Below are 144179 nucleotides of genomic sequence, written 5' to 3' on the forward strand. Positions count from 1 at the left end.
CTGTTTTAACTTGAAATCTTTATATTCTTATACCCACATTGCTACGGCCTTACATATTGAACCTTATTTGACTTGGTCTTCATGCCCAAAAATATATTCTCTTTTAACTTTTTTTAGTCTAAATTTGATTCATTTTAAGGTGGCCTTTCCCAAGCAGTGTATTTGGCAAAAAGATTTACCACCCTGCCCTTGCGATGCCAGCTCAAAGCAAAGCACTTCTAATTTTTTTCTCTTTTGCTCTCTTTATGCCTGCCCTAGAAATACTTTCATTTTACCTATTTTACGCACATTAAGACCAATCCACTATAAGGAAGCTTTGATATATTTTCAGAAATTACAAAATGAAAAAAAAAAAATTCATGTTTTAAATTTGATTAGATCATCTATTGCTATTAGGAACCGGTATTAATATCCTGTAATTTATTAATCTCATTTTATGCAGATTTGTTAATCTTATTTTTATGTTCAAAATTTTATACCTTATATATGTGGTTTAGGATAGTTTTATTTCCGAGGAAGAAAGGTTTTTATCATATTTTAGGGTATTTAAATATTTTTTTGCATGAAACTAGTAAACGATTTGATAAGAACATTGGAATATCTGTGAAAGAGGAACTTGGGTTAGATTATTCTGCCCTCTTTTTTTGGTAACATATGTAAAATGTGTTTTACTTTTTTTCTGTCTGCTTGTCCTTTCGGAAATCTGATCTTAGTTTGTACTTTTATGGCAATTGCCGAATAAAGTTCTTTGACTGACTGAATCATGCACTCACTCACCGACCCACCTAGACACTCATGCACCCACTTACAGACCCATTCAGACAATCATGCACCCACTCAGAGGCCGACTAATACTCTCACACACCGACTCACATACCCACACAGACACTCACACATCCACTCACAGGAACACTCTGACTCCCTCTCACACCTAATCTCACATCCAATCCCACACCAGATAGACCCTCTCTCACCCAGAGACCCTTTCACACCTATTCTCCCACCCAGAGAGACAGGCCCTGTGGCCAACGCCCACCATGCATGGCAGAAGGACATGCTCACTGCAGGGTTGGGTGATTATAGGGGTAAGGCGCAGGGCCTGGCCTGCTGCCAAACCCTGCTGAACAGAGTCAAAGGTCATTGTAGGAAGCTGGCCTGGTGTGTGGTGAGTACCTATAGTATTATCAGCTTATACCAGGTCCAGGTATCCCCTATTAATGAGGTGTAGTCAGTGCCTAGGAAGCCAGGCTCTCTAGAGGTAGCTGTGAATGAGCAGCCAAGGCTTATGTAGGAGACAGGCAAAGCTCATGCACTACCACTGTAGTCACACAACACTTACACACATGAAATAAAACACTCAGTGTTATGAAAACAAAGGCTCTTTATTACAGTGCATAAGTAATAAAACACTAGTTAGGCAAAACGCCAATAGGAGGTAAGTAAACACACTATACATGTACAGTAGTAATCAGAAATAGGAATAAAAAGCAATAGAAAACAGTGATACGCAATAGGCAATACTGAAGGCCTAGGGAGAGACCTAAACATAGACTAAGAAAGTGGAATGCAATTTCTGGGCTTCCACCCCAGGAAACAGAATTGATAGAGGGGAGCTAGAGGAACTAGGAAAGCCCTAAGGTAAGTACCAGGGTGCCACCCCCGTGACCAGGAGAGAAGAGGTAAGTTAATGGTTCTCCCCAAACCAACCAAACGGACTTCAGAAAAGGATATTGCAAGACCCAGACAAGGCTGCAAGAGACCAAAGGTGGATTCTGGAAGAGGAAGACCTGGAAAAGAAGGGGACCATGTCCAGTTCACGTTGGAGTGTCTGGTCGTGGCAGGAGCCACTACCCACCCGTCTGTGGATACAGGAGTTGGTCAACATTGAGACAAAGACAGTAAGCAATGCAGCACTGGAGCTGATGAAGAGTTCCTGGGTGATGCAGTCAACATCCCATGCAGGACGAAGGATTGCTGTCGGTCTGTGGTGTGGAAAAAACACCAACAAGCCTTGGCAAAGGAAAATGTTGAGGTTGGTGCAAAAGTAGAGCTACTGGCGTGCAGCAAGGTCCAAGGGAGACACAACTCATGAGGGGAGTTCCAGGCATCCCTCAGCAGTGCAGAAGGTCCAAAGAAGAAGAGGCAGCCCCCCAGAAGACCCACAGGCAAGGAGCCCAGGAGTCACAGAGGCCCAAGTAGCACACATGAAGAGAGGTCCCACGTTGCAGGAGAAGCACGCAGAGAGCTGTGTATCACAGGAAAGAGTGCTGGGGGCTAGGGCTACATGGAGCTTGAAGATCCCTTAGAGAAGATGCCAACAAACCTTGGTAGCAGCAAGAGACACAGTGCATCGGAGTACTATCCTGCGTGGGAAAGCAAGGGCCTACTTTCACCAAAGCTGGACAGCTGGCAGAGAGGACCAATAGGACCACTCCATACCATGACCCGTGATGCTGGAATGCATGCAGCTCAGGTTGAGAGGAGATTCACCCAGCAGGTTATCATTGCAGTTGGTGCCTGCGGATGCAGGGAAGTGACTCCTTCACTACAAGGGAGATGCCTTCTTGCTTCTTGTGCAGACTCAAGATTTGCCACACTAGGAGGATGCACAGCCAGGGAAATGTTGCAGTTGCTGGAAGGAGCCAGAGAAACAATGTTGCAGGACAAAGTCATCACTGTTGCTGCAGATTGTAGGTTCCTGTGGAGTCCAGTTGCGGTTCCAGTGGCCAGAAGTCAAAGTAAACATTGCAGAGGATTCCTGCTGGAGTCTTACACATTGAATCTTATGATCCACCCAAGAGGAAGACCAGAAACAGCCCTGCAAGGGGGATGGTGACCACCCATCAGGAGGGGGCTCTGACGTCACCTACCTGACCTGGCCACTTAGATGCTCCCAGAGGCCTCTGCCCACCTTCGATTCAAGATGGCAGAATCAAGTGGCCATCTGGAGGAGCTCTGGGGACCACCCCTAGGGTGGTGGTGGACCGGGGAGTGGTTACCCCCTTTTCCATTGTCCAGTTTCACACCAGAGCTGTAGGAAAGTACCATCTTGCCTGGCATGTTACCCCCATTTTTCACTGTATATATGTTGTTTTAGTTGTATGTGTCACTGGGACCCTGTTCACCAGGGCCCCAGTGCTCATAAGTGTGCCTGAATGTGTTACCTGTGTAGTGACTAACTGTCTCACTGAGGCTCTGCTAACCAGAACCTCAGTGGTTATGCTCTCTCATTTCTTTCCAAATTGTCACTAACAGGCTAGTGACCAATTGCACCAATTTACATTGGCTTACTGGAACACCCTTATAATTCCCTAGTATATGGTACTAAGGTACCCAGGGTATTGGGGTTCCAGGAGATCCCTAGGGGCTGCAGCATTTCTTTTGCCACCCATAGGGAGCTCTGACAATTCTTACACAGGCCTGCCACTGCAGCCTGAGTGAAATAACGTCCACGTTATTTCACAGCCATTTTTCACTGCACTTAAGTAACTTATAAGTGTAGGAGGCTGGACTGGCTTGTAGTGAGTACCAAGGGGTACTTGCACCTTGCACCAGGCCCAGTTATCCCTTATTAGTGTATAGGGTGTCTAGCAGCTTAGGCTGATAGATAATGGTAGCTTAGCAGAGCAGCTTAGGCTGAACTAGGAGACGTGTGAAGCTACTACAGTACCACTTAGTGTCATATGCACAATGTCATAAGAAAACACAATACACAGTTATACTAAAAATAAAGGTACTTTATTTTTATGACAATATGCCAAAGTATCTTCGAGTGTACCCTCAGTGAGAGGATAGGAAATATACACAAGATATATATACACAATAGCAAAAATATGCAGTATAGTCTTAGAAAACAGTGCAAACAATGTATAGTTACCATAGGATGCAATGGGGAAACATAGGGATAGGGGCAACACAAACCATATACTCCAAAAGTGGAATGCGAACCACGAATGGACCCCAAACCTATGTGACCTTGTAGAGGGTTGCTGGGACTATTAGACAATAGTGAGAGTTAGAAAAATAACCCTCCCCAAGACCCTGAAAAGTGAGTGCAAAGTGCACTAAAGTTCCCCTAAGGACAAAATAGTCGTGTTAGAGGAATAATGCAGGAAAGACACAAACCAGCAATGCAACAACTGTGGATTTCCAATCTAGGATACCTGTGGAACAAGGGGACGAAGTCCAAAAGTCACAAGCAAATCGGAGATGGGCAGATGCCCAGGAAATGCCAGCTGCGGGTGCAAAGAAGCTTCGACTGGACAGAAGAAGCTGAGGTTTCTGCAGGAAAGAGAAGGGCTAGAGACTTCCCCTTTGGTGGACGTATCCGACTCGCCTTGGAGAGTTGTGCAGAAGTGTTTTCCCGCTGAAAGGACGCCAACAAGCCTTGCTAGTTGCAAATCGTGCGTTTGGCGTTTGTGGACGCTGCTGGGGCCCAGGAGGGACCAGGAGGTCGCAAATTGGACCTGAAGAGAGAGGGGACGTCGAGCAAGACAAAGAGCTCTCACTGAAGCAGGTAGCACCCGGAGAAGTGCCAGAAACAGGCACTACGAGGATGCGTGAAACGGTGCTTGCCGAAGTTGCACAAAGGAGTCCCACGTCGCCGGAGACCAACTTAGAAAGTCGTGCAATGCAGGTTAGAGTGCCGTCGACCCAGGCTTGGCTGTGCACAAAGGATTTCCGCCGGAAGTGCACAGGGGCCGGAGTAGCTGCAAAGTCGCGGTTCCCAGCAATGCAGCCCAGCCAGGTGAGGCAAGGACTTACCTCCACCAAACTTGGACTGAAGAGTCACTGGACTGTGGGGGTCACTTGGACAGAGTCGCTGGATTTGAGGGACCTCGCTCGTCGTGCTGAGAGGAGACCCAAGGGACCGGTAATGCAGCTTTTTGGTGCCTGCGGTTGCAGGGGGAAGATTCCGTCGACCCACGGGAGATTTCTTCAGAGCTTCTGGTGCAGAGAGGAGGCAGGCTACCCCCACAGCATGCACAAGCAGGAAAACAGTCGAGAAGTTACTTAGTGTGAGGGCACCCTGGCACTAGCCAAGGTGCCCCCACATTGTTCAGGGCCAATTCCCCGGACTTTGTGAGTGCGGGGACACCATTACACGCGTGCACTACATATAGGTCACTACCTATATGTAGCTTCACAATGGTAACTCCGAATATGGCCATGTAACATGTCTATGATCATGGAATTGCCCCCTCTATGCCATCCTGGCATAGTTGGCACAATCCCATGATCCCAGTGGTCTGTAGCACAGACCCTGGTACTGCCAAACTGTCTTTCCTGGGGTTTCACTGCAGCTGCTGCTGCTGCCAACCCATCAGACAGGCATCTGCCCTCCTGGGGTCCAGCCAGGCCTGGCCCAGGATGGCAGAACAAAGAACTTCCTCTGAGAGAGGGTGTTACACCCTCTCCCTTTGGAAAATGGTGTGAAGGCAGGGGAGGAGTAGCCTCCCCCAGCCTCTGGAAATGCTTTCTTGGGCACAGATGTGCCCAATTCTGCATAAGCCAGTCTACACCGGTTCAGGGCACCCCTTAGCCCTGCTCTGGCGTGAAACTGGACAAAGGAAAGGGGAGTGACCACTCCCCTGACCTACACCTCCCCTGGGAGGTGTCCAGAGCTCCTCCAGTGTGCTCCAGACCTCTGCCATCTTGGAAACAGAGGTGCTGCTGGCACACTGGACTGCTCTGAGTGGCCAGTGCCACCAGGTGACGTCAGAGACTCCTTCTGAGAGGCTCCTTCAGGTGTAGCTAGCCTATCCTCTCTCCTAGGTAGCCAAACCCTCTTTTCTGGCTATTTAGCGTCTCTGTCTCTGGGGAAACTTTAGATAACGAATGCAAGAGCTCATCCGAGTTCCTCTGCATCTCTCTCTTCACCTTCTGCCAAGGAATCGACTGCTGACCGCGCTGGAAGCCTGCAAAACTGCAACATAGTAGCTAAGACGACTACTGCAACTCTGTAACGCTGATCCTGCCGCCTTCTCGACTGTTTTCCTGGTGGTGCATGCTGTGGGGGTAGTCTGCCTCCTCTCTGCACTAGAAGCTCCGAAGAAATCTCCCGTGGGTCGACGGAATCTTCCCCCTGCAACCGCAGGCACCAAAAAGCTGCATTACCGGTCCCTTGGGTCTCCTCTCAGCACGACGAGCGAGGTCCCTCGAATCCAGCAACTCTGTCCAAGTGACTCCCACAGTCCAGTGACTCTTCAGTCCAAGTTTGGTGGAGGTAAGTCCTTGCCTCCCCACGCCAGACTGCATTGCTGGGAACCACAACTTTTGCAGCTACTCCGGCCTCCGTGCACTTCCGGCGGAAATCCTTTTTGCACAGTCCAGCCTGGGTCCACGGCACTCTAACCTGCATTGCACGACCTCCTAAGTTGTTCTCCGGCGACGTGGGACTTCTTTGTGCGACTTCGGGTGAGCACCATTTCACGCATCCTCGTAGTGCCTGTTTCTGGCACTTCTCTGGGGTCTACCTGCTGCTGAGAGGGCTCCTTGTCTTGCTCGACGTCCGCTCTCTCTCCTGACGCAATTTGCGACATCCTGGTCCTTCCTGGGCCACAGCAGCATCCAAAAACGCTTACCGCCCGATTTGCAGCTAGCAAGGCTTGTTGGCGGTCATTCGGCGGGAAAACACTTCTGCACGACTCTCCATAGCGAGAGGGATCCGTCCACCAAAGGGGAAGTCTCTAGCCCTTTTCGTTCCTGCAGAAACCTCAGCTTCTTCTGTCCAGTAGAAGCTTCTTTGCACCCACAGCTGGCATTTCCTGGGCATATGCCCATCTCCGACTTGCTTGTGACTTTTGGACTTGGTGCCCTTGTTCCACAGGTACCCTAGATTGGAAATCCATTGTTGTTGCATTGTTGGTTTGTGTCTTTCCTGCATTATTCCTCTATCACGACTTCTTTGTCCTTGGGGGAACTTTAGTGCACTTTGCACTCACTTTTCAGGGTCTTGGGGTGGGCTATTTTTCTAACCCTCACTATTTTCTAATAGTCCCAGCGACCCTCTACAAGGTCACATAGGTTTGGGGTCCATTCGTGGTTCGCATTCCACTTTTGGAGTATATGGTTTGTGTTGCCCCTATCCCTATGTGTCCCCATTGCATCCTATTGTAACTATACATTGTTTGCACTGTTTTCTAAGACTATACTGCATATTTCTGGTATTGTGTATATATATCTTGTGTATATTTCCTATCCTCTCACTGAGGGTACACTCTGAGATACTTTGGCATATTGTCATAAAAATAAAGTACCTTTATTTTTAGTATAACTGTGTATTGTGTTTTCTTATGATATTGTGCATATGACACTAAGTGGTACTGTAGGAGCTTCACTCGTCTCCTAGTTCAGCCTAAGCTGCTCTGCTAAGCTACCATTATCTATCAGCCTATGCTGCTAGACACCCTATACACTAATAAGGGATAACTGGGCATGGTGCAAGGTGCAAGTACCCCTTGGTACTCACTACAAGCCAGTCCAGCCTCCTACATTGGTTGTGCAGCGGTGGGATAAGTGCTTTGAGACTACTTACCACTCTTGTCATTGTACTTTTCATAACATAACCAAAAAGTTTAGCATTTCCTCTTTTTACTCTTTTCTAAGTGCTGAAAAGTACTTTCTAAAAAGTTCTAAAAAGTTTAAAAAGTTTTTTTCTGTCTTTTTAAAAGTTCTGAAAACTTTTTTCTCTTTTTCTATCACTTTAACTCTCTCTAAAAATGTCTGGCACAGGCCAAAATGTTGATCTGTCCAAACTTGCATATGACCACCTTAGCTGGAAAGGAGCAAGGAGTCTCTGTGTTGAGAGAGGTTTGAGTGTAGGGAAGAATCCTTCCTTGGAATTGTTACTTAACATGCCTAGAGAACAAGATAAGGCTAAAAGTGCCCCATCTGTTGAAAAAGTAGCTAATGGTTCCCAATCTGATCCAGGGACTCCCCCAGGAAAAGGTTCAGGAAAGAAACATCTTAGCCTTCCCATTACAAGACAGTCTAGCATAGTTGGTACTGAGGTGGAGTCACATCATACAGATGATGTGCTCTCACATTACACTGTCAGCCAAGCTGTTAGGGTGGCCTCTGTAAGGGACAGGTCTCCTTCTGTTCATTCCCATCATACCTCTGTATCTAGAAATGTCCCTCCCACCAACCCTGATGACAGATTGTTAGAAAGGGAACTCAATAAGTTGAGGGTGGAACAAAGCAGACTGAAGCTTAAAAAGCAACAGCTGGATTTGGATAGACAGTCTTTAGAACTAGAGAAGGAAAGACAGAATTTGGGTTTTGAAACCCATGGTGGCAGCAGCAGTATTCCCCATAGTCATCCTGCAAAAGAGCATGATTCCAGGAATCTGCATAAGATAGTTCCCCCTTATAAGGAGAGGGATGACATTAACAAGTGGTTTGCTGCACTTGAGAGGGCCTGTGTTGTACAGGATGTCCCTCAAAGGCAGTGGGCTGCTATCCTATGGCTATCATTTAGTGGAAAAGGTAGGGATAGGCTCCTTACTGTGAAATAAAGTGATGCCAATAATTTTACAGTTCATAAGAATGCACTCCTGGATGGTTATGGCTTAACCACTGAACAATACAGGATAAAGTTCAGAGAGACCAAAAAGGAGTCTTCACAAGACTGGGTTGATTTCATTGACCATTCAGTGAAGGCCTTGGAGGGGTGGTTACATGGCAGTAAAGTTACTGATTATGACAGCCTGTATAACTTGATCCTGAGAGAGCATATTCTTAATAATTGTGTGTCTGATTTGTTGCACCAGTACTTGGTGGACTCTGATCTGACCTCTCCCCAAGAATTGGGAAAGAAGGCAGAGAAATGGGTCAGAACAAGGGTGAACAGAAAAGTTCATACAGGGGGTGACAAAGATGGCAACAAAAAGAAGGATGGTAAGTCTTCTGACAAGGGTGGGGACAAATCTAAAAATGAGTCTTCATCAGGCCCACAAAAACACTCTGGTGGGGGTGGTGGGCCCAAATCCTCCTTTAATCAAAACAAAGAAAAGAAACCATGGTGCTATTTATGTAAAATAAAAGGCCATTGGACAACAGATCCCAGTTGTCCAAAGAAAAGCACCAAGCCTCCTACCACTACAACCCCTACTGCTACACCTAGTGTCCCTACTAATAGCAGTGGTGGTGGGAGCAAACCTACTAATAGCCAATCCAAGGAAGTAGCTGGGCTCACTATTGGTAACTTAGTTGGGATTGGTCTGGTTAGGGAGACCACAGAGGCTATACTAGTCTCTGAGGGGGCTATTGATTTAGCCACTTTGGTTGCTTGCCCCCATAACTTGGAGAAGTACAAGCAGCTACCCCTAATAAATGGTGTTGAGGTTCAGGCCTACAGGGACACTGGAGCCAGTGTGACTATGGTCATAGAGAAACTGGTCCACCCTGAACAACACCTACTTGGTCACCAGTACCAAGTAACCGATGCTCACAACAACACACTTAGCCACCCCATGGCTGTTGTTAATCTCAACTGGGGGGGGGGGGGTTACTGGTCCAAAGAAAGTTGTGGTAGCCACAGATTTACCTGTAGACTGTCTACTAGGAAATGATTTGGAGACATCAGCTTGGTCAGATGTGGAGTTGGAGGCCCATGCAGCAATGCTGGGCATCCCAGGGCATATTTTTGCTTTAACTAGGGCTCAGGCCAAAAAGCAAAAAGGACAGGGAAGCTTGGATCCTGGAACAATGGACCAAGTGCTCCCTAAAGCTAGGGCTAGTAGAAGCAAACCACTTCCTACTATCCCTCCCTCTACAGTGGATTCTACTTCTGAGGAAGAAGAATTTCCACCCTGTGCAGAACCTACACCAGAGGAGCTGGAAGCAGACACTGCTGAGCTTTTGGGTGAAGGGGGGCCTGCCAGGGAGGAGCTGAGTGTGGCACAGCAGACCTGTCCCACACTAGAGGGTCTAAGACAGCAAGCTGTCAAACAGGCTAATGGGGATGTCAGTGACTCTCACAGAGTTTACTGGGAGGACAACCTCTTGTACACTGAAGCAAGGGATCCTAAACCTGGAACTGCCAGGAGATTAGTGATTCCTCAGGAGTACAGAAAGTTCCTCCTAACTCTTGCCCACCGCATTCCCCTAGCTGGACACCTGGGACAAATGAAAACTTGGGACAGACTTGTTAGCTTGTTTCATTGGCCTAGGATGTCTGAGGACACAAAGGAATTTTGTAAGTCCTGTGAAACCTGCCAAGCCAGTGGCAAGACAGGTGGCACGCCAAAGGCACCCCTTATTCCACTGCCTGTGGTTGGGGTTCCCTTTGAAAGGGTAGGGGTTGACATAGTTGGCCCCCTTGACCCTCCTACTGCTTCAGGCAATAGGTTAATCTTAGTGGTAGTGGACCATGCCACAAGATATCCTGAAGCAATTCCTTTAAGGACCACTACAGCACCTGCAGTGGCAAAGGACCTCCTGGGAATATTTTCTAGGGTGGGCTTCCCAAAGGAAGTAGTATCAGACAGGGGAAGCAATTTCATGTCTGCATACTTCAAGGCCATGTGGAAGGAGTGTGGTGTGACTTATAAGTTCACTACACCCTATCATCCACAAACAAATGGACTGGTGGAGAGATTTAATAAAACTCTCAAAGGCATGATTATGGGTCACCCTGAAAAACTCCGCAGGAGATGGGATATCCTGTTACCATGCCTCCTTTTTGCCTACAGGGAGGTACCCCAGAAAGGAGTGGGCTTCAGCCCCTTTGAACTCCTCTTTGGTCACCCTGTTAGGGGTCCACTGACACTTGTCAAGGAGGGTTGGGAACAACCTTTAAAAGCTCCAAAACAAGATATTGTGGATTATGTACTTGGCCTCAGATCAAGGATGGCTGAGTATATGAAAAAGGCCAGTAAAAACCTTCAGGCCAGCCAAGAGCTCCAGAAGCAATGGCATGATCAGAAGGCTGTTCTGGTTCAGTACAAACCAGGGCAGAAAGTGTGGGTCTTGGAGCCTGTGGCCCCAAGAGCACTACAAGATAAATGGAGTGGTCCCCACACAATTGTTGAGAAAAAGGGTGAAGTCACCTATTTAGTTGACTTAGGCACTGCCAGGAGTCCCCTTAGGGTGCTCCATGTCAACCGCCTGAAACCCTACTATGACAGGGCTGATCTCACCCTGCTCAGGGCAACAGATGAGGGACAGGAAGAAGACAGTGATCCTCTACCTGATCTCTTCTCTTCCACAGAACAAGATGCTCTTGTGGAAGGTGTAGTTTTGGCTGATTGTCTTACTGCTGAGCAGAAAGACCATTGCATAAATCTCCTGGGTCAGTTTTCTGAACTCTTCTCTACTGTGCCAGGTACCACTTATTGGTGTGAGCACACTATAGATACTGGAGACAGTTTACCTGTCAAAAGTAAGATCTATAGGCAGCCTGACCATGTCAGGGACTGCATAAAGCAAGAGGTGCAGAAAATGTTAGAACTGGGAGTGGCTGAGCACTCTGAAAGTCCATGGGCTTCTCCTGTGGTACTTGTACCAAAACCCCATTCCAAAGATGGAAAGAAGGAAATGCGGTTTTGTGTAGACTACAGAGGTCTCAACCAGGTAACCAAAACTGATGCTCACCCTATACCCAGGGCAGATGAGCTCATAGATACACTGGCATCTGCCAAGTATCTAAGCACTTTTGATTTGACTGCAGGGTATTGGCAGATCAAATTATCAGAAGATGCTAAACCTCAAACTGCATTTTCAACCATTGGAGGCCATTACTAGTTCACAGTAATGCCTTTTGGATTGGAAAATGCACCTGCCACTTTTCAGAGGTTGGTGAACACAGTCGTGCAAGGGCTGGAAGCTTTCAGTGCAGCATATTTGGACGATATAGCTGTCTTTAGCTCCAGCTGGGATGATCACCTGGTCCACCTATGGAAAGTTTTGGAGGCCCTGCAAAAGGCAGGCCTCACTATCAAGGCTTCAAAGTGCCAGATAGGGCAGGGTAAGGTGGTTTATCTGGGACACCTTGTTGGTGGGGAACAGATTGCACCACTTCAGGGGAAAATCCAAACAATTATTGATTGGGTTCCCTTTAACACTCAGACTCAGGTGAGAGCCTTCCTAGGCCTCACTGGGTATTACAGGAGGTTCATTAAGAACTATGGCTCCATTGCAGCCCCTCTTAATGACCTCACATCCAAGAAAATGCCTAAAAAGGTATTATGGACAGCAAACTGTCAGAAAGCTTTTGAGGAGCTGAAGCAGGCCATGTGATCTGCGCCTGTCCTGAAAAGCCCTTGTTACTCTAAAAAATTCTATGTCCAAACTGATGCATCTGAATTAGGAGTAGGGTCAGTCCTATCACAACTTAATTCTGAGGGCCAGGATCAACCTTTTGCTTTTATTAGTAGGAGGTTGACCCCTAGAGAAAAGCGTTGGTCTGCCATAGAGAGGGAGGCCTTTGCTGTGGTCTGGGCTCTGAAGAAGTTGAGGCCATACCTGTTTGGCACTCACTTCATTGTTCAGACAGACCACAAACCTCTACTTTGGCTAAAACAAATGAAAGGTGAAAATCCTAAATTATTGAGGTGGTCCATATCCCTACAGGGAATGGACTATACAGTGGAACATAGACCTGGGAGTAGCCACTCCAATGCAGATGGACTCTCCAGATATTTCCACTTAGACAATGAAGACTCACCAGGTCATGGCTAGTCTTATTGTCCTTCGTTTGGGGGGGGTGTGGGTAGGAAAGTACCATCTTGCCTGGCATGTTACCCCCATTTTTCACTGTATATATGTTGTTTTAGTTGTATGTGTCACTGGGACCCTGTTCACCAGGGCCCCAGTGCTCATAAGTGTGCCTGAATGTGTTACCTGTGTAGTGACTAACTGTCTCAATGAGGCTCTGCTAACCAGAACCTCAGTGGTTATGCTCTCTCATTTCTTTCCAAATTGTCACTAACAGGCTAGTGACCAATTGCACCAATTTACATTGGCTTACTGGAACACCCTTATAATTCGCTAGTATATGGTACTAAGGTACCCAGGGTATTGGGGTTCCAGGAGATCCCTAGGGGCTGCAGCATTTCTTTTGCCACCCATAGGGAGCTCTGACAATTCTTACACAGGCCTGCCACTGCAGCCTGAGTGAAATAACGTCCACGTTATTTCACAGCCATTTTTCACTGCACTTAAGTAACTTATAAGTCACCTATATGTCTAACCTTTACCTGGTAAAGGTTAGGTGCAAAGTTACTTAGTGTGAGGGCACCCTGGCACTAGCCAAGGTGCCCCCACATTGTTCAGGGCCAATTCCCCGGACTTTGTGAGTGCGGGGACACCATTACACGCGTGCACCACATATAGGTCACTACCTATATGTAGCTTCACAATGGTAACTCCGAATATGGCCATGTAACATGTCTATGATCATGGAATTGCCCCCTCTATGCCATCCTGGCATAGTTGGCACAATCCCATGATCCCAGTGGTCTGTAGCACAGACCCTGGTACTGCCAAACTGCCTTTCCTGGGGTTTCACTGCAGCTGCTGCTGCTGCCAACCCCTCAGACAGGCATCTGCCCTCCTGGGGTCCAGCCAGGCCTGGCCCAGGATGGCAGAACAAAGAACTTCCTCTGAGAGAGGGTGTTACACCCTCTCCCTTTGGAAAATGGTGTGAAGGCAGGGGAGGAGTAGCCTCCCCTAGCCTCTGGAAATGCTTTCTTGGGCACAGATGTGCCCAATTCTGCATAAGCCAGTCTACACCGGTTCAGGGGACCCCTTAGCCCAGCTCTGGCGCGAAACTGGACAAAGGAAAGGGAAGTGACCACTCCCCTGACCTACACCTCCCCTGGGAGGTGTCCAGTGCGCTTCCAGTGTGCTCCAGACCTCTGCCATCTTGGAAACAGAGATGCTGCTGGCACACTGGACTGCTCTGAGTGGCCAGTGCCACCAGGTGACGTCAGAGACTCCTTCTGATAGGCTCCTTCAGGTGTTGCTAGCCTATCCTCTCTCCTAGGTAGCCAAACCCTCTTTTCTGGCTATTTAGGGTCTCTGTCTCTGGGGAAACTTTAGATAACGAATGCAAGAGCTCATCTGAGTTCCTCTGCATCTCTCTCTTCACCTTCTGCCAAGGAATCGACAGCTGACCGCGCTGGAAGCCTGCAAAACTGCAACATAGTAGCTAAGACGACTACTGCAACTCTGTAACGCTGATCCTGCCGCCTTCTCGACTGTTTTCCTGGTGGTGCATGCTGTGGGGGTAGTCTGCCTCCTCTCTGCACTAGAAGCTCCGAAGAAATCTCCCGTGGGTCGACGGAATCTTCCCCCTGCAACCGCAGGCACCAAAAAGCTGCATTACCGGTCCCTTGGGTCTCCTCTCAGCACGACGAGCGAGGTCCCTCGAATCCAGCAACTCTGTCCAAGTGACTCCCACAGTCCAGTGACTCTTCAGTCCAAGTTTGGTGGAGGTAAGTCCTTGCCTTCCCACGCCAGACTGCATTGCTGGGAACCGCGACTTTTGCAGCTACTCCGGCCTCCGTGCACTTCCGGCGGAAATCCTTTGTGCACAGTCCAGTCTGGGTCCACGGCACTCTAACCTGCATTGCACGACCTCCTAAGTTGTTCTCCGGCGACGTGGGACTCCTTTGTGAGACTTCGGGTGAGCACTGTTTCACGCATCCTTGTAGTGCCTGTGTCTGGCACTTCTCCAGGTGCTACCTGCTGCTGAGAGGGCTCCTTGTCTTGCTCGATGTGCCCTCTCTCTCCTGACGCAATTTGCGACATCCTGGTCCTTCCTGGGCCACAGCAGCATCCAAAAACGTTTACCGCACAATTTGCAGCTAGCAAGGCTTGTTGGCGGTCTTTCGGCGGGAAAACACTTCTGCACAACTCTCCACGTCGAGCTGGATCAGTCCACCAAAGGGGAAGTCACTAGCCCTTTTCGTTCCTGCAGAAACCTCAGCTTCTTCTGTCAAGTAGAAGCTTCTTTGCACCCACAGCTGGCATTTCCTGGGCATATGCCCATCTCCGACTTGCTTGTGACTTTTGGACTTGGTCCCCTTGTTCCACAGGTACCCTAGATTGGAAATCCATCGTTGTTGCATTGTTGGTTTGTGTCTTTCCTGCATTATTCCTCTATCACAACTTCTTTGTCCTTGGGGGAACTTTAGTGCACTTTGCACTCACTTTTCAGGGTCTTGGGGTGGGCTATTTTTCTAACCCTCACTATTTTCTAATAGTCCCAGCGACCCTCTACAAGGTCACATAGGTTTGGGGTCCATTCGTGGTTCGCATTCCACTTTTGGAGTATATGGTTTGTGTTGCCCCTATCCCCATGTGTCCCCATTGCATCCTATTGTAACTATACATTGTTTGCACTGTTTTCTAAGACTATACTGCATATTTCTGGTATTGTGTATATATATCTTGTGTATATTTCCTATCCTCTCACTGAGGGTACACTCTGAGATACTTTGGCATATTGTCATAAAAATAAAGTACCTTTATTTTTAGTATAACTGTTTATTGTGTTTTCTTATGATATTGTGCATATGACACTAAGTGGTACTGTAGGAGCTTCACTCGTCTCCTAGTTCAGCCTAAGCTGCTCTGCTAAGCTACCATTATCTATCAGCCTATGCTGCTAGACACCCTATACACTAATAAGGGATAACTGGGCCTGGTGCAAGGTGCAAGTACCCCTTGGTACTCACTACAAGCCAGTCCAGCCTCCTACAAGAGCCGGGACTGGTGCAGACTGGTTTATGCAAGGAGGGCACCAAATGTGCCCTTCAAAACTTACCAGTGGTTTGGGGCTTGGGGAGGCTAACCCTCCCAAGCCATGTAACACCTATTTCCAAAGGAAGAGGGTATTGCCTCCTTCTCTCAGAGGAAATCCTATGTTCTGCCTTCCTGGGCCTGAGCTGCTCAAGCAACAGGAGGACATAAACCCGTCTGAGGAGTGGCAGCATCTTGGGCTGTCCGGAAAACCACAGAGAGCTGGTAGGAGCAATACTGGGTGTTCTCTAAGAAGCCCCCAGAGTGCATGGAATCATACAACCAATACTGGCAACAATATTTGGGTATGACTCCAACATGTTTGATAACAAAAATGCCCAGGTTCGGAGTCACCATCATGTAGCTTGACATAGGTAGTGACCTATGTCCAGTACACGTGTAAAATAGCATCCCCACACTCACGAAGTCCAGGAAAATGGAGCTGGAGAAACCATTGAAATTCAGCAGTTATAGTTAGTTATCTCAAGTAACTATAACCTGTACCCTAAAGTAACTATAACTTAACCCCTCACCATACTCTGCTAATTACCCCAGATAATGCAGCATTCATGACAAAATTTATAATGTGAATAAAAATATCAATGACACATAGCAGTCAAATTTTTCAAGATAAAACTGTGCATGGTGGGGGCATGAGTTATAGTTACTTAGTTACTATAACTGCTGAATTTATATGGTTTTGTGTGAGTAAATTCAGGACCGAACAATAACACCCCTGTAACTTTTTTTTTTTAATGTACGAGATTGAGAAGATTTGCGAAGCCTTCGTGCCTTCAGATATACAAATTTGGTTTACTTTAATAGTTAAAAAAACAAACTACTGAATGCATTTACACCAAATAATTAAAGGTTTTTTTCTGGACCAACAGCCCCCTTTCTGCCAAATTTGGTGTATTTCCTTCCAGAAATTCGGGCTGTAGTCATGCTCAAAATCCCCATGGGAATTAAATATGGGAAATGTGCTTTTTTGAGCCCCCTTTTTTTCAGCTCCTGCTTGAAGGATCATCCTGAAACACCCCATGCACAATTAGATACTTGGGCACACTTTTTTTGGCAAATTTCGTGAAGATTCGTCGAACGGTGCCAAAGACATAAGCAAGTCAGAAAACACTTTTTTAATGGAAACTAGTCCTAACTATAACTATCTACTGGCAAGTGCCAGTAGACTATATATATATATATATATAAATATATATATATATATATATATATATATATCTCATCACGCAGTCTGTGGTTTTCTTATAAAATTAAGTCGATTAAAAAAGCCATATAGGTGAAAAATACTGTTCTTTAGGTGCTCACAAACAAAAACAATTAATGGCCAACGGGTTTCAGCATTACTCCTTCAACTGCTGAAGTTTTTGATGGCTTAACAGCAAGTTCCTGGTGTGCTTCAGTCAGTGCAATCTTCTGTCATGATTATTCATCAGTGAAAGTCAGAATAGGTATGCTGAAACTTACAAGGGCGTAGTCTGTCCAGGCAATAGCTGCTGGCATGTTGACTGATGTTGTTGATTGAGGAGGAAATCAGGTGCCATCGGTGTCCAGTGGTGTGGGTGCATTCGGTAATGTGTTGGGCGAGGCCAAGGTTTGCAAGTTTTTCTTCCAAAATCATAGAATATGAATTGGTGTGGTTGTCTCGGTAGCATTAAAGTCTCTGAGGAGGATGAAGATGCTGGCATTGATGATGAGGGGTACATCTGGGATGTCAATGACCAAATCGGCACGGGATCCTGTAGTATGTATATGAGGGTTCTGCCCAGGTAGAAGTATCTTGAATGTGGAGGTGTTCCATGTATGAGATGTCAGGTGCAGAAGATGGGTTTAACTATGTTTCTGTGAGGAACAGCAGGTTTGAGGAGTGGGCGTGCAGTACACCCCAGACATCTGTGGTGTGGATTATCTGCCCCTCAGGTACCATTGAAGAGGTTCTGGGGAGCATCACACGGTCGTGCAGGTAGGAAAACAGTAGTGGTCTGTCTGGTTTTCTGAGGTGACAATTTGAAGATCTTTTGCAGCATGCTTAGGATGTGAGATTAGGAGGTGTACACTACATTGACTTGCGCAGTCATGTTGAGCTTGTCGCCTAGGATGATCCCTAAATTTCTTTTGCGGTCTGTGGATGTGGGGATGGCCACAAGGTATACTCTCTGAGGGAGGTCTTGCTGCAGAAGACCAGTACTTTTATCTTGTCAGAATTGAACATAGGAGATGATGCTGATTTATTGTGATTGGATGATGTTAGTGAAGACTCTCATGCATTGAACCGTTCTACTTCCTCAGTCAAAGATGAGTGGTATTTTGCAACCACAGCCCATCCCTGCAGGCGAGACTGTAATTGTTCCTGAGAACCTGTTGAATATTTCTGGAGTTCGACCTGTTATTCTCATAGGTAAGACTGATTAGTAATTGTTCACCTTTTCAGCTCGCTGATTTCTTCTGGGATGACTGCCAGTGGCACTTGTGACTTCTTAGGACACCACTTTGAGATCACTTGCATGCTGATTGGGTCGTGATTGTTTTCACCCTGGACTGTCTAATGAGCAGCATGATGCCTGTAGTAAAAGGAGTGAGTTGCATTCTTCTTCACTTCTAAGTGACACTTTTCTTAAAGTACACCAAGTCTCAAGTGGAAGCATGTGTTAAAGCCCTGTTCCTAATTTTTTTTAGCTAAAATTACTTTTACAAATGTTCTTTTGCAATACACACGATCACAAGTTCATATGGTATATTTTAACAGTGAAACGTTATATTAACTTTAAACATATTTTACAACATTTTGAAACATGTTAAAACCTTTTTTATTATTTAAAAAAAGTGAATAGAACATTTTAAGAGGATAAGTATAACTGAGTATTAGCTTACTTTGAAATGGTATGTATTTAAATGGGTATGTATTTAGCATTGTGCATAGACACTGCAGCTACACAAACTTAACAGGATATACAAATCATCAATCAAGAAAGCTAAAAAAGGTACTACTCAAACAGAATTCAAAATGCTAACTCTGCAACTAAAGAATGTTATCAAATTCTCAATTAATTTTAAAAACCTACATGCCAAGTCATTCCACTCACAAACAATCTGCCAACTCATTACACAACGAAGAAAGACACATTGGACTCCTGTTTAAAACAGAAAAAAACCATCAGCACCAACCCCTTTCCTAAAATACCCTCTAAGAATAAACCAACCCAGCCTTTACAGTCCTTCAAACAAATATCACAAGGTGAATTTATGGATTTGGTCAAAGCAAACAGACCTTACGGTTACCCTTCTGACCCTTGCCCTCCACACATCCTCAAGAACATTCTTTTATCTACTTCTGCTACCACACCTGTAAGAAGAATCAACAACTCTTTTACTACAGGAGCTTTTCCTGTAGATCTGAAAAATGCATACATACTACTGTTATTAAAGAAAACAAACCTAGACCCGCAAGACCCCAACAGCTACAGACCAATCACAAATGGACCTTTCCTGGATAAACTGATAGAAAGAGCAGCATTCACCCAGTTGCCACAATTCATTGAGGACAATTCTATACTTTCAGAATTCCAAATTGGATTCACCCCAGGAAGAGGCACTGAAACGGCACGCATAGCAATCTGGGATGATTTTAAAAACACAGTTGACCGCAATGAAGTTGCTTCACTACTACACTTGGACCTCTCGGCTGCCTTTGATACTGTTGACCATGACACCCTAATTCAAAGACTCTACGAAGCCGGCATTGAAGGGACTGCTCTCGACTTGATTATATCCTACCTTCAAAAAAGAACTAATATCATTTATTCTCCCCCATTCTCATCCAAACCCTACCTCACAAAAGCAGGGGTCCCCCAAGGATCAATCATCTGGCCTTTGCTTATCAACATCTACATGATATCCTTACCAGAACTGATTAATCATTTTCATCTCACATGCTACAACTATGAAGATGACACTCAAATACTACTTAAATTAGAATGCACCAAAAACATTGAAAACTCATTAAACTTCAGTTGCCTCAGAGCCGTTGATCAGTGGATGACTTGGAGCCATCTCAAACTAAATGCCTCCAAAACAGAAATACTCATATGTGGTGACTGGAAAAATTACGACCCACTGTGCGCCTGGCCTGACGATCTCGGACCACCTCCTCAATTATCCAAGGAAGTTAAAAACCTTGGAATCACCATGGACTCCAAGTTAACAATGAATGCCCAAGTGGACAAATTAGCAAGAACAAGCTTCATCACATTGAAGACTCTACGACACATCTTCCCCCATCTCGGATTTCCACACATGGGGCTGGCTACTATCTCGCTTGTACTATCCAAACGGGATTATGCCAATGGCCTCTACCATGGATCATCTCTATCTATTATGAAGAAACTACACCGTATTCAGAACTCAGCAGCCAGGCTACTATTACATGTAAAGCCACAAGCCCACATCTCCCCTGCCTTGAGAGCACTATACAGCACTATTCTAGTTATATAGTTCTTAAGAAAATATGTATCGCTACTATGTCATAACAATAAACTACACACATACTCTTTAACCCTGTTCAACCTATGTATATATACTAATGGTTTAAATATGTATATGTATGTACATATATGTGTGTATATGTGTGTGTATTAATGTGTGTGTGTGTGTGTGTTATTCTATGCTTAACATGTTCATAGGTCATTGCATAGCTCCTAGATAAGTTGTTATATTAGATACTTATGAATCCCTGCTCTCATTTTATATCACAGTGATCACATGTTTATTATTATAGGTACTTGGCTATTCAAAAATTGAGTAAAGATAAATTAAAATGCACTTATTAATTAACTTCAAATATTACAAATCTTGAAAATCTGTGTTCATGCAATACTACCTTTCTTCTCATATTATACCCATTATTATATTCATTGGACATATATTCCCTTACTATGCACTTACATATCTATTTACTCATTACTCTAGTCCTACTGTACTAGAGATCAAATAAAATAAAAATAAAATAAAATCTAGAAATAAAATTCTATTTATAAATAAATCTATATATATATATATATTACTCATAAATAAATTAATTACAAATAATGATGAGAAATGTGTGCATGTGTATATATACACACACATATATATCTATCTATATATATAAATATATATATAGAGAGAGAGAGAGAGAGAAAATTATAAATAACAAATATGATATTTTTACTCTCTTGTAAGCTTTACTTTGTCTACCTATCACCATATGTCATGTCTCTATCAATCTATTCTCCATTTCACTCCGAATCATCCCAAACCCATTCTGTTACTTTCATATCCTAAATAACCCTGCCTAAGCTTTTCCCTCCTCTTCCACATCTAGCTCACCCAAACCTCAGTTTACTACCATGATCTCCCAAACAACCCTGCTAAATTCTCCCTCATTTATCTCATCTTTGACTCATCCAAAACCTCTCCTGCTATTATGATCTCCCTAACCCTTTCCACAGACTCTTCCCTCCTCCATCTCTCCTATACTCATCCGAAGCCTCATTCTATTACTATAAACTCCCAATTAACACTCCTGGATTCTTCCCTCCTCTATCCCTCCATTACTCAACTCATGTATCCTCTGCTCAAATTAACTCCTAATAATACTAATATTTTACTCATATTTCTCTATACTAATCCACCACTAATTCCTTTTGGTTTCTGGTGTAGCGTGCTACTCGCCGAAAAGTGCTTTGATGACTCGTCAGGGGTAGTAAGCGCTATATAAATACTATTACAATTACAATATGTTGAAAAGGGTGCGGTTGAGGGACGATCCCAGTGGGACTCTGCATATCGGTTTCTCGGTCTCTGATGTGAAGGTTGGCACCCACAATCCATTTGAGAGTGGAAACTTGCATACCAATATCATGTAGTTTTCCGAAGAGGGTGTTATGGAAGACAGTGTTAAAGGCACGGAGAGGATGAGCAGGATGAGGACCACTGTTTCTCTTCATTCCAGGATGATTTGAATGTAATTGGTGGCCTCGTGAGTGTTGTTTTGGTGCTGTGCTTCTTTCTGAACCCTGATTGAGTGCTGTCTGGTAGATTCAAATTCAAGATGTATTATGAGCTGCTTGTTGATGGCCTTCTCAATCACTTTGGCTGCACAGGAGAGCAAAGAGATGGGTTGGATGTTGCTCAGTTGATTTGGGTTGGCTGTGGGCTTCTTGAGGACGGCATTGATTTCTGCAAGTTTCCATTCATCCAGGATAGTAGCAGACATTGTAGAGCAGTTGACGATGTGGATCACAGGTGTTGTTGAAAAGTGATCCTCCCAGGTTGTAGATGTGGTAGGGCATGGGTATGTTAGGGTCTCCTGAGAGGATGGTTTGCACAATTGCTGCTGTGTTATTTTTGCTCAGGATTGTCCTTTCTGTAAGGTGGGCATCTGGGTTGATGGTGGGTAGGTTAACAATGCAATGGTGTTGGGTAGCTGTGTTAAGTTGCTGTAGATGTTTGCAATTTTGCTGTGGAAGAAGTTCGATAGTTTGTTACAGAGTTGTTGGGAAGCAGCAATGTTGTAAGCTGCGGCTGAGGGTGATGTCAAATACCTTAAGGATCGAGACAATCTCATTACAGCCGTTGGTGGTTCTTTTGATGTGGTCCACTAGTGCTTTTTTCTTGGTGTCTCACATTTGCTTGTGATAGCATCTGAGTAAAACCTTGTAGTAGTTCTCTCAGTGGCGTTGTTGCTAGCTCCCCATTTTCCTCTTAGCTGTTAAAAGTGTTGCTTGGTGTCTCTGAGGCCTTCTGTGTACCCGCTAGCCTGCTTGTTTGATCAACTATGCTTGTTGGGATTGATGGGTGCGAGGGAGCCAACGCAATCCTTGATCCAGTTGTTAAAGTTGTTGATGTCTTTGTGAGGTTGCCTGTGGGTTTAGGTTGATCCTTGCTGATGATGCTGAGCCAGCCTGCTTTTGTGATTTTGCGCCGGCTGTGGCTTGGAATGCTGAACCTGCTAGGGTACTTGAGGTGTGTTGATTAGGAAGTGGATGATGCAGTGGTCAGTCCATGTGAGGAGTGTGGTAGAGTTGTGTTTGATGCTGTTGCTTGTGGAGAAGGTAGGGTCCAGTGTGTATCCAGTGCTGTGTGTTGGTTCTGAGATGAGCTGGGTGAGGCCACTGTTGCTCAAGCTTTTGCCGAGTCCTGTGTCTGTTAGTCTACCTGGTAAAAGTTGAGGCTACCAAGGAGAATGTAGGCTCTGCTGTCAATGGTGAATGAAGCAATCAATTTTGTGATGAGGTTGATAAAGGTGGCTCATGGTCCAGCTAGTTGGTAGTTGAGGGTTCTGTTCTGGGGGAATTTTGCTAAGATTTGCAGCTTGAAGTGCCGGTGTTCCCTGAATGGGGTGGCATTTTCTATGGGTGTTGTGCTTTTGATGGATTTCTTACAAATATTAGCAAGTTCTCCTTCTGACTTTTGAAGGCGGTCTTGTAGAGCAATCTTGCAGCCTGCTGTGATTGCCATGGAGATCTTGAGAGCTGATGAGGAATTCAGGCAGGTCTCTGTGATAAAGAGGATGTTGAGTGTGTTGCTGCTCAGCAGGTCCCATATTTCAGTTGTGTGTTGAGAAGTATGGATGTGAGTGAAAGTTGATGTGTGGGTTTGCTGCAGTGTGGTATAGGTGGGTGTATAGGCGTTGTTGGTGCTTGTGTGGTTTGTATGTTGGGAAGGGGTGTTGAGGACATTGTTAGTATTTGCGTTGTCTGCTGAAGAACCAATAGTGGCTGCAGGTGAAATCTCCTACGAAGGTGTGAGGCACAGCAGCATTTGGGGGAATGGCATCCGCGGTCAAGTCAACTAAGTGGTATCACTGGGTTTCACCAGGGCTTCTAGTGCTGAACATGGTACAGGTGCAGACAGGTTCCAACGGGCACAGATGGGTGGAGATAGTTTTATCTGTAACATGCCTTCGGCACACCCTCTGCGTACCCTTGTTGCAGCTGTTATTAAGTAGATCCTGGGAGTGTAGGATGCCATGATGTCATTCTTGCGTCTTCTTTTAAGGACTGTTTTGACAGGAAAACCAAAAATTTCAGTTTCTGTCCTGATGGATGATAGGAAATTCAATTATATCACCCGGTGATTGATGGGAGATAAAGGGGGTCATTCTGACCTCGGCGGTAAAAGGCGCTTACCGCCGGTCAGAAGACCGCCATAACACCGCCGCGGGCACGGTAAACCGCCACGGTCATTCTGACCCGCAACTGGCAAACCGCCAAAAACCCAACATCCACAAAAGTCCGCCACACCAACGGCCAGCGTAAAACTGGCGATGACCAAACCTCCACCGTCACACCAACAGAAATACACCCATTCCATTCCGACCCACGAATCCACGCGGCGGTCTTTCAAACGCGGTATTCTATTGGCGGTACACACTGCCGAGGTCAATATACACACACCTGATACACATACACACAACACTCCCACACACCCAATACTACATAAAACACACACCCACATCACCCACAAACCTTTACGACCAAAAAAACCGACAGAAGGCCAGAGAGAGACAGCACAGAATAGAGAACACCATCACACAGAGGCAAACCACACCATCACCCACACAATATCCACGCACAAAACACCACACACCACCACACTCACCACACTCTACAACACATACACCACCCCACACCTCATCCACACCACCCCATGGCACCCCAAAGACACCCCCGGTTTTCAGACGCTGAACTCCGGGTCATGGTGGGGGAAATAGTTCGGGTAGAGCCCCAGCTCTTCGGGACACAGGTGCAGCACACCACCATTGCCAGGAAGATGGAGCTATGGCAAAGAATAGTCGACAGGGTCAACGCTGTGGGACAGCATCCACGAAATCGGGACGACATCAGGAAGCGGTGGAATGACATACGGGGGAAGGTGTGTTCCATGGTATCAAGGCACAACATCGCAGTGCAGAAGACTGGCGGCGGACCCACACCTACTCCCCCAGAATTTACAGCAATGGAGGAGGAAGTCTTGCACATCCTGCATCCTGAAGGCCTCGCAGGAGTAGCTGGAGGAATGGACTCTGGTAAGTCTCATCTTCACTACTTCATCCCCCCCACCCCACCTGCATGCCAAATCATACCGCCACCCCCATCACCCCAACTCCTTGCAAATGGCTCACCATCACAACCCACCCATCCCAACACCTAGCCCTGCATGCGTCCACAAAGCATGGACACCCATCACCAAAGCATGCCCACTGCACATACACATCTCCCCCACAAGCCACCCTCACAAAAGCCCCCACACAGGAATGCAAGCACTGGGGTACACGGGCACCCACCCATTGCACGATATGGCACACACAGAAGCCATAACCATACTCCTATACCCCTGCAGGACCTGAACGCCACCACACCGCCCAGGACGGTCCAGAAATGTCCATCCCACCCCCAGAAGAGGCCACCAGTGATGACAGCAGCTCTGTCTCCCTAGACCCAGATGACCAGCCCGGCCCATCAGGGACCTCAGGACAGTCGGTTCCCCTCACACAGCCACAGGCCACAGCAGACCTAACCCCCTCTGGAAACACCAGCACAGCTCCCACCCAGCGGGCCCATGCCTCTGTCTCCAGGACACGTCAATCAGCGGTGTGTCCACCACTACAGGGCACCCAGGTTAACCCACCACCCCAACAACAACAGGGACCTGGGGGCAGTGGTAGTGGGCACACGGTCCAGGGGACAGAGGCCCAGGGAAACAGGGGAACTGGGAGGGCTGCTGTGCGACAGGGGGGGGACAGGCCCAGGGAACCCACTCTCCACGAGGCCCTCTCCTCCATCATGGGAGCATACCACCACTCCCAGGAGACGATGGCAACGGTACTGGCCAGGTTCCAGGAGATCCAGGTACTGCAGGAGCAACAGTACATGGGGTTCAAGGAAGAACTCCGAAGTTCCGCAATGGGCACCATCGTCGGGGCACTCAACCAGATTGTCACCACATTGCGGGACCATGTGGCACCACAAAGGGCCCCTGTCACTAGCATGGACCAAGAACAGGCTACCACCTCCGCCGGCGCTAGTGGACAGGAGGCCCCCACACAACAACAGGCCACCAGAACCCCACCCCATGCAGAAGAAGAACCACCCCGCAAGCGGGCCTGAGATCTCGGAAGAAGACAGAGTAGGATGCCAAGACCCCCGCCAGCAAAGGATACCCCCTGATGTCATCCCACTGTCCCACATTGTCACCCTGTCCAACCTTAAACTGCCCCTGCTCCATCCTTCCACAGGCATATGGACAATGCACCTGTGAGACTGAAAATCTGGACTCTGCCATGGACATTCCTCCACCATCACCCATCACCGATTTTCAACCATGTCCCTAAATTCAGCACTTTAAAAATATCACTTATTGCACAAAAATAATCAGGAGTCTGCCTGTATTGTGAACAAATGTATTAGACATAACGCTGCCAAAATGTCCAGTTACATAGTGACGATAACATACCACTGTCACACAGCTGTAGTCCATGGGGAAACAAAGCAGAGGTCACGCAGTGGGGCCCACATCTCTGAAATTGGAAGGGAAAGTCACAACTCAGTTAACATACACTGGGGGAATAGGACAGACAGTAGAGAGGCAGGAGACTGTAAGTAATTGTAAAATGCCGGTGTTGATTCTTACCTGTGTGTTATTGAAAATACTGTAGTATCACTGTGTCCCTGTTGTCTGTGTTGTCCCCGTCGTCTTCCTCCTCTTCACTCTCCACAGGCTCCACAGCTGCCACAACACCACCATCTGGACCATCCTCCTGCAGGAAAGGCACCTGGCGTCGCAAAGCCAGGTTGTGAAGCATACAGCAGGCCACGATGATATTACACATCTTCTTCGGTGAGTACATTAGGGATCCACCTGTCATATGCAGGCACCTAAACCTGGCCTTCAGGAGGCCAAAGGTCCGCTCGATCACCCTCCTAGTACGCCCATGGGCCTCATTGTACCGTTCCTCTGCCCTGGTCCGGGGATTCCTCATTGGGGTCAGTACCCAGGACAGGTTGGGGTAACCAGAGTCACCTATTAGCCACACACGGTGTCTCTGTAGCTGTTCCATCACATAACGGATGCTGCTATTTCGCATGATGTACGCGTCATGCACTGACCCAGGGAACTTGGCATTTACATGGGAGATGTACTGGTCAGCCAAACAGACCACCTGGACATTCATGGAATGATAACTTTTTCTGTTCCTGTACACCTGTTCACTTTCTCTGGGGGGAACCAAAGCCACATGGGTCCCATCAATGGCACCAATGATGTTGGGAATATGTCCAAGGGCATAGAAATCACCCTTCACTGTAGCCAAATCGCCCATCTCAGGGAAAACAATGTAGCTCCCCATGTATTTCATCAGGGCAGACAACACTATGGACAACACCTTTGAAAACATAGGCTGAGACATCCCTGATGAAATGGCCACTGTTGATTGAAATGACCCACTTGCCAAAAAATGGAGTACTGACAGAACCTGCACTAGAGGGGGAATCCCTGTGGGTTGGCGGATGGGTGACATCAGGTCTGGCTCCAGCTGGGCACACAGTTCCTGTATAATGGCTCGGTCAAGTCTGTATGTCAGTTTGACATGTCTTTTTTCCATTGTCGACAGGTCCACCAGCGGTCTGTACACAGGAACATTCCTCCATCTCCTCCCAAGTCCCAGCGGACGGTGTCTAGGAAGGACAACATGGAGCACAGAGTCAAGCAACCCACAGGTACATTCCCACAGCTTGCAGAGTACACGATTCTCTATGCATTGAAAGGCTTGTATGAGTGGCAATGCAAGGCCTAGGCCTGTGTGACGCAGTAGAAATTAAGCCATGTGGGCCCTTGAAATGGCGGCTGCCTGACCTGTGAAGTGTGACAATGGGATGTGAGGTCAATGTGCTGGCGTGGCACACCGTGGCGGTAGGCGGTCGAAGACCGCGGTGCAAAGCCGCATTGGTTAACATTGAACCCTATGGGTTACAGGAGCCAATGACGAAGTGCGCCGGCGGTCGCGGTACGCACCGCCACGGTACGCACCGCCGCGGGCGTGACCGCCATTTTCTATCTGCTTAATCACTTGAGACCTGATCATCCACAGGAGAGGACCTATACCGCAAGTGCTGCTGTGACCTCGGTCTGGAAGAGACAATGGCTGCTGCGACTGGGGAAAGGGCCCCTGCCTTCACTTCTGAGGAATTGGAGAAACTCGTGGATGGGGTCCTCCCCCAGTATGCGCTACTCTACGGTCCTCCAGACCAACAGGTTAGTACACTGGGACCATGCTTTGTGGCCAATGCCTGGGTTGAGTGGGGTGAATGAACGATGGTGCGGAGGGGAGAGAATGAGGTATGCATCAAACAACAGATGAGAGCATGTGCCACATGGCAAGGGTGGGGAGGGGGGGCCACTCACATCGAGCATGCAGAAAATTATGATATTTTATTTTCTCTCCCTGTACGTGTCACATAGTTCAGCGCCCACCAGAAAATCGACATTTGGCGTGCCATCGCCAAGGACGTCCGGACCCTGGGGGTCCACAACAGACGGGGCACCCACTGCCGCAAGAGGTGGGAGGACATCCGCTGCGGGAGCAGAAAGACCGCGGAGGCTCTGCTGGGGATGGCCTCCCAACGTAGGAGGGGTGCCACTCGTCAATTGACCCCCCTGATGTCTCGGATCCTGGCGGTGGCCTACCCAGATTTGGATGGGCTCGTGAGGACATCACAGCAGACACAAGGGGGTGAGTACAAGCACATTCTGCTATCTTAGCGCGCAGTGGAGGTGTCTGGGTGGGGGACGAGGGATGTGGGTATCCGTAGGCCAGGGCGCTTTCTGTAGGCTAGTCCCCTCTGTAAGGCATGGCCCTGTGCCCCGCCCTCCACCTCTGTAGGGTGCCAAGTACAGCTATCCATGGCCCTGTGTCACCTATGTGTGCAGTTGTCGTCCATTTGATTGTAGGCCAAGTCTCACTGATTGAGTAGTGTACCCCAAGTGCGCGGTGTAGTACAGGGGGCTTCTGTGTCTGTCCTCTCCGCCAACTGTGTTGCCAATGCATGCACTCAACATGTCTTTATGTTCCCCCCCCCTTTTTTTGTCTGCTCTTCCTGTTCATTTGTGCATTAGCATCATCTGGCGGAGGAGAAGTGGCATTGGAGCACGAGGGAGCTGCATCTCACATGGCCCCGGAGGGCCATGCAACGGACTCTGATTTCACCAGTGAGACGGAGGGCGAGGGGGGCTCCACAACGGGGACACGTGGAGACATCAGCGACACCGACACGTCCTCGGAAGGGAGCTCCCTTGTGGTGGCGGCAACATCCGTGCCCACCGCAACAACAGGTACAGCCGCCACCCAGCGCACCAGCTCCGCCCTCCAAGCAGCCCCTCAGCGTTCGCCCCGTACCCGCTCGCACACCAAGGTGGGCATCTCCTTCGCCCCAGGCACCTCAGGCCCTGCCCCAGTTACCCCTGCTGCCCTCAGTGAGGAGGTCATTGACCTCCTCCGGACGCTCATTGTTAGGCAGTCTACCCTTTTGAATGCCATCCAGGGGGTAGAAAGGGAGGTGCATCGGAGCAATGCATACCTGGAGGGCATTCATTCGGGTCAGGCTGCCCATCAGCGATCGTTCAACGCTCTGGCCTCAGCACTGATGGCAGCCATTGTCCCTGTCTCTAGCCTCCCTCCTCCAACTCCCTCCATCCAATCCCACTCCCCTGTTCCTCTGCCTATCCCAGACACACCTACAGACCAGCCTGCACACACCTCAACACCCAAGGTCAGCTCATACAGACATAAGCACCACACATCCCACAAGCATTCACACAAGCAACATCCACATGCAGACATGCCAACAGCCACTGTGTCCCCCTCCTCCTCGTCTCCCTCCTCCCTCCCTGTGACGTCTCCACTCACACTTGCATGCACAACATCATCATCCACTACGTCCATCACCAGCACACCCACCAGAACACTCTGCACACTTGTAGTCACCACCCCCACTGCCATTTACACGTCCCCTGTGTCCTCTCCCACTGTGTCTGTCACCCCCTCTTCCAAGACACACAAACGCAGGCAGCCACCCACCCAACAGCCAACCACCTCACGACAGCCTACGTCACAAGCACCTGCACCCAAAGACAGCACACTTGACTCTCCCACAACCACATCCTCTTCCTCCACTCCCATACCCACTCCACCTACCCTTCCCATTGCTCCGAAAAAGTTTTTCCTCTCAAAAATTAACCTCTTTCCATCCCCTGACCCACCCCCTCCATCTCGTAAAAGTCCAATCAGCACCTCAGCCACCACAACCCCTGGACCTACAAGGACCATAGTCCAGGGATATTGGAGTCCACCACCTTCGAGGGCAGCTACATCGGCCAGCAGCAAAGGCCTACCCCCTGGGAAAAAATCGAAAAAAGGCAAGGCCCGGCGCGAGAGGACAGAGACGGCAGCCTCCACAGCCACCACCCTGGCACCGTCAGGAAGTGGGGTGCCACCTGGCACATCTACAAAGGGAGGCAAGGGCCACAGAGACTCACGGAAGGATGGCAAGGGCAGCACGGCCGACAAGTCCGGCAGCAGGCGAGCAGCCCAGGAGGGCCCAACCAGCCCCATTCCGGGGGTGAAGGAGGACACCCACGGGCACGGGACACCAGCACAGGAGGGCCCCGCAAGCGAGAAGTCGGATGGCGAGTGAACACTATATATTGGCCGGATCTGGTGCCCTGGAGACACATGTGAAGAACCGCTGAACAGGGCCCTTCAAGACAAGCACCGCTGAACAGGCTCCTTCAAGACAAGCACCGCTGAACAGGGTCCTTCAATACAAGCACCTCTGAACAGGGCACTGCCGTCTCAAGAACCGCTGAACAGGGCCCTTCAAGACAAGCACCGCTGAACAGGGCCCTTCAAGACAAGAACCGCTGAACAGGGCACCGCCGTCTCAAGAACCGCTGAACAGGGCACCGCCGTCTCAAAAAACGCTGAACAGGGCCCTTCAAGACAAGCACAGCTGAACAGGTCCTTCAAGACCAGCACCGCTGAACAGGGCCCTTCAAGACAAGAACCGCTGAACAGGGCACCGCCGTCTCAAAACCGCTGAACAGGGCACCGCCGTCTCAAGAACCGCTGACCAGGGCCCTTCAAGACAAGCACCGCTGAACAGGGCCCTTTAAGACAAGAACCGCTGAACAGGGCCCTTCCTCTCAAGCACCGCTCCGCTGGGCACCGCCGTCTCTGCACCGTTCCGCTGGGCCCTTCCTCTCAAGCACCGCTCCGCTGGGCCCTTCATCTCAAGCACCGCTCCGCTGGGCCCTTCAAATCAAGCACCGCTCCGCTGGGCCCTTCATCTCAAGCACCGCTCCGCTGGGCCCTTCCTCTCAAGCACCGCTCCGCTGGGCCCTTCATCTCAAGCACCGCTCCGCTGGGCCCTTCCTCTCAAGCACCGCTCTGCTGGGCCCTTCTTCTCAAGCACCGCTCCGCTAGGCACCGCCATCTCTGCACCGCTCCGCTGGGCCCTTCCTGTCAAGCACCGCTCCGCTGGGCACCGCCGTCTCTGCACTGTTCCGCTGGGCCCTTCATCTCAAGCACCGCTGGCCCATTTGCAGAAGGGCTGCACGATACACTCTGGGCACCAAGACTCCTCAAGTACCAGTGGAGTCTGTCATCCACTTGAGAGACTGTGGCTTTGCACTCCCCAGTATGGCACAGTGGGCAAGCCACCCACTGTAGAGACTTGTGAGACTGTGGCTTTGCACTCCCCAGGATGGAACAGTGGGCAAGCCACCCACTGTAGAGACTTGTGAGACTGTGGCTTTGCACTCCCCAGGATGGCACAGTGGGCAAGCCACCCACTGTAGAGACTTGTGAGACTGTGGCTTTGCACTCCCCAGGATGGCACAGTGGGCAAGCCACCCACTGTAGAGACTTGTGAGACTGTGGCTTTGCACTCCCCAGGATGGTATAGTGGGCAACCCACCCACTGTAGAGACTTGAGAGACTGTGGCTTTGCACTCCCCAGGATTGAACAGTGGCCATGGAGACCCCTCGTGGATCTGGCGTCGTCGACTCATCTGGCTGAGGTGCCCCCCCTTCCCTTCCCCCTGAGGTGCCTGTAGTTTTCCTATCTGATGCCCCTGCAGTGTTCTCTCCAATGGATTCGGGTCTCCTGTGTGGGCTTTGCCCATGTGTTGAGGACCATTGGCCCACGTACAATGACTGAAAGCCAATTTTGACGGGACAATTTACATATGTGTATATAGTTATAGGATGTTCGAATTACTTATTTACTTAGCCTTACAATATATTTGAATTTCAATATCATATTATTTTGTCTTTGCATTCTTCCGGGGGATTTGGTGGGTGTCACTCTGAGTTGTTGCTCTGCATTGGTGTGTAGGTAGTTGGGGGGGGAGGGTGTCGCGTATGTGTGTGCCCGTAATCTTTTCTCCTCCCCCCTCCCCTGTGTCGTAGGTGCAGTACTCACGTTGTCTTCTGCGCCGGCGTTCGTGCTCCTGGTAGAGGGGCAGGTAGACAATTGCTGGTAGGATGTGTAGTTCTGGTTCCATGCTGTCCAGATTCCTCGTGGAGTGTGTAGAGGTGAGCGTTTTCCCGTTCGTAGTCTGTTTCCGCCGTGTAATTATCGGTGGGGCTCCCGCCCCGGAAAAGGTGGCGGATTGGTGAGTTGTGATAGGGTGGGCGGTACATTGTCTGCCGCCTGTCTGTTGGCGGTGACCGCCGCGCTGTTTGTTTGTCCCGCCATGGCAGTCGGAGTGTTAAAGTGGCGGTCTGTGTTGGCGGTTTCCGCCAGGGTCAGAATTCCATTTTTTTTACCGCCTGACTGTTGGCAGGTTGGCCGCCGCTTTAACACCGACCGCCAGGGCTGGAATGACCCCCAAAGTGATGTCTCTTCCTGGGCTGAGGGGTAATGGGCACTTCAGTCATACAAACTCCACCCTGGCAATCATTTTCAGGAGTTAGAGGTGGTGCTTGCTGTTGCTGACTTTTGGCAGATTCACAGTATGTCCTTCTAGTCTGTAAGCCTACCTGGCATTGGTGTTCCTGGATGGGAATGGGACTTTTTGGCTGTGGATTCTGACAGCTTCACAGGGGTTCTTATGTCATGAAGCTTTTTGATTGACGCTTAAGTGTGAGGTGGTTCTGGTGGATCCACAGTTTGGGCTCTTTGGAACGCCTCTTTCCTCACCAGAAGAATGCAAAAAGTCATCCTTCCCTCTTCACCTCTGAACCTAAGGAATTCATCTGTGAAGCCCCACCCTCTTCAAAACTTATATGACACCTCTGGCCAGCATTGTCGAAACCCATGAACTCAACATCATCTCCTACGCTGATGATACACAACTCATACTCTCCAAAAACACCACCAACACCAACTTCCCCAACTGCATGACAAACAGTGCCAGCTGGGTGAAGGACATCTTTCTGAAGCTTAATATGGACAAGACAGAGGTACTGATCTTTGGAAACAAAAGGTTCCCCGGGGGGGGTACATCCTAGTGACCCTCATAATTCAGGCCTATTCCTACCAGCCCCAGGCCATATTAGGAGCCTAGGCATCATTCCGGACAACAAACTAACCATGATGACTTAGGTCAATTCTTTGTCTACCTCCTGCTTCTTCATCCTCAGCATGCTTTGTAAGATAATCAAATGGCTACTCCAAAGCTGAAGATGCATCATCTCCCACACCCTCATCAACAGCTGACTGGAATATGCTGATGTTCTCTACACAGGGAAAGAAGCTCATCTCCTCTGATAATTTCAGACCATACAGAACGCTGCAGGCAATCTCATCCTGGATCTCCCTAGACTAATCCATATCACCCCTTACCTCAAGGAACTCCACTGGCTCCTGTACAGACATGATGCCAGTTCTAGCTCTGGACCTATGCATACAAGGCCCTACACAATTGTGAAACTGCCTACATGAACCGCCACCTGAAATTGCATCAACCCATAAGACACCTCCGTTCCAGTTAACTTTCTCTAACCCACAACCCCGCATCCTACCTAGCAATAAAAACATGGAAGCACCTATCTTTTCATTTCCAGACCTCCCCATCTCTTCCAGAGTTCTGAAAGTCCCTGGAGATCCAGCTATTCAGCTAATCAACTGGACCCTTCCAGTGCCCCGATACCCTCATGGGTGATCAGACGTGCTCTACAAACCTACTGGTTGATTGATTGAATGATTTGCAACCAAACCATTTAGTTTGTGAGGATTTACCAGGCAATTTAGTTCCAAGATAGAGTGAGTGGAGTTTAGCAACTCTGCTTTTTGGTGGTTTCATACGTGGCCATTCAGTCAATGGTGTTCTGTGGTGAGTTAAGATTGGTGGTTTCTCCTTTTAATGGCTTGTCAGCCAAGCCATTCAGTCCATGAAGCGTGCAATGGTGATAGCATTCTGGGGTAGAGGTGGGATAATTTGGCAGTTCAATTTCCTGGAAGATTTGCTGTTGAGCCCTTCAGTCCCTGTAGCTCATGCAGAAACTGGTGTGGTGAGGGAAGTGAGCTTGACAGATCCAACCTTTTGGTGGCTTCATAGCAGGGAACTCAGCTCTGTGAATCTTGACCTTATGCTTCTGTACTACGGGGCTTAATGGTTCTACCATTTGCAAATTCTCTTCTGTGCCCTTTCGCCCTTGTAGCTTGCCCTGGTATCGGTGTGGGTGGGAGTGATTGATGGTTCTGACTTAGGCTGTTTCAAAGCTGTCATTGCAGATCATGTTGCTTACCCTGGCATTGGCATGTGAGCGTGGATGGAGCTTGACAATTCCACCTTTAGGTAGTTTTGTCACAAGTCCCTGCAGTTTTCCCTGGTGTCAGCCCGGCCCTTTCAGTCTGTGAATATTGCCCTGGTGTTGCTCTGGAGTGTGGGGGAGCTTGGTGGTTCTTTAGCTGGCTTTGCCACCATGCCCCACAGTCTGTAAACCTTGTCTTGGCATTAGTGTTTCAGAGTGGTAGGTGTGAAGTTTGGCAGTTTGGACATGTGGTGGCTTTTCAGCCAGCCTCCAGCCTACAGCATCTTCAGTCCATGAAGCTTGTGTTGAGTGTTAGGGGTTGGGACCATGCATGTTCTGAAGCTGGACCCTTCAGAGCCAGGAGGGGAAGAGATTGACATTTCTGCCTTCTGAAATTTCACAAATGGGCCCATCAGTTCATGACGTCTGACCTAGCGCTGGTGTTCTGGGGTTGTGAGGGAGATTGCCTTTCTGCCTTGTTGAGCTTTTGCAGGCAGGTTCTTCAGGTTCCAAGATGTGTGGGTGGGACCTTGTGGTTCTGCTTTTTAGCAACCAGGCCACTCAATCTGTGACACTTGACCTGCTTCTGGCTTTCTGACGGGGGTGTAAGCTTAGTGGTTCTGACTTTTGCAGGCTCCATAGCTAGGCCTATTGGTCTGTGAATCTTGCCCTTGCAATGATGATTTGGCGTGGTAAGGTAGAGATTGATGTTTTTCTTCTTTTTGTCCGCTTCTTAGCCAGGCCCTTCAGTCCATGAAGCTTGCCTTTTCTGATGTGGGATGGAGTTGGTAGTTCCGTCATTTTATGGCTTTACCACCAGCCATTATGTCCATGAAACTTGCCCAGCCACTGGTGTTCCCAGGAAGTAGAGTGCTTAATGATTCCACCATTTTGGCAGCGTCATTATCAGGCCCAGCACTTGCTCCAGCACTGGTGCTCAGCATTAGGAGGGAGCTCGGTGGTTCCTATTTTGGCGGCTTCTCTGCCAGGCCATTCAGTCCTTGAGCTTCCCCATGCAACAGTTGCATTGTTGGAGGAGTGCTTGGTGGTTTAGCTTCAGAACATGAAACTTGTCTCAGTGCTATTTTTACCAGGATGTAAAGGAGCTTGACGGTTCTAACTGTTGGTCACGTCACTGCAAGGCCCTCCATTTTGTGAAGCTTTCCATGATGCTGGTGTTCTGAGGAAGAGGGAGATTTGTTCTTTTGCCTTTTGGCAGTTTCTCTGCTATGCTGTTCTGTCTCCAAACCTTGCATCCAGTGCTGTTGTACTGGCGGACAATACTAGCCCCTTCACAGCCAGGCCCCTTTAGTATATAAAGCTTGAACCCACAGGTAGAGTACAGGGTGGGCAGTACTAGCCCTTCTGATCAGGCCCTTTCAGCCAGTGAACTTTGCTCCCAATTGTTAAGCAACAGGAGGGTGGTTCTATCCCATCTGCTCCCTGACAACTGGGGTGCCTGAAGCTGTCACCCAGTGATCGCGTAGCTGGTAGTCAGTACTAACCCCCACAGCAATTTTGTGCTACTTTGCATTATATTGCTTCAAAGGAGCAAAGTGTGGGTGATACCTGGGCATTCCCAAATCTTTGTCTACAAAAGAGATTCTTATAAAAACCTGTGGACGTTCCCAAGAATTCATCCAAGAGTTTTGATAAGAATAATTTTCAAGACAGGGATTTGTGCCAAATAATAATGCCTCCTCAAAGCAGGATTAACAGCGGAGTAACTGTATATCACTGCGCAACACAAATAAAAAGTAAGAAAATAATTAATTAACTTTTTACTAAGAGTTTCCTTCCAGTGCAAACCTATGCCTGACAGAATGCAGTAGACATAGTTGGTTGGGGGGTGGGTGAGTCGTCTACCGGTGACAGGGAAGAAATTCCCTGTCACTGGTAGCCTTTTTGCCAGGGTTTTCATGGCAGTGCTACCACTGCGGAAACCCTGGTGGAAAGGTGGCTCATAATACCGCCGGTGGTCAACAGAAGTACACCAGGTCGGAGATGCTATTCTTCTGCCGAGCGGGTCTGACCACCCTGGCAGTAAAAGTGGGAATGTGGCGGGTTGGCCTCTGCCAACCCGCCACACTCATAATTCGGAGGTCTTCACTGCCAGCCTGTTGGGGGTGAAACCACACCGTGGCCCTGGAGGTCAGTAGTCCGCCAGGGTCATAATGAGGACCTATGTTTGGTGTGAATTAAGATTTGCTTGAAAGGTGTGAAATATATGGTTTGTGGAGGTAACTGCTAATGGGGGATTTAAGACTGGTGTTGGTTGTTTCTTTTATTAGAACTGCACTTTAGTTGTTATTTTTAAAGAATTTCAGAGTTTTTTAAAAGTACATTTAAGTATAATGACCATTCTTAATCATAGTTTAACTCGCTCAGTTGTCCAGTTTGTTTGGGGGGGGCAGATTGCCTATGAAAGCCACCTTTGCAGAGCAGTTAGTATTGAAGTGCTTTTTCAGCCTCTCTCTGCACCCACTTGCCTACGTAATCGCAGCTGTGGCATGGATGTTCAGTGGACACGTGCAAGTGGTGTACCAAAGGCGTAAAAGAAGGCAAGTACATCTGCGCCCATCCGCGGATGAATGTGACCAGTGGCCAGGACTACTTGTCAATTGTCCTCACAAAGGATGATTTACACTTCATCACAGCTGCCTGCTCTCTACCCACTACATCAGGAGCCTAAATCTCCTCCTGGAATCCCACCACAGTGGTCAGCTGACCACTGCACCTCTGACCCTTGCATAGCTCCACAAGCTACCAACCCAGACTGTGAAGCCCTGATGCTCTCCCTGACTCTCTCCAATAATTTCACCACGTCAGGCACTCTGATATATCGCTCCCGCTTGTCCAGGGCAATTGGAGGTCAAGTCTAACAAATGCCGTATCCCCTTACATTGTAAAGTATGCTAGCTTCACAGGTCTCAGAGACTTCAACATTCACTTTGACAACAAGCCATATACAATTGTCTTCTTTCTAATTTAGTATCTAATGGCCCTTGAATCCAGCTTGTTAACAATGGCCCCACCCACGAGGCTGGCAATCTGCTTGGCCACATTTTCTCAAATGAGGAGAATCTGCTGTCTGATCAGGCTATACCCCTAGCCTGGTCTGACCATTTCACAGTTCTCTCTTCATCACAGGTTCATCCCTGCCAGGGTTAGCTAAATCTACCTCCTCTGGCAGGAGCTGGTCAAAGCTCAATGCTTCTTCCTTAAATTCCACCTTAGAGACCAACTGTGTGATGCTGTACAACTCAGTGATTTCTGCTACTCCCATCACTGATAGCTGTATCGTGTCCGCACTGACTCTTTAATCCCTGTCTTAATCATAAAGCAGCATAGATTCCCCCGCCAGCCCCCTGGTTGAGTGATACACGGCACAAAAATTAAAAGATCTGCAAATCCCTTTAGAGATTGTGGTGTAAATACTACAGTGTGAGGACAAAGTAAAGTAAAAGTTGGCCCTGAAAAATTACCACAGCTAGAGCGTCCCTCTTCTCTGATAGAATCAACTCAGCCCAAAACTGTTCGAAACCGATCTGCCAAGTTGTAAAGAGACTATTTGACCTAGTAAGTACAACCCCATTCATCCCTCTCTCACAACCCCAGTGTGACGAGCTAGCCACTTTTTTCTCAAAATAGGTTTGAGACATCCAAGCAAATTTTTCTCCACACTAGACTACTATTCTCAACAGGGTCATCCTGCCAGGACCTGCTCACTGACCTCATTTCAGCTCTTTGACCAACTAACTTTCTGATCCCTCCTCACTACCTTTAAGTCAGGCTCACCTTTTGACCCTTGCCCTCCTTTGGTGCTTGTCAAGCTCGAACCATAGTTTATGGATTTATTTACACAGCTTTTCAATGCTCACTTTTGGAAGGCGCGGCCCCTAATGCATGGAAACATGCAAGGGTCATGTCCCTACTCAATACACCTTATTCAGACCGATTTACCTCGTCAAACTATAGGCCAATATCCTTTAGAGCCGAACAAAGTACAGAGTCAGCCCTCCTCACCGTAACAGAATAACTAAGGCAAAACTAGATAACTGTGGCACTGCTGCACTGATTCTGCTAGACCTCAGTGCAGCCTTAAAGAAGACACTCTGGACCATAACACTCCACTCTACACCAAAGGTTAGAGGCCTTGGGGGTGCAGGACACAGTCCTGGCTGCGCTCTTTCCTTCGGGATTGTGTCTTTCAAATACACACCACCAGCACTGCTCTAAGCTACAGAAGCTAGCCTCTGGGGTTCAGCAGGGCTCCATTCTTAGACCAAGGGGGTCATTATAACCCTGGCGGACGGTGTTAAAGCTGTGGTAATACCGCAAACAGGCCGGCGGAAAAAAAAGGGAATTATGACCGTGGCGGAAACCGCCAACATAGACAGCCACTTTAACACTCCGACCGCCACGGCGGTACAGACAAGCAGCACAGCGGTCACCGCCAACAGACAGGCGGAAGACAATGTACCGCCCACAGTATTACAAGAGGCCAATCCGCCACCTTTTCCGGGGCAGATTCACCATGGATAAAAACACGGCGGAAACAGCTGTTGCAATGGGAAAACGCTCACCTTAACACACTCCACGAGGAAGGAAGGCACCATGGAGCCGGAACTACAAATACTCCCTGCACTTGTCTTCCTGCTCCTCTACGAACATCAGCAACGGCGGCGCCGTAGACAACGGTGAGTACTGCACCTACGACATAGGGGAGGGGGGAGGCAAAAGTCAGGGGGACACACACGCAACACCCCCACCCCCCCGACCCTCGCACACTACAACACACACACCAATGCATTTCCAAACATCACAGTAACAACCCACAACCCCCCCGGAAGAATGCAAAGACAAAAGGGAATCAGTACAACCATTGTAATGTATCATAATACAGTAAGCTCATATATACAGAAATATATACACATTCCAAATATATACATCACGATTAGTAGTGCAGGTATGCACAATTCAATGTCCGTGGACCACTGGGCCCAAAATGCATGGGCGAGGCCCACACATGATACCTGTCCAGAAACGGAGAGAACACTGCAGGGGCATCAGATAGAAATACAACAGGCACCTCAGGGGGAAGGAAAGGGGGGGCACCTCAGCCGGATGAGTGCACAACACCAGATCCACGATGGGGCTCCATGCCCATTGATGTATCCTGGGGAGTGCAAAGCCACAGTCTCTCAAGTCCCTACAGTGGGTGGGTTGCCCACTGTACCATCCTGGGGAGTGCAAAGCCACAGTCTCTCAAGTCTCTACAGTGGGTGGGTTGCCCACTATACCATCCTGGGGAGTGCAAAGCCACAGTGTCTCAAGTCTCTACAGTGGGTGGGTTGCCCACTGTACCATCCTGGGGAGTGCAAAGCCACAGTCTCTCAAGTCTCACAAGTGGGTGGGTTGCCCACTGTACCATCCTGGGGAGTGCAAAGCCACAGTCTCTCAAGTCTCTACAGTGGGTGGGTTGCCCACTGTACCATCCTGGGGAGTGCAAAGCCACAGTCTCTCAAGTCTCTACAGTGGGTGGGTTGCCCACTGTACCATCCTGGGGAGTGCAAAGCCACAGTGTCTCAAGTCTCTACAGTGGGTGGGTTGCCCACTGTACCATCCTGGGGAGTGCAAAGCCACAGTCTCTCAAGTCTCACAAGTGGGTGGGTTGCCCACTGTACCATCCTGGGGAGCGCAAAGCCACAGTCTCTCAAGTCTCTACAGTGGGTGGGTTGCCCACTGTACCATCCTGGGGAGTGCAAAGCCACAGTCTCTCAAGTCTCACAAGTGGGTGGGTTGCCCACTGTACCATCCTGGGGAGTGCAAAGCCACAGTCTCTCCAGTCTCTACAGTGGGTGGGTTGCCCACTGTATCATCCTGGGGAGTGCAAAGCCACAGTCTCTCAAGCCTCTACAGTGGGTGGGTTGCCCACTGTACCATCCTGGGGAGTGCAAAGCCACAGTCTCTCAAGTCTCTACAGTGGGTGGGTTGCCCACTGTATCATCCTGGGGAGTGCAAAGCCACAGTCTCTCAAGCCTCTACAGTGGGTGGGTTGCCCACTGTACCATCCTGGGGAGTGCAAAGCCACAGTCTCTCAAGTCTCGCAAGTGGGTGGGTTGCCCACTGTACCATCCTGGGAGTGCAAAGCCACAGTCTCTCAAGTCTATACAGTGGGTGGTTTGCCCACTGTGCCATCCTGGGGAGTGCAAAGCCACAGTCTCTCAAGTCTCACAAGTGGGTGGGTTGCCCACTGTACCATCCTGGGGAGTGCAAAGCCACAGTCTCTCAAGTCTCTACAGTAGGTGGTTTGCCCACTGTACCATCCTGGGGAGTGCAAAGCCACAGTCTCTCAAGTCTCTACAGTGGGTGGTTTGCCCACTGATCAATCCTGGGGAGTGCAAAGCCACAGACTCTCAAGTGGATAACAGTCTCCACTGGTTCTGGAGGGGGGCTGGTGCCCAGAGTGCTTCATCCTGTGAAGGATTCAGGTAGTGGATGCAGTTCTCCACTGGTTCTGGAGGGGTACTGGTGCCCAGAGTGCATCACGCTCCCCGTGACGGTCCCAGCTCTGTCACTGTCCCAGCCGCACATGGGCTAACGATGCTTTAGTTGGCGGTGCTTGCCCTGTTCAGCGGTGCTTGCCATGGCGGTCTTTGCCCTGTTCAGCGGTGCTTGCCATGGCGGTGTTTGCCCTGTTCAGCGGTGCTTGCCATGGTGGTGTTTGCCCTGTTCAGCGGTGCTTGCCATGGCGGTCTTTGCCCTGTTCAGCGGTGCTTGCCCTGTTCAGCGGTGCTTGCCATGGCGGTCTTTGCCCTGTTCAGCGGTGCTTGCCCTGTTCAGTGGTGCTTGCCATGGCGGTCTTTGCCCTGTTCAGCGGTGCTTTCCGTGTTCAGCGGTGCTTGCCCTGTTCAGCGGTGCTTGCCATGGCGGTCTTTGCCCTGTTCAGCGGTGCTTGCCATGGCGGTCTTTGCCCTGTTCAGCGGTGCTTGCCCTGTTCAGCGGTGCATGCCATGGCAGTCTTTGCCGTGTTCAGCGGTGCTTGCTATGTTCAGCGGTGCTTGACTTTGCTGTCTCTGACCTGTGCAGCGGTGTGTGGCATGACGGTCACTCAGTGCCCAGAGGGGCTGTGGCTGCCGGGGCCCTCCAGGGCACTGACGCTGGCGGTGGTCTCCGGGCCAGTGACGATAGTGCTGCCCTCCAGGGCACTGACTCTGGCGGTGGTCTCCGGACCAGTGACGATAGTGCTGCCCTCCAGGGCACAGACTCTGGCGGTGGTCTCCGGACCAGTGACGATAGTGCTGCCCTCCAGGGCACTGACTCTGGCGGTGGTCTCCGGACCAGTGACGATAGTGCTGCCCTCCAGGGCACTGACTCTGGCAGTGGTCTCTGGACCAGTGACGATGGTGCTGGCGGTGGCGTCCTGGCCAGCGGGGAGGATGGTGGCCTTCTCCGCCGTGCAGCTCCTACCAGACTTTGGAGACTTCTTCTGCCCCTTCACCACCTTGGGAGGGGTCACAGCTGAATCAACATTCCCCCCGGGACCCTTGTGAGCGGCTTTGCCGGCAGGAGTCTTCCCCCTCTCCCGTCGGGCACTGTCCAACTTCTGGTGCTTTACAGGTGGTGAACTGGCAGTGCTTTGGCTCCGTGTCACACTGGCTGCCCTTGTGGCCGGTGCACTCCACATACCTCTAACACGCACCACTGGTACCGGAGTTTTTTTGGCTGAGGTGCTAGTATGGGACCTATGAATTGGAGGGGTGGAGGTGGTGGGACAGAGGTCAATGTTGCACAGGAAAAGTTTCTGACGAACACTGGGACGGGTAGCTGGAGGGGGTCTGGGAGTGGAGGAAGAGGAGGTGGTTGTAGGATTTGTAACTTTAGATGATTTGGGTGCAGGTGCAGGTTCTGGAGGCTGTCGTGAGGTGGATGGATGTTGGGTGTGTGGGTGCCCGCGTTTGTGTACTTTTGGAGGGGGCGTCACAGACACACTGGGAGAGGACACAGGGGACGTGTAAATGGTAGTGGGGGTGGTAAGTGCAGGTGAGCGGGGTGTGGTGCTGGGTGTTCTGGTGCGAGTCCTAGTGGCTGTAGTGGTAGTGCATGCAGGTGAGAGTGTAGACGACACTGGGAGGGAGGACGGAGACGACGAGGAGGGGGACACAGTGGAGGCAGTGGATGTTGCTGTGTCTGTATGTGGGTGATGCTTGTGTGAGTGCCTGTGGGATGTGTGGTGCCTATGTTTGCCTGAGCTGCCCTTGTGTGTTGAGGTGTGTGCAGGCTGGTCTGATGGTGTGCTTGGGATAGGCTGGGGTACAGGGGATTGGGTCTGGGTGGAGGAAGTTGGAGGGGGGAGGCTAGACACAGGGACAATGGCTTCCATCAGTGCTGAGGCCAGAGATTGCAGGGTTTGATGATGGGCAGCCTGACCAGAATGAATTCCCTCCAGGAATGCATTAGTGTGTTGCAACTCTCTTTCTACACCCTGGATGGCATTCACAATGGAAGACTGCCCAACAGTGAGTGACCTGAGGAGGTCAATGGCCTCCTCACTGAGGGCAGCAGGGGTGACAGGGGCAGCGGCTGAGGTGCCTGGGGCGAAGGTGATGCCCACCCTCCTGGATGAGCGGACACGGAGCGAAGGCTGAGGGGCTGCTGGGAGGGCGGTGCTGATAGGAGGGGTGGCGGCTGTACCTGTAGAAGTGGGGGGCACAGATGGTGCCACCACCACAAGGGAGCTCCCATCGGAGGACGAGTCCGTGTCGCTGTTTGCTGATCCGGTGACCGATGTGAAGCTCCTCTCGCCCTCCGTCCCACTGGTGTATTCTGTGTCCGTGGTGTGGCCCTCCATGGCCATGTGGGATGCAGCCCCCTCATGCTCCGGTGCCACTGTAACTCCGCCTGATGATGCTGCTGCACAAAAGAGCAGGGAGAGCACAAAAAGGGGTAGGGAAACAGAAGATAGACAGGTTGAGTGCATGGCTTACCGCTACCGCTTGGCGGACAATACAGACACAGCAGCCCACTGCACTACGCCGTGCTCTTGGCCTCTACAGATGCAGTTCCTGGGATATGGCCTACATGGCTATGAGTGTCATCTACCCACATAGATGACACAGGGGAATGTATACCTGTACTTGGCACTCTACAGAGGTGGGGTGGAGTGGCACATGGCCTGCATTCCGGAGGGGCCTAGCCTATGGAACTCGCCCTGGCTTAGGGAAACCCACAGCCCTCCTCCCCTGCATGCAAAATCATGAGAATGTGAGTGTACTCAACCCCTTGTGTCTGCTGTGATGCCCTCATGCGCCCATCCAACTCAGGGTAGGCCACCGCCAGGATCCGGAACATCAGGGGGGTCATGGTGCAACGGGCACCCCTCCCACGTTGGGAGGCCATTCCCAGCTGAGCCTCCACCATCTTCTTGCTCTAGCGGCGAATGTCCTCCCATCTTTTATGGCAGTGGGTGCTCCGTCTCTGGTGGACCCCCAGGGTCCGGACGTCCTTGGCGATGGCACACCAAATATCCTTCTTCTGGTGGGCGCTGACCTAAATGACATGTACAGGGGAAGAAGAGAAGTCATTAGCAACAGCACCGTCGAAGTGAGTGGCCCACATCCCTGTCCTTGCCATGTGGCACATGCAATCACACTTCTTCATGCTCGCAGAACTCTGCCTCCTCCCTACTGACATCCAGCCCTCTCCACCCAGGCATAGCCCATACAACATGCTCCCTGTGTACTTACCTGTTGGTCTGAAGGACCGTGGAGTAGCGTGTATTGGGGGAGGTCCCCGTCCACGAGCTTCTCCAACTCGTGTGCAGTGAAGGCAGGGGCCCTTTCCCCAGACGCACCAGCCATTGTCTCTTCCAGACCGAGGTCACAGCAGCACTTGCAGGTGTAGGTCCTCTCCTGTCGAAGATCAGGTATCGAGTGATTGAACAGATACAAAATGGCGGTGACGTCCGCAGCGGTGACGTCCGAGGCGGTTCGTATCATCACCGCCGGCACACTTCGTCATTGGCTCCTGGGACCCATAGGGTCCAATGTTAACCAATTCAGCATTGCGCCGCGGTCTTTGACCGCCTACCGCGACGGTGTACAACGCCAGCGCAGTTACCTCACATCCCATTGTCCCACTTTAGAGGTCAGGCAGCCACCATTTCAGGAGCCCACATGGCTTCATTTACAACTGCGTCACACATACCTAGGCCTACACTCAACACACATACAGGAAGGATTTTGTATTTAGTGTCGTGTTCTGTGTAGCTGTGGGTACATACCTCAGAATTTGTTGACTCTGTGGTCGCTGTTGTCCTTCCGAGGCACCATCAGCTGGGACATGTGAGGAGATGGCAGAATCCTCCAATGTACCGACCGCTGGTGGACCTGTTAACAATGAAGGAGCAACATTTAATCATCACCTACAGGTTTGACGGTGCCACAATCCAGGAACTGTGTACCCAGTTGGAGCCAGACCTGATGTCACAAATCTGCCATCCCACAGGAATCCCCCCTCAAGTGCAGGTGCTATCAGTGCTCCATTTCTTAGCAAGTGGGTCATTTCAAACAACAGTGGCCATGGCATCAGGGATGTCCCAGCCTATGTTTTCCAACGTGTTGTCCAGAGTGTTGTCTGCCCTGCTGAAACATGTGAGGAGCTACATCGTTTTCCCTCAGGTGGAGGATTTGGCTACAGTTAAAGGTGACTTCTATGGCCTGGGACATATCCCTAACATCATAGGTGCCATTGATGGGACCCATGTGGCTTTGGTCCCCCCCCACAGGAGTGAACAGGTGTACAGGAACCGGAAGAGTTATCATTCGAAGAATGTACAGATGGTATGTTTGGCAGACCAGTACATCTCCCAGGTAAATGCTATGTTCCCTGGCTCAGTGCATGACGCCTACATCCTGCGGAATAGCAGCATCCCGTATGTGATGGGTCAACTCCAGAGGCACCGTGTGTGGCTATTAGGGGACTCTGGTTACCCCAACCTGTCATGGCTATTGACCCCAGTGAGGAATCCCAGGACCAGGGCAGAGGAACGCTACAAAGAGGCCCATGGGCGGACTAAGAGGGTGATCGAACGCACCTTCGGCCTCCTGAAGGCCAGGTTCAGGTGCCTCCATATGACAGGTGGTTCCCTATTCTACTCACCAAGGAAGGTTTGCCAGATCATCATCGCCTGCTCGATATTTCACAATCTTGCTTTGTGACGCCAGGTGCCTTCTCTGCAGGAGGATGGTCCACATGACGGTTTTGTGGCAGCTGTGGAGCCTGCGGACAGTGATGAGGAGGAAGCAGAGGAAGAAGACATTGACAACAGGGACTCTGTCATACAGCAATATTTCCAGTGACACACAGGTGAGAACAATTTTTTTACTATTACATTCACTTTCACACTTCTACCTCTATCCTGTCTGTCAATTTGAAGTATTTGGTAACTGAGTGATACATTTACATTACGGTTTCACAGGTGTGGTTACCAACGTGTGTCATCTGCTTGCATCCTTCATGGACTTGTGATGTCTAACATAGGTATGTTGACATTACATTTTCAAACGGATGTTGTCATGGTCCTAGATAATACACATTTTCAAAATCACAGACTGACTCCAGATTGTTTTGTGGTTCAAGGGTGTTTATTGAAGTGCTAATTATTGGAGGGGGTGGCAAAATGGTGATGGGTGATGGTGGAGGAATGTCCATTGCAGAGTCCAGTCTATTAGTCTCACAGGTGCATTGCCCATATGGGCATAGGAAGTGGAGCTGGGGCAGTTCCAATCTGGACAGGGTAACAAAGTGGGACAGTGGGAGAACAATCAGGGTGGTCTCATTTCCTGGCGGGGGTCTTGCCATCTTGCTCTGTCCTGTTCCTGGATCTCAGGGACCGCTTGCGGGTGGTTCTCCGTCTGCAGGGGGTGGGGTGCTGGTGTGGTGGTCCTGTGGCGGGGCATCCTGTCCACTAGCGCCGGCGGATGTGGTTGGCAGTTCATCGTCCATGCTAGTGTCAGGGGCCGCTTGGAGTGCCACGGTGTCCCTCATGGTCTTTTGTATGTCCTTCCGCACCCCTACGATGGTGCCCAGGGTGGAGCTGATGGTTCTGAGCTCCTCCCTGAAGCCCAAATACTGTTCCTCCTGCATGCGCTGGGTCTCCTGAAACTTGGCCAGTACCATAGCCATTGTCTCCTGGGAGTGGTGGTATGCTCCCATGATGGAGGAGAGGGCCTTGTGGAAAGTGGGTTTCCTTGGCCTGTCCACCCCCTGTCGCACGGCAGCCCTCCCAGTTCCCCTGTGTTCCTGGGCCTCCGTCCCCTGGACCGTGTGCCCACTACCACTGCCCCCAGGTACCTGTTGTTGTTGGGGTGGTGGGTTATCCTGGGTTCCCTGTAGTGGTGGACACACAGCTGATTGATGTGTCCTGAGGACGGAGGTATAGGCCCGCTGGGTGGGTGCTGTACTGGTGTTACCAGAGGGTGGAAGGTCAGTGTTGGGCTGTGCCTGTGCGAGGGGAACCGACTGTCCCGGTGCCCATGATGGTCCGGGCTGGTCATCTGGATCCAGTTGGCCAGAGCTGCTGTCATCACTGTGGGCCTCTTCTGTGGGTGGGGTAGAGATGTCTGGACCCTCCTGTCTGGTGAAGTTACGTAGTGGTCCTGCAGGGGTATAAAAGCATGATTATTGCATCTCTGTGTGTCATGGTGTGCAATGGGTGGGTGTGCGTGTACCCCAGTGCAAGCATTCCTGTGTGGGGTCTTGTGTGATGATCGTTCGGGGGTGTTATGGGTATGTGCAGTGGGCATGCTTTAGTGATGGGTGTCCATGCTCAGTTGTGTAATGCAGGGCTTGGTGTTGGGATGAGTGGTTTGTGTTATTGGTACATTAGTGAGGAGTTGGAGTGATAGGGGAGGGGGTGAGGGTGGGGGTGTGTGATAGCATGCAGGTAGGGTGGGGGATATGATAGTTGAGATTTGACTTACCAGTGTCCATTCCTCCACTGACTCCTCCGAGGCCCTCTGGATGCATAATGGTCAAGACCTGCTCCTCCCATGTTGATAGTTGTGGGGGAGGAGGTGGGGGTCCGCCGCCAGTCCGCTGAATCGCGATGTTGTGCCTGGAGACCACTGAATGCACCTTCCCCCGTAGGTCGTTCCTCCTCTTCCTGATGTCCTCCCGATTTCTTGGGTGCTGTCCCACTGCGTTTACCCTGTCCACGATTCTTCACCATAGCTCCATATTCCTGGCTATAGAGGTGTGCTGCACCTGTGATCCAAATAGCTGTGGCTCTACCCGTACGATTTCCTCCACCATAACCCTGAGCTCCTCCTCTGAAAACCTGGGGTGTCTTTGGCGTGCCATGGGGTGGTGTAGGTGATGTGTGGGGTGGTGTGTGCGGTGATGAGTGTGGTGATGTGTAGTGGTGTGTGGTGTTTTGTGCGTGGGTGTTGTGTGGGTGATGGTGTTTTGTGCCTTTGTGTGGTGGGGTTCTCTATTGCTGTGCTCTCTCTCTGTCGCCTTCGTCTCTAATTTTGGGTCATAGGGGTTTGTGGGTGATGTGGGTATGTGTTTTAAACTGTGTTGGGTGTGTGGGAGTGTTGTTTGTATGTGTATCAGGTGTGTGTATTTTGAATTGTCCAATGTGGCGGTGTTTTGGAGATGTGTGTGTATTTTGAGCGTGGCGGTGTGTACCGCCAATGGAATACCTCGGTTGAAAGACCGCCGCGTGGATTCGTGGGTCGTGATAGCATGGGCGTGTTTCTGTTGGCGTGACGGTGGAGGATTTGTTATCGCCAGTTTATCACTGACCTTTGGTGTGGCGGACCTGTGTGGGTGTCTGAATTTCTGCGGATTCCGAGCAGTGGGTCATAATAGCTGTGGCGGAATTATGCGGCCGCTGCGGTGTATTGGTGGTCTTCTGCACGGCGGTAAGCGGCTTTTACCGCCAATGTTGTAATGAGGGCCCAAGTCTTTTTTAACTTGTACTTAAGGCCACTAGTGAACATTGTAGAAACGTGTGGTCTCACTCTTGTTAGCGCGCCAGAACCTTGATAAGTAAACTTACAAGGAGACATGCGTTTAGGTTGATAAACCTTTGGACCACATTTGGAGACTACCCAGTACGAAGTAACTTATTTGCATGAACAATCGGCAATTCAATACAACAAATCAATAAATCAATAAGTAATCAATTTCTGGTTTATTGATGTAATGGCAGTTATTCCTGGTTCATTGGTGGATATGCTGGTAATTCTTGGTTTATTGGTGGTAATGGTGGTTATTCCTGGTTTATTGGTGGTAATGGCAGTAATTCCTGGCTTATTGTTTGTAATGCTGGTAAATCTGGGTTTATTGGTTGTAAGGCCGGTTACTCCTTGTTTATTGGTGGTAATGGCAGTAATTCCTGGTTTATTGGTGGTAATGGTGGTTATTTGTGGTTTATTGGTGGTAATGGCGGTTATTCCTGGTATATTGGTGGTAATGCTGGTAATTCCTGGTTTATTGGCGGTAATTCAGTAGTTCCTGTTTTATTGGTGGTAATGCTTGGCATCCATGACAAGACAGTGACTCCTGGAATAAGTCTGCCTTAGCATTGTATAGGTCATTGCTCGCATAACATGCACATTCATGGCTGGAGGGGGCTGACACCTCCAATAATATGAATCTGGCCTGATGGTGAACACAAGGCAGGGCCCACATTACGCAATGACCTCCATGGTACGGTGGTGTCAGTCCCCGGAACAATGCAATCTGAGACACTGGTGGGAAAGGAATGTGTTGTGTTAGACGTCAAGACAGTTTTGTAAGAAAGATTTTCAACTTGGCACACCGACTCGGAGTGTGTCTGGAGGTCTCTCCTGCATTTCAAGAGCACCGGGTGAGTGCGCTTCTTTCTGTCTCAGAAGGGACTGCAGACCCTAGAACTGGGAGGCGGAAGGGAGAATACAACTGGGGGTGAAAAGGGTCCCGCGTCCGAGCCCAGGAAGTGAATCCCGAAACACTGGCCCCAGGGAGACCTTGGGAGGAAGTTGAACTGCACAGAGGTTGCGCCAGGAAAGATTGTCTTTGCAACCAGTGGTGATATGTGGTTTTTCGGCGCTTTGATAGACCGACGGGCGGTGTTCGTATCTTGTGGTTGAAGGGCAGGGGCCACTAAATTTGAGACTTCAAGGACTGTCCGTTTTGGGGTGCATGAGGGTGTCTGTTTCCTGGAAGTGGCCGTTATCCGGCGTGCTTGTTCATGCGCATTTTAGCATCAAACTTGTACTCTGTAAACTTACAGTAATGGGAGGGAGGGAGGGACGCCGGAGGAACAAGAGATGTGGCTCAGCTCCAGCCCCCCCTCCCGCCTCCCGTGGTGAGCGGAGCTGCCTGTATATAAACTCCACAGGCACCTCACCCCACACACCCCACCCTCACACACCCGTGGCTGCCTGCGCCCTCCATCACCTGAAGACATGAAGGGCCTGCTCGGCGGACTCCTGGCGCTGGCGCTCCTGGTCGGGGCAGGTAAGACTCCCCCCTCTGGGACATACATTGTGCCTGTGATGCGCACCCCCAGGGCCCCCCAGGGAAGGCCACGAGGGGAGATTCCAAGGCGACCTGGGTGAAGCAGGCTCACAAGCTGTGAGGGTCTCTACTCACTCGAACAGCTCCTTATTCTTGGGGTGGGGGTCCTTAAGGAGCTTTAATATGAACTGAGCTACGTCGGTGCATGCCGGAGCCATCTATTTCCACGTCATGTTTTAAATGTATCCCGGTATCACTTTATATCATCAAACACCTTACAACATCCAGGAAGCAACCCATGCACACTTCTTTGTTTCACTACAACTACTCTTCATCTTTTTCACGAATAACCATTTCTAATACAAGAAATAAATACACAAAACAGAACTAATCCTCTTTAGTGCTTATTACACTAAATTTTGCGCAAAGTTCCCATCTCTGGGAGTTAGTAAAAGTTGTGCCACGTGACCTGGACATCGGAAGACCAGAGGTTTCAATGTTAGTGGAACTACACAAGAGTCTGACCGGACACCCTCTCCTCACAATGGATCAATAACTCAAATATAGATCTCCAATAGCCCCACTTTGCCCTTCCAAGGGTGCTTTGTAGGCATTAGTAATCTGCCCTGCAGAAGGCCGTTTAGATCTGTTGAACTCCAGCTGAAACATTTAGCTGTGGTGTCTCCATGGGTTGATTCTAGGTGTACATACAATTAGATGTCTTGGGGAATGGTGCCTTCCCCTGCCTGGTCCTTCTCCATGCTGGGATGTGAGATGCATGGGGTTATCAGACCTATTTCTGCATTTAGTGCATGCATTCTGTGGAAGCTGAGTCACAGTAGTCATGATATTCTGCTGAATTCTCATTGATTGAAAGTCTCTACCTACCAATTTGCAACTTAGATCTGAAAAGCAGCCCTCATATTCTCAAAATAACGGAAATTGTTAGTAATTAGATCTTTGATGTCACATGTGATACTAATATCTGAAGCAAAAGCCTTTTGGAAAAAATGTCTTATGAAAGCCGTCTAAGGCATGAGGGCTTGCGGCGTGATCCAGAACCCATCCCTCCAGGAGATAAGACCAGTGTGGATCCACCAGGCATGTGGAGTGATTGACTAAGGGGAAGAGTTCTTTCCCACCTGCTGGCCCCATCTCTGCTATCAGTGGTGACTGCGACAGTTGCTGGAGCTCTGCTTGAATCCTTGTAAGAAACAAACATAAACCTCCAAGTCGCGCAGCTTTTGAAAGGCTGGCAGCTTCAGGTTCTAGCTGGATTCGATTGAGAGCAAGAGAAGGTGCGTGCATCACCCTCGAGACTCATGGTTAGTGGGAAAGATTGCTCGGGGAATCGAACTGCCTCTGCTGTAGTTGCTAGATCCAAATTCTGAATAGCTCAGCTCATTCTTTTCACCTTCATTGTCAAAAAAGTGAATACCGTGGAGTGAAGAAACAGTAACACTACTTTTTACCCACCTTGAGGTAGTTTGGTCTAGGTGTCCTTTACACACAGCAGTCTTGGGGGGTTATTCTAACTTTGGAGGAGTGTTAATCCGTCCCAAAAGTGACGGTAAAGTGACGGATATACCACCAGCCGTATTACGAGTTCCATAGGATATAATGGAGTCGTAATACGGCTGGTGGTAAATCCGTCACTTTTCCGTCACTTTTGGGACGGATTAACACCTCCTCCAAAGTTAGAATAACCCCCTTGGTTTGCCTTTACTCCAGGTGATCCTATGAAGCTCATGTGACGTAAGATCTCAGAGAAGTTGAACAATGCCTTCAGGCGCCAGCAGATCATGGAAAGCTCTCTGCGCTCTCTGAGAAGAGCCTGTTTTAACTGGTAAGGTAGATGTGTCTAGCCCTTAGGATACACTTCCGGAATCTCTGCGTAACCTGCAGGTCATTCTAGGACAGCTCAGGGGGCTGTTGTAGAATCAAAAATTTTCCAAAATACTTGGCAAAATTCAGTTCTACAGATCCTGTTTTTGCCATAGTTTTCAACAACGTTTTCTTTTAGGAGGGGAATCCGCATAGCCCTTGTTTATTAAGAAGAAGAGCTTTTGGATCTGCACAGTTCCTAAGTGCTTTTCTTGTGGAGTGTTTGCACCCCTCCGCTTCCAATGTGTATTTGAGTGTAAACTAGAAGAGGCACTGGGCACCCCTGGGACAGCGAGGAAACCAGGGTCTGGGAGACCAGCTGGTTTTTTATAGGTTCATGAGGATTGGTCAGTATGGATTAGCCAATGATATAATGGATTTCAGCAAGACCTCCAAAGGCCATGACTGCTTGGCCACCACTGGAGAGGTGGAAGAGGAGTGAGAGAGACTGAAGTGGTATGATCTTACATGGATCCAGAGAGGAGACAGGTAGGGTTGTAGTGAGCGTAGAGCAGAAGGGAAGCTCTCAATGGCCCAGGATCTGGTGTCAGTTTCAGGAAATTGAAGAACTGCTAGTGAGGTTGCTGTAATCCAAGGTTTACTTCTGATGACTGCTGAGCACAGGTCTAAGACCTTTTCAAGGGCTTATTCGTTGAAAATGATCAACCCCCTCTCCCAAATTAATTGTGGAAATGAATAATCGTTAACGCAGGCCAGCACTCATCTTATTCTGATATACTTCTATGTACTTTTTCGCATTAATTGCTAGAATTTCTAACACTGTTATTACAAGTTCCTTTTTGCCCTGACCAAGGGGACTGTTCTGCAGATCACGTGCTAGCTGCCCCTGTGGTCTAACTGTGCTTTCTTGAGTTACTTAATCAATTCAGTTATACAATTGCGACAAAACTGGCTGTGTGGTAGTTCATATAAAGCCTATCTCATTAACCTTCCTCTTCAACTTCTGTATCCATTCTATTTGTCAAACTCTTTGAACTGGGAGAATGCGTGGATAGTTGTATACTCTATGCTACCCATTTTTTGTACTCTGCTCTCAGCAAATGTATTTTCTGCTAGCTTTACTGCACTCTCTGTACTCAGGAGGTTGTTTCCTGACTCACTCATAGATTCCATAATGTACTGTGAAATGTTGGTCCAGGATCCCCCTTCATATGGAAACTGTGACCTTTGCTTCCATGAATTGTAGCTGAGACTAGCAGCAGTTGACTTCCACTCCTCTAAGGAACTTGTGGTGGGGGGAGGGGTTCTGTGAATTGCACCAGTAACCTTCTCACCCTCCAGTGGGAAACAGCCAGAAATGCGGAGGGAGACAATCTTTCAAGCCCTCAGTACACAGGTCATCATTCCCTCAGGACACATGTCATCATTCGCTCAGTACACAGGTCATTGTTCCCCTAGCACACAGGTCATCATGCCCTTAGCGCACAGGTTATTTTGGCAGCACACAGGTCATTGTGCCCTTAGGACACGTCATTGTGCACTTAGCAAACAGGTAATTGTGCCATGAGTACACAAGTCATTGTGACATCACACAGGTCATTGTGCCCTTAGGACAAAGGTCACACAGGTCATTGTGCCCTTAGGACAAAGGTCACAGTGCCCTCAGCACACACGTCATGGAGCCTTCACCCCACAGGTCATTGTGCCCTCAGCACAAAGGGCATTGTACCCTTAAGACTCATGTCATTGTGTTTTTAGCACACAGGTCATTTGGCCCTTAGCACACACGTCAGTGCACCCATAGCACACAGGTCTTTGTGCCCCTAGCACACAGGTCACTGTGCCCATAGCATGCAGGTCATTGTGGCAGCCCACAGGTCATTGTTCCCCAGTACACAGGCCATTGTGCCCTGAACACACAGCTCATAGGGCCCCTAGCACGCAGGTCATTTTTCCCCTAGCATACCGGTCATTGTGCCCTTAGCACACAGGTCATTGTGCCCCTAGCACACATATCATTGTGCCCTTAGGACACAGGTCATTTTGTTTTTAGCACACAGGTAATTAAGGCCCTAGTGCATAGGTCATTGTGCCCTTAGCACACAGGTTATTGTGCACATAGCACACAGTGTATTGTACCATGAGCACTTGTCATTGTGCACTTAGCACACAGATCATTGTGCCCCTAACAGACAGGTCATTGTGCCCCTAGCACACAGGTCATTCTGCCCTCAGCACACAGGTTATTGTGCCCTCAGGATACAGGTCACAGTGCACTTAGCACACAGGTCATTGTGCCCCTAGCACACAGGTCATTGTGCCCCTAGCACAGGTCATTGTGACAGCCCACACGTCATTCTGCCCTTATCACACAGGTCATTGCGCCCCTAGCACACACCCATTGTGCCCCTAGCACACAGGTCATTGTGTTTTTAGCACAAAGGTCATTGTGCCCTTAGCACACAGGTCATAGTACCCCTAGCACACCGATCATTGTGCCCTTAGCATACAGGTCATTGTGTCCTCAGCACACGGGACATTGTGCCCCTAGCACACAGGTCATTGTGCCCTGAGCACACAGGTCATTGGGCCCCTAGCACACTGGTCATTGTGCCCTGAGCACACAAGTCATTGTGACAGCACACAGGTAATGGTGCCCTTAGCACACCGGTCATTGTGACAACTCACAGGTCATTGGCCCCTTAGGACACAGGTCATTGTAATTTTTAGCACACACGTCATTGTGGCCCTAGCGCTCAGGTCATTGTGCCCCTAACACACATCGCAAACAGGTCATTTTGCCCCAAGCACACAGTTCATCGTGCCCTTAGCACACATGTAATTGAGGCAGCACACAGGTCTTTGTGCCCTTAAGCCACATGTCATTGTGTTTTTAGAACACAGGTCATTGTGGTCCTCGCACAAGGTAATTGTTGCCCTAGCACAAGGTCAATGAGCCCTTAGCATAGAGGTCATTGTGACATTAGCAACCAGGTCATTGCGGCAGCACTCAGGTCATTGTGCCCTCAGGACACATGTCATTGTGCCCTTAGCACACAGGCCATTGTGGAAATAGGACACGTCATCATGCCCCTAGCACACAGGTCATCATGCCCTTAGGACACATGCCATTGTGTTTTTAGTACACAGGTCATTGTGGCCCTAGCGGAAAGTCATTGTGCCCGTAGCATACAGGTCATTGTGCCCCTAGCACACAGGTCATTGTGCCCTTAGCACACAGGTCATTGTGCCCTTAGCACACAGGTCATTGTGACTTAGCAGACAGGTCATTGTGCCCTTAGCTCACAAGTCATTGTGCCCCTAGCACACTGGTCGCTGTGCCCCTACCACAGAGGTCATTGGCCCCTTAGCACACAGGTCATTGTGCCCCTAGCACACAGGTCAGTCTGCCCTTTCCACACATGTCATTGGGCTCTTAGCATACAGGTCATTGGGCCCTTAGCACACAGGTCATTGGGCCCTTAGCACACATGTCAGTGTGCCCCTAGCACAGAGATCATTGGGCCCATAGCATACAGGTCATTTGGCCCCTAGCACACAGGTCATTTTGCATCAAGCACACCGGTCATTGTACCCTTAGCACAAAGATCAATGTGCCCTTCGCACACAGGTCATTGTGCCCCTCGTAGACAGGTCATTGTGCCCCTTGCAGAAAGGTCATTGTGTCCCTAGCACACAGGTCATTGTGAGAGCACATGTCGTTGCACCCTAAGCACACATGTCCTTCCGCTCTTAGCAAACAGGTCATTGTGCCCTTAGCACACATGTTGCTGTGCCCTTAGCACACAGGTCATTTTGCCCCTACCACACAGGTGACTCTGCCCTTAGCAGACAGGTCATTGTGCCCCTAGCACACAGTTAATTGGGCCTGTCGCAGAAAGTTCATTGTGCCACTAGCACACAGGTTCTTTTAACAGCACACAGGTCATTGTGCCCTTAGCACCCAGGTCATTGTGCCCATAGCACACAGCCATTGCACCCATGGCACACAGGTAATTGTGCCCCTACCACAGAGGTCATTGTGTTTTTAGCACACAAGTCATTGTGGCCCTAGTGCCAGGTCATAGTGCCCCTTGCACACACGTCATTGTGCCCCTAGCACACAGGTCATTGTGCCCGTACAACGCAGGTCATTGTGGCAGCACGCAGATCATTGTGCCCTTAAGACAGATGTCATTGTGTTTTTAGCACACAGGTCATTGTGCCCCTAGCAGACAGGTAATTTGGCCCCTACCAAAAGGGTCATTTTGCCCCTAGCACACAGGTCACTGTGCCCTTAGCCCACACAGGTCATTGTGCCCCTTGCACACAGGTCATTGTGCCCCTCGCAGACAGGTAATTGTGACCCTTGCACACAGGTCATTGTGACAGCATACAGGTCATTCCGCACTTAGCGCACAGGTCATGATGCCCCTTGCGCACAGGTTATTGTGCCCCTAGCACACAGGTCACTGTGCCCATAGCATGCAGGTCATTGTGGCAGCCCACAGGTCATTGTTCCCCAGTACACAGGCCATTGTGCCCTGAACATACAGCTCATTGGGCCCCTAGCACGCAGGTCATTTTTCCCCTAGCATACCGGTCATTGTGCCCTTAGCACACAGGTCATTGGGCCCCTAGCACACAGGTCATTGTGCCCCAGCACACAGGTCATTGTGACAGCTCACAGCTCATTGCACTCTTAGCAACCCGGTCATTGTGACAGTACACAGGTCACTGCGCCCCTCGCACACAGGTAATTGTGCCCTTCTCCCACAGGTCATTGTGTTTTTCACACACAGGTCATGGTGCCCCTGGCACACTGGTCATTGTGCCCCTAGCACATAGGTGGTTGTGCCCTTAGCACACAGGTCATTGGGCCGCTAGCACACAGGTCATTGGTCTCTTAGCACACAGGTCATATGGCCCTAAGCACACAGGTCATTGGGCCCTTAGCACGCATGTCAGTGTGCCGCTAGCACACAGGTCATTGGGCTCTTAGCACACAGGTCATATGGCCCTAAGCACACAGGTCATTCGGCCCTTAGCACGCATGTCAGTGTGCCGCTAGCACACAGATCATTGGGCCCCTAGCACACAGGTCATTTGGCCCCTAGCACACAGGTCATTGTGCCCCTCGCAGACAAGTCATTGTAACCCTAGCACACAGGTCATTGTGACAGAATACAGGTCATTCCACCCTTAGCGCAGAGGTCATGATGCCCCTAGCGCACACGTTATTGTGCCCCTAGCACATAGGTCACTGTGCCCATAGCATGCATGTCATTGTGGCAGCCGACAGGTCATTGTGCCCTGAACACACATCTCATTGTGCCCCCAGCATGCAGGTCATTGTGCCCCTAGCACGGAGGTCATTTGGCCCCTAGCAATACATTTCATTGTGCCCTTAGCACACAGGTCATTTGGCCCCTAGCACACAGGTCCTTTTGTCCCTAGCACAGGTCATGGTCCCCTTAGCATACAGGTCATTGTGCCCCTCGCTCACAGGTCATTGTGCCCCTCGCACACAGGTAATTGTGCCCTTAGCACACACGTTATTGTGCCCTTAGCACACAGGCCATTGGGCTCCTAGCACACAGGCCATTGTGCCCTTAGCACACAGGTATTTGGGCCCCTAGCACACAGAGTATTTTTCCTCTAGCACACAGCTCATTGTGCCCTTAGCACACAGGCCTTTGGGCCTCTTACACACAGAATATTTTTCCTCTAGCACACAGGTCATTGTCCCCATCGCACATAGGTCTTTGTGCCCCAAGCACACAGGCCATTGTGCACTTAGCACTTATTGTGCAAGTCGTTGTGCCCCTTGCAGACAGGTCATTGTGCCCCTAGCACACAGGTCATTGTGACAGCATACAAGTCATTCCGCCCTTAGCGCACAGGTCATGATGCCCCTTGCGCACAGGTTATTGTGCCACTAGCACACAGGTCACTGTGCCCATAGCATGCAGGTCATTGTGGCAGCCCACAGGTCATTTTTCCCCAGTACACAGGCCATTGTGCCCTGAACACACAGCTCATTGTGCCCCTAGCACACAGGTCATTGTGCCCCTAGCACGGAGGTCATTTGGCTCCTAGCAATAAAGGTCATTGTGCCCTTAGCACAAAGGTCATTGTGACAGCGCACAGGTCATTACACTCTTAGCAGACCGGTCACTGTGACAGTACGTAGGACACTGCGCCCCTCGCACACAGGTCATTGTGCCCTTATCGCACAGGTCATTGTGTTTTTAACACACAGGTCATTGTGCCCCTTGCACACAGGTCATTTTGTCCTCTCTACACAGGTCTTTGTGCCCTTAGCACACAGGTCATGGTGCCCCTGGCACACTGGTCATCGTGCCCCTAGCACATAGGTGGTTGTGCCCTTAGCACACAGGTCATTGGGCCGCTAGCACACAGGTCATTGGGCTCTTAGCACACAGGTCATATGGCCCTAAGCACACAGGTCATTGGGCCCTTAGCACGCATGTCAGTGTGCCGCTAGCACACAGATCATTGGGCCCCTAGCACACAGGTCATTTGGCCCCTAGCACACAGGTCATTGTGCCCCTCGCAGACAAGTCATTGTAACCCTAGCACACAGGTCATTGTGACAGAATACAGGTAGTTCCACCCTTAGCGCAGAGGTCATGATGCCCCTAGCGCACACGTTATTGTGCCCCTAGCACACAGGTCACTGTGCCATAGCATGCATGTCATTGTGGCAGCCGACAGGTCACTGTGCCCTGAACACACAGCTCATTGTGCCCCCAGCATGCAGGTCATTGTGCCCCTAGCACGGAGATCATTTGGCCCCTAGCAATAAATTTAATTGTGCCCTTAGCACACAGGTCATTTGGCCCCTAGCACACAGGTCCTTTTGTCCCTAGCACACAGGTCATGGTCCCCTTAGCATACAGGTCATTGTGCCCCTCGCTCACAGGTCATTGTGCCCCTCGCACACAGGTAATTGTGCCCTTAGCACACATGTTCTTGTGCCCTTAGCACACAGGCCATTGGGCTCCTAGCACACCGGCCATTGTGCCGTTTGCACACAGGTATTTGGGCCCCTAGCACACAGAGTATTTTTCCTCTAGCACACAGCTCATTGTGCCCTTAGCACACAGGTCTTTGGACCTCTTACACACAGAATATTTTTCCTCTAGCACACAGGTCATTGTCCCCATTGCACATAGGTCTTTGTGCCCCTAGCACACAGGCCATTGTGCACTTAGCACACAGGTTATTGTGCCGCTAGTGCACAGGTCATGGTGCCGCTAGCGCACAGGTCATGGGGCTGCTAGTGCACAGATCATGGTGCTCCTAGCACACAGGTCATTGTGCCCTCAGCACAAAGGTCATTGTGCCCTTAGCAAACAGGTCATTATGCCCTTAGCACGCAGGTGATTGTGACAGTACACAGGTCATTGTGCCCTTATCATACAGGTCATTGTGCCCCTTGCACACAGCTCATTGTGCCCGTCACAGACAGGTCATTGTGCCCCTAGCACACAGGTCATTGTGACAGCATACAGGTCATTCCGCCCTTAGCGCACAGGTCATGATGCCACTTGCGCACAGGTTATTGTGCCCCTAGCACACAGGTCACTGTGCCCATAGCATACAGGTCATTGTGGCAGCCCACAGGTCATTGTTCCCCAGTACACAGGCCATTGTGCCCTGAACACACAGCTCATTGGACCCCTAGCACGCAGGTCATTGTGCCCCTAGCACGGAGGTCATTTGGCCCCTAGCAATAAAGGTCATTGTGCCCTTAGCACAAAGGTCATTGTGACAGCGCACAGGTCATTACACTCTTAGCAGACCGGTCACTGTGACAGTACGTAGGACACTGCACCCCTTGCACACAGGTCATTGTGCCCTTATCTCACAGGTCATTGTGTTTTTAACACACAGGTCATTGTGCTCCTTGCACACAGGTCATTTTGTCCTCTCTACACAGGTCTTTGTGCCCTTAGCACACAGGTCATGGTACCCCTGGCACACTGGTCATCATGCCCCTAGCACATAGGTCGTTGTGCCCTTAGCACACAGGTCATTGGGCCCCTAGCACACAGGTCATTGGGCTCCTAGCACACAGGTCATATGGCCATGAGCACACTAGTCATTGGGCCCTTAGCACACGTCAGTGTGCCCCTAGCACACAGATCATTGGGCCACTAGCACACAGGTCATTGTGCCCCTAGCACACAGTCATTGTGCCCTTATCACACAGGTAATTGTGCCCCTCGCAGAAAGGTCATTGTGTCCCTAGCACACAGGTCACTGTGAGAGCACACATGTCATTGCACCCTAAGCACACGTCATTGCGCCCTTAGCACACAGGTCTATGTGCCCTTAGAACACATGTCTTTGGACCCCTAAAGCACAGAGCATCGTGCCACTAGCACACAGGTAATTTTGCCCCTACCCCACAGGTCATTGTGCCCCTAGCACACAGGTCCTTGTGCCCTTAGCGCACATGTTGTTGTACCCTTAGCACACAGGTCATTTGGCCCCTTACACACAGGTCATTTTGCCCCTACCACACAGGTGACTCTGCCATTAGCAGACAAGTCATTGTGCCCCTAGCACACAGTTAATTGTGCCCGTCGTATACAGGTGATTGTGCCACTAGCACACAGGTACGTTCAACAGCACACAGGTCATTGTGCCCCTAGCACACAGCCATTGCGCCCAGGCACACAGGTAATTGTGCCTCTAGCACCCAGGTCATTGTGACAGCGCACAGGTCATTGCACTCTTAGCAGACCGGTAATTGTGACAGTACACAGGTCACTGCGCCCCTCGCACACAGGTCATTGTGTCCTTATTGCACAGGTCACTGTGTTTTTAACACAAATGTCATTCTGCCCTCAGCACACAGGTCATTTTGCCCCTAGCGCACAGGTCATTGTGCCCCTAGCACACAGGTCACTGTGCCCGTAGCATGCAAGTCATTGTGGCAGCACACAGGTCATTGTGCCCCAGTACACAGGTCATTGTGCCCTGAACACACAGCTCATTGTGCCCCTAGCACGCAGGTAATTGTGCCCCTAGGATGGAGGTCATTTGGCCCCTAGCAATAAAGGCCATTGTGCACTTAGCACACAATTCATTTGGGCCCTAGCACAGAGGTCAATTTGCCCCTAGCACACAGGTCATGGTCCCCTTAGCACACAGGTCATTGGGCCCCTTGCTCAAAGGTCATTGTGCACCCTGCACACAGGATATTGTGCCCCTCGCACACAGGTCATTGTGCCCTTAGCACACAGGTTATTGTGCCACTAGCGCACAGGTCATGGTGCTGCTAGAGCACAGGTAATAGTGCCCCTAGCACACAGGTCATTGTGCCCCTCGCAGAAAGGTCATTGTGAGAGCACACTTGTCATTTCACCCTAAGCACAGGTCATTGCGCCCTTAGCACACATGTATTTGGGGCCCTAGGGCACAGATCATTGTGCCACTACCACACATGTCATTTTGCCCCTACCACACAGGTCATTGTGCCCTTAGCACACAGGTCATTGTGCCCTTAGCATACAGGTCCTTGTGACCTTAGCACACAGGTCCTTATGCCCTTAGAACATATGTCGTTGTGCCCTGAGCACACAGGTCATTTTGCCCCTACCACACAGGTGACTTTGCCCTTAGCAGACAGGTCATTGTGCCCCTAGCACACAGGTGCTTTTAACAGCGCACAGCCATTGCGCTCCTGGCACACAGGTAAATGTGTCCCTAGCACACAGGCCATTGTGTTTTTAGCACACAGGTCATTGTGGCCCTAGTGCCAGGTCATTGCGCCCCTTGCACACACATCATTGTGCCCCTAGCACACAGGGCATTGTGCCCATAGCACGCAGGTCATTGTGGCAGCACGCTGGTCATTGTGCCTTTAAGACAGATGTCATTGTGTTTTTAGCACACAGGTCATTGTGGCCCTAGAACACAGGTCATTGTGCCCCTAGCACACAGGTCATTTGGCCCCTAACACAACAGTCATTTTGACCCTAGCACACAGGTCACTGTGCCCTTAGCACACAGGTCATTGTGCACCTCGCAAACAGGTCATTGTGCCTCTAGCACACAGGTCATTGTGACAGCATACAGGTCATTGTGCCATTAGCACACAGGTCATTGTGCCCCTAGTACACAGTCATTGTGCCCCTAGCACAGAGGTAATTGTGCTCCTAGCACACAGGTCATTGTGTTTTTGGCACAAAAGTCATTGTGGCCCTAGTGCACACATCATTGTGCCCGTAGTGCCCAGGTCATGGTGCCCCTAGGGCACAGGTTATTGTGACCCTAGCACACATGTCATTGCGTCCTTAGCACACAGTTAATTGTGCCCTTAGCACACATGTCTTTGGGGCCCCAGCGCACAGAGCATTGTGCCACTAGCACACATGTCATTTTGCCCCTACCACACAGGCCATTGTGCCCTTAGCACACAGGTCATTGTGCCCTTAGCACACAGCTCATTGTGCTCATAGCACACAGGTCATTGTGCCCATAAGAAAGATGTAATTGTGTTTTTAGCACACAGGTAATTGTGGCCCTAGAACGCAGGTCATTGTGCCCCTAGCACACAGGTCATTTGGCCCCTACCACAAGGGTCATTTTGCCCCTAGCGCACAGGCCACTGTGCCCATTGCACACAGGTCATTGTGCCCTTCGCAGACAGGTCATTGTGACCCTAGCAAACAGGTCATTGTGACAGCATACAGGTCATTCCGCCCTTAGCGCACAGGTCTTAATGCCCCTAGCGCACAGGTTATTGTGCCCGTCGTATACAGGTCATTGTGCCACTAGCACACAGGTTCGTTCAACAGCACACAGGTCATTGTGCCCCTAGCACACAGCCATTGCGCCCAGGCGCACAGGTAATTGTGCCTCTAGCACCCAGGTCACTGTGTTTTTAGCACACAGGTCATTGTGGCCCTAGTGCCAGGTCATTGTGTCCCTAGCATACACGTCATTATGACCTAGCACACAGGTCATTGTGCCCATAGCATGCAGGTCATTGTGCCGCTATCATGCAGGTCATTGTGGCAGCACGCAGGTCATTGTGCCCTTAAGAAGATGTCATTGTGTTTTTACCACACAGGTCATTGTGCCCCCTAGCACACAGGTCATTTGGCCCCTACCACAAGGGCCATTTTGCCCCTAGCACACAGGTCGCTGTGCCCTTAGCACACAGGTCATTGTGCCCCTTGCACAAAGGACATTGTGCCCGTCTCAGACAGGTCATTATGCCCCTAGCACACAGGTCATTGTGACAGCATACAGGTCATTCCGCCCTTAGCACACAGGTTAATCTGCCCCTAGTACACAGTCATTGTGCCGCTAGCACAGAGGTAATTGTGCTCCTAGCACACAGGTCATTGTGTTTTTAGCACACACGTCATTGTGCCCGTAGCACGCAGGTCATTGTGGCAGCACGCAGGTCATTGTGCCCTTAAGACAGATGTCATTGTGTTTTTAGCACACAGGTCATTGTGCTCCTAGCTCAAAGGTCATTGTGGCCCTAGAACACAGGTCATTGTGCCCCTGGCACACAGGTCATTTGGACCCTACCACAAGGGTCATTTTGCCCCTAGCACACAGGTCATTGTGCCCCTAGCACACAGGTCATTGTGACAGCATACAGGTCATTGCACTCTTAGCAGACCGGTGATTGTGACAGCATACAGGTCATTCCGCCCTTAGCACACATGTCATTGTGCCCCTAGCACTCAGGTCATTGTGACAGCGCACAGGTCATTGCACTCTTAGCAGACCGGTCATTGTGACAGTACACAGGTCACTGCGCCCCTCGCACACAGGTCATTGTGTCCTTATCGCACAGGTCATTGTGTTTTTAACACAAATGTCATTCTGCCCTCAGCACACAGGTCATTTTGCCCCTAGCGCACAGGTCATTGTGCCCTTAGCGCATGGGTCATGGTTCCCCTGACGCACAGGTTATTGTGCCCCTAGCACACAGGTCACTGTGCCCGTAGCATGCAAGTCATTGTGGCAGCACACAGGTCATTGTGCCCCAGTACGCAGGTCATTGTGCCTTGAACACACAGCTCATTGTGCCCCTAGCACGCAGGTCATTATGCCCCTAGGACGGAGGTCATTTGGCCCCTAGCAATAAAGGCCATTGTGCCCTTAGCACACAATTCATTTGGGCCCTAGCACAGAGGCCATTTTGCCCCTAGCACACAGGTCATGGTCCCCTTAGCACACAGGTCATTGGGCCCCTTGCTCAAAGGTCATTGTGCACCCTGCACACAGGTCATTGTGCCCCTCGCACACAGGTCATTTAGCCCTTAGCACACAGGTTATTGTGCCACTAGCGCACAGGTCATGGTGCTGCTAGCGCACAGGTAATGGTGCCCCTAGCACACAGGTCATTGTGCCCTCAGCACAAAGGTCATTGTGCCCTTAGCACACAGGTCAATATGCCCTTAGCTCACAGGTGATTGCGACAGCGCACAGGTCATTGTGCTCTTATCTCACAGGTCATTCTGCCCCTAGCACACAGGTCATTGTGCCCCTAGCACTCAGGTCATTGTGACAGCGCACAGGTCATTGCACTCTTAGCATACAGGTCATTATGACAGTACACAGGTCATTGTGCTCTTATCACACAGGTCATTGTGCCCCTCGCAGAAAGGTCATTGTGTCCCTAGCACACAGGTCATTGTGAGAGCAATGTCATTTCACCCTAAGCACAGATCATTGCGCCCTTAGCACACATGTATTTGGGGCCCTAGTGCACAGATCATTGTGCCACTACCACACATGTCATTTTGCCCCTACCACACAGGTCATTGTGCCCTTAGCACACAGGTTATTGTGCCCTTAGCACACAGGTCCTTTTGACCTTAGCACACAGGTCCTTGTGCCCTTAGAACATATGTCGTTGTGCCCTTAGCACACAGGTCATTTTGCCCCTACCACACAGGTGACTTTGCCCTTAGCAGACAGGTCATTGTGCCCCTAGCACACAGGTGCTTTTACCAGCACACAGCCATTGCGCTCCTGGCACACAGGTAAATGTGTCCCTAGCACAAAGGTCATTGTGTTTTTAGCACACAGGTCATTGTGGCCCTAGTGCCAGGTCATTGCGCACCTTGCACACACTTCATTGTGCCCCTAGCACACAGGTCATTGTGCCCTAGCACACAGGTCATTGTGCCCATAGCACGCAGGTCATTGTGGCAGCACACTGGTCATTGTGCCTTTAAGACAGATGTCATTGTGTTTTTAGCACACAGGTCATTTTGGCCCTAGAACACAGGTCATTGTGCCCCTAGCACACAGGTCATTTGGCCCCTAACACAACAGTCATTTTGAACCTAGCACACAGGTCACTGTGCCCTTAGCACACAGGTCATTGTGCACCTCGCAAACAGGTCATTGTGCCTCTAGCACACAGGTCATTGTGACAGCATACAGGTCATTGTGCCCTTAGCACACAGGTCATTGTGCACCTAGTACACAGTCATTGTGCCCCTAGCACAGAGGTAATTGTGCTCCTAGCACACAGGTCATTGTGTTTTTAGCACAAAAGTCATTGTGGCCCTAGTGCACAGGTCATTGTGCCTGTAGTGCCCAGGTCATGGTGCCCCTAGGGCAAAGGTTATTGTGACCCTAGAACACATGTCATTGCGTCCTTAGCACACAGTTAATTGTGCCCTTAGCACACATGTCTTTGGGGCCCCAGCGCACAGAGCATTGTGCCACTAGCACACATGTCATTTTGCACCTACCACACAGGTCATTGTTCCCTTAACACACAGGTTATTGTGCCCTTAGCACACAGGTTATTGTGCCCTTAGCACACAGGTCATTGTGCCCTTAGCACACGGGTCATTGTGCGCATAGCACGCAGGTCATTGTGCCCATAAGAAAGATGTAATTGTGTTTTTAGCACACAGGTAATTGTGGCCCTAGAATGCAGGTCATTGTGCCCCTAGCACACACGTCATTTGGCCCCTACCACAAGGGTCATTTTGCCCCTAGCGCACAGGTCACTGTGCCCATTGCACACAGGTCATTGTGTCTTTCGCAGACAGGTCATTGTGACCCTAGCACACAGGTCATTGTGACAGCATACAGGTCATTCCGCCCTTAGCGCACAGGTCTTAATGCCCCTAGCGCACAGGTTATTGTGCCCGTCGTATACAGGTCATTGTGCCACTAGCACACAGGTTTGTTCAACAGCACACAGGTCATTGTGCCCCTAGCACACAGGTCATTGTGCCCCTAGCACACAGCCATTGCGCCCAGGCGCACAGGTAATTGTGCCTCTAGCACCCAGGTCACTGTGTTTTTAGCACACAGGTCATTGTGGCCCTAGTGCCAGGTCATTGTGTCCCTATCATACACGTCATTATGACCTAGCACACAGGTCATTGTGCCCATAGCATGCAGGTCATTGTGCCGCTATCATGCAGGTCATTGTGGCAGCACGCAGGTCATTGTGCCCTTAAGAAGATGTCATTGTGTTTTTACCACACAGGTCATTGTGCCCCCTAGCACACAGGTCATTTGGCCCCTACCACAAGGGCCATTTTGCCCCTAGCACAAAGGTCACTGTGCCCTTAGCACACAGGTCATTGTGCCCCTTGCACAAAGGTCATTGTGCCCGTCTCAGACAGGTCATTATGCCCCTAGCACACAGGTCATTGTGACAGCATACAGGTCATTCCGCCCTTAGCACACAGGTTAATGTGCCCCTAGTACACAGTCATTGTGCCGCTAGCACAGAGGTAATTGTGCTCCTAGCACACAGGTCATTGTGTTTTTAGCACACACGTCATTGTGCCTGTAGCACGCAGGTCATTGTGGCAGCACGCATGTCATTGTGCCCCTAGCACTCAGGTCATTGTGACAGCGCACAGGTCATTGCACTCTTAGCAGACCGGTCATTGTGACAGTACACAGGTCACTGCGCCCCTCGCACACAGGTCATTGTGTCCTTATCGCACAGGTCATTGTGTTTTTAACGCAAATGTCATTCTGCCCTCAGCACACAGGTCATTGTGCCCCTAGCGCACAGGTCATTGTGCCCTTAGCGCATAGGTCATGGTTCCCCTAACGCACAGGTTATTGTGCCCCTAGCACACAGGTCACTGTGCCCGTAGCATGCAAGTCATTGTGGCAGCACACAGGTCATTGTGCCCCAGTACACAGGTCATTGTGCCCTGAACACACAGCTCATTGTGCCCCTAGCACGCAGGTCATTGTGCCCCTAGGACGGAGGTCATTTGGCCCCTAGCAATAAAGGCCATTGTGCCCTTTGCACACAGTTCATTTGGGCCCTAGCACAGAGGTCATTTTGCCCCTAGCACACAGGTCATGGTCCCCTTAGCACACAGGTCATTGGGCCCCTTGCTCAAAGGTCATTGTGCACCCTGCACACAGGTCATTGTGCCCCTCGCACACAGGTCATTTAGCCCTTAGCACACAGGTTATTGTGCCACTAGCGCACAGGTCATGGTGCTGCTAGCGCACAGGTAATGGTGCCCCTAGCACACAGGTCATTGTGCCCTCAGCACAAAGGTCATTGTGCCCTTAGCACACAGGTCAATATGCCCTAAGCTCACAGGTGATTGCGACAGCGCACAGGTCATTGTGCTCTTATCACACAGGTCATTCTGCCCCTAGCACACAGGTCATTGTGCCCCTAGCACTCAGGTCATTGTGACAGCGCACAGGTCATTGCACTCTTAGCAGACCGGTCATTATGACAGTACACAGGTCATTGTGCTCTTATCACACAGGTCATTGTGCCCCTCGCAGAAAGGTCATTGTGAGAGCACACATGTCATTTCACCCTAAGCACAGATCATTGCGCCCTTAGCACACATGTATTTGGGGCCCTAGTGCACAGATCATTGTGCCACTACCACACATGTCATTTTGCCCCTACCACACAGGTCATTGTGCCCTTAGCACACAGGTTATTGTGCCCTTAGCACACAGGTCCTTGTGACCTTAGCACACAGGTCCTTGTGCCCTTAGAACATATGTCGTTGTGCCCTTAGCACACAGGTCATTTTGCCCCTACCACACAGGTGACTTTGCCCTTAGCAGACAGGTCATTGTGCCCCTAGCACACAGGTGCTTTTAACAGCACACAGCCATTGCGCTCCTGGTACACAGGTAAATGTGTCCCTAGCACACAGGTCATTGTGTTTTTAGCACACAGGTCATTGTGGCCCTAGTGCCAGGTCATTGCACACCTTGCACACACTTCATTGTGCCCCTAGCACACAGGTCATTGTGCCCTAGCATACAGGTCATTGTGCCCATAGCACGCAGGTCATTGTGGCAGCACGCTGGTCATTGTGCCTTTAAGACAGATGTCATTGTGTTTTTAGCACACAGGTCATTTTGGCCCTAGAACACAGGTCATTGTGCCCCTAGCACACAGGTCATTTGGCCCCTAACACAAAAGTCATTTTGACCCTAGCACACAGGTCACTGTGCCCTTAGCACACAAGTCATTGTGCACCTCGCAAACAGGTCATTGTGCCTCTAGCACACAGGTCATTGTGACAGCATACAGGTCATTGTGCCCTTAGCACACAGGTCATTGTGCCCCTAGTACACAGTCATTGTGCCCCTAGCACAGAGGTAATTGTGCTCCTAGCACACAGGTCATTGTGTTTTTAGCACAAAAGTAATTGTGGCCCTAGTGCACAGGTCATTGTGCCCGTAGTGCCCAGGTCATGGTGCCCCTAGGGCACAGGTTATTGTGACCCTAGCACACATGTCATTGCATCCTTAGCACACAGTTAATTGTGCCCTTAGCACACATGTCTTTGGGGCCCCAGCGCACAGAGCATTGTGCCACTAGCACACATGTCATTTTGCCCCTACCACACAGGTCATTGTGCCCTTAGCACACAGGTTATTGTGCCCTTAGCACACAGGTCATTGTGCCCTTAGCACACGGGTCATTGTGCGCATAGCACGCAGGTCATTGTGCCCATAAGAAAGATGTAATTGTGTTTTTAGCACACAGGTAATTGTGGCCCTAGAACGCAGGTCATTGTGCCCCTAGCACACAGGTCATTTGGCCCCTACCACAAGGGTCATTTTGCCCCTAGCGCACAGGCCACTGTGCCCATTGCACACAGGTCATTGTGCCCTTCGCAGACAGGTCATTGTGACCCTAGCACACAGGTCATTGTGACAGCATACAGGTAATTCTGCCCTTAGCGCACAGGTCTTAATGCCCCTAGCGCACAGGTTATTGTGCCCCTAGCACACAGGTCACTGTGCCCATAGCATGCAGGTCATTGTGGCAGCCCACAGGTCATTGTGCCCCAGTACACAGGTCATTGTGCCCTGAACACACAGCTCATTGTGCCCCTAGCACGCAGGTCATTGTGTCCCCAGCACAGAGGTCATTTGGCCCCTAGCAATAAAGGTCATTGTGCCCTTAGCACACAGGTCATTTGGCCCCTAGCACACAGGTCTTTGTGCCCCTAGCACACAGGTCATTGTGCCCCTCGCTCACAGGGCATTGTGCCCATCGCACACAAGTCATTGTGCCCCTCGCACCCAGGTCATTGTGCTCTTAGCACACACGTTATTGTGCCCCTAGCATACAGGTCATGGTGCCCCTCGCTCACAGGGCATTGTGCCCATCGCACACAAGTCATTGTGCCCCTCGCACCCAGGTCATTGTGCCCTTAGCACACATGTTATTGTGCCCTTAGCACACAGGTCATTGGGCCCCTAGCACACAGGTCATTGGGCTCCTAGCACAGAGGTCATATGGACCTAAGCACACAGTCATTGGGCCCTTAGCACACATGTCAGTGTGCCCCTAGCACACAGATCATTGGGCCCCTAACACACAGGTCGTTTGGCCCCTAACACACATGTAATTTTGCCCCTAGCACACCAGTCATTGTGCCCCTCGCAGAAAAGTCATTGTGTCCCTAGCACACAGGTCATTGTGAGATCACACATGTCATTGCACCCTGAGCACACATGTCATGGTGCCCTTAGCACACAGGTCGTTGTGCCCTTAACACACAGGTCATTGGGCCCCTAGCACACAGGTCATTGGGCTCCTAGCCCAGAGGTCATATGGACCTAAGCACACAGTCATTGGGCCCTTAGCACACATGTCAGTGTGCCCCTAGCACAAAGGTCATTTGGCCACTGGCACACATGTCATCTTGCCCCTACCACACAGGTCATTGTGCCCTTAGCACACAGGCCATTGTGCCCTTAGCACATATGTTGTTGTGCCCTTAGCACACAGGTCATTTGGCCCCTACCACACAGGTAATTTTGCCCCTACCACACAGGTAACTCTGCCCTTAGCAGACAGGTCACTGTGCCCCTAGCACACAGTTAATTGTGCCTGTCGCAGAAAGTTCATTGTGCCACTAGCACACAGGTTCTTTTAACAGCACACAGGTCGTTGTGCCTTTAGCACACAGGTCATTGTGCCCCTAGCACACAGCCATTGCGCCCAGGCACACAGGTAATTGTGCCTCTAGCACACAGGTTGTTGTGTTTTTAGCACATAGGTCGTAGTGGCCCTAGTGCCAGGTCATTGTGCCCCTTGCACACAGGTCATTGTGCCCGTAGCACACAGGTCATTGTGCCCATAGCACGCAAGTCATTGTGCCCATAAGAAAGATGTCATTGTGTTTTTAGCACACAGGTAATTGTGGCCCTAGAACGCAGGTCATTGTGCACCTGGCACACAGGTCATTTGGTCCCTACCACAAGGGTCATTTTGCCCCTGGCTCACAGGTCACTGTGCCCTTAGCACACAGGTCATTGTGTCTTTCGCAGACAGGTCATTGTGACCCTAGCACACAGGTCATTGTGACAGCATACAGGTCATTCCGCCCTTAGCGCACAGGTCTTAATGCCCCTAGCGCACAGGTTATTGTGCCCGTCGTATACAGGTCATTGTGCCACTAGCACACAGGTCATTGGGCCCTTAGCACACATGTCAGTGTGCCCCTAGCACAAAGGTCATTTGGCCACTGGCACACATGTCATCTTGCCCCTACCACACAGGTCATTGTGCCCTTAGCACACAGGCCATTGTGCCCTTAGCACATATGTTGTTGTGCCCTTAGCACACAGGTCATTTGGCCCCTACCACACAGGTAATTTTGCCCCTACCACACAGGTAACTCTGCCCTTAGCAGACAGGTCACTGTGCCCCTAGCACACAGTTAATTGTGCCTGTCGCAGAAAGTTCATTGTGCCACTAGCACACAGGTTCTTTTAACAGCACACAGGTCGTTGTGCCTTTAGCACACAGGTCATTGTGCCCCTAGCACACAGCCATTGCGCCCAGGCACACAGGTAATTGTGCCTCTAGCACACAGGTTGTTGTGTTTTTAGCACATAGGTCGTAGTGGCCCTAGTGCCAGGTCATTGTGCCCCTTGCACACAGGTCATTGTGCCCGTAGCACACAGGTCATTGTGCCCATAGCACGCAAGTCATTGTGCCCATAAGAAAGATGTCATTGTGTTTTTAGCACACAGGTAATTGTGGCCCTAGAACGCAGGTCATTGTGCACCTGGCACACAGGTCATTTGGTCCCTACCACAAGGGTCATTTTGCCCCTGGCTCACAGGTCACTGTGCCCTTAGCACACAGGTCATTGTGCTCATTGCACACAGGTCATTGTGCCCTTCGCAGAGAGATCATTGTGACCCTAGCACACAGGTCATTGTGACAGCATACAGGTCATCCCGCACTTAGCGCACAGGTCTTAATGCCCCTAGCGCACAGGGTATTGTGTCCCTAGCACACAGGTCACTGTGCCCATAGCATGCAGGTCATTGTGGCAGCCCACAGGTCATTGTTCCCCAGTACACAGGCCATTGTGCCCTGAACACACAGCTCATTGTGCCCCTAGCACGCAGGTCATTGTGTCCCCAGCACAGAGGTCATTTGGCCCCTAGCAATAAAGGTCATTGTGCCCTTAGCACACAGGTCATTTGGTCCCTAGCACACAGGTCATTTTGCCCCTATCACACAGGTCATGGTCCCCTTAGCACACAGGTCATTGTGCCCCTAGCACATAGGTCATTGTGACAGTGCACAGGTCATTGCACTCTTAGCAGACCGGTCATTGTGACAGTACACAGGTCACTGCATCTCTCGCACACAGGTCATTGTGCCCTTAACGCACAGGTCATTGTGTTTTTAACACAAATGTCATTGGGCTCCTAGCACACATGTCATACGGCCCTAAGCACACAGGTCATTGGGCCCTTAGCACACGTCAGTGTGCCCCTAGCACACAGATCATTGGGCCCCTAACACACAGGTCGTTTGGCCCCTAGCACACAGGTCATTTTGCCCCTAGCACACCGGTCATTGTGCCTTTAGCACACAGGTCATTGTTCCCCTCGCAGAAAGGTCATTGTGTCCCTAGCACACAGGTCATTGTTCCCCTCGCAGAAAGGTCATTGTGTCACTAGCACACAGGTAATTGTGAGAGCACACATGTCATTGCACCCTAAGCACACATGTCTTTGGGCCCCTAGTGCACAGAGCACTGTGCCACAAGCACACAGGTAATTTTTCCACCACCGCACAGGTCATTGTGCCCTTAGCACACAAGTCATTGTGCCCTTAGCATACAGGTCCTTGTGCCCTTAGGGCACATGTCATTGTGTCCTTAGCACATAGGTCATTGTGCCCCTTGCACACAAGTCATTGTGAGAGCACACATGTCATTGCACCCTACGCACACATGTCATTGTGCCCTTAGCACACAGGTTATTGTGCCCTTAGCACACATGTCTTTGGGGCCCTACTGCACAGAGCATTGTGCCACTAGCATACATGTCATTTTGCCCCTACCACACAGGTCATTGTGCTCTCACCACACAGGTCCTTGTGCCCTTAGCACACTTGTTGTTGTGCCCTTATAAACAGGTCATTTGGCCCGTAACACCTAGGTAATTTTGCCCCTACCACTTTGGTGACTCTGCCCTTAGCAGACAGGTCATTGTGCACCTAGCACACAGCCATTGCAACCCTGGCACACAGGTAATTGTGCCCTAGCACACAGGTCGTTGTTTTTTTAGCACACAGGTCATTGTGGCCCTAGTACCAGGTCATTGTGCCCCTTGCACACACGTCATTGTGCCTCTAGCACACAGGTCATTGCGCCCTAGCACACGGGTCATTGTGCCCGTAGCACGCAGGTCATTGTGCCCCTAGCACACACGTTATTGTGACAGCATACAGGCCATTCTGCCCTTAGCACACAGGTCATTGTGCCCCTAGTACACAGTCATTGTGCCCCTAGACAGAGGTAATTATGCTCCTAGCACACAGGTCATTGTGTTTTTAGCACACAAGTGATTGTGGCCCTTGCGCACAGGTCATTGTGCCCGTAGCGCACAGGTCATGGTGCCCCCAGGGCACAGGTTATTGTGACCCTGGCACACAGGTCACTGTGCCCGTAGCATGCAGGTCCTTGTGGCAGCACACATTTCATTGTGCCGCAGTACACATGAAATTGTGCCCTGAGCACACAGCTCATTGAGCCCCTAGCACACAGGTCATTTGACCCCTAACACACAGGTCATTTTGCCCCTAGCACACAGGTCATTGTGCCCCTCACACACAGGTCATTGTTCTCCTCGCAAACAGATCATTGTGCCCTTAGCACACATGTCATTGGGCCCCTCGCACATAGGTCATTATGCCCCTAGCACACAGGTCATTGTGCCCCTCGCACACAGGTCATTGGGCCCTTAGCACACAGATTATTGTGCCGCTAGTGCACAGGTCATGGTGCCGCTAGTGCACGGGTCATGATGCCGCTAGCGCACGGGTCATGGTGCCTCTAGCACACAGGTCATTGTGCCCTTAGCACACAGGTGATTGTGACAGCGCACAGGTCATTGCACTCTTAGCAGACCGGTCATTGTGACAGTACACAGGTTACTGCTCCCCTCGCACACAGGTCATTGTGCCCTTATCGAACAGGTCATTGTGTTTTTAACACACATGTCATTGTGCCCCTAGCACACAGGACATGGTGACAGCATACAGGTCATTCTGCCCCTAGCACACAGTCATTGCGCCCCAGACACACAGGTAATTGTGGCCCTAGCACACAGGTCATTGTGTTTTTAGCACACAGGTCATTGTGGACCTAGTGACAGGTCATTGTGCCCTTAGCACACTCGTCATTGTGCCCCTAGCACACAGTTCATTGTGCCCTAGCACACAGGTCATTTTGCCCATAGCACGGAGGTCATTGTGGCAGCACACAGGTCATTGTGCCTTTAAGACAGATGTCATTGTGTGTTTAGCACACAGGTCATTGTGGCCCTAGAGCACAGGTCATTTTGCTGTTAGCACACAGGTCATTGTGCCCTGAGCATACAGCTCATTGTGCCCCTAGTACGCAGGTCATTGTGCCCCTAGCACACAGGTCATTGTGCCCTTAGCACACAGGTCATTGTGTCCTTAGCACACTCTTCATTGTGGCAGCTCACATGTCATTGTGCCATTAGGACACATGTCGTGCCCCTAGCACACAGATCATTGTGCACCTATCACACAGGTAATTGTGCCCCTAGCACACAGGTCATTGGGTTTATAGCACACAGTCATTGTGGCCCTATTGCACAGGTCATTGAGCCCTTAGCGCACAGTTCATTGTGCTCCTAGCACACAAGTCATTGTGCTCCTAGCACACAGGTCATTGTGCCCTTTGCACGCAGGTCATTGTGGCAGCTCACAGGTGATTGTGCCCTTAAGATGGATTTCATTGTATTTTTAGCATACAGGTCACTGTGCCCTTGGCACACAGGTCAATGGTGCCCCTAGCACACAGGTCAAATGGTTCCCCTGGCACACAGGTGACTGTGCCCGGAGGACACGGGTCATTGTGCCCCTAGCACACAGATCATTGCGCCTCTAGCACTCAGGTCATTTGGCCGCTAGCACACAGGTCATTTTGCGCCTAGCACACCGGTCATTGTGCCCTTAGCACACAGGTCATTGTACTCTTCGCACACAGGTCATTGTGCCCCTCATAGACAGGTCATTGTGTCCCTAGCACACAGGTCATTGTGAGAGGACACAGGTCATTGCGCCCTTAGCACACACGTCATTGCTCCTTTAGCACACAGGTCATTGTGCCCTTAGCACACAGGTCTTTGGGCCCTTAGCACACATGTTGTTGTACCCTTAGCACACAGGTCATTTGGCCCCTAGCACACTGGTCATTTTTCCACTAGCACACAGGTCACTGTGCCCTTAGCAGACAAGCCATTGTGCCCCTTACACAAAGATAATTGTGCCTGTCGCAGACAGGTCATTGTTCCATTAGCACACATGTTCTTTTCACAGCACACAGGTCATTGTGCCATTAGCACACAGCTCATTGTACCTCTAGAACACAGTCATTGTGCCCCCAGCACACAGGTAATTGTGCCCGAGGACACAGATCATTGTGGCCCTAGTGCTGAGGTCATTGTGCCCTTAGCACTCACGTCATTGTGCCTTTAGGACACATGTCATTGTGTTTTTAGCACACAGGTCATTGTGGCCCTAGTGCAAGGTCATTGTGCCCTGAGCACACATGTCATTTGTCCCATAGCACACAGGTCATTGCACCCCTAGCAGACAGGTCATTGTGCCCTGAGCACACAGCTCATTGTACCCTTAGTACATGGGTCATTGTGCGCTTAGCAGAAAGGTCATTGTAACAGCACACAGGTCATTGTGCCCTTAGGACAAAGGTCATTGTGCCCTTAGCACACAGGTCACTGGGGCCCTAGCGCACGGGTCCTTGTGCCCTTAGCACACACGTTATTGTGCACTTAGCACACAGTGTATTGTGTCATGAGAGCATGTCATTGTGCCCTTAGCAAACAGATCATGGTGCCCCGAGCAGACTTGTCATTGTACCCCTAGCACACAGGTCATTGTGCCCTCAGCACACAGGTCATTGTGCCCCTAGCACACAGGTCATTGCGCCAGCACACAGGTCATTGCGCCCCTCGCACACAATTCATTGTGCCCTTAGAGCACAGGTCATAGCGTTTTTAACACACAGGTCATTGTGCCCATAGCATACAGGTCATTGTGTCCTCAGCACACAGGTCTTTGTGCCCTCAACACACAGGTCATGGTGCCCCTAGCACACAGGTCATTGTGCCCTTAGCACACAAGTCATTGGACCCCTAGCACACTGGTCATTGGGCTCCTAGCACACAGGTCCTTGGGCCCTAAGCACCCAGGTCATTGGGCCCTGAGCAGACATGTCAGTGCACCCCTAGCTTACATGTAATTGTGCCCTTAGCACACAGGTCATTGTGCCCCTAGCACACAGTCATTGTGCCCTTATAACACAGGTAATTGTGCCCATAGCACACAGATCATTGTGCTCCTAACACACAGGTCATTGTGACCTTAGCACACAGGTCACTGTGGCAGCACACAGGTCATTGTGTTTATAACACACAGGTCATTGTGCCCCTCGCACACAAGTCATTGTGCCCCTCGCACACAGGTCATTGTGCCCTTAGCAATCAGGTCATTGTGCCTCCTAGAATGTGCTTCCATTCATGCACAGCCATTCCTAAGAAACAACTTGATACTTCTTCGGACCTTGCCTCAACAACACCTATTCCGTGACCCTCTTATTCCCGAGACACAGTGGACTGTGGAATGGGCCTGGACCCATTAAACCTGTGTTCATACTGCAGAATATAAGACAGTCAGGGGAGGCGCTGGGAACAAATTGGTAACCTGACTTTTTGTTTGTTTTACAGCACATTCCTTGAGGTGTTTCACCTGCTTGGCAGAGTCTACCACTGCTGCCTGCAACACTCCCACCGACTGCCCACCCAGGTCTGAATACTGCATGAAAGTCATGGCCTCTGGCTCTGGACGTAAGTGGAAGCGCAAGCTCTCTGCGTCGGTGTCGTCATGTTATGTATAGGAAGAGATATATCCTACACAGATCTCAAGCACAGCGCCTGTGCAAGCATGCAGGGTCTATCTAAGCACTTGTAACAGAAGAATAACAACACGGACCTCAGGAAATGCCGTTATTCTAATATATGACATGCGGCTGTGTAGCAATCAGGGTACGGCCATAGCTCAAGTTATATAAGTGATGGCCCTACCATCACCTGCACTTAAAGCTAAAACAACAGCTCTGGTGGCGGTGCAGAGAGCTCCACAGGCCCTGCGGCCAGGCACCACTACACCTGCTGCACTATTGATAACTATGCCTCTGACCGAGCTCTTGCACCAAAACCTCTCAGCTGCTAAAGTCCCAGAGCTCATAATTTGCTGTTTTCTTCCTGCCTCATGATCTCAGAAAGCCTGGGATGTGATGTCTGCTACAGAGCTGAGAGGGGCCGGTGTGAGGGTGAGGGCAGCACACCTATCGAAGGCCTGTCTGTCCTCAGTTGAAGCCAGCATGATGATGGAGTGGAAGCTATGCTTGAGCCAACTGTGGGTCCGTAGGTACTTATATAATGACCTTCAGGAGACAGGTCCCAACACTGCAAATCTATACAGTGATACAGAGAACTCAGGATTCTCAACACTTCAAATCTGTACAATAACACAGAGAACTCAGACATCACAACACTGCAAATCTGTACAGTGACATAGAGAACTCAGACCACATAACATTGCAAATCTTTACAGTGAAATAGCAACTTCAGCCATCACAACACAGCACATCTGTACAGTGAATTAGGGAACTCAGGCATTGCAACATTGCAAATCTTTACAGTGACATTGAGAACTCATACATCACACAACACAGCACATCTGTACAGTGGCATAGAGAACTCAGGCATCACAACACAGCACACCTGTACAGTGACACAGAGAACTCAGGCAAAACACACCACTGCAAATCTGTACAGTGACATAGAGAACTCAGACATCACAAAACTGCACATCTGTACAGTAACATAGAAAACTCAACATCGCAACACTTCACATCTGTACAGTGACACAGAAAACTCCAAAATCGCAACACTGCATCTGTACAGTGACATAGCGAACTCAGACATTGCAACACAGCACATCTGTACAGTGACATAGAGAACTCAGACATCGCAACACAGCAAATTTGTCTAGTGACAGAGAATCCAGAACTTACAACACTGCATATCTTTACAGTGACATAGTGAACTCAGACATCACAACACAGCACATCTGTACAGTGAAATAGGAAACTCAGACATCACAACAATGCAAATCTTTGCAGTGACATAGAGACCTCATGTAGGAGGCTGGCCTGGCTTATAGTGGGTACCTGATGGTACTTACACCTTGTGCCTAGTCCAGTTATCCCTTATTAGTAGAGTAGTAGTGTTCGAGCAGCTTAGGCTGATAGAGGTAGGTATAGCAGAGCAGCTTAGGCTGAACTAGGAGACATGCAAAGCTCCTACTATACCACGTATATCATATAGCACTATATCATAAGAAACACAACACTCAGAGTTACAGATAATAAAGGTCCTTTATTTTAGTGACAGTATGCCAAAAGTATCTCAGAGGATGTACTTCCTTACGATGTAAGTAAATACACAAAATATACACACAGACCAAAATCAGGTAAGTAAAACACTTAGAAAAGTAGTGCAAGCACTGTAGTACACAATAGAATGCAATAGGAGACAATAGGCCTAGGGGCAACACAAACCATATACTCCAAAAGTGGAATGCGAATCACGAATGGACCCCAGACCTAGTGTAGTGTGTAGAGAGTCGCTGGCATTGTAAGAAAACACTAAGGGTGTCCAAGATACCCCACCCCAAGACCCAGAAAAGTAGGAGTAAAGTTACCCTACTACCTCAGAAAGACAGTAAAGTCGAGATAGGGGATTCTGCAAAGACAGCAACTGACTGCAAAGCACCTGAAGATGGATTCCTGGAGCTTAGGACCTGCAAAGGAAGGGGACCAAATCCAAGAGTCACGCAAGTGTCCGGGGGGGCAGGAGCCCACTAATCCCCGGATGAAGGTGCAAAAGGGGCTGCCTCTGGGTGGAAGAAGCCAAAGATTCTGCAACAACGGAAGATGCCAGGAACTTCTCCTTTGGTCAGAAGATGTCCCACGAAGTGCTGGAGGATGCAGAGTTGTTTCCACGCAGAACGACCGCAAACAAGCCTTGCTAGCTGCAAGAGTCATGGTTAAAGATTATGGGTGCTGCCAGGGCCCAGGAAGGACCAGGCGGTCGCCCCTTGGAGGAGGAGACAGAGGGGGTGCTCAGTAACACAAAGAGCCCACGCAGAAGCAGGTAGCACCAGCAGAAGCACTTGAACAGGCGTTCAAGACATCTGAGCACGGCGGTCATCTCAACACAACAAAAGAGGGTCCCACAAAGTCAGAGGCCAACTCAGCGAGTTGGGCAATGCAGGACGGAGTGCTGGGGACCTGGGCTGTGCTGTGCACGAAGGAAGTCTTGCAAAAGTGCACAGAAGCCCTAGCAGCTGCAGATCACACAGTACACAGGATTGCTGTCTGGCGTGGGGAGGCAAGGTCTTACCTCCTCAAATTTGGACAGAAGGACCACTGGACTGTTGGGGTCACTTGGATCCAGCTCCTGTGTTCCAGGGACCATGCTCGTCAAGATGAGAGGGGACCTAGAGGACCGGTAATGCAGAAGTTTGGTGCCTACGTTAGCAGGGGGAAGATTCCGTTGACCCACAGGAGATTTCTTCTTGGCTTCCAGTGCAGGGTGAAGGCAGACAGTCCTCAGAGCATGCACCACCAGGAAACAGTCGAGAAAGCCGTCAGGATTAGGCGCTAAAATGTTGCTGGTGGGCATCTTGCTGCTTTGTTGCGGTTTTGTAGGTGTCCTGGAGCAGTCAGCGGTTGATCCTTGACAGAAATTGAAGAAAGAAGTGCAGAGGAACTCTGGTGAGCACTTGCATTTGTTATCTGACGAGAAACCCACAGGAGAGACCCTAAATAGCCCTCAGAGGAGAATTGGCTACCTAACCAGGTAAGAGCCTATCAGGAGGGGTCTCTGATGTCACCTGCTGGCACTGGCCACTCAGAGGTCTCCATTGTGCCCTCACACCTCTGCATTCAAGATGGCAGAGGTCTGGGACACACTGGAGGAGCTCTGGGCACCACCCCTGGGGTAGTGATGGACAGGGGAGTGTCACTCCCCTTTCCTTTGTCCAGTTTCGCACCAGAGCAGGGGCTGGGGGCTCCCTGAACCGGTGTCGACTGGCTTACGCAACGAGGGCACCATCTGTGCCCATCAAAGCATTTCCAGAGGCTGGGGGAGGCTACTCCTCCCCAGCCCTTAACACCTATTTCCAAAGGTAGAGGGTGTAACACCCTCTCCCAGAGGAAATCCTTTGTTCTGCCTTCCTGGGACTGGGCTGTCCAGACCCCAGGAGGGCAGAAACCTGTCTGAGGGTTGGCAGCAGCGGTAGCTGCAGTGAAAACCCCAGAGAGCTAGTTTGGCAGTACCCAGGGTCCATGCTGGAGCCCCGGGGATTCATGGGATTGGCACCCCAATACCAGATTTGGCTTGGGGGGACAATTCCATGATCTTAGATTGCCATGTTCGGAGTTACCATTGTGAAGCTACACATAGGTATTGACCTATATGTAGTTCACGCATGTAATGGTGTGTCCGCACTCAAAAAGTCCGGGGAAATTGCCCTGAACAAGGTGGGGACACCTTGGCTAGTGCCAGGGTGCCCTCACACTTAGTAACTTTGCACCTAACCTTCACTAAGTGAGGGTTAGACATATAGGTGACTTATAAGTTACTTAAGTGCAGTGTAAAATGGCTGTGAAATAACATGGACGTTATTTCACTCAGACTGCAGTGGCAGTCCTGTGTAAGAATTGTCTGAGCTCCCTATGGGTGGGAAAAGAAATGCTGCAGCCCATAGGGATCTCTTGGAACCCCAATACCGTGGGTACCTACGTACCATATACTAGGGATTTATAAGGGTGTTCCAGTGTGCCAATCAGAATTGGTGTAAATGGTCACTAACCTGCAGTGACATTTTAAAAAGCAGAGAGAGCATTAACACTGAGGTTCTGGTTAGCAGAGCCTCAGTGATACAGTTAGGCACCACACAGGGAACACATACAGGGCACAAGTTATGAGCACTGAGGTCCTGGCTAGCAGGATCCCAGTGACACAGGCAAAAACAAACATACACACAAGTAAAAATGGGGGTAACATGCCAGGCAAGATGGTACTTTCCTACACCTCAGACCCCACAACAGTGCAAATCTTTAAAGTGACATATCCAACTCAGACATCACAATATAGCACATCTGTACAGTAATATAGAGAAGTCAGACATCGCAAAACTTCAAATCTGTACAGTGACACAGAGAACTCAGAAACTGCAACACAGTAAATCTGTACAGTGACATAGAAAACTCATACATCGCAACACTTCAGATCTGTACTGTGACATTGAGAACTCAGGCATCACAACACAGCACATCTGTACAGTGACTTAGAGAACTCAGAAATTGCATCACTGCAAATCTGTACAGTGACATAGATAACTCAGACATCACAAAATTACAAATCTCCACAGTTTTTATTCTTTTTTCTCAGCCTGCTCGCCTTTCTCTGCCCTTTTGTTTGCCCTTTGTATACTCTGCGTCATTCGTGGTCTTAGTCTGTTTTGCCCACTGTTTATTGTGTTGTCTTAGCCTGTTCCGCGCTCACTGACCCCGCTGCCCCCGCGCCCATCTCTTACCTCTCTCCCCTTCTACCCCGCCCGTTTCCTTCTCTGATCCTCCGGCTCCCTGCCGCTGCCTCCCCTGTGGCCCCGCTCCCGGCACACACCCATTGGCCCCCTCCCTCCTTCCAGCTGCTCCACCCTCCCACCTTACCTTGTTAATGGCGGCCGCTGTGGCGCGCCAGAGGCAAGCCCGTCTGCGCCAGTCCGCACCTGGACCGCGCCCAGCACCAGTCCCCCTGATCCCCACAGCCAAAACCCCCCAGACAACCCTACTCTCCTCTTACCCTCCACTCCCTCAACCCAGGCCCCCGCCCCACCTGCACCCTTTCCATCCCCACACACACACATGGCCCCTTCACCTGCTACACCTGTCATTTCTCCTGCTCCACATCCCTCACACCCCACACCAACTGCAGCGACCCCCCCCCCAACAAACACAAAACCGCCAACGCAATATACACCTGCTCTACCCCCACGCCCACCAACCAGCCCCACCGCATACCACCTCACAACCAGAACACACCCCGCAACAACACCATCGCACAACACAACAACAACACCCACCACACCCACCTCAACTGCCTACTCCTCAACACCCGCTCCCTTCACAAACATGCCATAGAACTCTGGGATCTCATCACATCACACTCACCTGACATCGTCTTCCTCACAGAAACCTGGACCAAGCACTCCTCAGAACCCGACATAGCCACTGCCACCCCCATGGGATACAAACTCCAACGCAAAGACCGCCTTAACAAGCCAGGAGGTGGCATCACTATCCTACACAAAGACACCATTAAAGTCACCACCAACTCCCAAGACACTATCGACAGCGCAGAACACATGCACTTCCTAATCCACATTAACAACAACTCCACCCTCAGAGGTACACTAATCTACAGACCACCAGGACCACGCCCCGCCTTCTGTGACACCACGCCTGAACTCCCAACTGGCTCATAACCTCCCCCCACACCAACGACCCCAACACCAGAACCCACAACCTCTCTAAATGGATCACTACCTCCGCTGACACACAAGCCCCCCTCAGAAAACACATAGCCACCCGCAACATAAAGAACGCCCCTTGGTTCACCCCCGAACTCCAAGCACAAATGCCACCAAGCGGAGAAAGCCTGGCAACAAGAACCCTCTACATCCAACTTCTCCACCCTCAAAACTTCCATTTGCACCCACCACCAACTCATACGCACCACTAAAAGAGCACACTACAAGACACGCCTTGACAACAACTCCCAAAATAGAAAAGAACACTTCACCATCATTAAAGAGCTATCCAAACCCAAAGCCAGCAACATAGACCCCCCACACACGCAGCCCCTAAGTGACGCCCTCTCCAACCACTTCCACCACAAAATCCTGGACATTCACAACAGCTTCATACCACACACACCCACCACACACAACCCTCACCCGCCCAACTCAAACCCCACTCATGAACCCCCCCACCATACTTACCACCTGTGCCCCAACCACACACGAAGAAACCGAAAAAGCCATGAATTCCATACACTCCGGATCCCCCTCCGACCCCTGTCCTCATCGCATCTACAACAAAGCCAGCCCAACCATCGCCCCCATACTTCGTGACACAGTCAACTCCTCATTCGACACCGCCACCTACCCAGACCCCTGGAAGCACGCAGAAATCACTGCTCTCCTAAAAAAGCCCAAAGCCGACCCAGAAGTCCTCTCCTACTACCGCCCCATCTCCCTCCTCCCTTTCCCCGCCAAGGACGCTGAGAAACTAGTCAACGCCCGCCTATCCCACTTTCTCGAGGAAAACGACACACTAGACCCCTCCCAATCCGGGTTTCGCAAGAATCACTGCACGGAAACCGCCCTCATCGCATGTACTGACGACATCAGAACCAGAGTCGACAAGGGCAAGACCGTCACACTCATCCTCCTAGACCTCTCCGCGGCCTTTGACACTGTCTGTCACCACACACACCACACACGCCTCCACAACACAGGAATTTGTCACAAAGCCTTAGACTGGCTCACCTCCTTCCTCACCGACCGGACCCAGAGAGTCCGCCTCCCACCCTTCCACTCCACTGCTACCAAAATCATCTGCGGAGTCCCCAAAGGGTCCTCCCTCAGCCCCACCCTCTTCAACATTTACATGACCCCCCTCACCAACATCCTCCGACCACACGGAATCACCATCCTCTCCTACGCAGACGACACCCAACTCATCTTCTCCCTCACCCGCAACCCCACCACCGCCAAAACCAACCTACACGCTGCACTCCTTGACACCGCCACCTGGATGACAACAAACCACCTCAAGCTTAACTCCAACAAAACCGAAATCATCATCTTCGGCCCCAACAAAACCATATGGGACGACTCATGGTGGCCCACCGCCCTAGGCCCCGCACCCACCCCCGCAAACCACGCTCGCAACCTCGGCATCATCATGGACCCCTCCCTCTCCATGACACAGCAAATCAATGCAGTAACCTCCTCCTGCTTCCACACACTCCGTACACTGAAAAAATCTTTCAAATGGATTCCCTCAGAGACCAGGAAGACAGTCACCCATGCACTTATCAGCGGCAGGCTAGACTACGGTAACGCCCTCTACGCCAGCACCACACTCAAACTCAAACGCAAACTCCAGAGAATCCAGAACACAGCTGCACGCCTCATCCTGGACCTCCCCCGCCACGAACAAATCTCACCACACCTCAAATCTCTTCACTGGCTCCCCATAGACAAGAGAATCACTTTCAAGATCCTCATCCACGCACACAAATCCCTCCACAACACCGGCCCAACCTACCTCAATGAAAGAGTGAACTTCCACACCCCCACCTGCAACCTCCGTTCTGCCGACCTCGCACTAGCCACTGTCCCCCACCTCCAACGAACCACTACAGGAGGCAGGGTCTTCCCATACCTCGCCCCCAAAACATTGAACTCCCTCCCCACCAACCTCCGCAAAACCAAAGACCTCCTGCTCTTCAGAAGAAACCTCAAGACATGGTTGTTCGAACAGTGACCCACCCACAAACCCCCCCCCAAGCGCCTTGAGACCCTCACGGGTGAGTAGCGCGCTCTATACAATTTTTGATTGATTGATTCATTGAGTGATATACAGAAGTCAGGCATCACAAAACTGCAAATCTGTACAGTGACATAAAGACCTCAGATGTAACAACACTGCAAATCTGTACAGTGACAGAGAACTCAAGACATCACAGCACTGCAAATTTGCACAGTGACATCACAAACTCAGGCATAACAACACTGCACATCTACACAGTGACATAGAGAACTCAGGCAAAACACGACACTGCAAATTTGTACAGTGACATAGAGAACTCAGACATCACAACACTGCAATTCTGCACAGTGACATTGAGAACTCAGACCTCACAACACTGCAAATCTTTACCATGACATAGCCAACTCAGACATCACAACAGAACACATCTGTACAGTAACATAGAGAAGTCAGACATCGTAACACTTTAAATCTGTACAATGACATAGAGAACTCAGACATCACAACACTGCAAATCCGTACAGTGACTGAGGACTCAGACCTCACAACATAGCAAATCTTTACAGTGTCATAGCCAACTCAGACATCAGAACACAGCACATCTGTACAGTTAAATAGAGAACTCAGACATCCCAACACTTAAAATCTGTACAGTGACATAGTGAACTCAGACATCGCAACACTGCAAATCCGTACAGTGTCATAGCAAACTCAGACATCGCAACACAGCACATCTGTATGGTGACATAGAGAACTAAGGGCCACATGTATGAAATTCAGCTTTTGCGACTTGCAAAACCTGATGTACAACAGTGTCAATGACACTGTTTCCGATTCTCAATGGGGTCGCAAATGACCTACCTCATGAATATTCATGAGGAAGGTCGCTATTTGCGACTGCATTCGGAATGGCTACCCTCACAGGGATGGTGGCCTGCTGGAGACAACAGAACACCATGTCTGTGACTGCTTTCAAATAAAGCAGTTTTTATTAAATGCAGCCAGTTTTCCTTAAAGGGACCACTGCCTGCTCTGAAAAAATATTTTTGCTCCCATTCACAAAAGAGAAGGTGTCCCATGGGGACCCCTTCCTGTTTGCAAATGGGTTAGCACCAGTTTGAAACTGGTGCTAACTGCGATTGTTTTGTGAACAATCATACATACCGTCTGGATCCGGTATGAGGAAGGGTCACCCTTGTCACGCCCCTCCCTAATACTGAATCGCAAAACCCAAATTGCGATTCGGTAACAAGTTACTGAATCGCAGTTTGGGCTTTGTACATTCCAAATTGCATTTTTCAAGTCGCAAACGGCCCGATTCACCCTTTGCGACTTGAAAAATGCTTCGTACATCTGGTCCTAAGACATCACAACACTTCATATTTATACAGTGACATACAGAGCTGAGATATGGCAACATTGCAAATCTGTACAGTGACATGGATAACTCAGGCAAAACACAGCACATCTGTACAATGAGAGGGAAATCAGACAAAACTCAACACTGCAAGTCTGTACAGTGACACAGAGAACTTTGAAATCACAACACTGAAAATATGTACAGTGACAAAGATAACTCAGACCTCAGAACACTGCAAAATATTTACAGTGACGTAGCGAACTCAGACATCACAACACAGCATATCTGTACAGTGAAATAGGGAACTCAGACATTACAACACTGCAAATCTTTACAGTGACATAGCAAACTCAGACATCACAACGCAGCACGTCTGTATGGTGACATGGAGAACTCAGGCATCACAACACACCACATCTGTACATTGACATTGAAAACTCAGACTACACAACACTTCAAATCTGTACAGTGACATAGAACACTCTGAAATTGTAACACTGCAAATTTGTACAGTGACATAGAGAACTCAGACCTCATAACACTGCAAATCTTTGCAGTGAAATAGCAAACTCCTATATCACGAGACAGCACATCTGTACAGTGACATAGGGCACTCAGGCATCGCGACACTGCAAATCTGTGCAGGGACATAGGTAAATCAGACATCACAACACAGTGCAAATCTGTACAGGGACATAGGTAAATCAGACATCACAACACTGCAAATCTGTACAGTGACATAGAGAACTGGCACATCATAACAGCAAATCTGCACAGTGACATAGCTAACTCAGACATCACAACACTGCACATCTGTACATAGTTACAGAGCTCTCAGGCATCACAACATTGTATATCTGTATATGGGTACAGAACACTCAGGCTTCACAAACTACATCTGTGCATGTATACAGTGAACACAGGCATCACAAACTACATCTGCACATGGGTACAGAGCACTCAGGCATCACAAACTGCACATCTGTACATAGTTACAGAGCTCTCAGGCATCTCAAACTGTGCATCTGTTCGTGGTTACAGAGAATCAGGCATCACAAACTGTCTATCTTACATGGTTAAAGAAGAGCACTCAGGCATCACAACCTGTTCATCTGTACATGGCTACAGAACACTCTGGCATCATTCCACTGTTCATCTGTACATGGCTACACAACACTCTGGCATCATTCCACTGTCCACTGTTCATCTGTACATGGCTACAGAACACTCTGGCATCATTCCACTGTCCATCTGTACATGGCTACACAACACTCTGGCATCATTCCACTGTTCATCTGTACATGGCTACAGAACACTCTGGCATCATTCCACTGTTCATCTGTACATGGTTACAGAGCACTCAGACATCATAAACTGTACATCTGTACATGGGTACAGAACACTCAGGATTCACAAATTGTACATAGTTACAGCGCACTCAGGCATCACAAACTATACATCTGTACACGGGTACAAAGCACTCAGGCATTGCAAACTGTACATCTATTCATGGTTACAGAGCACACAGGCATCACAACACTGCACATCTGTTCATGTGTCAGAGCACTGAGGCATCACAAACTGTACATCTTAACATGGTTACAGAGCACTCAGACATCACAACCTGTACATCTTAACATGGTGACAGAGCACTCAGACATCACAAACTACATCTGCACATGGGTACAGAGCACTCAGGCATCACAAAAGACACATCTGTACATGGGTACAGAGCACTCAGGCTTCACAAACTGTACATCTGTACATTATTACAGAGCCCTCAGGCATCACAAACTGTACTTCTGTACATGGGTACAGAGCACTCAGGCATCACAGCATTCCCCATTTGTACACTGATATAGAGAACTCAGGCATCAAAACAGTGCAAAGCTGCTCAGAGATGTTGCACATTGAGGCTTTGCAACACTGTACGTCCGTACATGGGTAAGCCTCATGACATTTTATATCTGCACTGTGGCTTAGGATATGCAGTCATCACTACACTGTACCTCTGTACAGCCATATTGAACACCCAGACATCATAACACTGAATATCTGGGCAGCGATATAGAACACCAAGACAGTACAATGCCGAATCTGTAAAATACTGCACAAGGCATTCCAAATATAAAATCCCACGAAGGGACAACAGCTGCTATAACTCCTCACTTCTCAGGCAAGCACAAACCATGTTCACCCCAGGAATGGCACATAAGAAATCTAGATGCAAATGCTCCTTTATAGACTCTAAAGCACTCTGTTGCTCTCTCTCTAGGTTTGCACAATGCAAATGTGAAGACATACATATATACAATTCTTCCACCAGAGAAGAGAGGACTTCAGCATATGACTCCTATCACTAAACACAACAAACAGCAATTTCTATGATTTGAATCTCAAAACCAAAAAAGCAGAAACAAGCATACATCAAAAAATAGACACATTTTGAAATATTGTATTAAATTCATAGACAAAACCATGTACAAATCAACTTTTTAATTTTTATGGGAAGGTTGAAACTCCCAAAACATTGTTTTATTTCTCAAAGATTAAGATTAAGTACTTTTCTGAATGCTTGCATATCATTTAGTCTTTTTTCATCTACATACATTCTTTCTTTTTGTTGGCATATAGCAGTGCTTTAACTGAGGCCACCTCCATACTAGATTAATTGTGTGTGTTAGCGTATCCCCCATGAGTCACGATACGGCTACCAATTTAATTTTTAGTCTCCATTTTCAAAATCCTTCACATTGACAGATCATTTCAAATGTTTCAGTTTTCATTATTTATGTACATATACTTTATTAATCATCTAATATTAATTTTTTTTCCAAACAATGGAACTCTTTACCACTTGAATTACACTGACCGGACCGAGAACTTCCTTTCAGAAAGACCCTGAAAACTTGCTTGTTCTTGAGTTACCCCCCCCCCCCCCCCATTCGATTGCAGAGCGGCTAGTGCTGTTTTGGGTCTAGAGCTGGGAAGACTCCTGATAGCCATGCACTTTATAAGTCTTGCAAAATTGAATAGAATTGTAGCAGACCCTGTGACCCTGTGAAATGGTATCGGGAACACCCAGGGATCTGCATACCACAGGTTAAGAATCACTGCCCTAGAGACGAACAGACACCTAAAGAGAGGATATATAACCTCAACTTGAAAACAGGGGGTTGGCCACTGGGAAGACATCCTCTACATGATACACGAGGAGTTAATTGCACGATGAGAATCAACAAAACCTCCACAGACTTTTGACAGTTGAAGTCCACATACTGCCCACCTCTAAAGGAGGCCCATGGGATTCTCACTTGAACTCAGAGACAAGCAGAGAATGCATGACAGGGCAGCGAGGAAGGACTTAGGGCCAGATGTAGTAAAGGATTTGCGCGTCGCAAACGGCGAAAATCGCCGTTTGCGAGGCACAAATGCCTCTTTGCTATGCAGAAATGCATATTGCGAGTCGGAACCGACTCACAATATGCATTTCAGAATCGCAAATAGGAAGGGGTGTTCCCTTCCTATTTGCTATTCGGAGTGGCATGCAATACCATTTGCGACGGCATATGCGGTCGCAAAGGGTGTCGCAGTTACCATCCACTTCAAGTGGATGGTAACCCACTCGCAAATTGGAAGGAGTCCCCATGGGACGCCTTCCCCTTTGCCAATGGACCCAATACTATTTTTTCAGGGCAGGTAGTGGTCCAAGGGACCACTACCTGCCCTGAAAAAATACCGAAACGAAAGGTTTCGTTTTTTTTTTAAGTGCAGCTCGTTTTCCTTTAAGGAAAACGGGCTACACTTAAAAAAAAAAAACTGCTTTATTGAGAAAGCAGTCACGAACATGGAGGTCTGCTGACGACAGCAGGCCTCCATGTTTGCGAGTGCCTAGAATCGCTATGGGGCCGCAATTTGCGACCCACCTCATTAATATTAATGAGGTGGGTCATTGCGACCCCATAGCGACTCGCAGACGGTGTCTGAGACACCGTACTGCATACCAATTTGCGAGTTGCAAATTGCGAGTCGCATGGACTCGCAATTTGTAAAAATGTAAATTAGCACTTGTATAGCGCACTACTCACCCGTTAGGGTCTCAAGGCGCTGTACTCATACCACTATGGAACCCCTCCTGGCTTTTCCCTGTGAGGCGCCCACTCCTGAGCACCCCCAGGGTGAAGCCAGGCATCCAAGCGCTGTTGTGGAGATTAAGCAAGCTACTGCCCAGAGTTGCAGAGTGGGACCCATGAATTAGATTAGGCACCGAGGCGAGAATTATCTGGTCAAGGGGATTTGAGCCCAAGACCTGCCGAAGCAGGACTTGAACCCTGGTCTTGAGCCAGATCTCTGCTTCAGGGTCTGCCGCTCTAACCATTGAGCCACACTTCTCCACTCGCAAATTTTCTTTTTGCTACATCTGGCCCTTAGTTATTTATGGGGTTTGGAAGATGTCACATGTTCTCTTATGTAAAGTCAGTTCTCTATAAAGTCTGTGCCTTTACCAGACTCTTGCAGCACAATGACACATTAGTTTTGGGTAGCTGCTGTGCTCTACAAATCTGCATTCATTTGTTTGTGAAGAAGATGCTAGATTTGGGATAAATCCCTCGATTGACAAATAATATATGTAGGAAGCTAGCCTTGTGTGCAGTGGGTACCTATGGTACTTACACCTTATAACATGTTGAAGTATCCCTTTATCGGAGTAGTGTAGGCAGTGTCAAGAAGCCAGGCTTATCTAGGAACATGCAAAGCTCATGCAATACCACTGTAGTCACACTTAGTGCTCACAGACGTGAAAGAATACATTCAGTGTTACAAAAATAAAGGTACTTTATTTTGGTGACATGAATACCAAAAATACCATAGAGGTTATTCCCCCTCAGGAGGTAAGTAATACACAAATTATGTACACTAGAATGCAGAAATAGGCATAAAACAGTTTGAAAACAGTGCAATAAAGAGAAAATCAATGGGCATGGGGGAGGACAAGCCATATACTAAAAAAATGGAATGCGAATGTCAGTCCCCCACCTAGGTAATGGAGTGTGCAGAGGGGAGCTGGGAGTACTGGAAAGCCCAAAGGTAAGTACCACAACACCCCCCAGCGACCAGGAAAGCAGGAGTAAATCACTGAAGTTTCCACAGAACACCCACTTGGAAGAAAAGAAGAAGAATGCAAAGACTAGAACAGACTGCAAGACACCAACAGTGGATTTCTGGACAAGATGACCTGTGGAAGAAGGGGACCAAGTCCAAGAAGCAAATCAGAGTTCAGGAAGGGCAAGAGCCCCTACCCACCAGACTGAAGGTGCAAGAAAGTCGATGGTGAGGTTGAAGAGTCACTGCTGCACTCCAAAAGATGGAGTCGAGAACCTGAAGGATACAAGTGATGTCCCATGCAGGAAGAAGGATTGCAGTCAGGTTTGCGTCTTCGGATTCCACCTGCAAGCCTTGGTACACGCAAAACTCATGGTTGGTGGAAAGTGGTGCTGCCAGGGACCAGGAGGGCCCAGGAGGACTCTACCCAGGAGGGGGAGTTAGAGGGGACTCTCAGCAACTCAGGGAGCCCACAGAGGCAGAGGCAGCACCCACAGGAGGCTCACAGGATGGGGACACAGAAGTCGAAGAAGGAGCCCATGCAGCACCTCGATAAGGGATCCCACGCTGCAGGAGAACCACTCGGGAAGCTGTGTATCGCAAGAATGGGTGCCTTGGCAGCTGCAAGTGGCGATGTAGATGGGAATACTGTCCTGCATGGGAAGGCAAGGGCTTACCTCCACCAAGGTTGGACAGTTGGAAGAGAGGACCATCAGGACCACTTAAGCCCACCTCCCGTGTTGCAGGATCCATGCAGCTCTTCACCCCAAGGGAGATTCCTTCTTCTTTTCTGTGCAGACTGTCGATGGGCTGTCTTCAGAGGATGCACGGGCACAAAAATGCTGCAGTTGCAGGCAGGAGCCGGAAATACAATGTTCCAGGCAGAGTCTTGCTTCTTTGTTGCAGCTTGTAGGGTCCTGGAGCATCTGGATACAGTTTCTTCAGCCAGAAGTCAAAGTAGGGCCTGCAGAGGAACCTGCTGGAGTCTTGCAAGCCGAATCTGAGGAACCACCCAAGAGAGAGACCCTAATTAGCCCTGAAAGGGGGATTGGTCACCTAGCTGGGTGACCACCTATCAGGAGGGGGCTCTAACGTCACCTACCAGCACTGGCCACTCAGATGCTCCCAGAGTTCCCTGCCAACCTTATTTCCAAGATGGCAAAACCCAGGGACCCTCTGGAGGAGTGCGGAGCACCACCCCTGGGGTGGTGATGGACAGGTGATTGGTCACTCCCTTTTCCTTTGTCCAGTTTCGTACCAGAGCAGGGACTGGGGGTCCCTGAGCCGGTGTAGACTGGTTTATGCAAGGAGGGAACGAAGTGTGTCCTTCAAAACTTTACCAGTGGCTTGGGGAGGCCACCCCTCCCAAGCCTGTAACACCTATTTCCAAAGGGAGAGGGTGTAACACCCCTCTCCCAAAGGAAATGCTTTGTTCTGACTTCCTGGGCTTGAGATGCTGTGAGGTGGTAGCAGCTGGGGCTAACTGGAAAATCTCAGAAGGTTGTAATGGCAATACTGGGGATCATCTAAGGAGCCCCCAGAGTGCATTGGATCATACAACCAATGCTTGCAAAAGCACTGGGGTATGATTCCAACATGTTTGTTACCATTATGTAGCTGGACTTAGGTATTGACCTATGTCCAATACCCGCATAAAATGGCAACCTGCACTCCATAAGTCTGGGGAAATGGGCCCGGAGTTCATGGGGGCACCTCTGCTAGTGCAGGGATGCCCTCACACACAGGTACTTTGCACCCTGCCCTCTGGTTGAAGGCCTGCCATAGGGGTAACTTATAAGTGACCTGGTGCAGTGTAAAATGGCTGTGAAAGGGTGCTTGCACCTTTTCACGCAGGCTGCAATGGCAGGCCTGCAGACACTTTGCATGGGCGCCCTATGGGTGGCAAAAGATATGCTGCAGACCATAGGGATCCCCTGGTACTCCAATGCCCTGGGTACCTAGGTACCATACAGTCGGGACTTATAATGATGCACCAGTGTGCCAATTATGGGATGAAATACAGTTCCAGCAACCATGTTTATAGGAGAGAGCATAATCAATGGGGTCCTGGTTAGCAGGATCCCAATAGTCACAGTCAAACATACTGACAAACAGTTAAACACACTGACAAACAGGCAAAAAGTTGGGGTAACAAGTCTAGAAAAGGGCTACTTTCCTACAATATACATGAAAAGACAGAAAAGCAAACTATAGTGGCACATTGATGTCTTGTGATACCCCTGCAACTTTCTATTTCACAGCACACTTCAGTGGTTATAGTACTCTGTTCCCCACTGACTACAAATATATTACAAAAACAACAAATGCATAACTCTACCTGGGTATTTAAATTATTGACTGAGACACATCTATGTAGAGTAATCCTTATCTGTTTAACCTCCCTCTTCTCGAAAAGCTTATAAAGAAACTACCTGTCACGTCAGTGAGCTCAAGCAGTATTTGGCTCCTGAGGTTCCAAGGACAGCAGCATATTTCGCCATAAGGATTGCCTGGTTGCCACTGACTCTTATAGATGGAACGAACTATAATAATAGAGGAGCACACACTGTGTAAATGACATCATCTTGAGGCGAGTTTCCACTTTCACACACCTCATTCAGGCTGTAGACAAACTCAGAGCCCAAACAGATATTATGAATACATTTCTTGCTTCAATTCAGTAACAACAAATTGGGCATGGGCTACTATAAAATTTGATGTTTGGAAAATAAGCTAACCCAAGGAACAAAGGCCTGAATTTGAGAAGGTATTGGCTCCATAAATCCCCACATTAGCATAATTTTTGTAACTCCAATGTGGCAATATTATGGCAAAAACATCATGCCATATTCACAAAGTGGTGCAACGCATGCATTGAGCCACTTTGTAACCCTTGCGCCACATTATACCTACGTCAGGCATAATGTATGCAAGGGCGCATTCCCCCATTAGGGGGGGGCTGCAAAACTGGTGCAATGAAATCTAAAAGATTTCTTTGCACCATTTTTAGCAGCACTTTTAACACCTCCACAGAGCAGGCATTAAAAGGAGGCACACCATTGTTTTCAATGGGCCTCAATGCGGTTTGAAGGATTAGCATCAACATTTTTGGTGCTAATCCTGCCAAACTAGCATAAAAAATGTTGAGGCTAGTTCCCTGACTATCGCCATAGTGAGCCATATGTTAATTTTGGTGCACACATGGTGACCTTAGGGGGTGCTAATGTGCACAAGAAAAGTGGTGCTGCATTGTATGCAGCACCACTTTTCTTAAATTTGGCCCAAAGTGTTTAATGGCATGTGTGGCTTTAACTACACAAGCTCTGCATACTCCTGCTATCTAATGTTAGGTCTGGAGTGGTTCAAGTTGTTTTTTTCTAAGAAGTGTTTTGTGTCACAAGACCGAGTGACTACTCCTCTAAGTGATATTGCGCATGGGCATCAACTCCTTTGTTAGATTGTTTCCTCTCTGCCATCTGGTTCGGACTTCTGTCTTTTTGACTCCATTTGGTTGGGTTTTCAATCTCTCTTTTCTGTTCCAGTGGTATTGTATTCAATTGTGCTTTCCTATCTTACCACTCCTTATGTTTTTCCTCGGTTCGGGCTTTAACTAATCAACCCTCAGGGTATTAGAGCCCGCCTCATGCCGACCTTTCATGTGGCTCTGCCATCTACAGAAATGGTTCCCTGATGTGGAGTACAACATTGAGAGCAAAACACATTCTTCTGCCCAGTGTGTGAGTACTGTAGCCCCAGGTTTCCCACAGAAACCGACTCAGAAGGCGCGAAAGCGTATTATAGAGGTAGCCAGTCCACCACTACCATCTGGTCATAGTCAGTACTGAAAGACGGTTTTGGAGATCCCTCCTCCAGCTCTGCACCAAAACAAAGCCATAATGGATAAGACCTCTGCCTAGGCATTGACCTCCACCATCTCGGACAGAGATCTAGTTCTGGTATTGATTCAAATCTCAGCACTGACCCGGCCGCTGTCTGCTTTGATATCGGCGCTGACCAAGATTATGAAGCACAAACATTAGGAACCAAAACCTTCAGAGACAAAATCTTTGGAGACCAGGGGCTCGGGCCAATCTTCCACCAGCCCTTCTACTATTCAGCCAATTCCTAAAGATGTATGCTGGACAGCTCAAATTTCATATTCAATAATGTGCAGACCGAATCGTAGCTACAACTTCCTGTGCTTCTTAAGAGGAAATTGACTTTTGAGGAGAACCTGGACGTTCCTGTCCCTAAGAGGAAGAGGACAAAGGACTACCACCTCCTCCTCTATCTCCACCTGCTCCTCCTCCTCCACCATCTTCACCACCTTCACCTCCTTCCATGCCCCACTCTCCACCTCCACTACCTATGCAAGGGGATTACACTCCTCAAGGGTCACCACAATTTTACACTAGAGGGTTAGGTCATCCCTCGATCACAGAGATCCATGGGATGCTTATGATCCTGGTCCCATTACACATAGCAACCCAAATCTTTACCCTGCTCGCCCCTTTCCTCCAGGGGACACTACCTCCTACCAACAGGTAGTTTCTAGGGCAGAAGGATTCCACCACATAGAGATTCGCAAGGATCCCATAGAGCAGGATTTCTTAATCAATGCTCTCTCCTCCACACAAGGGCATGCATTTTTTTTCTATGCTCCCTGGTATGCTCAGACATTAGGAAGATATGATTAAGGAACCTGTACATTCTAGGATGATTACACCACATCTGATTCTATAGTGGCCACTACGGCCTGCAAACAGGCTAATAGTCAAGCCACAGGGGATTGTCCTCCCCAGAATAGGAGAGTAAACAAATTGATGCTGGAGGATAGAGGGTGGCGGTGCAGGCCACAAATCATTGGTGCATTGCAAATCCTCAAGCTAATCCTCAAGCCATTTGGCCCATTACGATAAGGCACATTAGGATGAAATGAGAAAATTGCAGTAATACCTCCCTGACGGGCACCATAAAAGGGGACAAACAATTGTCTCAGAGGACCAAATTATTACAAATAACTTTACCCGGTGTGCCCTCAATGCAGCAGAGACAGCAGCCGGAGGGATCAACACCAGTGTCCTCTTGCAATGGCATGCCATTCTTCGGTGTTCCGGCTTCAAGCCAGAGGTCCAACAGCCAGTTCACAACATGCCCTTTGACAAGGAGCACCTGTTTGGACCATAAGTGAATGCAACACTTGACAAATTGAAAAAGAACACCACCAAGGCCATGGGTACCCTACCAACTCCCACACAGAGAGGTTCCTTTTGTCACCCGGGGCACAGGGGGGCACAGAAATCCTCCACAGCAGAGGGTTCCACTTCACAAGGAAGACAGCCTCTGTTCCCTTATAGTAGAGGCTACTTCAGGGGTTCGTACAGAGTGTCAAATAATAAGGTGGGAGGAAAGAGTACCACTATACGTGGAACCTGCTCTTCTACAAAATAGTGACTATGATCACCATCCTCCCGAACCTCCAACACATGTCGGGGGGAAGACTCCAACATTTTCACACTGTGTGGGAAACCATCACTCAGACCAGTGAGTCCTTGTCATTATTCAACATGGCTATTGTCTGGAGCTCGGTACCACACCTTCCAACATTCCCCTTGCACCCCAGATTATCACAGGAACACTCAGCTCTTCTCAAACAAAAGGTCCACGTCCTGCTTCTCAAAGGGGCCATAGAGCCCATTCCTCCGCAACACCAAGGTTCAGGAGTATTCTCCCTATACTTCTTGATTCTAAAAAGGATGAGTCTCTCAGACCAATACAGGATCTCCGATCTCTAAACAAAACCATCTTATGAGAATACTTCCACATGGTCACTCTTTGGGATGTCATTCTACTTCTACAGCAATGCTTAAGATTCGTCATTGCAGGAAAACATTGTCAGTTAAAAGTCCTTCCATCGGAGTGACTACCACTCTCGGGGTGTTCACAAAATGCTTAGAAGTAGTTCCAGCACACTTGCAAAGGCAAACCGCCCACGTCTTTTCTTACATGGACAACTGGCTCATCAAAGCAAGTACATTGCACCAGTGTCAACAACACACTCAGAGGAGGGAATCTCACTCTCAACATTCCCGATTCCCATCTCCAACCACTACAAGTTCAACTTTCCTTAGGTTAAATTTTGAATGCACAGGTAGGATTAGCGAACCCCAATCCAGCTCCCATTCATAATTTTCAAACATTTCTGCCACAGTTCCAACAAGATCAGTACTACATAATAAGGAACAATTAAGCGTCTGTTAGGGATGATGGCTTCCTGCATTGTCACAGTCCCTCATGTGAGACCGCACTTGCCTCCACTACAGCAGTGCCTATCTTGCCAATATTTTCAGTCAAGTGGTCACTTGGAAGATCTAGTGTTGACCGTCAAACTCACCATTCTCTGCAATAGTGGAACACCAACATACTCTTAAAGCAGCGGCCTTTTCTAGACCCTGATCCTCACATCATACTCACTGCAGAGGCATCATGATCGGGTCGGGGTGCTCACCTCAAAGACTTGAGAGTTCAAGGTCTACGGAAGGCCAAACACAAGTCTCTCCACATCAACTACCTGGAGCTTCAGGCCATTTTCCTAGAACTAAAAGGTTTCCTTCCTCAACTGTCTGACAAGGTGGTCCTAGTCCGGACAGACAATATGACAGCCATGTATTACTATAGAAACAGGGGCGGACATGGTCTTCACAACTATCACACCTCTTTCAGACCATATGGAAGTGGGCTCTTCACCATCACATTCACCTGTTGGCGTACTATCTTCCTTGGAACGGACAACGACTGCAGACGTGCTCAGCAGGATGCAGCAACAAGCCCATGAGTGGGAACTCTACCTACCAGTCCTCCAGTTGTACTTCAAAAAGAGGGGAGATTCCTCACATAGACATTTTTGCCACAGTAGAAAACGCAAAATGCCCAAGTCTCCTCTCCAGAATCCCAGACCCACTTTCCAAGAGAAACGCTCTAGGGATGAGATGGTCAAGGATATTTGCCTATCTCTCAACCCTAATCAGGTTCAGCAACTTAGGCAAACATCTCTCACCATGATCCTTGTGGCCCCCACATGGGCACGCCAGCCTTCTTTCACCATTCTCTTGGATCTCTTAGTAGTTCCACAGGAGAAGCTCCCCAATAGGCCAGACCTTATTACACAGAATCAAGGACAAACTCTACATCCAGACTCCAAGTCTTTCAACTTTGCAATCTGGTTCCTGAGGTCATGGAGTTTGGCTACCTTGGTCTGCCTGCAGAATGTATAGACATTCTCAAGAAAGCACGCAGACCAACCACTACAACTTGCCATGCAGCAAACTGGAAACGTTTTGTTTCCTACTGCCAACCAAACACATTGATCCAATGAACGCCTCAGTTGAATACATCGTTTGCTGGTTGCTTTATTGGCAGAAAGGAAATCTCGCTTACACTTCGATTCGCTTACATCTTGCAGCAATTGCTGCATATCTCCAAAATTGTTATTCAAAATTCCAGTTATTGAAGCTTTCAAGGAAGGAATAAAAAGAGTTATTCCATCTCGGGTGCCCCCATTCAACTCGTGGAATTTTAACATTGTCCTCACTAGACTCATGGGGCCGCCTTTTGAGCCCCTTCACTGATGTTCACTCCAGTTTCTGCCATGGAAAGTAGCTTTCTTAGTCACCATCACTTCAGTCAGACATGTTAGTGAGCTCCATGCACTAACCTTAGAGGAACCCTTCTTCCAAATTCATAGAGACAAAATGGTTAAAAGAACTAATCCTACATTTTTACCTAAGGTAGGTTCCCAGTTTCACCTCAATCAATCGATTGAGCTACTTTTCCCACAACCTGATTTAGTTGCAGAAAGAGCTCTTCACACCCTCTATGTTAAAAGAGCACTCACACTACACGGACAGAACTACAGAGTTTAGCAAAACTAAACAACTCTTTGTTGCTTTTTCACCACCTCATAAAGGTACCCCAATATCCAAATCAGGCATCGACAGATGGATCGTCAAATGTATTCAAACTTGTTACTTTAATGCCAAAGACCTTCACCTGTTTCTCACAGAGCACACTCCACTCGTACTGTGGCCGTCCTTGGAAACATTCCCATAGCTGACATTTGTAAGGCAGCTACATGGCCTACACCACACACCTTCACAAAGCACTACTGTATGGGTTTTTTAGCACACTAACAAGTCAGTGTAGGTCAGACAGTGCTATGTACCCTTTTCCAAACAGCTGCAACTCCCATAGGGTAGCCACTACTTCTATGGAGGGACTGCTTTACATTCTATGCAGAGCATGTGTATCTACAGCCACACATGTGATCAAACAGATAATGTTACTTACCCTGTAAGTATCTGTGGCATGTACTGCTGTAGATTCATATGTGTGCTCCCTCCTCCCTGAACGCCTCTGTCCATTGCAGTTACATTATATATGTATATATATTTACACTTTGCATCAGCCTCTCTTTTCCTACACATTCCTTCCACTCCTTTCTCACCCACCTGTGGGAAAACAATCTAACAAAGGAGTTGATGCCCATGCACAATATCACAGAGAGGAGGAGTCACTTGATCTCGTCACTCGAAACACTTCTTCAGAGAAAAGCAACTTGCACAACTCCGGGCCCAACACTAGAAGGCAGGAGTATGCAGAGCATGTGAATCTACAGCACTACATGCCACGAGCAGATGTTTAGAGGGTAAGTAACATTATCCTTATAAATGCTCGTGGGCACACACTCACACATACATACATCTATACACACGTATAGCCTTAGGCAGTATGTTCACATTGCAATCTTCATGGTTGGCCATCTCATGGCAACCTTAGTGACACAGACATGAGTATACTTTCATAAGATGGAAACCCCCAAGTTCTCAGCATAGATTAGGCACATCAGCTGGACTTGCTTGGAGACAATGAAGCAATCCCTTGTGACCTTGAAGTTTGACTTTGTTGCTTTAGGCAGTTGCAGGAGGACTTTGGGCTTGCCATGTGCTCTTCACTTGCTTGAAACAGGAGGTCCAGGCTCAGTCCTTCCGCTGTGCAGGTGCGCTAAACTTCCAAGAAGGCAACAGTGAGGAGATGCTGAATGTGCAAAACAGCAATATATTTGTCAGATTTAGGGAGGTTAGTGCCCATCAAACTACCCCCTCAGTTACTGATGGAAACTTAGGTATCTGAAGAGAAGCAACCAAATTTAAGGGGACATCTTTAATGGCTGTCCGGTTCAATGGTAGCAAAGTATCTCATGAGTCTACTTCTGGTGTCTGCTGGTGCCTCGAAAAATGTGGTGACGGCCTTGCCCTCTGCCTAGTCAGTGCTCCAAGAAGAGATAATGTTCAAAATATATAATTTGGAAAAACAAACGTGACTTCAGCAAAAACACTATTCGAGGCATCACCGAAGGAACAGACTTTTGTATTTTTTAATCTTTTGCCTCAAGTGGGAATACACCCTGGAATAAATAGCAGGTAGTTGTCGACATTGATATCTAAAGCGTACATCTCGTTTACTTGGTGTGAACATGTCATTTTTGTGAGCAGAATTACAGCAGGCTTTTCATTTGCATAATATATGTAAGGACATCTAGTTCTGTTCAATGAAACTGCACCTGTTCTCTTCAAGTCGCCAATGATGGGACCTCTGGCAAATAGAGTATGACATTTTTGATGTAGTAATGAGTTTATGTGTGAGGTCATGGGAAATGCAGCATTGCATAGCTAATCTTAACTGTGGTATTCCTGATGCTGCAGTTACACCCCTCCCCACAACTAGTTTTTTCAATAGATTTTATATTTTTATAACAGTGATTATTAACTTATTTTAAGAGATGACGCCTCATAACCACGGTATATACTAGTAAATTATAATGAATTATTAATGATAAATACACTTATATAACACAATGTTTAGTTTCTCTTCTCCAGGAATTGAAGTCAGTAGAGATATTGACACTAAGTAGGTTTTATGGTACGATCCCAGGTTCAAATATGAAGGCCTTGAAGCAGTGGATTCCTACATATTAGCCCTTTTCTTTCCTTACAGAAACAGTGGTTACCAAGAGCTGTGTTCCAGGCTGTACAGAAGGGTCCACCTCTGTGGCAGGAGGGTCGGCTACTGTTTCCTGCTGCAAGTCTGACCTATGCAATGGCGCTTCCTCTGCCAGACTCAGCTACACCCTTCTCTCCCTGGCAGCGGGCATCAGCGCCCTCGTGGTCAGAGCTGCACTGTAAGGTAAGGGGAAAAGCCGCCCATGGAAGAACCTTTGGAGCGCCCATTGGAAGAACCCTTAGAAGATACTGGTAGTTGTCTAACTTTCTCACTTTGTGGCTATACATGCTGCGTTTTTCAGGCATGCGACCTCGGGTAGGTGTGTTGCAGGACCTCCGGATAAAGTCAATTAACTCTCCTTTGGTCTGAGGTTTACGCGCCCCTATGATGCCTTTTCTCCACATGGGATGGGCGACCTACCAACCAACTGACAGTGAAAATTAGTCCACGCTCAGTAAGTGACCTTTTAGCACTTACCGTTTGTTTTTCATAGGAGAAGTCACAGTTTTCGGTCCTGATGAAGCGCCATTGGATCAATTTCTGACCGTGGAGGTGCGAAACATGTCGACCACTTAGTGTTAGGACAGAGTACATCTCCTCCTTTCCCCTTTTTGAGGAGTACAGGGGGACATTATTCCCTTCAAGTACTCCTCTTGCTTATTTTTAATCTTGGCCTGATCCTCATTTCGAGTCATTAAATTGAGATACCGGGGGTTCAGAGCTAATTTCAACCTATATTTCACTCTCCTTTCTTTTCCTTGTCAGCACGTACTGCAGACACCACTGGATCTGCGATACCATCTTCGGTTGAGTGCCACCACTACATGTGTGGTGGTCCGCCAGACATTGCAGTGCCGGTCTGACGAGAAGTTAGCCCAATGATGATGCTCAACGTCCTAAACGATGCTTGAGGGCTCTCCTACTATAGTACTGACATTTCTTGTCCCTGTAGATAGATTTTTTTGAATAGTGTACTCAATTCATTTTTAGGTATACATGCTGCATGTCCATGATTTAAAAAAAGGGGAAACAAACATACACACAATCCCACCTTGCCAGGAAAATGTCCTGGATCCTGCTGTCCCACTCACCCACCATTTCCTGTGGCTGCCCCCTGCTGCAGCATCCTATCACCCACTCACCTGTCTATTTCCCTTTATGTACCTCATAACATTACTGCGCGGGCTGCAGATTATCCCAGCATGCAAAAGGATGTACTGCAGAGTATCCCAACATGCAGCACGATGTACTGCAGAGTATCCCAGCATGCATCACGATGCATTGGGGGGGGTGTCCCTCCTCTGATGCCAAGATATTGTGCCTTCTGGTGCCAAGGGGGATACGCGCCTCAGCAGTGCTTAAAATGGAAATTTAGAAGTGCAGTTACTCATTGCCTCAGATTGCCTGTTTGTGCTGAGAAGTGCCGGTACTCTTCTATTAAAACACTGGAGCAATGCTGAGAAGTGCTGGCACTATCCCTTCCAAATGAAAGAAGTTCTGGTACTGAGTACCTGATAGGCTGAATCCTAGAAGTGCAGGTACTCACTATGTAGAGTACCTGTTTACGCTTGAGAAGTGCTGGTGCTCTCTCATCATATCATCACAGCAATGCAGAGAATTGCAGGTCCTCCCCCTATGGACAGTACCAGCCCATGTAAAGCACTGGTATCTGCCCGCTTAAAGCAATGAGCCAAAGTCCATAGATGATGATGCCTTTTCCACAGTGTTATACTATAGGACTTTATGTTTAATCAGCAATCATAGTGACTATGAATTAGATGCACATTAATCCAAAAACATGAGCTAAGATTGTTGAATTAGTCACAGCGGTGTTCCCTAGTTCAGGTCATACTGATTCACTGCATCGTCAAGTTGGCACAACCAGAAAAACACCATTGTGTTCCAGGATGCACTGCTCACACCCGAAGATGCAAACACAAATGAGTCCTTCACCACAGGGAAATGATTTATATTAAATTTGCCCAGTTCTTAATTTGATCCAGTGGTTTCTGGTGCGTGGCACCGGCACTTATTTGTAGGGGCCTCTACTTAGTTTTTTGCATCAGGCAGTGTCAGGATTGGTGGGAGCGGGCTCTCTCAGCGCTCACCAGATTGCTGGATGCCTGTGCCTTCTCTGACCCAGCTGTCTTGAGACAGCTGGGTTAGAGATGTTTAAAGTGCGCATGTCAGGCTGGCTGTCGCAAGGCGGCCACCCAAAAGTACATGTGCATTTTAAACAAGTGCACAGCTCCCTGCTGCCGCTCGGCAGCATTTGCCAAGCCCTGTCCTGACACTCGGTTCAGGACGGGGTGCTAAAAATTAAAATGGTAATAAACAAAGTTTTTTAACACTTTATTTTTCTATTATGGGGGATTTGTTTTGGCAGGGTGATGGTCCTTTGCCATGTGGAGGGGCAGCCCCTGTTTGAGCCTTAATCCTTGATCCTTAATCCTGGAAAGTGTGAGAAAAGCCACCACCCTCATAACTTAGGCATTACAAATCCCATAATTGCACTCGGATCGACCAACAAATATGACAATCTCTAACAAAACCCCACCATTGGCCACTATTGGCACAAAAGCCAGTAAGGTACACACAGAGATCTCTGTCGCTTCTTGTGTGGAATTTCCTGGCTTTTTGGAATTCACAAACATTCCCAGGAATACACCTGGAGAGCTGCAGTTTGAGTTAGTAACACATTACTGTGACTTACACCAGGCCTGATAACTACACCAGCTCTTTCCCAGCAGCAGGGGTGCACCCATCCCACTTAGAGGGCTGTTTAGCTTCCGCAGAGCTACCTAGAAAGAAGGGAGCCCCCTTAGTTTCAAAGCATACACCCTGACCTGAGCAGAACTTTGCGGGAAAGCGCCTGCAAGGACTAGAAACAGAGTGAGGCGCTAAACTCAATAATAAATACTGAGCTGCACTGACGCTGGTTTTCTGACCTTAAGTTATTCCACACTCTAACTGATTCTCCTTCTGTGTGAGCAGTAGTGTAAACACTACAGTGTGTTTCCAGGGATTCACTCTTCTGCAACCTCTCAGTCCCAGCACACACCTGACCTTCTGTTTGTTACTGTGGAGGTGTAGGATACTGGGGCGATCCGTCACAGCGGTATTCACAGTTCTTTGCCCTAAGCTGCATCCTCAGGGCAGCGCTTTCTGCCATTCAAAATAACTCATTTTCAACCATTCCTAAAAATACTTGAGGAATGGGTACCTCTCCCCAAAATATTCCAGGACTGGAATTAGGATACTAAATAAGCCTCCTGGAATATTTGGGGGAAAGTTGCTCTTTCCCTAAATATACTAGGACTGGAGGTAGAGTAGTGATTTTGACCTTCCAGTTTCCACCACACCCACTGCTGCCCTCAGGTGCAGTTCAGAGCTCAGTCAGCCCAGCAGCTGACCCCCCCCCGGCACAGAACTACTTCACCCCCCTGGGGTACCTCTGGCAGAATGTTCAGGCTGTTGCCTGGTGTGACCCCCTCAGCCCCATCTCCTACCAGAGGAGGCGGGTCCTGGGGCTCTGTTGCTGATCCTTGTCCGTCTCATCCTCTAATAAAAAGGGCATCAGTAGTGATTCTATTCATTGTCTCTTAAAACGCCGTGACTTGATCTCCTGTTTGTTTCTTCCTAGCTGAGGTGACCAAGATCACAGAGAAGTCTGCGCGTAGTCCGCCCGCACGTTTCCTGCTGTCTGTGATTTAGAGAAAAGGCAACAATACGGACTCTGAGATCAGCGATGGTGAAATAATGTCGGATTAAATGAATATACATGTGGGCTTTCTGTTCTTTTATAAACGAATACATTGAAGCTGGCCCATCACTTTATACCCGCCATGGTTCTTAAAATGTGGATACAGCCAAGCTGTCATTTTTATTGTTTGTCAACCATAAATAAAGGAATGCTTTCCCTAAGCTGTTGCTTAACATGTCTCAATCTAGGCTTTGTGGCACTTTGTAATTGTTAAATAAAGACCTATAAAAATGTTTCCAATGAACGTTTATTCATTCAGTTCCAAGGGCGCCAGGAGAGCACAGGTCCAACCTCAGCGCCTCAATGTATAAATAGACCTGAGGTTACAGCATGTCATGGAAAACAGTCATTAGGCCACTAAAGCAGCTCTGTGATCCTCGCCAACCCATGCCATCTGTTGCCGCCTACAGTAGATAGCTGCTGCTTGAGTATTCCCTGGGACCTCAGAGGTGAGAGGTCAGAGGTCCTCTTGGTCAGCTGGCTGCATCCACCGAACCTACAGCCTCAACACACAGCTAAATAGATATCACCCTAAAGAGCCTCTGACCCCAGGGCTGGTTTCAGCATTGGTGGTGCCCACTGTGACAATCTTTCTTGGTGCATCCCTCACTACCATCCCCCAACGGTGCCCCTCCTCTCTTAATAACCCCTCCTTCACATGTATTTAATTCTTTTTATAGTGCTGTTCATCCCACAATAGTGTGTTAGACTGCTTTACATCCAATAAGCATATTATTCAGAGACAATGACTCATACATATGTAAATCAATGTGTATGAGATGTTATATAAGCAATTAAGGGCTATGAGGTGGAGGAGTCGCCTATCATCCATGCTTGTAGTCATTATATGTGAAGAGTGCATTGTGCGGAGAAACACAAAAACAGGTTTTAAGAGGTAACGCCGTGTTTGGGGTTGTGTCACTATAGCATTATAGCCCGTCGTAGCGGGCCATACCAGCCAATAAAGATTCACTAGAGCATTATAGGCCCTAGAGGAAGGCGAGGGCCTTTAACAAGGGTGCAGGCCTTTATTGGCGGCTATAAGGCTATTAGAACATTCTGCCCCATGAGGACAAAATCTTGTAATTATTCAAACAAAGGCCTCATAGAGCTCGAGGGGACTGCAATCTCCAACAGCTGTGAACGACAACATTGAAATGTTGATGCTCTGGGCTTTTACCAGCCATTAGAAGCCCAGAGCACCCCATTGTCTTCAATGGAGCTCCCAAAATTCCAATGTTTCAATAGCCAAAGGAGCCATTTTGGAAACTGTAGAATAACAACCAATTCAGGAAATGAAATGATACAGTTCTAAAGCCAGGCCTTTCAGCTTTCAAGCACCTGTTTGTTGCAGGTTCATAGCTCACTGTGCTATCAAAATTAACGGTTGGTACCTAAGGACAAAAGCAAATAGACATAGCAATCAGTAACATCATCTTATTCCTTGTCTCAGTATGGTTCAGCAAGCTGCGACTGTCTTCATCAACTGGACATCAGTTAGGTCAGCAAAGCATCAGAATTCAGTAATACATTTCAAGATAGGAAATTTCCCTTCATGCACTTCAGAAAGAATAATAACTATCCTCTCAGGCCGAATAGGAAAGGACGGGCGAATGGCCTAATAATTCCTCCCTTGTCTGTGCAGTCTGGCTAAGTTAGCTTCCCTAAAACTACTTCCCATGTTGCTATTGGTCAAAGAATCGACTGTTTACATTTAGTCCAATGAAAGTAGAACCCCAAATCTAAGCATTTACTATACCATTGTTCACATGTCGATGATTGGCTCCTCAGCTCCAGGTCCTGTCGTTGGCTCGTCAGGTAACGTATTTGTAACAGTTTATACTTCAGTCAGTGCATCCATTGTCTGCTCCTGGAAACGTCACCTTTACAAACACTAAATTATACAAAGAATCTGTTGGACTTTTTCCCTTTTGCAGGGTCATCTCCAATGTTTTTGCCTCCTTTCTCCTATTTTTTCGGACCTGTTGTTGTTGGCTTTAGGACTCTGGGCATTTTACCACTACTAACCAGTGCTAAAGTGCATATGCTCTCTGTGTAAATTGTATTGTTGATTGGCTTTACCATGATGGGAATATTTGATTTACTAGTAAGCCCCTAGTAAAGTGCATTACAGGTGCCCAGGGCCTGTAAATCAAATGCTACTAGTGGGCCTGCAGCACTGGTTGTGCCACCCACGAGTAGCACTGTAAACATGGCTCAGACCTGCCACTGCAGTGTCTGTGTGTACAGTTTTAAAGTGCCCATTCGACTTAGCAAGTGTACCCACTTGCCAGGCCTAAACCTTCCCTTTTCTTATATGTAGGACACTCCTAAGGTATGCCCTAGGTAGCCCCATGGACAGGGTGTAGAGTATGTTTAAGGTAGGATATATATTAATGTGTTCTATATGTCCTGACAGTGAAATACCGCCAAATTCGGTTTTGGCTGTGCAAGGCCTATCTCTCTCATAGGTTAACATGGGGGCTGCCTTTAAATATTATTAAAGTACAGATTCCCTTTGGGAGCAGATAGAAAAATGGAGTTTAGGGTCTCTGAACTCACAATTTAAAAATACATATTTTGGCAAAGTTTGTTTTTAGTTGTGTATTTAAAAATGCCACTTTTAGAAAGTAGTCATTTTCTTGCTTAAACCATTCTGTGACTCTGCCTGTTCGTGGATTACCTGTCTCAGTCAGTTTGACATTTGGGCTGTTTGCACCTCTCCTCTAGACAGTGGCACAAAAAGAGCTGGGGTGTAGCCTGCATATCTTGATGAGCCATCTGTGCTGGGAGGGAGGGGAGGAGTGGTCACGCACACCTCAAAGGGATGTGCCTGCCCACACACAATGCAGTCTCCAACCCCCTGGTGTGTGTCTGGGGCCTGGCCTGGGCAAGGCAGGATCTCACAAACAAGAAAGACTTTCCTTTGAAGTAGGCCTACTTCAAAGGCCAAAATGGATATAAAAAGAACACCCAAACCTCTGAAAATCAGATCACTTCGGAAATCAAGAGGATCATCTGCCAAGGAGAAGAACTGAGGAGAACGCTGCCCCTGCCTGTGACCGTGCTTTGTTGGGCTATCCTGCTGTTGCTGCTTCTGTCTGTGAAAGGGGACAAAGACTGGAATTTGTTGTGCATTCCTGCTTGAGAGGAATCTCCAAGGGCTTAAACTGAACTTGCCTCCTGTTGTATAAGTCTCCGGGCCATCAAAGACAAAGACTTCCCCTGCCAGCACCTGGACTCCCTGTTGAGACTCCTGCCCTGCCAAGTGGTGCCCTATCCAGTTCCTGGGCCCTTGAAAGGTGGAGTTGGCAGACAAGAACTGAAAATCCACAAACAGACCGCTGTGCGGGGACATTTTCGATGCACCCTTCGTGACACGGTTGATAAATTACGCGCCGCCAGCTTCGTGGCTGAAATCAACACTCCATCTGCATCATGGCTGGAAGATTGATGCAAGGCAACTGACGAAACGATGCACAACATCCGCTAACGGAGGCAGCGGGGTTTTGTGATACCGTGTGACTGGATTATCAACATCCCTGGGTGTGAAAAAATCAACACAAAGCCTGCCAAGACCCGAGGTGCCCATCCGGATCGACAAATCGCACCCTTGAGGGAGAGAAGAAACAATGCACTCTGACCCGACCGAAGGAGGAACGACGCACGTTCTTGCTTGCGGGTGAGAAATCTGGCCTTTTTTCGACGCACACTCACCTGTGCAGCTTTATTTTGACGCTACCCAGGTACTTTTGTGAAATAACAGCATTCTCATTGTTTTCTAAGGATTAAGACTCTTATTCTTTTTAAAAATTTATATCTTGATTTGTCATTTTGGTCGTGTTTTGTTTAGATAAATGTTGTCTATTTTTTATACTTCTGTTGTGTCATTGTATAGTGTTTTCACTGAGTTACTGTGTGTGTTGGTACAAATACTTTACACATTGCTTCTGAAGTTAAGCCTGCCTGCTTGTGCTAAGCTACCAAAGGGGGTGAGCAGGGGTTAACTGAGGGTGATTCTCTTTTACCCTGACTAGAGTGAGGGTCCTTGCTTGGACAGGGGGTAACCTGACTGCCAACCAAAGACCCCATTTCTAACAGTATCCTTAGCTCGTACAACATATTCTAGCAAGCAGTTTTCATGGGAAAGAATTCTAGCTACTAATATTCGGTCAATGAAATGGAAAATCACAGTTTAATTCTTTAAGAATCCATTTTATAATTTGTCTAAGCAATGCAACTTGACATGAGGCCGTGCAACTACACCCAAGATCTCACTAAATTAGGGCCTATGATTAATAAAGCAAATACATAATACAAAACCATTAAGATGACATACTACTACATTATTCAAAATATAAGCTCAAAATTTTACATAAATAAGCTACTAAATCGTTGGTCACTCGAAGAGGCACATTTTCAAATGTTTGTATTATTTTCCTACATTAACTCATTTTGTATGCAGATTTAACATTCAAGATACATGAATATTCATTAGTAACATTTCTGCGTTAACAATCCCTCCTCTGATGACAAAATATGTCATCATATTTACATCTTCCCACACAAATGTTCTGCTTCAGCTAAAATTTGTCATCTCTATCCCTTTTAATCTTCGTTCCCTTCTTGAATTTTCCCTAAACAAATTTTCAGTTTTCTCTGATCATTTTTCATTTTCTTTGATGTAATCACATGATACAATTTACACATTCCCCATGCTCCAAATATGCAACTCACAATAATCAATATCTCTTGTATTATTTTCAATATTATCCCTTTCTCAATGTTGCTGAGCCAATTTCCCACTGAAGCAAATCCTTTACCAACTTTCTTCCAAACACCTGCTTCTTTAAGCTCTTTTTAAATCAGCACTTTCATTAGTCAGATTAGTAAGTAAGCTTCTAAGTTATTTGCTACTAACAGGAATATATGAACAACAATGCTTCGAATTTAGCATTTTGCAATCTCTGCCATCTTTTGCTAAAAGAATGTCTAACTCAAGACTGTTCTGAAGAGTCATAGATCTTACCGCAGCTATTTCTTTATCCATTTGGATCATGGCTCCTGAAAAAGAAATTGTCAACATGTTATTCACAATAGTAGACAACTTTCTAATCTTTATAGAATTCAGAACAACTCCTACTGAATGAATCATTGCTCCAAATATATCTCCCACTATCCTAGAAGGAGACTCTCTCTTTTGTTTAACGTGATATAACTCAGTCATTTTCGGTAATCTTTTGAAGTCATCAAGGTGAAATATCTTTGGGAAAACTATTCCCAAGTAACATGTGCCATACCATCCTCTTGGAAGACAGTAATAAGCATTTGGCCCACAGATGTAATAAATTCCAGGAATCGCTGGATCCTGTCCATTCAACATACATGGCCACCTACTCTGAAACAAAAACACATGTTCACATTCACTCGTTCCCACAAACAATGTGCCAGTACTAGATTTAGGGCTATATACGTGTTGCTCATCTAAAGCTAACTTCACTTGTGTTTTTATTTCACTAAATCCGTAATAATTTCTAAAAGTCCTTTTCTCCTTTAATGCCTTTCTGCTGTCATCTGTATGATCTAAGAAGCTCTTTTCTAATGGTGTAAGCAAGCATTTCAGATTGTTTCTATGTGCATATGCTGTACCAAAGGTTAAAGTAGGCTCAAAGAATCCTCTCACTAGCTCTACAGTGTTCTCCTTAGCTACTCCACTCAGGTACTTACTTAAAGGGACAAACAAAAACACTATGTCAAAATTGGAATAGAAATACTGGATGTATTCCTGGTTATTGAATCTTGATAGTAACAGACTACAACTCATCCCATAAGTGAGGGGCAAACTATGATAAGTAACTCCTTCTTCGACTGATAAAGGAATCTGCTTGCAAACATAACAATTTCTCTCATCCATCATCTCAACATACTCCCTCAATAAGTGATAGGAAACATTAGAAGAAAGTTCTCCTTGTGCATTGTCTACATGCAGATACTTCTCATCTAACCTGAACTTCTCTATTTCTGTGCGTACGGTAGTTGTTTCTAAAGCTGAAGTATGGTTGGCTTTACTCTTGTCATTCCCACAATCAGTACCATGCACAATATCATGGACATAATCGCCAAACCAATACTTATGTATTTACAGCTGGCTAAGGTTACTCATGAGCTGTAAAGAATCAAAAAGTAGAAGAGAAAAGTAGTAATTATGCAGCAAAAATCAGCAGTTATTTACAGTTTTCAGTCTTACTTCCAGGATCCTTTTGTCAAAATAGGTTTAGCAGCTTGTCAAATCAGGTTACTTTGTCAAATTAGGTGATCAAAGCCTTTCCCTCCTACTTTCAACAGTCTCTTTTTCTTCTTTGTACTTTTCTCAGCTTGTAGTTTCACTAGTTCAGGTCATTGGTTTTCTTCAAGTGCCAAAACGTTGACCTGTAATGTCTCGATCAAAATAAAAAGACACTTTGCCATTCACTTGTTGCATACGCCCATTCAGGACCAGCATACCTTCGACTTGCTATTCTTTTTCTCTTCAACTTTCGATCTCCATTCAACTCTCCTCCACTCAGATCTTCTCTCATTGTCATATCTACTTCCTCCTCAATAGTTGTTACAGTAATTGCTTCCTTTATCTTTGTTTGTGACTCCGGCTACTTATCTCCTTTCAGTGGACCCTTTACCAATGCTCTTTTCAGTGATGCACTTGAAACTTCTTCTTGCTCTGCAGGATTTTCTCTTGACGACCTGCAACTGTTCAGGAGGAGTCAGACCCCATTGGCTTTGATCTGCCTCAACTCCTTCTCCCTCGGGGTCTGTCATTTGCTCTATGTCTCTCAAAATCGTCTACTTCTGGGAGAGCCCTCCTTTGACTTGACTCTCCTGCTGCCTCAATTGAGATTGGTTCACTGTCACTCTCCTGTAGGTCTTCTCCTTTGTCTCTGACAGGAGCGGCTGAGCTGTTCTCAATTGGCTCTGATCTGGTCTTAGTTCCTCTTTCTCCTCTTTCTGGTGCTGAGTTTGGTCAGGTCGTTGTTGGTACTCTCAACAACTCTTCTCCATTGTCCAAAGGACATGACACTTTTCTCGTATGGCTGTGTCCTTGATCTTGAGACAGATGCATTGTGGTGGCTACCACCTGATGAGAGAAAGAGCAAACCACATCAGCCAGATCCTTGCAGTAGTCCAACACCATATCATCTGTTATGTTCACAAGAGCATTTGCAGGAACAGCTGGCAACCTCATTGCTCTGCCCATGAGGATCTTATGCGGTGACAATCCTGTCTTCCTGTTGGGTGTGTTTCACATTGTCATCAGAACTAACGGTAGTGCGTAGGACCATTTCAGATTTGAGGACAGATACGTTTTCCCCATTCTTGATTTCAATGTAGCATTCCTCTGTTCCACCAGTCCTGATGTTTCAGGGCAGTACTTACAATGCAACCTCTGCTCAATGTTTAAGGCTGCAGAGTAATTTAACTACTTCATTGTTGAAATGACTTCCTTTATCTGATTCTAAAGAGATCGTAAACACAAAATGTGGTATTAGTTCCCTAAGCAGTAATTTCGCTACTCTGAGACTGTCATTTCTTCATGTAGGATAAGCTTCAATCCAATGGCTAAACATGCAGATAATCACCAACACACATCTCAATTCTCCACACACAGACATCTCAAAAACATCAGTCTGCATTCTGCTGAATCAACCTCCTGCTCTCAAATTGACCACTTTCCCTTTACCCGCAGTCATTTGTTGACAAGTGGCGCAACAATGGTAAACTGCTTCAGCAACTTGTCTAAACTTTGGATTGAACCAATTCTGCTTGAACAATCGAATCATGGCATCTCTCCCAACATGTGCATGACCATGAAAATGTCTAGCCATTTGAGTCAACAAACTGTTCAGCAGTACTAATTGACCCTGTTCTGAAATCCACATTTCATCCTGTTGTTGTACACATTTCATTTTAACCCATGGTCGTTTTTCCTCCCTGTCAACATTATTTTGCAGTGTTCGCAGCTCCTCCAAGGTATCTATCACATGCAATGCATAACTTGGAAATGTCTCAGGTACAACTCCCACTTATCCTTGAACGATATACAGTTCATTGCGCAAAAACTTGCCACTTGATCCGCACATCAATTTCCCATTGGCACAAAATCATGAGATTTCAGATGTGCACTGCATTTCACCACAGCAATCTTTTCAGGCATTTGGATAGCTTGCAACAACTCTTGAATTCTCTCACCATTTCTTACTGGTGAACCAGGAGAGTTCAGGAAACCTCTCTGAGACCACAACTGGCCAAAATCGTGCACCATGCCAAATCCATACTGGCTATCCGTATAGATGGTAACTTTCAGCTGCGCAGAAACATGGCATGCTCTAGTATGGGCTACCAGTTCTGCTACTTGTGTAGAGTATACTCATCCAAGCCAGGACGCCTCAAGTATACCAGAAATTGTGCACACCGCACATCCTGCTGTCAGTATTCCCATATTGTCCCTTAAACAGGAGCCATCAACAAAGATAATTTGGTCATTCTCTTCCAATCGAGTGTCTCTAATACCAGGTCTCAGTTTTTTGCACAGATCAGTTACTTTAAGACAATCATGCTCAATATCTTCTGATTTTTCAATTTCAACATTTTCATTAGGGAGAAGGTTGCTGAGTTAAGCACTGTACATCGTTTAAGTGACACATTAGGGGACCCCAGGATGCTTGTTTCATAACGAGTCAGCCTGGCAACTGTTAGGTATTGATTCTTCGTTTGTGTAAGTAAAACGTCAATGGAGTGAGGGACCATAATAGTCAGGGGATGATCCATCACAATGCCCTCAACCTCTGCTAGGCTCTGCCCAACCACATCTCTCTGAGGGGATGGGGGACTCATCTGCAGTATGGCTGTGACCCTTCTCTGGATATTTTCCTAATTCCCTTCTCAATCTGGTGACCCAAATACTTCACTTCTTTCTGACAGTATTGTAATTTAAGTGAATACACTTTATGACCATTCCTTCCCAAATGGTTCAGTAAAGCAATCGTGTCATATTTGCACTCTTTCTTCATTTTGGATGCAATCAACAAATCAATGTACTGTACCAATGTCGATTGGAAAGAGAAGAGAAAGTGACTATCCTCGTGAACAGGCACAGAAAAGAATACTTGTGACAAATCTATAACGGTGAACCATTCAGCATCACATGGAATCTGAAACAGAATCACGGCTGGGTTTGGCACTGCAGGACAACATTTAATCACAATGCCATTTATCTCAAATCCTGGACAATTCGAACTTTCCCACAGGGCTTTCTCAATCCCATTATCGATGAATTGCATGGACTGCTCAGCACTTCTTTCAAAACCCCTTGGTTTACAAATTCTGCAATTATGGGAGAAACCTTTCCAATGATGTCTTGTGTCATGTGATACTGGGGAATCTTTGGAAAAATTGTGTTTGGCTTTACCGGCACTCTAACTAGCTCAACTCCTTTTATCAGGCCAATGTCTTTCCCTGTCAATTCCCACACTCTCTCTTACTGTTCCCTGTAAGTCAGAAGGCAGATCCTTTACTGTAAAAACTGGAAAGAAACTAATCAGAGGGCATTCCTAATTTATTATTTCACACTCTGTCTCTGGGTCATCCTTATCATCATTGTTCGTTTGTATCACAATTCCATCGTTTGAGCAAGTAATCAAGCATCTTGTTTTACACAGCAAGTCTCTTCCCAGTAGGGAACTGGTTTTATAATTGGGTTGGTCAAATACTGATTCGATGCACCCACAATCTGGACCATTTCTCCTGAAAGGGGCAGGTTTGGAAATTCTGCAGTTCTTACTGTAGAACATGTAGCTCCTATGTCAACCAAGAATGAAACTTTGTGACCCATTGCTTTTCACCATCACATATGACCCTTTCTGATCTACTTCCAAGGAAGCTGCAAGCACACATTCCTTTTCATCCGAGATCTCGCTCTCCCAATCATCATTTATTCCAGGCTCACTTGTAACGGGATTTGGTGTACTGTATTATTACTCTGGTTAAACTGCGGACCTGTGACCTGTTGAGGAAGAATCACCCTCTGCTGCTCTATTGGGGCTTGGGGTATTCGGATTTGCTGTCTAGGTACCATTTAAACCTGCTGTTGTATTGGCTGTGACTGTCCCATCTGCACACATGGCATTTGCACCTTCTGAATTGGTTGAAAATGTTGCATTTTATTCACATTGTTTTGAAAATTTGGATTATGACCTCTCATTCTTGGTCCTCTCATATTTTGGAACACATTGATGTCACTTGTTTGCTGAACAACATCTTTCTGTACCATCATTGGACACTCCCGCTTCCAATGTCCAATCCCTCCACAAGTGTGACAAGGCAACAATCTCTTCATTCCCTCTGCATCACTCTGAACCACTGCAGTATCCAAGTCTGGACTACGGTTTCCGTTTCCCATTACTCCGCAACTTCTACCTCTCGCCTGATTTTGAAATACCACATTTCCCTGCTGTTGCTGTTGCTGTTGCTGCTGTTGTGGAAATGTCCATACATCCCTGTTTGTGCAGCTCTGATGTGCATCATCATCACCTTTTCTTTCAACTTTCTCTGCTTCAACTCAGTCTTGTCACTACAGTACTTTACATACTGCAATACCTCATCAATTGGCTTTCTTTGCCAAAAAATCTAATTACTTTTAATCATCTGGCTAATTGCACGTCTCTATCCTTCCACAAATCTGAACATAAAATGAATCATGTCTTTCTGCTAAATTGTTTCTGTAGCACTGTAATGCTTAAACGCCTGCAACAATCTTTCATAATGCGCATTTATTTATTCTTTCGCTTCCTGGGCTGTCCTGTCTATTCTCTGCAAGTCAATGTTTTTGGGCGAAATTCTCATTTTCAAAAATTCAATCATTTTATAGTAGTATTTCATTACCTCGGGAGATGGTGCATCTGTGACCGGATCTTTCTCTAGTTCCAATCTATACTCCTCTTGCATTGCATCCATAAATCAGCTGGAACTACTATCTCTAATAAAGTGTTCAAATCCTTCCACAGGCATTTTGCAAGTTTCACAAACCTAACTGTCTGCTGGTACCATTCTACTAGTTTCTCAGTGTGGGATAATCATTTGTAAAAGACAGAATGTCACTTCTGCTCCAAGGGACATGGACAAAATTCCCTCCCGGAATCTCTCTCATTGGTAAAAATTTTACCGGATCCTCACCCTGCTGCACATTCATGGTAAGATTCGCAGAATCCCTTTTACTTTTATCTCTCTTCTTTACCCATCTGCCTTCCCACTTATCTAATGCTCCACATGCCTGGACGCTTTGTAGTGACTCCCTAAGGTGTGCCTTCATCCCTGCAGACCTCATGTGTTCAAAATCGTTTGTGTCAAAATCCAACCTGTAGACATCCTGCTTTATTTCTCACGGCCTTCTCTTACGATAGGCAGGCTTATGCAAATATTTAGAATTTTTGGCGACCATTCTGGATACTGTCAGAGTCACCAGATTCTCGGGGTCTGTGCACATTCCCAACACGTCCACCACTGAACAGCTCCAAGACTCTGATAGATAAATCAGAGACTGAGAGAGTTCAAGAGGGGAAGAGGGGATTAGGAAGGGAGCAGCTGGGAAGGAGACCTGTAGTAAGAAAAAGGTTACAACACACAATATGAAAAATATATCTCATGAAATCAATACTAGACTATGATTCTAAGCCTAGTCACTCTGAAAACATGAACACTCTAAGAGTTAAGTTTAAAATGACTAAGTTTCAAGATGGCCGGATACCTGTAGGGGAATCAAGATGAATTAAATAAAAACTTTCTTATTCAAGTACTTTCCTTTACATGAGAATCAGAAAAAACATTCTGACTAAATTTTAAACCAGTCATATAAATCCTGTTTTGAGAATGTATACTAGGACCATACAATATTGCATCTAGAATCTCTGGCCTTCTGTGTACTCCTAAAATGTGTCAACACAAATTGCACATATTGCATATATGTATATATATATATATATATATATATATATATATATATATATATATATATATATATATATATAGTAAACACCATAAAAGGTTTGTGCACCATGAATAACACAATATGGATTCAGGAAACAAATCACATAACTTGTCAACTCGAATATTACATAATAAATATCTTAGAATAGTGGCATAAAATAAACAACATGAAATAAACTCGAGGAGAGAATCGTGCGTCTTGCCGATTCGAGTGTCACCATGTAAAATACCAAGAAATGGTAGCACACAATGAATATCAAAGTCAAATCATCATTAATCAAATCGCGCTTCTTGCTGATTCATAAAACACGATGTAAATGTCAAGAAATAACAGCTCACAATAAACAACAAGATCAAAGGACAATGAAACGAATCGCGCTTCTTTTGCCGATTCTTAAGCCACCATGTAAATGTCAAGAAATGGTAGCGCGCAATGAACAACAAAGTTAAATCCTCATGAAACGAGTTGCGCGTCTTGCCAATTCGTAAAACATCTTGTAAATGTCAAGAAATAGTAGCGCGCAATGGACAACAATGTTTAAACACCATAAAATGAATCGCGTGTCTTGCCGATTCTTAAGCCACCATGCCAATGTCAAGAAATGGTAGCACGCAATGAATAACAAAGTCAAACCTTTATGAAACAAATCGCGCGTCTTGCCTATTTGTGAACTACCATATAAATGTCAAGAAATGGTAGCGCGCAAGTAATCTGTTACTCATTTAAGAATTAAACCAAGAATATGAAAATTCTCAATAACGGTGTCGGAACAGTCCAACCACCGTCTTACCGCCTGGAACAATGATCACCAATGAAGGATGAAGGGCAGAAGACTGGTAGATCCAAATAGGCCGCCGGGACAGGAGCTCAGGAAGAAGCTGCTGCTCTGCACCGGGACCTCTGAATAGTGAGCACTGGGAGTTGGGCTGGCTCTCTTTTATAGAGTCTTGGCCCAGCCCAGAACCACGCCCAGGCATGTTGCAGGGAAAGTCTCTGGAAGGCCCTGGAAAGGGGCCACACCCTAACACACTCTGAAAAACCTGCAGCAATACATTGAAAAGGAACAGTATTTGTAAGCATATTAAAAATAAGTTTTCAGGATTGAACTCTGCAATGCAAAAGGTTAAACCACAACATATCAGCACAATGCATAAATTACGTTGTTTTGAGAGTGCTGGGTTTTTGCATTTTTGTCGCCAAAAGAGCACGTGCTGCTCTGGTGTTGACAGTACTCCCCTCTCCCAGACGCGCTCTAGGGCCTGGTTTGCTTGGATTAAGACGATGAAAGCGTCTCACAAGTACTGGTGCATGAACATCAGATGCGGAAACCCATGAGTTACTTTCAGGACCATAACCTTTCCATGAGATTAAGTACCATAGATTACGCCCTCTCAGTTTAGAATCCAACACTTTCTTGACTTCGTATTCTTCTTCCCCTTGTACTAGAACAGGAGCTGGATGAGGGTGGACCTTTTAGACTGCCTTTTTCAAGAGGGAAGTGTGGAACACTAGATGAATCCGTAAGGATCTGGGCAATTGTAGTTTATAGGTCACCGGATTGATTTGCTGAAGGACAGTATAAGGACGTATGAATTTGGAGTTAAACATGTGCTTCTTCTTGAAGTCTATATGTTTTGTGGAAAGCCATACTTTGTCACCTGGTTGATATTGCGGTCCCTCACAATGTTTCTTATCATAATGCCTTTTGTATTTTTGTTTGGCTTTTTCTAAATGCTGCTGAATCAGTTTCTGGGTTTGATGTAAATGCTGAATGGTTTCTGACACAGCTGGAGTAAGAGAACTTTCTTAAGGATTTGTGATGGGCAAGGTGTCAGGATGATAGCCAAATAAACCAAAAAAGGGTGTAACGCCAATAGAAGTGTGGAATGAGTTATTGTAAGCTAACTCAGCTAACCAGAGCATAGATGTCCAAGAATGAAGTGCCTTTTCAGCGTAGGCACGTAGGTATTGTTTCAAAGTCTGATTTAGTCTCTCCGTTTGACCATCTGTTTGAGGATGGTGACTAGTAGATAGCGTAGATGTCACTTGGAGTGTTTTACACCATGTCTTTCAGAAATTGTAGGAAAATTGTGACCCCCGATCGGAGAGGATAACCTTTGGCAGTCCATGATAACAAACCACTCTGTTCAGTAAAATAGTTGCCAATTCACTAGAAGTGGGCAATTTTTTACAGGCAATGAAATGTCCATATTTCGTGAGACTATCTACTACCACCAGAATTACTGAATGCTGTTGAACCACTGGCAGACCGATAATAAAGTCTAAAGAAATGTGCTCCCATGGACGACTTGGGGTTGGAAGTGTATGTAACAACCCTTTTGGTTTTGAATGACTTGATTTAATGCGAGCACAAACGTCACAGTTGTTTACCATTGCTTTTATATCTTTTGTTAGGGTAGGCCACCAAAAATAGCGTTGGATCAGTTCAAGAGCTTTAGGAGTACCTGGGTGACCTTCCGTAGATATAACATGCAACCAATGAAACACTATCTTGCAAAGTTTGGTAGTGGATACAAACAAACGAGCGTCATGAAAGGGTAAACCTTGCTTGATTGACCTTTTGGGATCTGCTTGGGCCCATGTTTACCATTTTTCAACAGTGAAAGAGTTGCGAATTTCTTCAAAGACATCTTCAGTTTTTATGATAAATAGAACCATGTCAGGAGCAATGATAGCTCTGGAGGCTTGAAATGCAGGCAACGTGGTAGACTTTTGACGGGACAAGGCGTCAGCCTTGCGATTATCTTTACCAGGCCGGAAGGTTACTACAAAATCAAATTCGGCAAAAAAAAGAATCCAGCGTAATTGCCGAGGGGTCAAAAGTCTGGCAGAACTCATGAATTGAAGATTACGATGATCAGTATATACTGTGACAATATATTTGGCACCCAACAAATGATGTCTCCATTCTTTAAAGGCGTCACGAATCACCAGAAGCTCGTTTTCAACAATGACATAGTTCTGTTCGGCTTTGTTCAACTTCTGAGACATATAAGCTACAGGATGAAGTTGACCAGTGTCTTTATTTCGTTGTGTTAAGACGGCTCCTATTGCTACATCTGAAGCATCAGCTTCCACTATGAAAGGTTGAATCGCATCAGGATGAGTCAAGACTGGGGCAGTAGAGAAATCTTCCTTCAAAGTCGTGAAGGCTTGATCAGCTTCTGGTGACCATACAAACTTTTCTTTCTTTCTTAGTAGCTTAGTGATTGGAGCCACTGTCTGGGAGAAATGATTTATGAACCTCCGGTAAAAATTTGCAAACCCCAGGAAACATTGTACATCACGAACAGTCTTTGGGGTGGGCCAATCAGATACGGCTTTTACTTTCTTTTCTGCCATCACCATACCTTGAGGGGTAAGATTAACCCCTAAAAACTCAACTGTGGTAACATGAAACTCACACTTGGTTAGTTTGCAATATAAATGGTGTTTTCGAAGGGCTGCAAGAATTTTCTTGACATGTTGGACATGTTCGTTTTCATTGTCTGAGTAGATCAAAATGTCATCGATGTAGACTATGGCAAATATGTCGAGGTACTCTCTAAGAACGTCATTCAAGAAAAATTGAAATGCTGCTGGAGCATTACACAGACCAAAAGGCATGACAGTGAATTAAAAAAGGCCATATCTTGTCTTGAACGCTGTTTTCCATTCGTCACCCTCTCTCATTCTGACCAAATGATAAGCACCTCGAAGGTCAAGCTTCGTGTAGATTTTTGCTCTCTTTACTTGTTCCAATAAGACCGGAATTAGGGGTAAAGGATATTTATTCTTGATGGTGACTTTGTTCAAACCGCTATAGTCGATGCAAGTTCGAAGTTCTCCATTAGCTTTTGGAACAAAAAACAAAGGCGAAGCTGCAGGAGACTTAGAGTGGCGAATGAAGCCATTCTCCAAAAATTGATCTAGGTATTTTCGTAAATGTTGATTTTCATGTTCTGACAGGGCATATACACGACAGTTGGGAAGTATCGCACCTGGGGCTAGATCAATTTGATAGTCATAAGATCTAAGTGGAGGTAGAGTCTCTGCTCCTTTCTCATCAAATACATCTTTGTAAGATGAATACTGTTTGGGCAGCTGAATTTCTTTCTCCGCGGCAGTAGCAATGTAAGAGTTTCAAACTTTTGGTACTTGAATCTTTTGGAGACATTGTTCGTTACATAGCGCAGATGAGAACACGATTTTTCGTTCTGCCCAATTGATCTCCAGATTGTGATGAGTTAACCATGGCAAGCTGAGGATAATCCCATATTGGGGAGCATGGATCACGTCAAGGATGATTTTCTCTTTATGTTTCTTTCTTTGATTCTTATTTCACAAATCATCGACAAGGGGATAGTCTGAAGAGTTACGGACCTCCAGTCAAGAGTTTTCCATCGACTGCCTGGATGATATCTGGGGTCTTCTTTTCAATACATGGGATCCCCCATGCACGAACCAATTGGACATCAACAAAGTTCCCAGTAGCCACAGAATCGACTAGAGCTTTTTTTAAATAGATCTTTTTCTTGACCTGAACTCTTATTTCCAACTTAAGATGTCTAGATTGTGAAGGGTCCACAGTGACACCCAAGAGCAACCCTTCTCTGCATCTTGGGTGTTTTAGTTTTCCAACTCGACTGGTGCATTGGCTGCGACCTTCTGAACTGGACCTTGCTTGTTCTTTGGTTTGATTGGACAATCTTTGGCAAAATTACCTTTTCGCCCACATTAAAGACATTGTCAATTTTTTCTGTGTAGGTCCTTTTCATCTTTGGTCAAAGGACTTCTGATGGTTCCAATTTCCATCGGTTCCGGCGTTCTTTCTTTCGGAGTTCTTGAGTCTCTGTTATCATGAACGCGCCATGAATATTTTTAAATCTTTTTGCGCATTCCTTTACGTTCTGCTAAGCGATGATCAAGTCTCAAGACAAGATTATTAATTCTTGACAGTCTGTAGGTTGTGGGTCGATTAGCGCTAAGATATCTTTTAGTCCCTTGTAAAACAAGACCACTTGTTTTTCTTCAGGTCAGGATGTCTCGGCAACCAGCCGGTTAAATTTGGCTAAATATGACACTAGGTCTTGATTCCCTTGGCGCAAATCTAATAATTCACGATCTGCTGACTGTGTTACAGTTCTACGATCAAAAACTCTCTCAAATTCACGAACAAAATTTCTCCAGTTGTACAACAAGGGACTATTTTTACGCACAAGAGGAATTGCCCAAGTAGCTGCATCCCCAGACAGATATGATAACAAGAAAGCTACTTTGGACTGGGCATCAGGGAAAGTATTTGGTCTGCAGGTGAAGTGTAGTTCCACTTGAACCAGGAAAGATTGCGCTTTCAAAGGGTCATCTGAGAAACGTTCTGGGAGAGCTAAAGGAATTGCAGAAGGAACATTTAGGGAAATCGGATTACTTCCAGAAGCCTGAGAAGAAGTACCTGGCCAAGACACACCTGTGGGACTTTGTTCCTTCTTCTCTACCTTATCTTGCAACTGACTCACTCTCTCTGCTAAGCTAGTTGTCAATTCTTTGGATGATACCACCTCTGCTTGGAGCTGTGTGATAGCCTTGACTAGCTCGTCTAGTGTGGCCATGCTGAGAACATACACAAGCCAGGAGGATAATAATTAGTGGGGTCACTATTCTGTCAGAGTCACCAGATCCTCGGGGTCTGTGCACGTTCCCAACACGTCCACCACTGAACAGCTCCAAGGCTCTGATAGATAAATCACAGAGACTGAGAAAGTTCAAGAGGGGAAGGGGGGATTAGGAAGGGAACAGCTGGGAAGGAGACCTGTAGTAAGAAAAAGGTCACAACACACAATATGAAAATTATATCTCCTGAAATCAATACTAGACTATGATTCTAAGCCTAGTCACTCTGAAAACATGAACAATCTAAGAGTTAAGTTTAAAATGACTAAGTTTCAAGATGGCCGGATACCTGTAGGGGAATCAAGATGAATTAAATGAAAACCTTCTTATTCAAGTACTTTCCTTTACATGAGAATCAGAAAAAACATTCTGACTAAATTTTAAACCAGTCATATAAATCCTGTTTTGAGAATGTATACTAGGACCATACAATATTGCATCTAGAAACTCTGGCATTCTGTGTACTCTTAAAATGTTTCAACACAAATTGTACATATTGCAGATATATATATATATATATATATATATATATATATATATATAGTAAACACCATAACAGGATTGTGCACCATGAATAACACAATATGGATTCAGGAAACAAATCACATAACTTGTCAACTCGAATATTACATAATAAATATCTTAGAATAGTGGCATACAATAAACAACATGAAATAAACTGGAGGAGAGAATCGTGCGTCTTGCCGATTCGAGTGTCACCATGTAAAATACCAAGAAATGGTAGCACTCAATGAATATCAAAGTCAAATCATCATTAATCGAATCGCGCATCTTGCCGTAAAACATGATGTAAATGTCAAGAAATAACAGCTCACAATAAACAACAAGATCAAAGTACAATGAAACGAATTGCGCTTCTTTTGCCGATTCTTAAGCCACCATGTAAATGTCAAGAAATGGTAGCGCGCAATGAACAACAAAGTTAAACCCTCATGAACGAGTTGCGCGTCTTGCCAATTCGTAAAACATCATGTAAATGTCAAGAAATAGTAGCGCGCAGTGGACAACAATGTTTAAACACCATGAAACGAATCGCGCATCTTGCCGATTCTTAAGCCACCATGCCAATGTCAAGAAATGGTAGCACGCAATGAATAACCAAGTCAAACCTTTATGAAACAAATTGCGCGTCTTGCCTATTTGTGAATTACCATATAAATGTCAAGAAATGGTAGCGCGCAAGTAATCTGTTACTCATTTAAGAATTAAACCAAGAATATGAAAATTCTCAATAACGGTGTCGGAACAGTCCAACCACCGTCTTACCGCCTGGAACAATGATCACCAATGAAGGATGAAGGGCAGAAGACTGGTAGATCCAAATAGGCCCCCGGGACAGGAGCTCAGGAAGAAGCTGCTGCTTTGTACCAGGACCTCTGAATAGTGATCACTGGGAGTTGGGCTGGCTCTCTTTTATAGAATCTTGGCCCAGCCCAGAACCACGCCCAGGCATGTTGCAGGGAAAGTCTCTGGAAGGCCCTGGAAAAGGGCCACACCCTAACACACTCTGAAAACCTGCAGCAATACATTGCAAAGGAACAGTATTTGTAAGCATATTAAAAATAAGTTTTCAGGATTGAACTCTGCAATGCAAAAGGTTAAACCACAACATATCAGCACAATGCATAAATTACGTTGTTTTGAGAGTGCTGGGTTTTTGCATTTTTGTCGCCAATAGAGCGCGTACTGCTCTGGTGTTGACAGATACACGAGAAATTGGTCCAAGTCGGTGGTATACCCTCTTGCGGGAAAGGAACCCAACTTCCTGGCAGATTGTGCGTCCCCAGTGGTGATGAAGAGATTTCGCTATTTAGGAATTTTTGTGACCAGAGATCCCAGAGATTTCTTGAGGAAAAAGCTTAGCGTCCAACTAGAGAGACCTAAGGTGGATGTGACATGACCGCCATCTGACCTTGATGGGGAAAGCTGAGCTAAATAAAATGATGAGTCTGCCATGCCTCCCATATGTTCTGCAAAACCCCCGTATATCACTCCATGTGAGGTATTTAGACCCCTCCCCTGTCTATCACCACCCCAGGGGTGGTGTTCAGAGCTCCTCCAGAGGGTCCCTGGGTTTCGCCATCTTGGATTCCGAGTTGGCAGGGAACTCTGGGAGCTTCTGCGTGGCCAGTGCCAGCAGTTGACATCAGAGCCCTCTCCTGATAGGTGCTTACCTGTTTATCTGACCAATCCCTCAGGGCTATTTAGGGTCTCTGTCTTGTGTGGTTCTTCAGATGCCGCTTGGAAGACTCAAACAGGAATCCCCTGCATCCTTTACTTCACCTTTTTACCAAAGAAACTGCATTTGCCTCCCCCCAGGAACTCTACAAACTGCAACAAAGAAGCAAAGATGACGTCTGCAACATTGTATATTCACTCCTGCCAGCAACTGCAACAGTTTCCAGGTTGGGCATCCTCCGAGGACTGCCTGTCTTCAGCCTGCAGCAGAAGAACAAAGAAATCTCCTTTGGAGTGAAGGAGTCACTCCCCTGCGACGATCGGTGACGTGGGTCAGCTCTCCTGATGAAGTGTGTGGATCCAGCAACACGGGTGGTGGACTAAAGTGGTTCCGACGGTCCTGACGTCCAACTGTCCAACTTTGGTGGAGGTAAGAGCTTCCCTCCCCACGCAAGTGTGAACTGTGTTTTTTGCAGTTGCTAAGGATGGTTGGCATCCTTCCACAAAGTTCTTCTTGTACCGTGCATCTCCAGCACTTTATCCTGTGATGCACAGCTTTGTGAGTGGTTTTCCGGCCACATGGGATCCCTTTGCATAGTTCTACGTGGGCCTCCTTTTGCACCTTGTTTGTCCCCATGCTGTGGGACTCCTGTGCACACTGCCTGGTCTTCCGAGGCCTCTCTGAGTTGCTGAGAGCTCCCTCTGACTCCTCCTCCTGGGTAGAGTCCAGCGCCGCAAACCAGACTGCACCCGGCGTGGGACATCATCTGCACCAACCAGGAACCCACATCGGTCTTCTTGTGTGCAGTACTGACTGTTGTTCTTCACCAGTGGTTCTTCTTTTGCACCTTCATCCGGGTTAGCAGGGGCTCCTGTTCTCCCTGGACTCTTCAGTGCTTCTTGGACTTAGTCCCCTTCTTCCACAGGTCTTCAGGTCCAGGAATCCATCTTTGGTATCTTGCAGTCTCTTCTGGTGCTTGTATAATCTTCTTTCTCATGTTCTTGTGTGTTCTAGGAAAGTTACTGTGATTTACTCCTGCTTTTCTGGGCTCTGGGGTAGGTTCTATTACTTACCTCCCAGTGCCCCTCTACACACTACACTTGCCTAGGTGGGAAACCGACTTTTGCATTCCACTTTCTTAGTATATGGTTTATGTTCCCCATAGGCCCATTATTAACTATTGCGATTTTCACTATTTGCACTGTTTTCTAACTGTTTTTACGGCTATTTCGGCATACTAGTGTATATAATTTGTTTATTATTTACCTCCTAAGGGAGTATAGCCTCTATGGTATTTTTGGCATTTGTGTCACCCAAAAAAAGTACCATTATTTTTGTAATACTGAGTATTTTATTTCATGTGTGTGGGTACTGTGTGACTACAGTGGTATTGCATGAGCTTTGCATGTCTCACAGTTAGGCTGTGGTTGCTCATCCACACTACCCTTAGAGAGACTGACGTCTAGACACTGTCTGCATTTCACTAATAAGGGATAACTGGACCTGGTATAAGGTGTAAGTACCTTAGGTACCCAATACAAACCAGGCCAGCCTCCTACACTTGCTAAATTAAGGCCTATGATTAATAAAGCAAATACATAATACATACCCCTTAATATGACATATTGCTACTTAAATCTGAATATAAGCTCAACATTTTACATTAATAGGCTGCTAAGAAGTACACTTTGTGATTATTGGTGGTCATTCGAATAAGCACATTTTCAAATGTGTGTATTATTTTTCTAACTTAACTCATTTTTTATGCTGATTTAACATTCAGAATACATGAATATTCGTTAGTAAAATTTCAGCGTTAACAGGGGGCATAAGCCCACTTTCCAAACACCTGCTTAAGATTAGTAACCTTGTGTGAGCTCTGAATAAACAGCTTGCACGTGTGCCAGTCTCTTCTGCAGTTGAGAAGATTTGGGTCATTATTTGAGGTGTGGATACAGACATGCCATTTACTGAGCACTAATGGTGTTTGGGTGTACGGCGTTATGCCAGCATTGAAGGATATTTATATAAATATATATATATGTGTGTGTATATATATATATATACGTATATATATATATATACACATAGATAGTTATATATATACATATTACCTACTGGGGGTCGCCAGTAAGTAGTTAGAGGTAGATCCTAGTTTCAATAGGAAAAGCGATTTATGCTTTGCTAATAACATGGGGACCATATAGCGAATCTTCACAAAATTTTCAAAAATAGTAAGACAGTCAGTTTAGTTGGTTTATTGAAAGTTTCAGGGTGATTCATCAAGAGGGGGACAAGAACAAGTTTTTTTTTTTTCAAAATTCAATTTCCATTGGGATTTTTGGACATGACCCGCTGGACTGAAGTAATAGATAGCTTTTTGGTTCAGAAAGCGCAGTTTTTGTGATTTAGTGTAAATCCATTCAGTAGTTTTTGAGATATTAAAGGAAAAATACATTTGTATATCTGAGCGGAGCGTAAGCACAGATCTGATCGTGAGATCTGATTGGCTGCCAGCACTTCTGCCAGGAAGTGCTGGCAGCCATCTTGAGACCAATATACAGTATTGCACCCCATAGACATGCATTGCACAGAATCGCAGGTGCTGAGGATCACAAAAAGGAGAACATGTAAAGGGTGTTGACAGATTTTAATTACAATACAAATCATTTGTTAATGGTACCATACAGATTTTAGGAATTGTGACGTGTTCTAAGGTGATTTAATCCTGTGAAAAAGCTCTCTGCTAGATTTTCATGAATCATGTTTGAGAGAAACTGTTTTTTCACTATTTACCCAGGGAGGTGATGGAAGGTGCCCCAGAAGTTAAAATGAGAGCATATTTTCTGTCTTTCTCAGCCATACGAGAATGAAGTCTGACATTCTCAGTAAAACATATACCTTGTTTCCCTTGTGTTCTACTGCAGCCTCCCGGAGTGTTCTAAAGAACAACTAGAGCGCTAACAATCTTACTTATGAAAAAAGTGTGGCACACCTGATGCCATATCGATTGAATCAAGCTGGTAAAACGTAAAACAATTAATTTAGAAAGGAACAAAATGAGGGAGTTCATTTTGTCTTAGAAATTATAGTGCTGAGGAAAGAAAAATTAGGACATTTTCTAAGCGAGTTCTCAAATATTATCCTGTACTGTTTAATAAAAAAATTCTAACATGCAGATTGAAACATGCACTTTCAACGCCAGCAGCAGAACGCCAGTTAACTTCCAGGTGATCGGCAGTTTTACTACAGTGTACTAATGAACAACCAGAGTGCTAACATTCTGAATATATGCCAAAAGTGTGGCACACCTGACAGCCATCTCGATGGAATTAAAAACATCAAGATGGCAATGAAAGCATTTTCTACTGAGAGTAATATAACGTATATTTGTAAAGAGCACATTTACCCAGAAGAGTATCTTGGCGCTGAATAACAGATGCTTATTCTTACTCTACTCAATGGTACTTATTTTATCGACCTCAAAAGGATTAAATGCTGAGCAGACCTGATGGGATATGAACCTGTGACCAAGAGCTCAAACACAGGGCCTTACAGTGCCCACTTTAGTCCACTGAGCCACCATACCTGGCTCAGAAGCAGCAGTAAATGAGGAAATTAGGGGGCCTCATAGCAAGTAAGTCTCCCAATATGGCCACCAGAGAAAAGAGAGCTCAAATGTAGCACAGCTATCACCCACATGTAGCCCAAGTATAGCCCAATGACAAAAACACGTAACTTAGATTCTTTGTTTGCAGTTTTATATAGCACAGACTTGACCCGAGGGTACTGGTGTGCTGTGCATGAGCATCAGTTACATGACACAAGGACACATTTATTTTTGTTTTAGTCTTGGGGAGATTAGGTGATATCTTCAGAATCACAGGATGTCCAGCTGACCCCAAACTTGTATCTGGTTCCCCAGTTGCAAAGTCCGCAGCTCTGGCCGTAACACCACATAATCTACCCTAAGTTTAACAGGCCTCTGGCTTCAGAACAAGACATCAAGGTAGTTGCTTGGCCATTGGCTGACCTTCTCAAGAGTGATTCTCAGACAGATGAAGTGGATAAGGAGTGTCTCCTATCAAAAATTGAGTGCGCTGTTTAGTGCCCAGAAAAATAAAGGGTCTAGCAAGAAGATCAAGGTGGATGTGGGCAGACAGTGCATCAAGATCCACAGCACTTTCCAGCAGAGTTAGCGAGACCCAGGTATGCTTGGTGCACCAATTCTATGATCTTATTCATATGTGGCAAAGTGAAGCCCTAAGCACAACTCCCAAAGCAGAGTGGGTGCCGGGGATTCTGCAGGCTTGAAGCCTGCACACAATCTCAAAGTAGCACTTGTTAGTGCCAGGCAGAGGGGTCAACAGGCAGTCGTCTGCCCTGGGAGGAGCTCCGCCACTCCATCTAGATCGTTGTTGGTGTTTGTCATCTCTAGTGTGAGGCTCAGAAGGGTTCTTGGAGAGTATTATTAGGGGACAAAATCAGAAAGCGGGGAGATGGAAAGCCTGGAATTAACAACTCAAAGGTTTCGCTACCTAGAGGAGGTATTTACTACCAGGTGGTCCCTACAACATCAAGATCAAGAAAAAGGTAAGACTACTTTTATCAGGCAAGTAACAAGTCCCACTGGCTACCAACAACCAATTAGATTTGCTTAAATATTGATAATGGACATGATTCTCTGTGACAAAAGCACTTGAACTGCTAAGGAATCACAAAATGCACATTGCTACTTTGGGTAGGAGAGGGCGCAGTGTTTTGTGGGAAATTCCTTAAGTTCATGAGCATTGCAGACTCAAAATTAGCAAAGACAAAACTACAAAGGTCCATTTCCTAATTATGATCTGGTTAACCCTGCAAACTGATTGAGTCACTAACTTAGTAAATATTGTGCCAGGATTAAAAGGTGTAGGAAAGTACCATCTTGCCTGGCATGGTACCCCCATATTTCACTGTATATATGTTGTTTTAGTCTATGTGTCACTGGGACTCTGCCAGGCAGGGCCCCAGTGCTCATATGTATGTGCCCTGTAAGTGTTCCCTGTGTGATGCCTAACTGTCTCACTGAGGCTCTGCTAACCAGAACCTGAGTGGATATGCTCTCTCTGCTTTCCAAATTTGTCACTAACAGGCTAGTGACTAAATTTACCAATTCACATTGGCATACTGGTACACCCATATAATTCCCTAGTTTATGGTACCGAGGTACCCAGGGTATTTGGGTTCCAGGAGATCTCTATGGGCTGCAGCATTTCTTTTGCCACACATAGGGAGCTCTGAAAATTCTTACACAGGCCTGCCACTGCAGCCTGAGCGAAATAACGTCCACGCTATTTCACAGCCATTTGCCACTGCACTTAAGTAACTTATAAGTCACCTATATGTCTAACCTTCACCTGGTGAAGGTTGGGTGCAAAGTTACTTAGTGTGTGGGCACCCTGGCACTAGCCAAGGTGCCCCCACATCGTTCAGGGCAAATTCCCCGGACCTTGTGAGTGCGGGGACACCATTACACGTGTGCACTATACATAGGGCACTACTTATGTATAGCGTCACAATGGTAACTCTGAACATGGCCATGTAACTTGTCTGAGATCATGGAATTGTCACCCCAATAGCATTCTGGTATTGGGGGGACAATTTCATGATCCCCCGGGTCTCTAGCACAGTACCTGGGTAATGCCAAACTGCCTTTCTGGGGTCTCCACTGCAGCTGCTGCTGCTGCCAACCCCTCAGAATGGTTTCTGCCCTCCTGGGGTCCAGGCAGCCCTAGCCCAGGAAGGCAGAACAAAGGATTTCCTCTGAGAGAGGGTGTTACACCATCTCCCTTTGGAAATAGGTGTGAAGGCTAGGGAGGAGTAGCCTCCCCCAGCCTCTGGAAATGCTTTGATGGGCACAGATGGTGTCCATCTCTGCATAAGCCAGTGTACACCGGTTCAGGGATCCCCCAGCCCTGCTCTGGCTCGAAACTGGACAAAGGAAAGGGGAGTGACCACTCCCCTGCACCTCCCAGGGGAGGTGCCCAGAGCTCCTCCAGTGTGTCCCAGACCTCTGCCATCTTGGAAACAGAGGTGTTGGGGGCACACTGGACTGCTCTGAGTGGCCAGTGCCAGCAGGTGACGTCAGAGGCTCCTTCTGATAGGCTCTTACCTCTCTTGGTAGCCAATCCTCCTTCCTTGGTAGCCAAATCTCCTTTTCTTGGCTATTTAGCGTCTCTGCGTTGGGGAATTCTTCAGATAACGAATGAAAGAGCTCACCCGAGTTCCTCTGCATCTCCCTCTTCACCTTTCACCAAAGGATCGACCGCTGACTGCTCAGGACGCCTGCAAAACCGCAACAAAGTAGCAAGACGACTACTAGCAACATTGTACCGCCTCATCCTGCCGGCTTTCTCGACTGTTTCCAGGTGGTGCATGCTCTGGGGGTAGCCTGCCTTCACCCTGCACCAGAAGCTCTGAAGAAATCTCCTGTGGGTCGACGGAATCTTCCTCCTGCTAACGCAGGCACCAAAAGCCTGCATCACTGGTCCTCTGGGTCCCCTTTCATCCTGACGAGCGTGTCCCTTGAACTCAGCAACTCTGTTGAAGTGACTCTTCAGTCCAAGTTTGGTGGAGGTAAGTCCTTGCCTCCCCACGCTAGACTGCCTTGCTGGGTACCGCGTGATTTGCAGCTGCTCCGGTTCCTGTGCACTTTTCCATGATTTCCTTCATGCACAGCCAAGCCTTGGTCCCCGGCACTCCTTCCTGCAGTGCACAACCTTCTGAGTTGTCCTCTGGCGTCGTGGGACTCCCTTTTGTGACTTCGCATGGACTCCGGTTCACTTTCCTTCCAAGTGCCTGTTCAGTTACTTTTGCGGGTGCTGCCTGCTTCTGTGAGGGCTCCCTGAGTTGCTGGGCGCCCCCTCTGTCTCCTCCAAGTTGCGACATCCTTGTCCCTCCTGGGCCACAGCAGCATCCAAAAACCTCTACCGCGACCCTTGCAGCTAGCAAGGCTTGTTGGTGGTCCTTCTGCGTGGGAACACCTCTGCAAGCTTCATCGCGACATGGGACATCAGTCTTCCAAAGAAGAAGTCCCTTGTCCTCTTCTTTCTTGCAGAACTCTAAGCATCTTCCAACAGGTGGCAGCTTCCTTGCACCCTCAGCTGGCATTTCCTGGGCTCCTGCCCACTCTCGACACTGTCGTGACTATTGGACTTGGTCCCCTTGTCTTACAGGTACTCAGGTCCAGAAATCCACTGTTGTTGCATTGCTGGTGTTTGTTCTTCCTGCAGAATCCCCCTATCACAACTTCTGTGCTCTCTGGGGGTAGTAGGTGCACTTTACACCTACCTTTCAGGGTCTTGGCATGGGCTATTTTTCTAACCCTCACTGTTTTCTTACAATCCCAGTGACCCTCTACAAGCTCACATAGGTTTGGGGTCCATTCGTGGTTCGCATTCCACATTTGGAGTATATGGTTTGTGTTGCCCCTATACCTATGTGCTCCTATTGCAATCTATTGTAATTCTACACTGTTTGCATTACTTTTCTTGTTATTACTTACCTAATTTTTGGTTGTGTACATATATCTTGTGTATATATCTTATCCTCATACTGAGGGTACTCAATGAGATACTTTTGCCATATTGTCATAAAAATAAAGTACCTTTATTTTTAGTAACTCTGTGTATTGTGTTTTCTTATGATATTGTCCATATGACACCAGTGGTATAGTAGGAGCTTTACATGTCTCCTAGTTCAGCCTAAGCTGCTTTGCCATAGCTACCTTCTATCAGCCTACACTGCTAGAAACCCCTCTTCTACACTAATAAGGGATAACTGGACCTGGCACAAGGTGAAAGTACCTCTGGTACCCACTAAAAGCCAGGCCAGCCTCCTACGTTGGTTGTGCAGCGGTGGGATAAGTACTTGTAACTACCTACCTCTTTGTCATTGTGTACTTTTCAGAAGAGAATAATATACAAAACAGTTCAGTGTATGTACACCTAACCAAAAAGATTTGCTTTTCTCCTCTCAAACTTATTACAAAGTTCTGAAAAGTTTCTCTAAACTTCTAAAAGTTTTCTAAAAGTTGGAAAAAGTTTTTGTTCTCTGTTCTTTGAAAGGTTCTGAAACTTTATCTTCCTTCTCACTATTTCTAAACCTTTTACTATCATGTCTGTATTAGATTCTAATCTTAAAATGGTCAATACTACTTATGAAAATTTGAATTACAAGAGCCTAAGGAGTCTCTGCTTAGATAGAGGTTTAGTGATAGGAAAGAACCCTACCAAAGAGTTTCTATTTAACATGCTTATTGTAAATGATGAGTCCCAAGCAGGCACATCAAATGAGAGGTTAATAGACGGTTCCCAATCTGACTCAGGGGATATCCTTGAGGGAGGTAGGGAGGGTTCTGAACAGGATCTGCCCCCTAGCAGGACACCCAGTAATGTTGGTAGTAATGGAGGTTCCCATCACAGTAGGGAAGTCTTTATTCCTAGAGGCCACGTTGCTAGGGTCCAGCCAGTTAGGGACAGATCCCCCTCTGTTGTTTCCAATTTGTCTTCTGTGTCCAAGCATTCCCAACCCACCCACCCTGAGGATAACTTGTAGGAAAGGGAACTCAAAAAGTTGAGGTTTGAAGAGACCAGACTGAAGCTTAAACAGCAACAGCTGGCCTTATATAGGGAATCCCTAGACCTGGAGAAGGAAAGACAGAGATTGGGGTTTGGACCCCATGGGGGCAGCAGCAGTATTCCTGATAGTAATCCTGTTAGAGAGCATGATTCCAGGAATCTGCACAAGATAGTCCCCCCTTACAAGGAGGGGGATGACATCAACAAGTGGTTTGCTGCACTTGAGAGGGCCTGTATGGTACAGGGGGTCCCTCAAAGGCAGTGGGCTGCTATAGTGTGGCTATCCTTCACTGTAAAGGGTAGGGATAGGCTCCTTACTGTTAGAGAAAGTGATGCTAACAATTTAGCAGTTTTGAATGATGCACTCTTGGATGGATTTGGCTTAACCACTGAACAATAGAGGATTAAGTTCAGAGACACCAGAAAAGAGACCTCACAAGACTGGACATACTTTGTAGACTGTTCAGTGAAGGCCTTGGAGGGGTGGTTACATGTCAGTAGAGTTTCTGAATATGAAAGCCTGTACAATCTTATTCTGAGAGAACACATTCTGAATACCTGTGTGTCTGACTTGTTACACCAATATCTAGTGGACTCAGATCTGACCTCTCCCCAAGAATTGGGAAAGAAGGCAGACAAATGGGTCAGAACAAGAGTGAACAGAAAGGCTCATACAGGGGGTGACAAGGATGGCAAGAAGAAGGATGGTAAGTCTTCTGACAAGGGTGGGGACAAAAGTAAAATTGAGTCCTCATCAGGCCCACAAAAATCCTCTGGTGGGGGTGGTGGGTCCAAATCCTCTTCCAATAATCAACCTAAAAAGCATTGGTGTTATTTGTTTAAAGTCAAAGGCCATTGGACAACTGATGCCAGTTGTCCAAAGAAAAACACCAAACCTCCCACTACCACAACCCCTGCTGTAAATTCTAGTGCCCCTAGTAATAACAGTGGTGGTGGGAGCAAAACTACAAATAGCCAATCCAAGGGAGTAGCTGGGCTCACTATTGGTAATGTAGTTGGGGTTGGTCTTGTTAGGGAGACCGCAGAGGCTGTGTTAGTCTCTGAAGGTGCCATTGATTTGGTCACCTTGGTTGCTTGTCCCCTTAATATGGATAAGTACAAGCAACTTCCCCTAATAAATGGTGTTGAGGTTCAGGCCTACAGGGACACAGGTGCTAGTGTTACCATGGTGTGAGAAAACAGGGCTGATTGCAGAGGCCCCATAACTTTTTGCCCCTATTTTCCACTTTTTGCTGGTGTTTTCCTGACTTTAAAGGTGCCCTGGGTACTGCTAACCAGTCCCAGGGCCTGTGCTCTGTGTAAAATGGATATGCAAATTAGGCTAATTATAAGTGGCTAAGTTAACCTACCTATAAGTCCCTAGTATATGGTAGGGCATGTAGGTTTAGGGACCACAGCATAGGTGGTGCACACCTAGGTGCATTGCTGAGGTGCACAGTGTCATTTTAAAAGCAAGCCTGCCTTGCTGGCTGCTTTTAAATTAAAGTTATATGCAAATTCGACTTTGGAATTAAAGGTACTTCCAAAGTCTTAAACTACCTTATTTTTACATATACGTCACCCCTAAGGTGTGCCCTATGTGCCCCTAGGGCTGGGTGCCATGTAACTATAAGCAGGGACTTTATAAAAATAGATTTATAAGCCCTGGTGAGGTAAAAACAGCCAAATTCGTTTTTCCCTCATTGAAGTAAATGGCCTTCATAGGCTAGAATGGGCAGACTTTATTTTACATTTTAAAGTCTCCTTAAATGTTACATACCAAGAATTTGGTATCAAATTAATTGTTGTAATAAATCCCACAACTTCCAGTTGTTGGATTTAATATAACTTGTTCAGGTAAAAAGTTTAGACTTTACCTAAAAAGTTGCCAATTTCAGCTCTGCATTGTTTTTGTTGCTGTGCTCTGATTGGCCAGCCTGCAGCAGCTTCTGCCAGGCTGCCTTGATTAGGTGTGAAGTGGCCTGGCTTCACACAAAGGAATGTGCTTGGGGGAGAGAATCTCCCCTCAGCAGATGGTGAGGCAGGAAGGGGGAGGGCTGCCAAACTGGTCTTCAAAGGCAGAGAAGGACATTTGCAGCACCCAGCAACACCCCCACATCCTGCAACCCCAGACAGCTAGGTGCCCCCTTGATTAGATTAGGAGAGGGCAGGAGAGGGGTGTGTTTATGATTTTTAGCCACACCAGTGGGTGGGCTCAGCCAGATGTAACCTCCAAAAATCAGATTCATCCATGTTGGATTTTTAGAGACTGTTGCCTTCTGGGATGGATTTTTGCCACACTTCCCAGGAAGTGGTCATCACAGGGGGACGACCCTGTCCCTGATTGGAGAACCAGGGCCCCCCTGCTTTTCACCCAGGAGCAAGGATAAAACTGGCAGACCTGCACCCACACCTAAGATCCCTACCAGATTTCAACAAGAAAGGAACTAAAGGAGAAGAAGGACTGCCCTGCTGGACCCCTGGCCTGCACCTGGAACCTGCACTCAGAAGGACTGCACCAGCTGCACACTTGGGCTTCACCACAAGAAGGACTTTGCCTGGCTTCAACTGGTTCAAGGAGGGACTCCCTGTTTGCTACAGGTGAAAAATTGCTAACCAGAGTCCCCTGCACCAACTCCTGAAGAAAGCGACCAGCTGACCACTGTCCAGTGGCCAAAAAGGAGTTTGCGCCAGGTGCATTCTGGGAGTTGAAGTCCGCACCCCCCAAGGACCATCACAGAACTTCTGGACCCTTGGGGTGAGCTGTGGACCCCAAAAGAACCTTAAAAGAACATCTGGGTGAAGCCCCAGAAGTTTGGAAAAGATTTGAGAATTTTTGGAAAAAAGCTCAAGAGAGGGACCGACCCGCCGCGGAAATTCTAGCCGGCTTGCCTCAACCGCGACCCGGCCTGACTTCGTGGTTCGTCCCGGTAAAAAAAAACATCCAAAAAAGAGACTAATTCCGAACGTAAAAAGTTGACCGGGACCTCCCAGCCATCGTATCCGAGAAGGGCTCCATGTACGTCGGATCAAGATCCAGGTTTACCCCGGTCGAAGGATTTTCATCTCGAAAAAACGACTAAGTCCGAAGGTAAAAGTCTCCACCGAGGAAACCCACATCGCGTATCCGGACAAGGGCTCCAGGAGGTCGGATTCAACTGGCAGGTTCGTCCCGGTGAAGAAAAACTTCAAAATAAAGACTAAGTCAGAAGGTAACTTTTTAACCGAGGCCTCCCGCGACCTGTAGGCGAGCAGGGCTCCATCGCGGTCGGCCTGAAAGTTTGACTTTGCCCCGGTCGAGGTGCAACCAGATGACCCGATTGGCGCTTTTTGTTTCTAAGCGCTAGAAAAGTAATAATTCTTTCAAAATTCATATCTCCGGTTCCCCTGAACCGATTTTAATCGTTTTTGCGTCATTTTAAAGATAAAAATATAAACTATTTTTATAAATTGGTTTTGGATTTTTAAACTGTTTCCTGTGTTTTATTTAATTACTGTTTTGTGATATTTGAATGCTTTACACTTTGTCTCCTAAGTTAAGCCTTGACGCTCGTTGCCAAGCTACCAAGGGTTGAGCTGGGATTAATTTACTGAGACCTAACTGTACCTATGTGGAGGTTAGTGGCTTGTTGCTAGGTGTAGGTACCTACCTGCCCTACCAATAACCCATTTTCCAACATAATGGTGATAGAGAATCTTGTCCACCCTGAACAACACCTACTTGGTCACCAGTACCAAGTGATAGACGCTCATAACAACACTCTTAGCCACCCCATGGCTGTTGTGAATCTCAACAGGTGGGTGGTTTACCGGTCCAAAGAAAGTTGTGGTTGCCTCAGATTTACCTATCTACTAGGAAATGATTTAGAGACATCAGCTTGGGCAGAAGTGGAGTTGGAGGCTCATGCAGCAATGCTGGGCATTTCTGTGCATATTTTTGCTTTGACAAGGGCTCAGGCCAAAAAGCACAAAGGACAGGGTAACTTGGATCCTGGAACAATGGACCAAGTGCTCCCTAAAGCTAGGGGTAGCAAGGGTAAATCCCTACCCACTATCCCTCCATCTACAGATGATTCTCCTTCTGAGGAAGAATAATTTCCTCCCTGTGCAGAACCTTCACCAGATGAGCTGGCAGCAGACACTGCTGAGCTTTTGGGTGGAGGGGGGCCTGCCAGGGAAGAGCTGAGTGTGGCACAGCAAACCTGTTCCACATTAGAGGGTCTCAGACAGCAAGCTGTCAAGCAGCAAAATGGGGATGTCAGTGACTCACATAGAGTTTACTGGGAGGACAACCTCTTGTACACAGAGGCAAGGGACCCAAAACCTGGAGCAGCCAGGAGATTGGTCATTCCCCTGCAGTACAGAGAGTTCCTCCTAACTCTTGCACATGACATTCCTTTGGCTGGGCATTTGGGCCAGATCAAAACATGGGAAAGGCTTGTCCCCCTGTTTCACTGGCCTAGGATGTCAGAGGACACAAAAAACTTTTGCAAGTCTTGTGTGACCTGCCAAGCCAGTTGCAAGACTGGTGGCACCCCAAAGACGCCCCTTATTCCACTACCTTTTGTTGGGGTCCCCTTTGAAAGGGTAGGGGTTGACATAGTTGGCCCCCTTGACCCTCCTACTGCTTCAGGCAATAGGTTTATCTTGGTGGTTGTAGACCATGCCACAAGATATCCTGAAGCAATTCCTCTAAGGACCACTACAGCTCCTGCAGTGGCAAAGGCCCTCCTGGGAATCTTTTCCAGGATGGGTTTCCCTAAAGAGGTTGTATCAGACAGGGGTAGCAACTTCATGTCTGCATACTTGAAAGCAATGTGGAAGGAATGTGGTGTAACCTACAAATTCACCACTCCTTATCATCCACACACTAATGGACTGGTAGAGAGTTTTAATAAAACTCTCAAAGGTATGATAATGGGACTCCCTGAAAAACTCAGGAGGAGATGGGATGTCCTGTTACCTTGCCTCCTTTTTGCTTACAGGGAGGTACCCCAGAAAGGAGTGAGCTTCAGCCCCTTTGAACTCCTCTTTGGACACCCTGTAAGAGGTCCACTAACACTTGTGATGGAGGGTTGGGAACAACCTTTAAAAGCTCCCAAACAGGACATAGTGGACTATGTACTTGGCCTAAGATCCAGAATGGCTGAGTACATGAAAAAGGCAAGTAAACAATTTCCTTTCGGCATAGGACTCATGACTAAAGTCTATCCAGTAATCTGGGCTTGGGGCTCAGGAGTGCTAAACGCTTTACCTGTAATGAAGGCCGACTGCGCAGAGACGCAGACATCGCTGGGATTTATTTCTCATTCTTTTAACTGTGATTTTATAATTGTAAGTTTTCACTAACTGAACAATAAAGATTATTGTAATTTGTGTAAGTGTAGATGTTCGTAGCAGAAGGATCTCACACCCAGGGCCTTTCAGGAAAGCGTTGAGCTATGTCTTGGTGGCAGAGCATACAGAGTACTTTCTGTTCAGCCAATCCCAGACAGAGCCAAGAGACACCTGATCCTCAATATCCTGTGATATGTAACCATGAGCACACACTTTCTTGCTGTAATCTGAGGAACGTTTACTGCTTGTGTTACTAAATTACTTGATATCCACTCAGTGGTATGCAGCCTTTCGTCACACAAAGGCCCCAAAGCAGAGTTTTGGGACCTATGACCAGCAGATTACCCAGAGTTCTCTTCAGTGCCCCTTTATTGAACCATGTGTACTCAAGCAGTGCCTTGACCAATGTTCTTAACCCAATTAGGGAGCATATTTTACTCTGTTTGCGCCAAATCTGCATCTTTGTTATTTACGCAAATTCGGCGCTAACTTAACTCCATATTTATATTTTGACATTAGACATGTCTGGTGTCAAAATATAGGAGTTTGCCCCATTTTTTGGATGCGTGCACTTACATTGTGTCAATGAGATGCAAGGTAGGCATTCCCATCCAAAAAAATGGTGCTATCCCCAGAGCCCCATATGTATCCCCCGTGCTAAAATGACGCACAGGTGGGAGGAGGGGCTAAACAATAGTGCAAAGCTTGCTTTGCACCATTATTTAACACCTGGGTCAGACCAGGCATTAGGGGACCTGTGGACCCATTTCCATGGTTAAACAACATGGAGTGGGTCCACAGGTGCCCTCCCCATGCCCCAGGAACACCCCACCCATACCAGAAGGACACCAGAGAATGGGGGACCCCCATCCCAGGTAAGTAGGGTAAGTATAGGGAAGTATTTTTCAATTTTATTTTAAAGTGCCATCAGGGGCACTAACTTAGGGCCCCCTGCATGGCACAGGGTGCAATGGCCATGCCCAGGGGACACTTGTTCCCTGTGCTGGCCATTAGGGTAGTGGGCATGACACCTGTCTTTCCTAAGACAAGAGTCACGTTTTTAGTGGTTGTGCACCAGGAAATGGCGCTAGTCAGGTTAGAGGATTTTTTTTGCCTCTAACCAGGCTAGCGTCATTTTTTGATGCACAACCCCCTCCTTCCCTACTGCCACCCCCACCCGGCTAACGTCTTTCTTTAAGATGCTAGCCCAAGTTTAGCGCTGGCTTGCGCCATTCCTTTAATATTGCACCCAGCTGACGCTGTGGAATGGCGCATGCCGGTGCTATACTTTTTGACTCAAAACTGAGTTTGCCCAGTTTTGTGGCAAAAAGTATAAATATGCCCCTAGATGTGGTGGCAAACTTCAGAAGGAGATTATTTTTCACATGTTTAGTGATTTGTATCAGTTGAATTGGATTGTGGAGGTGCATGGTTCCTATCCTGTGCCGTAACCTTGCCCATCTAGCTGCAGATTGTGCAGAATATGTCACTGTGCCCACAGGCAAAGGGTCACACAGTACCCCCTCTGACCACTACGGTTCACTGGAAGAGACCAGCAATGTCATTATTGTATGTCACAAAGTCTTCTTTAAAGCCTTACATACTAACTTGAAGTTGTCCTTCCACCACCCTGCTATTTAAGAGCAGAGTAAACAGATGCATTCTCCAGGCAGGCTGGGGAAGTGTGTGTTTGTCCCCTGGCCGTTTAGATCCAGGCCTGGAACTCCAACCACAATAATTAAGACTTTCGAATTGCCCTAGACCCCACTTGCTCTGCGGCAATGGCCTCCTATTTTCCCATACCTTGGTACTCATTCCATGTACTCAGTGCTTAATTGGAACCAGTGGTTTCTGGTGATGGCTGGCATTTATTTTTTTGCCTCAAACATTTTCTGCGAGCAAAAGACACATATGGAAAAGAGGACGAGAACAGCGAAAAAGCATCACAAAGGGAGAAAACTGCAAGAGTGAGCTGAAAGGGCAGAGGGTGGTTGTAAATGGATTATAGAGGCCTGAGATGCCTTCAGGATTACTCTGTCTCCTTATTCAGTGCTTGCACATTGCAGCAGCCAGGTGTTTTAGAGGAGAGCTTTAGGCACTGGCACATTTTTATTTACCGATTAAGCACTGAATTTGCCAGAAACTAGCACCGAACACATACTCTGTTAGAAATGGCCTCTCTGCAGGGTCACCCCCAAACTTTTTGCTTTCCTCCTCCACTTTTTCTGACCTCATTTTTGCTGGCTTTAAGACTTTGCACATATGCTCTCTCCCTTAAACGTGGTAACATTGGCTAATACCCAATTGGCATATTTGATCTACTAAGTCCTTACTAAAGTGCACTATATGTGCCTAGACCTGTAGATTGAATGCTGCTAGTGGGCTTGCAGCACTGGTTGTGCCACCCACATAAGTAGCCCCTTAACCATGTCTCAGGCCTACTATTGCAAGGCCTGTGTGTCCAGTTCACTGTCACTTCGACTTGGCAGTACTGTGAGGCCTGCTCCTTTCATAGGATAGCATTAGAGCTACCCTCATATACTGTTTGAGTGGTAGATTCTGATCAGAAAGGGGTAGCCAGGTCATATTTAGTATGGCCATAATGGTAATAGAAAATCCTGCTTATTGGTGAAGTGGAATTATATATTACTATTTTAGAAATGCCACTTTTAGAAAGTGAGCATTTCCCTGCAACTAAAATCCATCTGTGCCTTACAGCCTGTCTCCAATCCACGTCTGGCTCGGCTGGTTGGCAGCTCCCTTGTGCATTTCACCCAGACAACCAAAAACACAGGATACTCAGTCACACCTGCACTGAATGGGTCTTCCTGGACTAGAAGGGTGAAGGGCCTTACACTTACATATCAAAGGCTAGTGTCTTGCTCTCACACAATGGACTGCCAAACCCCCTACTGGGACCCTGGCAGACAGACCTGTACTGAAAGGGGACATTGTGTACTTCAAAACCACTCTTTGAAGTCGATCCCACTTCAAAGGCATTTTTGGGCATATAAACTGGGTCCCTGACCTCACCAAATCAGACACCTTCTGGGACACTCAATCTGAACCAGATCCTGTAACCTGTCAAGAGGAGCTGCCTGGATGCCCAAAGGACTAACCTGAACTGCTTTGCTGTGAAGGACTGCTGCCTTGCTGTTGCCCTGCTGCCTTGCTGGGCTCTGACTCTCCTGAGAAGTGCTCTCCAAGGGCTTAGATTGTGCTTCCTTTCTTTTCCTGAAGTCTCAGGGCCAAAAAGACTTCTCCTCTTCAAGGAAACTCCTTGTGTGGCGAAAATCGATGCACAGCCTGCCGGAATCGACACACAGCCTGCCCAGCGGTGAGAAAACCGAAACGGAACAATGCAACCCGGATCCCCGTGTGGAGATCGACGCAGTGCCTGCATTGCAACCAGAGTTTCGACTACAGCCATACCGGATCAATGGATCGCCGAGCCAGAAGGACGCAGTCCGAATTCCTGCGTGAGGAATCGACACAGCGCTTGCCATGTAACAGAAACTCTGCCTCATCGACGCAGCACCTGTGACTTCATCCCGCATGCCCAGGATTTCCATGCTTCATCCCTCTGCATCTAAAGACCCCGCATTACAGTGAAAATCCAAGACTGGGCTCTGGAAATCGATGCAAAGCCATTGCAGCATGGAAGGAATCAACGCATCGTCTGTGCGCGTCTAGAAATCTGACGCACACCTTCCTTTTATCACGCATCTCCCCCTCTGCGGTCTTCGTGGGTGTAATTTTGATGCAATCCAGATACTTTGTGCACACAGAGGCAATTGAGAAACTTAAGACTCTTCTTATCATTGCAAAGGTGATATTGCAACTTGTGCTTATCAAATCTTGATCGTTTTCACCTTAATTTTATCAGATAAACATCTTATATTTTTCTAAACCTACGGGGTGTATTTTTGTGGTGAATTCACTGTGTTATTGCATGATTTATCGCACAAATACTTTACACATTGCCTTCTAAGTTAAGCCTGACTGCTCAGTGCCAAGCTACCAGAGGGTGGGAACAGGATAATTTGGATTGTGTATGACTTGCCCTGACTAGGTTTGTGGTCCCTTGTTGGACAACAGTGTATGCCTCTGCAACTAGAGACCCGATTTCTAACATGCCCCTATTGCTTTTGATCCTTAATCCTGAACACTGTGAGAAAAGCCACCACCCTCATAACTCAGGCTATACAATTCTCATAATTGCCAGTTTTTTAGATACAAATTAAGCACTGCATGTACTACAATTGTCACGCCAGTTATTCATCTTTATGAATTAGAAGAGTACATCTGTATAGTAAGTGTGCTGTGTGAGTCCCTCTGACTATGTATATTTGTCTGGGCCAGCATGCCTCTGCTTTCCTATCCTGTGTCTTTTGCTTTTTTACCTGACAATTTCCACCCTGCGAGTATTTAGCATTATTTTATTCAAGAGTAATCTTTCTTGATTCGCTGTTAGGAGGTTGACTTGTTGGTAGAGCTTTGGGTCCACTTTTTTAGTGTTCCTTTTGTTTAAAATTCCCTTGTAGCATGGCTTTAATTCACTCATCTCAAGTATGTGGTATTTGCTATAAAGCATATGTGAAATCAGGAAAATTCTTGCTAGAACGATGTGGACTTTTCTGTTTTTCCCCTAGATTCTGGGGCTTCTGAGGAGCTCTGGGTTTTTGCATATCCCTACCTGTTCACGGTACTAGGTGCTCTTTAATAATCAGTAGAAAAGACTCCTTTGTGTTTCTTGACTTCACAGTGGAAGCTGTCGACAAAAAGAGTCTAGGCCTTTTTTGACGGCGATAGTGTGAAGCTTTATTTCTAATCATAATGCATGATTAAATGCAGTCAACAGAAATCAACATTTAAAATGATAAATCTTTAATATACTATCCCCTGAATATGTAAGGTGGGGTGAAACATAGAAGCAAAACTGGGGGCCTCATTTCCGAGGCCCTATCTGCACACTGCCACAAGAGCGTCATTTGTAGGTCGAGCTTAAGTGTAAGGCGTCTTGTATACTTTAAGTATACTTGTACAAGGAGCTTAAAGCCATTTCATTTGTTTGTGTCTGTGTCATTTAAAAATCCTTGCTTGCTACTGGTCAGTCATGCCTATGTGTCCCTCCTTTTTTCTCTGTGGTAACAGGGACCAAGTACTGTATAATTATGCTTTGTCGTGTTCATCTATTCTTTAGGGGACTTTTTTTCTCTTTGTTCCCTGCTCCTCTTGAGTAAAGCTTCCTTTTTCATTTACAGAGCATTCTTGCTCTCAGCTTAGCTGTAAACATGACTGTAAATCAGACTATCTTGGTCACATCTGCTCTTCCTCGCTCT

General features: G+C 47.7%; 1 protein-coding gene across 1 annotated transcript; it reads left to right on the plus strand.

Annotated features, from left to right (window-relative positions):
• The first annotated feature begins 49923 nt into the window (after nt 1-49923).
• LOC138283058 (lymphocyte antigen 6E-like) lies at nt 49924-105205 on the plus strand. The gene is made up of 4 exons (XM_069221199.1): nt 49924-50074; nt 76721-76840; nt 101204-101392; nt 104853-105205. Exons 1-3 carry the CDS (start codon nt 50023-50025, stop codon nt 101389-101391), a joined length of 360 nt encoding a protein of 119 aa, XP_069077300.1. The 5' UTR covers nt 49924-50022; the 3' UTR covers nt 101392; nt 104853-105205.
• The last annotated feature ends 38974 nt before the right edge of the window (nt 105206-144179 follow it).

The sequence above is a fragment of the Pleurodeles waltl genome, chromosome 2_2, assembly GCF_031143425.1.
Source record: "Pleurodeles waltl isolate 20211129_DDA chromosome 2_2, aPleWal1.hap1.20221129, whole genome shotgun sequence".
NCBI classification, from domain to species: domain Eukaryota; kingdom Metazoa; phylum Chordata; class Amphibia; order Caudata; family Salamandridae; genus Pleurodeles; species Pleurodeles waltl.

Excerpts from the sequence above, each read along its gene's own strand:
- LOC138283058 (XM_069221199.1), top strand. The coding sequence starts at position 50,023 with ATGAAGGGCCTGCTCGGCGGACTCCTGGCGCTGGCGCTCCTGGTCGGG. Across the intron at positions 50,075-76,720 it reads GGCGCTCCTGGTCGGGGCAG|CACATTCCTTGAGGTGTTTC; the intron begins GTAAGACTCCCC and ends TTTGTTTTACAG. Across the intron at positions 76,841-101,203 it reads CATGGCCTCTGGCTCTGGAC|AAACAGTGGTTACCAAGAGC; the intron begins GTAAGTGGAAGC and ends CTTTCCTTACAG.